General features: G+C 38.1%; 1 protein-coding gene and 2 long non-coding RNA genes across 3 annotated transcripts; 1 reads left to right on the top strand and 2 right to left on the bottom strand.

Moving 5' to 3' along the window:
• The first annotated feature begins 45,787 nt into the window (after positions 1-45,787).
• LOC111094828 lies at positions 45,788-76,606 on the top strand. The gene is made up of 3 exons (XR_005386260.1): positions 45,788-45,894; positions 55,555-55,708; positions 75,532-76,606. It is a non-coding gene; the product is annotated as an uncharacterized LOC111094828 (long non-coding RNA).
• Positions 76,607-99,736: 23,130 nt separating this feature from the next.
• Positions 99,737-101,565, bottom strand: LOC111094662. Its single transcript, XR_005385955.1, has 3 exons — positions 101,137-101,565; positions 100,853-101,006; positions 99,737-99,785 (listed from the first exon to the last, which is right to left on the bottom strand). It is a non-coding gene; the product is annotated as an uncharacterized LOC111094662 (long non-coding RNA).
• Positions 101,566-118,016: 16,451 nt separating this feature from the next.
• LOC612467 (SWI/SNF-related matrix-associated actin-dependent regulator of chromatin subfamily E member 1-like) lies at positions 118,017-119,390 on the bottom strand. The gene is given in 1 exon segment (XM_038586498.1): positions 118,017-119,390. A coding segment is annotated over 1 exon segment (1,236 nt). The 5' UTR covers positions 119,313-119,390; the 3' UTR covers positions 118,017-118,076.
• Positions 119,391-144,179: the final 24,789 nt, after the last annotated feature.

Here is a 144,179-nt window from a genome sequence, read left to right as displayed (position 1 = left end):
TGGTACAATACAAACAGGAAACAGCTTTCCTCTATTTTACTCCTTATTCTACTCCCACGGAGGCTCCTCTAAAGAAGGAATGGAGAAAAGAGAGCTTGGAGTTGGTACTGTTTATGTTTCTCTTGACTGCTGAATACCCTTTTATCTTGGTAGGCATCCAAACCCTAAGTCTTCTATGAAGTGCATTGGCAGAAGCTGCCTCACTATACTTTCCTTCAGATGTGGGCAATAAGCTTTCCGGCAGACCTCTCTTAATAATACCCCTTCATCTCCTGCTTCTAGGGGACTTCCCATAATCTCTATTCTTGTGGGGTCTTTTTTGTCCCAACAGGTAGCCTTTTTGGGTGGAGTCCTTTCAAGGATCCCCTTCATGGCAAAGACTTGACCTTGCTCACCAAGAGGTGGCAGAAAGGTTTGACCCAATACTGACCCTTCTCTCCATGCCATGCCATCGTAAGCTACTCTACCAACACCAATACTCCTGTGTGCCCTAAACTTCAGAGGACATATATGGACTGTGTCAGTTATCTATTGTTCCATACAAACTTAGCACGCTAAAACACTCCAAAACTTAGCAGATTAAAACAACAACCACTTTGTTTGCTCAAAATTCTATGGGTCAGTAATTTGGGATGGGCTCAGATGGATGGTTTTTCTGCTGGTCTTCCTTGTGGTGACACATATAGCTATGATCATCTGGTGGCTTGGTCAGGGCTGGCTGGTCTAAGGTAACCTCACTCACATGTCTTGCAGTTTGTGTTGGGTGTTGGCTGGGCTACATTTCTCTGAGTGATCTTTCAGTCTCCAGCAGGCTATCCCAGGTTTCCTAATATGATGAAGCATTCCAAGAGGGAAAGCCCCAAAGCACAAGCATGTTCTAAGCCTCTGCTTCTGTTATACTTGCTGATTTCCCATGGCTGAAAGCAAGTCAGATGATCGAACTCCAAGTTAATGTGGGAGGTGTCTACAAAACACATTTGGGGGCTGTTATTGTAGTAATGTGGGGTTTACCTAAAATTGGTGATGTTCTGAAGCTGACATTTGTACACATTTCTTCACAACTTTACATCAGTAACCTCAAGCTTGATGGGAATATTTACACCACAGAAATCAGCAAATGCTACAAATCAGGGCTTCCTCCACCTTCACTCCCTTTTCAGAGAGCAGGTTGTTAAACACTTATTAGTGTGTCACTGACTAAAACACTCAAGAAACAGCTTTAGGCATATCTGTAAGAATCTTGGGCTCTTCTTTTAGGAAGCAATCCCTCATCAAGTGCTTTAAGATTCCAAATTTGACTGGGTGGGAGAAAATCCCCATCCTTCCCTAGAGGAGGAGGAAAATGCCACATCCTTTTTTTCTGTGAATTTCCTTCAAAGATCACATTAGTGACTATCTAGCCTCCTCATATATATTCTGAAGATTGGTGATAGGGTGAGTAATTGGAGGATGAGTTAGTCTACATCTTAGCAAATCTCAGGGGACTGTGCCTAGTGGAGGACTTGTGCTCAGCTTTGGACAAAATCGTTCCATATCCTTTTATGTATCCTATTACACAAACTTCCTAAGCTGGGTACATATATATGATTTATTTCTAAATAAATAATCCATACTGAAGGATATGCAGTCTTTCCATCCTAGAGATCCTAAATCTTATCCTTGAGACAAGCTAGAGCATCAGAGAGTCATAAATCTACATGTTGGCACTATGCCACTGACCTACACAGATGCATACGTTATTTAAAAAAATAAAACTAAGAGTTAACCATTCTATTTCCTCTTGGAACACATTGAAGAATGTTGCTCACTGCTTCACCTGGGGCCTTTTGCCTGGTTACCCACAGGAAATGAAGCCCCTGGTGCTCAGCGCCACTTGCTTCTGCTGAGCACTGGGAAGGTTTTATCTCACAAACACTGTTAAGATTTGTCAAGTTTCTCATTTTGCTCTGAACAGTAAAAAGCACAGAAATGCTTTCCCTTCTCTAGCAATTGTTCAGGGCATGATGGTTTGCATTTCCTACATCAACTGATCCTTCCAGACTGCTTTCTTCCTTTCCTACTCCCCTCACCTTAACCTTAATTTCTTCACTTATTTTTTTATCTTGTTTTATCACTCTGACTTAATAAATGGTAACATTTTTTTTTGCAGCAAAGAAGATGTAAATAAATAAATCATAAGAAGACTATTCTCCTCAGAGTGTGGTCCATGGATCGTCAGCATCAGCATCACCTGGGAGTGTGTTAGAAATGCAGACTCTCAGGCCTAACTCCAGTTCTACTGAATTAAAATATACATTTAACAAAATGCCCTGGTGATTAATATACACATTAAAGTTTGAAAAGCAGTGTGCTAGTGGGCTCCCTCTATTTGGTACTTTGTAATCCTCAATAATAAACTATAGTATCCTCCCATCTATAGGTGCATATCTCATACCCATAAGTTTCTGTTTGCTTTTTCATTCTCAGGGCTTTCTATCTTCACAGTGTAAAGGCCCCTGCTAAGTCCTTAGGGCCACATTTCTGGGGTGCCTTGGTGGCTCAGTTGGTTAAGCACCTTGGGTTGGGCTCAGGTCATGATCTCATGGGTTATGGGATTGAGCCCCAGTAGGGCTCCATGCCTAGTGGGGAGTTTGCTTAAAGATTCTCTCCCTCTGCTCCTTCCTTCGCTCTCTCTCAAATAAATGAATAAATCTTTTTTTTAAAGACCACATTCCTAGGAGTTCTGAACAGAATTCTGGGAATGTTGTACAATCAGTTGGGTACGTAGCACAGGTTGCTTTGCTACCAAGAATGTGATGCTTTGGCCATAAAACTTTTTGCTAACAACTTTCAAATAGACTATCCCTCAAGCCACACAGATTTAAAATGGTAAATAATAATAGAGGACAAGAGAAATTACAAAGTGCAGCCCCAGAACAAAAGATTAATTTTAAAATAGGAAGCAATGAGGTAGAAAGGTGCAGGAAAACTATTTCAGATAAGAAAGACTATAAAATAGAAAGTTCTCACAGTAGGAACTTGATGTGAATTGCCACCAAATTTATTCCTGAATCCTCACTCCATGAATTACAATTTCTAAGTGATGTGTCTGAGTGATGTGATGCTGTTTTTGACGGTAAGCGGTGGGAATATCAATCCTATAACTTTTGTAAGATCCAGGTTTGGGAGGGATAGGAAAGAATAGTAAATTTCTTAATACCAATCTCCATTATTTTCATAGTATGTAAAGCAATTCCACTTTTAAAAAATGCAGGCCCACTGTTAATTTCAATGTCCTCTTTCTTTGAGCCTCTGTTCCTGTCTTATGGGGATACATTACTTTTTCTCATCTTTGGAACTATATCAAATACCTATAGAACTGAAGAATGAATAAAAACCTCCTCCCCTCTTGTAAATTTTAGGCAGAGATCTCTGGTAGACTCTTCTTCTGTGAAGCACACTTCTGGCCAAACCCCTGGAAGAATACCCCTGAGACTCAGAATTTTGTCCCTGTGAGCAGTATCTTCTTGCAACTGTGTTGAAGGGATCACACATTCATGAAGCCAACAAATAATTCTAAAATATAAAATTAAAAACTGGGCTCAGCTCCCAGGTTTAAATTCACCTCGTCTTTCTTGTCTTCCATAAATATTTGTTAAGTGTGTACTATGGGCCAGGCACTACACTAAGTGCCAGAGATGGAGGGACAAATAAAATAGTGCCTGGCCAAATACTCGTATTCTCAACTGCTATTTTAGGAAATTTTTATAATGAAGAACAAAAGACCAAGTTATGTTTTCTGGGAGTGAATGAGTTTTTTAAGAAAGTCCTTCATTTCAAATAGGATCTAATTTTTCTCCAGGGCTTTGAGGAGGATTCCAAAGCTAAAGGAAAGAGTCTTTGTCACCATGCTGACATACTCAGTTAGCAGGTCATCCATGCCTGCCTAACCCGATGGAAACCTAACAGTGAGAACACCAATCTCTTCAAAAAGGATGTGGAATAGTGTCTAGAGTAAGAGAACAGTCTTGAAGACACACAGTAAGAGAATATTACAGGCAAATAGTATTGATTTTAGCAATCCCTTACATATTGAAAACCCTTATCCTAAGGTTCTTATTTAAGAAGCCTGACATACAGGCCCATTACATTGACCTAAACCACAGTTAGCAGAGACAAAGGTGTCATAGAGTCCTGTATTATGAGTTCATATGAAACTGGAAGGTGAATTGTGATGTCATTATGTGTCTTATCGTTCCAGAAGAAACTGTAGAAATGTAGGGAGCTGGAGGCTAGCCTGATGACAGTTCAGTAAAGATTTTCACCTGAGGCCACAAGGGGCTCCATGGAAGAATGGACTAGAGAGCCAGAGCCATGCAGAGTTACAGAGATTCAAAATGTCAGGAGGGATGTATAGGGCTGGCACAATTATAAGAGGCCAGAGACAAATCATGGGGATTGGAGTACAGCACTAGGAATCTAAAGCAGCAGTGTGGGGGCTGAGGATAAGGATCTAGGATGATGATTAGAAATAGCTGCTGGAGGTTATGGCTGGCTTTGACGATGTTCAGGAATCTGAAATTATAGGGTCAGAAACATAATTGGGCTGGATGCTTCTTGGGCAATGTGACCCTGCTATGGATGAATTGTGTTCCCCACAAATGCATGTTGCAGCTCCAAGCCCCAGTGTGACTGTATTTCAAGTAAAGGGAGTAATTAATGTTATGTAAGGTCATAAGGGTGGGTCCCAGATCTAGTGAGATTAGTGTTCTTGTAAGAAGAGACACTGAAGAGCTCACTCTTTTCTCTTTGCCGTATGAAAACACAGCAAGATAGCAGCCATCTGCAAGTCAGAAAGAGCACCCTTACTATGAACTGGGTCAAATGCCATCTTGATCTTGGACTTCTGGCCCCATGAGAAATACACAATTGTTGTTTAAGCCACTCAAGTTATGGGGGTTTTTTGTCATGGCACCCTGAGCTAATATAAGACCCCATTACAAATACAATCAAAATGCCTATTTATAACCAACAAAAATATAAAGAGCATAGTAGTAGAGGAAGATCAGAGATGGAATAGAATGGAACATCCAGAAATAGATTTGATCATAGATAATGTAAAAGAGGCATCCCAAATACTGCAGTTCAGATAAGTGGTTAGCAATTTAGAAAAATAATAACTTAGAAGTGCATTTCACAGAATTCACCCAAATACATTATAAACATATTGGCAAGTTAGGTAGAAGTATAGATTTGAATATTTTTCAGGTTTCGGGAGAAGAGTTAACCTTGAAACCTTTAAAGCATAGAAGGAAGTATAAAAGGAAAGATAGATTTGATCATATAAACATGAAGACCATCATTTTGGAAAAACAAAATTAAACATTAAGTCACATACTGAGAAGAACATTTTAGGTAATGACTTTCAGGGACATTGGTTTTAAAACAAAAAAGTAGAAATTGGCCAAAATACAAAACATGTAGATTTGGAAAGAAAATTGGGAAAAAGAAAATTCATACAAAAATTCACTACTTTAGGGGCACCTGATTGGCTCAGAGGATTAAGCATCTGTCTCTTGATTTTGGCTCAGGTCACGAACTCAGGGTTGTTATACTGAGCCCCATGTCAGGCTCTGTGCTGGGTAAGACTGCTTGAGATTCTCTGTCTCCCTCTTTCTCATCTCTAAAAACAAACAAACAAATTCTTTTTTTTTATTTTAATTTTTTTTAATTTTTATTTATGGTAGTCACACACACAGAGAGAGAGAGAGAGAGAGAGAGAGAGAGAGAGAGAGAGAGAGAAGGGCAGAGACATAGGCAGAGGGAGAAGCAGGCTCCATGCACCGGGAGCCCAATGTGGGACTCGATTCCGTGTCTCCAGGATCACGCCCTGGGCCGAAAGGCAGGCGCCAAACCGCTGCGCCACCCAGGGATCCCCCAAACAAATTCTTTTGGAAATTCACTACCTTCAAAAATACAAATAAGATGACATGTTCAAACTTGGTTACAATGAAAGATATGCAAATATAATTCAAGTAGAATATTTACACAAAAACCTGCACACGACATTTACGGCAGCTTCATTCATAACTGCCAAAACATGAAAGCAACCAAAATGTTGTTTGGTAGGTGAATGCATAAAATACGCCATGGTGTTCCAGACAATGGACTATTATTCAGAGCTAAAAAGAAATCAGCAGTTGAGCCATGAAAAGACACGGAGGAATCTTAAATACATGTCATTAATGAAAGAAGCCAGTCTGAAAAGTGTGCATAGAATATGATTCAAACTCTATGACATTCTGGAAAAGGCAAAGCTATGGAGACAGTAAAAGATCAGTGGCTTCCAGGGATTGGAGAGGGGAATGGATGAATAGACAGAGTTCAGAGGATTTTTAGGATAATGAAACTACTTTTTATGATTCTCTAATAGTGGATATATGTCATTATACATGTGTCCAAATCCATAGAATGTACAATATCAAGAGTGACCCCCTAATGTGAACTATGGACTCTGGGCAATAACGACATGTCCATGTAGATTCATCAACTGTAACAAATGTACCACTCTGCTGTGGGATGTTGATAGTAGGGGGAAGCTTTGCATGGTGTGGGCATTGGATATATAGAAAATTGTCCTCTTCACTTTGCAGTTAACCTACAACTGCTCTAAAAAAATTAAAGCCTTAAATTTTTTTTAAATCAAATAAGAGATGCCATAGAATACTAAATGATACCATGTTTTATCTACTAGCTGGGCCAAAAGCATTATGATTCAAATAATCAAGTACTGAAGGAGGGCTGAGGAGAATGTGGTAGCTCTGGAATGTATTTGAAGCTGGAGGGTTGTCATTTGATTACAGTACTTTTAGAAAGCAATTTGATGGGTCAATTGCCATAAAAGTGCTCATATTCTATTAGGAAGTTATCCTAAGGAAATGGTTGAAAAAGAAAGTCAGTGCTATATAGGTGAAGAAATTTTTGACACAATTTGCCTAATGTTGGAAAATAGGGAGCAATCTAGCAGTTTAAAGGTAGAGACACACTTAAGGAAATTATGGTATAGTGTTTTTATTGAATATTATTTAGCACTAAGAATTATAATAGTGAAAAATAGATATTTGCATGACAGGGTATGTAGAAGATGAGTAAAAGGTCCCCACTTGCACATACACTTTTATTGCAACTGTGTAAAAACATAACACTATCAACAGAGACTGGAAATGAATATACAGAATTGAAAAGCATTATTGTTGTAGCGTGGTGAGGTTTTAGATGTTTTTTCTTCCTCATTTTGCCAAATTTTCTGCAATGTTTTTATATTGTCTTTAAGTGAAAAGGAGAAAATAAGACACAATCTGCCTCACTGATACAATATTGTAAGTGTTCTATTCTATAAAAAGAAGAAACCACCGGGAAATGAAGAAAGGAAAAATAGTTGCAGTAAGAAATTCTTATTGACAAAAACAACCTAAGGGGACATAAACATTTAGATACATAAACATGTACTACACATGAAAACATAGTTCAATGTATAGGTCCAGAATTTGTATCCACAGAACAAAATGGTGCTAATGCTATCCCTTTCTAATAAAAAAGAATCTTTTAGTGTTTTCTGTCTTTTACTTCTGAGTTTGGAATGAGCTAAATTCTGGATTAAATGAAATAGTGCAATGCTTAGCACATAGTAGGCAGCCAACAAATGTCAGTTTCCTTCCTTCCTATGAGTATAAGATACTCTGAAACAAAAGTAGTTTTATAGCTCTAAAGAAACAACAGTTCAGGAATCAAAGCCAACTTAACCTCACATTCACTATTAGGGTAAACTCTTTTAGTTTTACTATTTCAAAAAGAAAAAAAAAACCCACCCATACTCTAATAACAGAAATGGTTTTCTTGCATTTTAGTCCTTAGAGAATGAAATATACTACAATTTTTAAGAGACTATCAGGTATTTTAGTAATGATCCTGAAAGACTGAGTATCCAATCCAATGTTATACCTTCTCTCCACTGGGTACATCATTTAAGAGAGAACAAGCATAATTTAGTGTTACTATTTTATTTCTCTTAGTGGAAATAGTGGGGACTGGACATTGCTGCTAGAATATCTGGAATTTTTAATAGACATTACAGGAAACCTAGGGCTTTCTGGGCAGCATTTATGAATTTTAAGGGGACAGAAATAATCCATTTTTCTGAGAAACACTCACTTAGGTAGAATGGACTCTTCTTAATGATGTGTTAATGAGGTGGCTGCAAAGGCCTGATTCTGAAGGCCCAAGTGAGAGGGGCTGTGGCCTCCTGGTGCTCCCCCCACTTAGCCTTTTATTCAGGAAAGCATTTCTGCCTGTTGCCATCCTTATACTTTCTCTCTTCCTTCTCCATTTGGGGCCTGACCTCTGTGCACGTACATACACACACAGCCTGACATATACACCAGATTCTTCCCTGTTCCAGGGACCAATTAAGCCAAGCTGGGCTGTGGCCTCTTACCTGGTCTTAGCATCAGTTATTCCGCATCTAAAACTCCATTTGTTTTTGGCAATTAAAGTCCTTGTGATCTCTAATGACAAAAACTAGAGACATTTTGCTTTTGTGAGCCAGTTATTATTATTATTTATTATTATTATTATTTATTATTTTTGCTTTTGTGAGCCAGTTATTAGAGGATTAATTTGGTTACTGGGAACTGGTCCTACTCCCTGTTTTCTAATCAGCCTGCATCCTGCACCAGGGTTAATATTTGAGCATGGAGAACAGCCCTTCCGTCTGCTCTGCTCTCAAATGTTGCACATGCTGAGAAGGTAGCATTTTTGGAGTAACTTTTCATTTACTAACTTTTTACTTAGAAATAATTTCAAATTCCGAGAATAGTGTAAGGATCTCTCCTATATTCTTTACTCAGATTCACCAATTGTTTACATTTTGCTCCATTTGTTTTACTTCCTTTTCCTATGTGCATATGCATATATTATATTTTTTTCTGAACTGAGTACTCTCAAATGAAATGACAACATCAAGCCGCTTTACCAAATACTTCAGTGCACATTTCCCAAGATCAAGGACATTCTTTTAAACAACTACAGTACCACAGTCAAAATCCTCCTTCTCCTCCTGCCTCTTCTCTCCACCCCACCTTCTCTTTGGGTGTCATTATGGGCTTATAATTTTTTATTTATTTCCTGTTACAATAAAATACAGCAATTTTCATATTTGTGCTCAAATTGCTTGATCCCACAATATACTTAAACCGAACCAATAGTACTGACAATAAACCTACTGGGTAAATTTTAAGATTATTTTACAGCTCTTTTCATCTTCAGAATATATGCTACTAAATATACAGAGTGTTGGAGTCAGAGAACCACGTTTCAAAGTTGCTTAAAATAATTTATAATTCTTTTTTTCTCAGTGTGAATATATTATCATTTTGATATACAGCAAGATTCATCTGTCTCTGCTTATGGTCAATATTAGGATTTTCTTTTTTTGCTTCTTTTGATGTAATTTTACTTTTGAATACGTAAAATATTAATATATTTATTTATTTTTTTTTAAATTTTTTATTGGTGTTCAATTTACTAACATACAGAATAACCCCCAGTGCCCGTCACCCATTCACTCCCACCCCCGGCCCTCCTCCCCTTCTACTACCCCTAGTTCGTTTCCCAGAGTTAGCAGTCTTTACGTTCTGTCTCCCTTTCTGATAAGTAAAATATTAATATATTTAAAAAATGTGAGTCCTTGGAGAAGTCTCAGTTCCACCTTGATACCTTTCTCTCCATTCATATCTCCATAGTACCTATTCTTATGTTCTGATTGTCCTTCCTATGTTTCTTTTTTCTTTTGCAAATATTAAGCATGTGTATATGTAACTATATGCATGTAGTTATATGTTGTTTTACAATATACAATATTGTAATATTATTTACATTGTATATATTGTGAGTATATATATATATATACAATGTAAATAATGGGTACGTGTGTAGACACACACATTGTTGTATATATGTGCATGGGAGATGGTTATTCTCCCCTTTTTAAAGATTTATTTATTTATTTGAGAGAGAGAGAGAGAGATAAACCCAACCAGACTCCTTGCTGAGCATGGAGCCTGATGTAGGGCTCTATCGCACAACCCTGAGACCAGACCTGAGCTGAAACCACGAATCCAGCACTTAACCAGTTGTGCCACCCAGGTGTCCCTTTCCCTTCTTTCATACACAAAATGTAGTGGATCATAGACTGTTCTATACCTTGATTTTTTTTTACTTACTACATCTTGGAAAGTACTCAATTTCAATTCAGAGAGTTTGTCCTCATTCTTTCTTTATGGCTGTATAGTACTCCATCACGTGGCTAGTTTATTCAACCAGTCTATGTTAACAGAGATGCATTCTTTTCAGACTATTGTTGTTTTAAATAATATATGATTAATAAACTTATGTGTATATTGTTTTAGTCTTGTGGAGGCATATCTTCAGCACTGCTGAGTAAAAGAATATGGGCATATTTAATTCCACTAGATATGGCCAAAATACCACCTAAGTGTGCCATTTTGTACTTCCTGCCATCAAGTGATGAGTGCATATGTTTCTGCACAGTCTTGCAACAGAATGTTTTGTCAATCATTTCATTTTTTGCCAATTTAATAAGCATAAAGTATCTTTGAGTAGTAGTAATTTCTATTTGAGTTATTTTAGGCATATTTTCATATGTTTAAGAGCCAGTTTACTTTTCTCTCTGCAATTACTCTTTCTCATTCTTCAGTTGGGCTTTGGTATTTTTCCTCTGAATTTTTAAAGCCGTTTATATATTCGTTTGTTTTCCTATTTTTATTTTATTGTGGTAATAACATTTCACATGAGGTCCCACCTCCTAACAAAATTTTAAGTGTAGAAAATATTGGTGACTATAGGTATGATGTTGTACAGCAGATCATTAGTACTTATTCATCTTGCTTAACTGAAATTTTATACTCATTACTAACTCCTTATTTTCCCCTTTCCCCAGCCTATGGCAACTACCATTTTATTCTTTGACTTTATAAATTTGACTATCTTAGATAGGTAAGTGGAATCAGGCAGGCTTTCTGTGACTGGCTTACTTCACTTAGCATAGTATCTTCAAGATTCATCCATATTGTCACATATCGTGGAATTTCCTTCTTTTTAAAGGCCGAATAATATTCTATTATATATATATATATATATATATATATATATATATATATATATATATATACTGTATTTTTTATCCATTTATCTGTTGTTTGATGGTTAGGTTGTTTCCACATCTTGGTTATTGTAAGCAATGTTTTAATGAAGAGAGGAATGCTAATATCTCTTTGAGGTCCTGATGTCATTTCTTTTGGATAAACCTCCAAAAACGGGATTGCTGGATCAAATGGTAGCTCTATTTTTAATGTTTTAAGGAAACTTCATACTATTTTCCAAAAAGGCCGTGCTATTTTGCATTTCCAGCAACAGCATGCAAGGATTTTAATTTCTCTACATACTCGACAACATTGTTGCCTTTGGGAATTTTCTTTTAATAATAACCATCCCGATAGCTGTGACATAATACCGTATTGTGGTTTTGATTTACATTCCCCTAATAATTAGTGATTTGAGCATTTTTTTCATATTCCTGTTGGCCCTTTGTATGTCTTCTTCAGAAGAATATCTATTCAAGTCCCATTTCTAAATTGGGTTATTAGTTTTTTTACAATCAAGTTGAAGGAGTTCCTTAACATTTTAGTTATTATCTCCTTATCAGATGCTTGGTTTTCAAATATTTTCTTCCATTTTGTAAGTTCCCTGTTATCACTCTGTTGATTATTTTCTTTGCTGTAAAGGTTTTTAGTTTGATGGGGTTTTTGTTTGTTTGGTGTTTTTTTTTTTATTTTTTTTGCCTGTGATTTTGGTGTTGTATTCGTGAAATCATTGCCAAGACCAATGTTATGAGACTTTTCACCCATGTTTTCTTCTAGGAGTTATACAGTTTTGGGGTCTTTGAATCTATAATCTAGTTGAGCCTATTTTTGTGTATAGTGTAAGATAAAGGCTTAATTTCATTATTTTGCATGTGGATATCTCACTTTCCCAGCACCATTTGTTGAAGAGACTATTTTTTCCTTCATTGTGTATTCCTGGCTCTCTTGTCAAAGATGTATTGACTGTGTATGTGCATTCCTTATTTCTAGGCTCCTTATTCTGTTGCATTAGTTGACATATCTGTCTTTATGCCAGTCTCATACATACTGTTTTGATTATTATAGCTTCATAACATATTTTGAAATCAGGAAGCGTGATGCCTCCATCTTTGTTCTTTCTTCTCAAGATTGATTCAGCTATTCCTGGCCTTGTTATTCCATATAAATTCAAGAAATGTTTTCTATTTCTGCAAAAAACAATGCCAGTAGAATTTTGATAGGGGTTACATTAAATATGTAGATTACTTTGAGTGATATGGAAATTTTAACAATATCATTTCATTCCATGAACATGGAATGTTATTTCATTTGTTTTTGTATTGTTTAATTGCTCTCATTAATGTTGGTAGTTTTTAGTATATAAGTGTTTGATCTCCTTAGCTAAGTTTATTTCTAAGTACTTTATGCTTTTTTTTGTGTTATCATAAATGGATTGTTTTCTAATTTCTTTTCCAGAGAAGTCACTGTTGGTGTGTAGAAATGCAACTGATTTTTGAATGTTGATTTTGTATCCTGAAACTTCCCTAGAATTTATTTGCTAGATATAACAGTTTTTTTTAATGGAGTATTTAGGGTTTTCTATAAATAAGATCATGCCATCTGCCAACAGGGGCAATTTTGTTTCTTCCTTTCTGATTCGGATGCCTTTTACTTCTTTTTCTTGCCTAATTGCTCTGGCTGGGACTTCCAGTACTTGTTGAATAGAAATGAAGAGAATGTGCATCCCTGCTGTCCTCTAAATTTTTAACAGCTCTTTATGTAGGAAGGAGATTAGCCCTTCACCAATGATAAAAGATGCAAATATTTATTTCATTTTGTCATTTTCTTTACTTATGTTTTTAAAGAAAATTTTAATTTTTATGTAGCAGAATTTATCAATCTTTTCTTTACATTGCTTCTTGATTTTAAGTAATAAGTAAAAAAACTTTCTCCACTTCTGTATTATGAAGGAATTCACCCATACTTCATTTTAGTACTTAATTTGTTCATGTGTTTTTGTTTAAAAAATACATTTTCAATTTTATCCTCAAAATTTCTATCTAAATGAATATTCCTTTAATAGTTATCTGATTTCTTGTTTGAGTTCCCCAGGAGCAGACCCTAAGTTGAGGATTCATATACATGTGATTTGTGTAAAAAGTGCTCCCAGAAGAAACTAGGAAGGAAGTGGGGGAGGCAGGACGGAGAAAGGGAAGAAGCCAAGACAGAGTGCAATTTCAGGCCAGGTTCCAAGGATGGTAGGTCCAACCTGATCCCTCAAGGGAACTCTGTAGTAAGTTCTGCCTCCAAGGTGTCCTAACCTGAGGCAAGGAAACTGAGCTTTTATATTGCCACATCCATCCATTGCCTGGCTTAAAGCTCTCCCAGGCAAACAGAGCAGTCATCAGAAGAGTCTCAGATGTAGCCTTTGGAAGCAAAGGCTTCCAAAACCTACCAAAACCATAAGAGGGTGTGTAGAAACAGAGAAATCTGAAAGTATATGAGCGAGTACTAGCAATGCTGGCAAAACCTTGAAAGTAGAAGGTTGTGGGAAGGGCATGGCTGGTGGTGAGAGGGAAGAAGAGAAAAAAAATCAAAGAAAGAATCACTTCTTGTTTCAGCAATTCTGTTATCGTTACATTTTCAGAGCCTTCTCCAAGAGCCTGTCTGCATATTCCTCCACTCACTGACCATCTGGAAATCTGACAGCAGATTGCTGACCCTAACTGGCAGCCCCAGTCAGAGGACCCTATGAATACACATCTACATTTTCAGTTAAATGGACCCATGAAGTCTCCTATACAATCATTGGAGGCCCTCCAGCAACCTCTTTCTCCTCTTAGATCCTGTCATTCCAATCCTTTTTAGTGGTTAAGAGACCAAGCTGGGAAGTCAAATATTGGAAAACCAACTCAGCATCTTATTAGATACATAACTTTAAACAAGTTCCTACGTGCTTTCAATGTCAGTTTATTCATATGAAAAAGAGAGATAACACCTACATTGCAGAGTTAATGTAATAATTACATGAAATAAACATATAAAACCCTTATTATGGTATCTGACACAAGTTATTATTATCATTCGTTACTCTCATTCTACCTGAATATTTCTCACATTGTTAACTTCCCTCCAATCCTTTCCTCAAAGACCCTCATTCCACTGTAAATAACCTCCCTTATATCCTCAACTACTTCATAGAGCACTATCTCCTGGCTCTTCAGAGCACATCTCTCCTGAAACTCCCAAGCTTCTTCTTTGGAAAAGTCTGATTCTTCTACTCCCACTTATTGCATGCTGTCACTTGATCATATCTCCTAGCATTCCAATACAACTGGAAGATTATGACTTCCATCCTGGGGCAAGAAAGCCTCCTTCATTAAGATTTATGCCAACTGTATATACTTCTTTTTATCCCTCTCCTCTTTGTTTTATCTTTGAAACTCTCACCCGTTCCTCTGTATTCATTAAAAGCCTGGATATTCCCTGTTTTCTTCTCTTCCTCATGTCCTGTCTTCATGCTGGGCAGCTTCTCTATCCATGAGAAGCCATTCAGCATACTGGCTTCCTGGGTGTTTTTAAAACATCTTCAACACCAACAGTCTTCACCTGTCATGACCCCAGTGACCCACTTTGATTGTCATATCCTAGACCTGATATCACTGGAGCAGCTCTGTCTCCAAACTCATATTCTACTGTACTGTTATGAATCTTATCATCTTATCCCTCAGCCTTTTCTTCCCCTTCAGCTCTTTAACATCACACACACACAGACATCAAAGCTATTTTATTTCTAGTCCATCAACCCTATCAACCCTATTTGGCTTTACTTTCTTATCTATCTAAACCTGACTCCACTGCACTCAGCAATTGTATCCTTGAACTCAGCACCAAGCCTATCAACTTTCTGGCACATCTCTCCTATAATTTTCAAATCTAGATCAACCTTGCCATCTTCCCTTGCTGCTCCCACATCTGGGCTGCTGAATGCTATTGCAGAAAAATCACATCCTTGAATGAATTAAGGCAACCAGTCCCTCCTTGACTCTCAGCATCCTTTATTAGTTTGTTACCTTATTTCTGACCACGTTGTCCTCCTATTTCTCTGACTAGTTGCTCCATTGACCTCAAGTACTCCATCACTTCAGTGCAGATGACCTTACCTCCAATTTCACCCAGAATATGAAGGCTATCATGTATTGAACTTCTGTAATTTCCCCCCTTACTTATGAGTCATTTTTATCTGCACCGACTTTCAGGTTTCATCATTCATACTAAAGAAGGAGAAAGTAGGCTGCAGAGGCTGTCCTTTTTCCTAATAAAGGCAATTCCCTCCACATCCTCCTCATCTCTAACAGATTCAAGGCATTATTCTGCTCATTACTCCCTCTTTCTCCTCCATTTTCAACTTATCTCCTTTCTGAGGTATTTCTCTGTGGCTTCCAAATCTTCTAATATCATTATACCCTCCTTATGTGCTAATCTTATCTTTCCCTTCTTTTCATAGCCAAGATGCTCCAAAATAATATGCTATACTTCTGCTGCCCCTACTTTCTCACTGCCTGTATATGCTCCAACCTGCCCTAGCCAGGTTTTAGCCTTCACATTTTGTACAGAGTGATCTTTCCAAGGTCACCAGTGCCAAATCCATTGATTGTTTTTAAAAATTATGTCATGAACCCTGCAACATGAAACACTACTTGTATTAAATCTCTCTCTTCCCTTGGCTTTTACTGTACCACTCTTGTTCACTTAGCTTCAGTATTATCCTTCCTTTATTAAATTATTTTCTCAGGCTCTCCTTTCCTTACACTTTCTTAATATTGGTGAAGCCAAGGATTTTCCTCTCATTTCTCTCTACATGCTCTTCCTAAAAGATCTCATCACAGCTGGGACTTCAACTACTATCTTCATGTATACTCATATCTCAAATATGCATCTCCATTCAAGCCTCTTTTCTAAGCTCTAGAACATATATCTAATTCCTTATAGATGATCACCCTAAACTCATCATGCTCAAAATAAAACTCATGCTTTATCTTACAATCTGCTTTTTTATAGATTCAATGCAATCCCTAACAAAATTCCAGTGTCTTTTCTTTGTAGAAATGGAAAAGTTAATATTCAAATATATATGATGTTCCAGGAGACTCAAAATAGCCAAAACAAGAAAATGAACAAAGTTGGAAGACTCATATTTCCCAATTTCAAAAATTACTATAAAGTTATAATAATCAAAACAATGTGATACATATAAACCAATGGAATAGAATTGAGAATACAGAAATAAACCCATACATCTATGGCCAATTGGTTTTCTACAAGGGTTTCAAGACCATTCAATGGAAAAATAATGGTCATTTCAACAGATGGTTCTGGGACAACTGGCTATCTACATGTAAAAGAACGAAATTGGACTCCTACCTCTCACCATATACAAAAGTAAACTCAAAATAAACCAAAAACCTAAATGTGACAATTAAAACCATAAAACTCCTATAAGAAAGTACAGGAGGAAATCTTTATGACTTTGGATTTGCACAGTGGATTCCTAGATATGACATCGAAAGCATGAGTGACAACAGAAAAAAAAAACAGATAAATTGGACTTCTTCAAAATTAAAACCTTTTGTCCATCAAAGCATACTATCAAGAGGGTGAAAAGACAACCCATAGAATAGGAGAAAGTATTTACAAATTATATATATATATGGTTAGGGTCTAGTATTTAGAATATGTAAGGAATTTAAACTCAAGACTATAGGACAGACATCCCAATTAAAAAATAGGCAAAGGACTTAGACATTTCTCCAAAGAAGATATACAACTTGCTAATAAGCACATGAAAAAGATGCTAAATACCACAGCCATTAGAGAAATACAAATCAAAACCACAATAAGACATCAGCTCACACCATTAGGATGACTATAATAAAAAAAAGGAAAACAACAAATGTTAGTGATGATATAGAGAAATTAGAACACTAACATGTTGCTGATAGGAATGTAAAATGATAGTCACTGTGGAAAACATTTCAGTAGTTCTTTCAAATGTTAAGCAGAGTTATTAAATGACTCAGCAATTCTTCTCCTAGGTGTATACCCAAAAGAACTGAAAACAGGTACATGAAAATACATGTGCACACAAAGTCATAGTATCACTATTCACAATAGCCCAAAGATGGAAACAAAGGTCCATTAAAGAAGGAATTGATAACCAAATTGTGGTATATACATGCAATGGAACATTAGCCATTAAAAGGAATGAAGTACATGCTACAGTGTGGACAAATCTCAAAAATATTATGTTAAGGGAGAAAAGCCAGACATACAAGTTCACATACTGCATGATTTCATTTATATGAAATATCCAAAACAGGTAAATCCATAGTGACAAAACACAGATTGGTGGTTTCCAGGGGCTGGGGGAAGAGGAAATGGAGATAAACTACTTAATGGGCATAGGATTTCAGTTTGGAGTGATGGAAATGTTTTGGTTCAGATAAAGGTAGTGGTTGCATAGTGTTGTAAATGTATTAAATACTACTGAATTGTTCACTTTAAAATGGTTAATTTTGTGTTGTGTGCATTTCACCTCAGTACATTTTTGAAAATGTGCCTTTCCTCCCATACTTCTCCCCTTAAGCTTAATTCACCCATTCATCCAAGTCAGAAATCTGGAAGTAATTCTGAATATTACATTTTCCTCACTGCGAATGGATTCTCATCATCATTCTATTAATGATGCAGCCCATTTGGCTCTATATTCATTGAATTTCTTGAATTTTTTTCCTATACTCCCATCTACTAGTAGTACCTTAGTTTAGGCCATATACTAGTGTAATTGTGTCCCAACTGGATTCATTTTCTTCAAACTTCCACCCTTTAAACCCCACTCCCCATCACACATCAGCAAGAATGATGTAGAATAGATATTATCAAATCTTCCAGTGCATCATAATTATGTAGAGAGTCTAAAACATAGATTGCTGGGCCCTATGCTTAGAGTTTCTGCTTTGGTAGGTCTGATTCAGTGTAGCCCTAGAATGTGTGTTTCTAGTAAGTGTTTATGTGATGCTTATATTTCTGGCCCAAAGGACTACACTTTGAGAACCACTATTATATGATTTTACTGACTGATTACTTTCCAGTTTAAAATCCTCTTGTCCTTATCCTAAGACATTCCAGTGTCTGGCCCCTGTGCATCTCTCCAACTTCAATTTTATCTATGGCTCATCTGTACCATACTTATGTTAATAGACAACTTTAGTACTTTCTCTTCCATGAACCTATATCATTTAGGGCTCTTTGTATGCAACTGCAACTGACTTAGGTTTTTTTTAGGAAAAAAAGGACATTTATTAGAAGTGCATAATAGATATAATAGGAAGGTTGGAGTACCAGATTCAGAAATAGACATCAGAATATATCAGAGAGCTAGGGAGCAGGAATTAGAATATGACCATCTGGCCCAGGAGGTAGTTTTGGGATGAGTGAACTATATCTGTTTTTTCATCCTTGAATTTCTCAAGAGGCAAAATCCATGGAGAAAAACCTGTGTTCCACCTTGGGTTATATACAAGTCTCTTGGTCAAGGAGGGCACAGTCACTTAGACTCTTAGTCACACTGACATAGTACACAGTAGAGAAAGGTAATTCTCCAGAAAGAAATCAGGCTGTTAATAGATTAGGGTGAATGAAAACTCAGGAAACACAAAACCAAAATATCCCCTACTATTTCCTTCTTTGTGCCTTATGGTACATTGTGTAAACCTCCATATTACTTAGGACTTCTAGTATTTTTTGTGTATATGTCTTTCCATCCTACTAGACAATGAGTTCCTTGGCAACAGGGACCACTTTTCTCTTTTATTTCTAGAATTAGCATAGCATGTGGCATTACACAGGTGACCAACAAATGTTTGTTGAAGGCATGAAAAAATGAACAAAGAAATGAAATAGAATGGATCCAGGACACAGCTGAATTAAAAGATGAGAGAGGAAACCAACCACCAAAATGAGAGGAAGAGAGAAGAGTATAGCAACTTGGGTGGCTCATCAGAAGCTGGAAACACACAGACAAAGGAGAAAAGTCTCCCCAAGCAAGAGGAAATTTGCTGTTTCCTCCCAGGACCCAAGATGTTCAGCAATAAAAAGAAGAATAGAATTTTTTTAACAGCTTAATTGAAGCATAACTGACTTACAATGAACTGCACATATTTAAAGTATACAATCAATTTCATGTTTTAACAGATATACAAGCCTGTGAAACAATCACCACAATGAAGATAATTGGCTGTTCATCACTCTGGAAGGTTGCTTTATGCTCCTTTATAACCCCTCCATCACATCCCTTCCAGTACATCCCATCGAGAGTATTTTCTGTCACTATTGATTACATTGTCTAGTAATTTATATACAACCAGTCATAGAGTATTATTCTTTTTTGTCTCACTTCTTTTACTCAGTGTAATTATTTTGAGATTCATTTATGCTTTGTCCATATTAACAGTTCACTCTGTTTTATTGTTGAGTAGTATTCCAATGTACTGATATATTATAATTCATATACCTATTCACTTGCTGATGATCGTTTGAATTATTTCCAGTTGGGAGCCATTACAAAGTTGTTGGGAGCACTCATGTACAAGTCTTTGTATAGACATATGCATTCTTTTCTCTTAAGTAAACAACCAAGCATGGAATGGCCAGATCATCTTGTGGGTATATATTTACTTAAAAAACACCTCTAGAATTTTGTTTCTGCCACGACAACATCAAAGGCTTTGTTGATATGTTTCCCAGTTAAGCTGGTGAAAATTATTTTGAAAATAAACATTTAAAGTCTCTGAAAATTGTTCTCAGGACATACAACAAATGAAGAAATATTGTTCAAGAAAAACTACAAAAACTCAGCAAGAACTGCAAGAATCTGTGGTATTTGAACCAAAACCTATGCTCTTTCCCGCACCCCCCTCAGCTCAGTGAGGTGAAAACTATGCTCTAGACTTGCACAGACATGGATATCTCTCTCTCTAACTCTTAGTTAGAGGAATGTTTTCCCAACAGGGACAGGATGTCAACATTTCTTATTCTGCCTCAAGTTACCTTGTTGCTGAGGTAAAGGATGAAAAAATATATCATGAAAACAACATCTAAGAAGGTGAAGTAGCAATACTAATATCAGACAAAAAAAGACTTTAAAACAACAACAAAAACCTTACAGGTAAAAAGGGACATTTTATAGTGATAAAAGGATCAATCTAGCTGGAGGATATAAGAATTATAAATATATATGCACATAACAACAGAATCCCAAAACACCTGAAGCAAAAATTGACAGAATTAAAGGGAGACTTCAATAAGCTACTTTCAACAATGGATGGAAAAACTAGGCAGAAAATAAACAAGGAAATAGATAGTTTGAGCAACACCATAATTACTACAGCTTCATAATATAACTTGAAGTCTGGAATTTTGATACCTCCAGCTTTGCTTTTCCCTTTCAAAATTGCTTTGGAAGTTCAGGATCTTTTGTGGTACCCTACAAATTTTAGGATTTTTTTGTTCTAGTTCTGTGAAAAAATGAACTGTTGGCATTTTGATAGGGATTGCATTAAATCTGTAGATTGCGTTGGGTAGTATTGACATTTTAACAAAATTGGCACACATACACACACACACACACACACACACAGAAGAATATTATTTAGCCACAAAAGAATGAAATCTTGCCATTTGCAATAACATAGATGAAACCAGAGAGTATAATGCTAAGTGAAACAAGTTAGAGAAAGACAAATATCATATGATTTTACTCATATGTGGAATTTAAGAAACAAAACAAATGAGCAAAGGGGAAAAAAAGAGAGAGGCAAACCAAGACACAGACTTTTAACTCTAGAGAACAAACTAATAGTTACCAGAGAGGAGATGGGTGGGGTTTGGGTGAAATAGGTGATGGGGATTAAATAAGCTCACTTGTGATGAGCTCTGAGTGTTGTATGGAATTGTTGAATTACTATATTGTACACCTGAAACTAATATAACACTGTATGTTAATTATACTAGAATGTAAAATTTTAAAAAAGAACAATATAAATTGACTATACCTAACAGACATTTGTAGAAAACTCCATATCAAAACAGAATATACATTCTCCTCATGTGTACATGAAATATTTCCCAGGATAGACTATTAAAAAACCCTAATTCCATTTAAAAGGATAGGAATAATACAAAGTATGTTCTCAAAACACAAAATAAAATTAAAAACCAATAATAGAAAGGGAAACTTGCAAAAATGTGGAAATTAAGCAACGCACACATAAATCACACATAAAGTTAGAAAATAATTTAACATAAGTGAAAATTAATAACTTTCGACCTTAAGAACTGGAAAGAAAAGAACAAACTAAATCTAAAGTGAGCAGAAGGAAGGAAATAATTATTAGAGCAGAAATTAGTGAAATAGACCCATGTGGAATTTAAGAAACAATACAGATGAACATATAGGAGGGGGAAAAGAAAATAGAGAGAAAGAAAGGGAAACCAAACAAGAGACTCTTAAAGATAGAAAACAAATGGAGGGTTGGTGGAGGGAGGAGGTTGGGGGGATGGCCTAGATAAATGATGGGGATTAAGGAGGGCACTTGTTCTGATGAGCACTGGTTGTTGTATGTAAGTGATGAATTGCTGAATTCTACTCTCAAAACCAGTATTGCACTATATGCTAATTAACTAGAATTTAAACAAAAATTTGAAGAAAAAAAGAAATTAGTGACACAGAAAATGCAAAAAATAAAGAAAATCCATGAAACCAAAGGCTGGTTTTTTGGAAAGAACACATTTTAATAAAGTTAATAAAATTAACAGATTTTGGAAGATTGACCACAAAAAAAGAAAGAAGACTCAAGTTAATAGAATTGAAAATGAAAAATGGGACATTCCTACTGACTTTACAGGCATAAAAATGATAAAAAGGATTGTAAATACAAAGGACAATCATATGAAAATAAATTAGACAACACAACTTAAATGAACTGGATAAAGACCCCCCCCCCCCCGCAAATCATAAACTACCAAATGTAACTCAAGAAAAAACAGACTATCTGAGTAGAGTTACAACAATTAAAAGATTGAATTAGTCATCAAAAAACTACCTACAAAGAAAAGGCCAAGCCCAGATGGCTTTAGTGGCAAATTCTACTAAACAGTTAAAGCAAATTAATAACAACTCTTTATAAGTCTTCCAAAAAATAAAAAGAAGAAGGAGGAGGAGCAGAAGAAGAACACTTCCCAACTCATTCTATGGGGCCAGTATTACCTTGGTACCAAAACTGGAAGAAAATATCCCAAGGAAACTGCAGACAAATATGTCTTATGAATATAGATGCAAAAATCCACAACAAAATAGCAGCAAACCAACCCCAGCTACATATAGGAAGGATTATGCAATATAACCAAATGGGATACCAAAGTGCAGAGTTGGTTTAAAATACAAAAAATCAATTAATCATATGCCATACCAATAGAATAACAAAGAACATATTATCATTTCAACAGAACCAGAAAAAGCATTTGATGAAATTCTACACCCATTAGAAATAGAAGGGAACTACTCTGATAAAGTGCTCCTATGAAAAAAAAGAAAAACCGATGAGATCAATGAGATACCACTTCACATCCACTCAAATGACTGTTATCAAAAAGCCAAAAAAGCTCTTATTAATAGGTACATCAAAACAGTTGCCCTTTCAAAATACAGTGAGGAAAGAAACTGCCAACCTTTTTTTTTTAATGGATGTACCATTTTATACTCCTACCCACAGTGTCTGAGAGTTTTGTAGTCACTTGACAACCTCAACAATACTTGGTATGGTCAGTTCTTTTCATTACTGTTAATTTTAGTGGTATCTTATTGGTTTAAAGTTTCATTTTCCTAATGAATACAGATATTTGAGAGTTCTTTATATATTCTGTACTCAAGTACTTTTTCAGATTTGTAGTATTTTTCTCCCAGTCCTTGGATTGTCTTTTCATTTTCTTAGTGTTGTCTATAGAAGTGTAGCAAAAATTTTTAATTTGATGGAGTCCAGATTTATCAAAAATTTTAATGAATAGTGCTTTTGATGTTGTATCTAAGACATCTTTGTCTAACTCAAGGTCATGAAAATCTCATTTTTTAGGGGTTCCATAGTTTTATGTTTAGGTCTATGATCCACTTTGAGGATGATTTGAAAGTTATCTAGGTAAGTTGGTGGGGACAGGTGACTTGGGGACCCTACTCTTCCGCCATCATGCCCCGCCTCTCCTATGATCCACTTTGAAATGATTTTTGTATATACTGGAAGTTATGGATAAAAGTTCCCTTTTTAAAAATACGAATATTCACTACTTGTTGAGAAGGCTATCCTTTGTCTATTGTGTGGATTTTATATCTTTATAAAAGTCAGTTGTCCATATAAGTGTGGGCGTCTTTCTAGACTTGGTATTTTGTTCTATTGATCTATTTGTATACTTTTTATATCGATATCACACTGTATTGGTTACTGTAGCTTTATAATACAGATTGAATTAAAGTAGTGTATATTTTTAAACTTTGCTTTTCCTTTTCAAAATTGTTTTTAGCTATTCTAGATCCTTTATATAGACATATGAATTTTTAAAGCATTTATTTAAATTCCAGTTTGTTAACATACAGTATTAGTCTCAGATGTACAATACAGTGATTTCATACTTCCATATCACACCTGGTACTCATCACAGCAAGTGCCCTCCTTAGTCTCCATTACCTATTTCACCCATTTCCCCACCCCATCCCTCTGGTAGCCATCTATTCTCTATAGTTAAGGGTCTGTTTCTTGGTTTCTCTCTCTCTCTTTTTCCACTTTGCTCATTTTTTTTGTTTCTTAAATTCCATATATGAGTGAAAGCATGTGGTATATGTCTTTCTCTGACTTACTTCACTTAGCATAATCCTATCTAGTGTCATCCATGTTGTTGCAAACAGCAAGATGTCATTCTCTTTTATGGCTGAATGATATTCCATTATATATACACACGTACCACTGTTCTTTATCCATTCATCAGTTGAAGGACACTTGGGCTGTTTCCCTAATTTGGCTCTAGTAGATAATGCTGCCATAAACATCAAGGTGCATTTATTCTTTCAAATCAGTATTTTTGTATTCTTTGGGTAAATAACTAGCAGTGCAATTGTGAGACCATAGTGGGTAATTCTATATCTAGCTTTCTGAGGAACCTCCATACTGTTTTCCACAGTGGCTGTACCAGTTTGCATTCCCACCAACAGTGCAAGAGGGTTCCCCTTTCTCCACACCCTCACCAACATCTGTTTTTTCTTGTGTTGTTGAATTTACCCATTTTGACAGGTGTGGGGTGATATCTCATTGCAGTTTGATCTCTATTTCCCTCATGATGAGTGATGCTGAGTATCTCTTCATGTGTCTGTTAGCCAACTGGATGTCTTCTTTGGAAAAATGTCATTCATGTCTTCTGTCCAGTTTTACTTGAATTATTCATTTTTGGGGTGTTGAGTTTTATGAGTCCTTTATATATATTTATCAGATATGTCATTTGCAAATATCTTCTTCCATTTCATAGTTGCATTTTAGTTTTGCTGATTGTTTCCTTTGCTGTGCAGAAGGTTTTTATTTTCATGAAGTTCCAATAGTTTACTTTTGCTTTTGTTTCCCTTGTGCCAAGAGACATACCTAGAAAAATGTTGCTATGGCTGATGTCAAAGAGGTTACTGCCCATGTATCCTCCAGGATTTTTATGGTTTCAGATGTCGCATATAGGTCTTTCATCTATTTTGAATTTATTTTTGTGTGTGGTGTAAGCAAGTGGTCCAATTTCATTCTTTTGCATGTTGCCCTCCAGTTTTCCCAACATCGTTTGTTAAAGAGACTGTCTTTTTCCCGTTGGATATTCTTTCCTGCTTTGTTGAAGATTAATTGGCCATATAGTTGTGGGTTCATTTTTGGGCTATTGATCTATGTGTCTATTTTTGCACCAGTACCATAATGTTTTGATCACTACAGCTTTGTGATATAATCTGGAGTCTGGAATTGTCATACCTCTAGCTTTTCTTCTCTTTTTCAGTGTTGCTTTGGCTATTCAGGGTCTTTTGTGAGTCCAAAGAAATTTTATGATCGTTTGTTCTAGCACTGTGAAGAATGTTGGTAGTTTGATAGGGATCACATTAAATATGTAGATTTCTTTGGCTAGTATAGACATTTTAACAGTATTTGTTCTTCTAATCCATGAGCGTGGAATGTATTTCCATTTCTTTGTGTCATCTTCAATTTCTTTCATCAGTATATTATAGTTTTCAGAGTATAGGTCTTTCACCTCTCTGGTTAGGTTTATTCCTAGGTATCTTCTTGGTTTTTTTTTTTTTGTGCAATTGTAAATGGGATTGATTACTTTATTTCTCTTTCTGCTGCTTCATTATTGGTGTATAGAAATAAAATGGATTTCTGTATGTTGATTATGTATCCTATGACTTTACTGAATTCACGTATCCGTTCTAGCAGTTCTTTGGTGGAGTTTTTCATGTTTTCTATATATAGCATCACATCATCTGCAAATCATGAAAGTTTTACTTCTTCCTTGCTAATTTGGATGCTTTTTATTTCTTTTTGTTGTCTGATTGCTGTGGCTAGGACTTCCAGTACAATGATACATAACAGTAGTGAGAGTGGACATCCCTGTCTTGTTCTTGACCATAGAGGAAAAGCTCTAGGATTCACCATTGAGGATGATATTAGCTGTGAGTTTTTCATACATGGCCTTTATTATACTGAGGTATGTTCTCTCTAAATCCAGTTTGTTGAGGTGGGTTTTTTTTTTTTATCATGAATTATGTTGTACTTTGTTAAATGTTTTTTCGGCATCTGCTGAAATGATCATATGGTTCTATCCTTTCTTTTGTTAATGTGGTGTATCACATGGATTGATTTGTGAATATTGAGCCACCCTTGCAACCCAAGGATAAGTCTCTGATCATGGTGAATAATATTTTTAATGTATTGTTGGATTCAGGTTGTTAGGATTTTATTGAGAATTTTTGCATCCATGTTCATCAGAGATATTGGCCTGTAGGTCTCTTTTTCAGTTGGGTGTTTATCTGGCTTTGGTATCAGGGTAATGCTGGCCTCATAGAATGAATTTGGAATTTTCCTTCCTTTTTTGTAATTTGAGGAGAATAGATATTCATTCTTCTTTAAGTGTTTGGTAGAATTTCTCTGTGAAAGCATTGGATCCTAAACTTTTGTTTGTTGGAGTTCTTTGATTACTGATTCAATTTTTTTGCTACTCATCAGTCTGTTAAAGTTTTCCATTTCTTCTTGTTTCAGTTTTGGTAATTTATTTGATTCTAGGAATGTATCTATTTCTTCTAGGTTGTCTAATTTGTTGATATGGTTTTTCATAGTATTCTCTTTTTTATTTTTTTTTAATTTTTTAATTTTTTTTAAATTTATTTATTTATTTATTTATTTATTTATTTATTTATTTATTTATGATAGGCACACAGTGAGAGAGAGGCAGAGACACAGGCAGAGGGAGAAGCAGGCTCCATGCACCGGGAGCCTGACATGGGACTCGATCCTGGGTCCCCAGGATCGCACCCTGGGCCAAAGGCAGGTGCCAAACCGCTGCGCCACCCAGGGATCCCCGTATTCTCTTTTTTAAAAAGGATTTTATTTATTTGTTTGAAAGAGAGAGCACAAACAGGTGATGGGTGGGGCAGAAGGAGAAGCAGTCTTCCTGCTGAGCAGGAAGCTCCAATGCATCTCTCTATCCCTGGACCCTGGGATCATGACCTTAGCTGAAGACAGACACTTAACAGACTGAGCCACCCAGGTGCCCCTGTGGTTTTATTTATTTGGGTCCTTTCTCTTTTCTTTTTGATAAATCTGGCTAAAGGCTTAACAATTTTATTAAGTTTTTCAAAGAACCAGCTCCTAGTTTCAATGATATGTTCTATTATTTTTTTTTTACTTTCTATATAATTTATTTCTTCTCTAACCTTTATTATTTCCTTTCTTCTGGCAGCTTTAGGCTTTGTTTATTGTTCTTTTTCTAGCTCCCTTAGGTGTAAGGTTAGGTTGTTTGAGATTTTTCTTGCTTCTTGAGGTTGACCTGTATGACTATACACATCCTTCTTAGGACCACTTCTGCTACATCCCAAAGGTTATGGACCATTGAATTTTCATTTGTTTCCATGTATTTTTTATTTCTTCTTTGATTTCTGGTTCACTTTAGTAGCATGTTGTTTAACCTCTGTGTGTTTGTGGTCTTTCAGATTTTTTCTTGTGGTTGATTTCTAGTTTCATAGTGTTGTGGTCAGAAAAGGTGTATGGCATAACTTTAATATTTTTGTATTTGTTGAGGCCTGTTTTATGACCTAGTGTGGTGATCTATTCTCAAGAATGCCCCAGGTGCACTTGAAAAGAATGTATATTCTGCCGTTTTAGGATGGAATGTTCTGAATGTTTGTTAAGTCCATCTGGTCCAGTGTGTCAAAGCCATTTTTTCCTTGTTGATTTTCTGTTTAGATTATCTGTCCATTGATGTAAGTGGGGTGTTAAAGTCCCCTACTATTACTGTATTATTAACAATTAGTTCATGTTTGTTATTAATTGTTCTATATATTTGGGTGCTCACGTATTGAGTGCATAAATATTTATAATTGTTAGATCCTGTTGGATTGTCTCCTTTATGATGACATAGTGCCCTCTTTTGTTTCTTGTTGCAGTTTTAGGTTTTTATGTTGTTTGTTTGTTTGTTTTTAAAGATTTTATTTTTTAAGTAACCCCTACATCCACTGTGGGGCTTGAACTCAGAACTCCAAGATCAAGAGTTACATGCTTCACTGACTGAGCCAGGGTGGCACCCCCAGTTTTAGTTTTAATGACTAGTTTGTCCAATACAAGTACTGCTACTCTGGATTTCTTTCGACATCCATTGCCATTTTATTACTTGTTTTATTGATGTTTTTGAAGATTTTCTCTGATTCTTTCTTGTCTTTGTGGCTTTTGGTCTCTCCTTTGCACTCAAAGAGTCCCCTTTAATATTTCTTGCAGAGCTGGTTTAAATGTCACAAACTCCCTTAGATTTTGTTTGTCTGGAAACACTATCTCTCTTTCTATTCTGAATGATAGCTTTGATGTATAGAGCATTCTTGGCTACAGATTTTTCTCATTCAGCACTTTGAATATATCATGCTACTCCTTTCTGGCTTGCCAAGTTTCTGTTGAGAAATCTCCAGCAAGCCTTATGGTTCTTCCCTTGTAAGTTAAGGACCTCTTTGTTTTGCTATTGAGATTTTTTCTTTATTGTCATATATTGCAAATTTAATTATAATATGTCTTGGTATTGGCCTACTTTTGTTAACTTTGATAGGATTTCTCTGTGTCTCCTGGATCTGGATGTCTGTTTTCTTTCCCAGATTAGGGAAGGTTTTGGCGATTATTTCTTCAAATAAACCTCCTCCCCCCTTTTCTCTCTTTTCTTCTAGGACTCCTGTAAAATGAATGTTATTACATTTGATGGAGTCACTGAGTTCCCTAAGTCTATTATCATGTTGCATAATCACTGTTTCTATCTTTTTTTCAGCTTCATTATTTTCCATTACTTTGTTTTCTAGGTCACTAATTCATTCCCCTGCTTCTTCCAGCCTGCTGTTTATTGTATCAAACCTGTTTCCAACCTTATTTATTGCATCCTTCATCTCTGATTGATTCTTTTTTAACTCTTTTATCTCTGTGGTAAGGGTCTCACTGATCTGCTGTTCTTTTCTCAAGTCCAGTGTGTATCTTTGTGACTGTTACTTTCAATTCTCCATCAGGCATGTTACTTATATCTGTTTTCCTTGGATCTCTGGCCATGCCTTATCTTGTTCTTTCATTTGGAGTGAATTCCTCTGTCTTCACATTTTGTATAAGTCTCTGCCTTCTTCTCTGTGTTAGAAAAGTCAGCTATGTCTCCTGCTTTTGAAAGTAATATCCTTATGAAGAAGAGGTAATGCAGTGCCCACAGCCTGGTGCTTCAGGGAGTGTCTCTGGTGTGTGCTGTTTGCTCTCTGCTGTTGTGTTTTGGCTGCTCTATCCTTCAGGTCAGTCATCTTCAGAGGCCCTCCTCATTTGCTATGGGCAGTGATTGGTCCCTGGCCTGAACATGGTGAGTTTTAACTAGATGTGCTCTCTCTGGTCTGCTTGTGAATGGAGACCTGATACTACCTCCACCAGAAGTGAAGCTGTGCAGAACTCTCTGGTTGGGAGACATGGTATGGACAGGAGTTTGTGCTGGTCTTCTGGGAGAGGGGCCTGCAGTACTAGGACTAAGGCCAACTGACTAACGGCAGTCCCACCAGAGCACAGTGGTTGAGGCTCAGTGTAAGCAAGTTTGGCAACTAGTGTTGGCCCTGTGCTGCTTCCAATAGGTGGCTCTGTGTTTATGTTGAGGAGTGGGGAAGGGAAATGGCACCAGTGAGCTCTTTTGTACTGAGAGAGGGGTCTCCATGAATGCTGTCTCTCAGGGATGCTCTCCAAGAAAAGCAAATAATCTCTCCACTATGGGCCCCAGGCACTCTTCAATTGATGTTTCCATGCTGTTGGGCCCAGGTTGTTTGTCTGTCTTTTCTCCAAGAGAAATACAGTGCCCTGGGCTCCACCCCAGCCATGCCCACTGACTTTTAAAACTCCAGGCTTTAAGTCCCAGTGGTTCCAAGAATTCATGAAATTCAGCCCCTCTCATTCTCCAGATGAATGTCTTTGGGGGAAACATTCTCCTTGTGCATTTCCTTGTGTGCTCCTCTCTCTCCTACTTTTCTCTGAGACTGCAGCTTCTTCCTCTCCACAGCATTTATGATCCATTACTCCCCTAAGCCTCATCTCCACACTTGCTACCTTCTTTGATATGGCTTCTTCTCTACCTTTAGTTATGCAGTTTGTTCTGTCATCTTTACATCTATTTCTGGGGTATTTAGGATGGTTTGATAGTTATCTAGTTGTGTTCATGGCATGAGGTGAGTTTAGTAGGGTCCTCTTTCTCTGCTTCCAACTTCTTAATCCCACATGAATTTTATTTTATTTTATTATTTTTTAAAAAGATTTTATTTATTTATTCATGAGAGACACACAGAGAGAGGCAGAGACAGAAACAGAGGGAGAAGCAGGCTCCATGAAGGGAGCCCAAAGTGGGACTCAATCCCAGGACTGCGGGATCATGCCCTGAGCTAAAGACAGATGCTGAACTGCTGAGCCACCCAGGCCCTCCCCCTCATATGAATTTTAGAATGAGCTTGGCAATTTCTACAAAATTGCCTTCTGAGATTTTGAATGTGATTGCATTGAATCTATATGTAAATTAGAGGAGAACTCTCGTTATAATAATATTGAGTCTTCTGATCCATGAATACAGTATGTCCTTTGATTTGTTAAGGCTTGTCTAATTTCTCTTGATAATGTTTTTATATCTCAGTGTACAAGTCTTGTGTCTATTTTGTCATTTTTATCCCTAAGTATTTTCTATATCCTATTGCAAATGCTATTGTTCCTAAGTTTCAACTTCTTTTTTTAAATATTTTATTTATTTACTTATTTTAGAAAGAGAGTGCATGTGTGAGTGGGGGGAGGGGCAGTGGCAGAGGGAGAGAGAGAGAGAGAGAGACTTCAAGCAGACTCTGTGCTGAGAGTCTGACATGGGGCCCAGTCCCATGACACTGAGGTCATGACTTGAGCTGAAATCAAGATTGGAAACTTAACCAACTGAGCTACTCAGAGGCCCCTTAAGTTTCAATTTCTGATTTTTGTTGCTATATGTAGAATGAAATTGATTTTTGTATTTTAATATTAAATCCTTCCACCTTGATAAAATTACTTATTCATCCTTACAGCTTTTTTACTTCATAGAATCTTATTTTATTCACAGATGATCATATTGTTTGCAAATATAGTTTAATATGGATGCTCTGTTTTAAAGTGAATACATGTTTATTTTTTTACTTCATATTTATTTATTTATTTATAATAATAAATTTATTTTTTATTGGTGTTCAATTTGCCAACATACAGAATAACACCCAGTGCTCATCCCGTCAGGTGCTCCCCTCAGTGCCGGCCAACCAGTCACCCCTACCCCCTGCCCTCCTCCCTTTCGACCACCCTTAGTTCGTTTCCCAGAGTTAGTAGTCTTCCATGTTCTGTCTCCCTTTCTGATATTTCCTACCCATTTCTTCTCTCTTCCCCTCTATTCCCTTTCACTATTATTTATATTCCCCAAATGAATGAGACCATATAATGTTTGTCCTTCTCCGATTGACTTATTTCACTCAGCATAATACCCTCCAGTTCTATCCACGTTGAAGCAAATGGTGGGTATTTGTCGTTTCTAATGGCTGAGTAATATTCCATTGTATACATAAACCACATCTTCTTTGTCCATCGAAAGATGGTTGAGTGAATACATGTTTAGAGTTGTTGTCTTCTCTTGATGAATTGACACACTTATCATTATGAGCTTACTGTATTTATTATGCCTGGTAATATTATTTTCTCTGAAATCTACTTTGTTATTAATATATTCACTTTAGCTTCATCCTGATTAGTGTTACCATGGTATATCCTTTTACATTAAAATTTTTTTAAGCTATTTGTAGGCAGAACATAGTTAGATCTTAATTTTATAAAATTTGAATCTGACCATTTGTGATTTTTTAAATTGTAGTATTTAGATCATTAATGTATTTCATTTGATTATTGATATGTTGTGTTTAGTCAAACATCTTGCTACTTGCTTTATCCTATCTGTTCTTTCTTTATTTTGCTTTTTTGCCTTCTTTTGGGTTGAGTATTTTTATGATTGTGTTTTATCTCCTTTGTTGAGTTTTTGACTATAATGTTTTGTTGTTTTAGTGGCTACTGTAGGTTTTAAATGTACATCCTTGTGTTATACTAATATATCTTCAAGTGATATTATAATAATTCATATGTAGTATAACAATCTTTCTGTTACATTCGTTACATGTTTCTTTATCAATTCCAGTCTTTGTGCTTTTTTTGGCATCTATTTTATTTTTACATATGTTATAAACTCTACAACACATTATCATTATTTTTGCTTTAAACAAAGTTTTGGTAAACCACAGCGATGAGCCAAGTCCAGCCTACCATCTGTTTTTGGAAATAAAGTTTTATTGGAAAATAGTTACATTTACTCATTTTCGTATTGTTTATGGCTGCTTTCATGCAACAACAGCAAAATTGAATAGTTATGACAGAGATCATATAACCTACAAAGTGTAAAATACTTTGGACCTAGCTCTGTACAGAAAAAGTTTTCCATTTCCTGCTTTAGACAATCAATAATGTCTTAAAGGGATTTAAGTATGAGGACTTATTTTTAATATTCATTCATGTAGTTATTATTTTAGCTGATCATTACTTTGCGTAGATATAGATTTATATCTCATATCTTTTTCCTTCTTCTTGAAGGAATTTAACACTTTTTAGAGGACAAGTCTTTTAGTGATGAATCCTTTGGCTTTTGTGTCAAAAATGCCTTTATTTTGCATTTAGTTTGAAATATATTTTCACCGGGAAAGAATTCTGCGTGGACAGTTGTTTTCTTTCAATACTTCGAATATGTTGAGCAACCTGCTGTCATCTTTGTCTTTGTTCCTCTAGACCTAATGTTTCTTTTTTCTCTGGGTACTTTGTAGACTTTTTCTTTATCAATTTTTAAAAGCAATTTAATTACAATGTGTCTTGATGTAGTTTTCTCATTATTTGTGGTCATGATTTGTTGAACTTTTAAAATATGTTCAATTACAGTTTGCATCAAATTCTTTTGCTATGATTTCTTCAGGTATTTTTTTCTCCTCCTTTCCCCCAAATCCTGTTCTTTGAGGACTCCAATTTCATATACATTAGGCTTCTACAAGTTGTTGCACAACTCATTAATGTTCTATTACTTTTTCCCATCTTCTTGGATGGTTTTTTTGCTGTGTGTTCCACTTCAAAAATATTTTCTTCCGCAATGTCTAATCTGCCATTAATTCTATATAGTGCACATTTCACCTCAGAAATTGTAGTCTTTTCAATCTCTAGAAGTCCAATTTATTTCTTTGTTTTATCTTCCATTTCAACATGTTCAATCTGTCATCTAGCTGCTTGAACATATGTTAACAAGTTCAATGTCTTTGTCTACTAATCTATATAATTTCTGGACTTCTCTTGATTGATTGGCTTTTTTTCTCACTGTAAGTGGTATTTTCCCATTTCTTTGCATACCTGATAATATTTGATTGGAGTAAGGATTCTGGCAGGTGCCCACAACCATGATGGCTGGAAAGAGGGTAGTGTATCTATTAGCTATGCCACAATAATGTGTAACAGATACCCCATACTTGGTGCTTGAAATAGACAGCCTTTATTTTCATGTATCTCTGGATCAGTTAAGTTGACTTTGCTGTTGAAGGCCGGGCTCCACTTAGTGGTTCTCCTTCATATTCTCATGGTTAGGGCAACTCTACTTTTAACTGCAGATCTGAAGGCCAACTGAGGTGGCTCTACTCCATATGTGTTCAATCTGGGACCCAGGCTAAAGAGGCAGCAGCTACTAGGGAAATCACTTCTCATGGTAATGACAGTGGTACAATATTCAGTACTTTATACTCTTAATCTTTCCTTCTTTCTTTCTTCCACCTCCACATCCATAAATAGAAGGAGATTTTTGTTAGGGGCTCCCGCAAAAGTGAGACAATTCCTCCCATCCAATGATATTTCTGGCCTTTGCCTGGTGTTCTTTCACAGTGGAAAATGGAACATTTGGGAAGCTAACACTTTCTTCTGTTTGGTCTCTTGCTTATAATTTATAATATTATTATAAGTGATTAAATGCTTGACTGTTATTTCATGTAGGCTTATTATCTTAACTGGCTACCTGGAGGCTTAGATTTTTCTAGCTCGACTCTGCTCTTGACAGAAACATGCAAAGCCTCTTAAGGTCTGGCCTCAGAATTGACCCAGCATCACCTCTGCCCACATTGGCCAAAGCAAGACATGAGTGAATCTAGAATTAAAGGCCATGGAGGGGCACCTGGGTGGCTCAGTGGTTGAGCGTCTGCCTTCGGCTCTGGATGAGATCCCAGAGTCCTGGAATCGAGTCCCACGTCGGGCTCCCTGTGGGGACCCTGCTTCTCCCTCTGCCTATGTCTCTGCCTCTCTCTGTGTCTCTCATGAATAAATAAATAAATCTTTTTTTAAAAAAGGCCATGGAAAGGGTGAGGATAGGAAAGGCGAAGAATTGATGCCAATGATTCAGTCTACCATAGGTGGGATGGGGGCAAATTCTCTGCCCACAGGGGTTAGATAACCTCTTGGCTCAGCCCAACATCCTCAATTCAGATGGCTATTGATGCTTCTGGGCCATATGTACAGATGAGTTGTTGTTCTGGAGAGCTGCCCATGAGTGGCAGAGCCCTGATCACTGAACCTATATTAGGTCCCTTACCTAAACATTTGACAAGTATTTTTTGAGCAGCTACTTTGTGCCAGAAACTCACTGGCAATGACACAAAAACCATGAAAAACATATTTCCTACCTTGATAGAACTTAAACCAAACTTAAATGTAAGAAAATAGACCTATAATAATTTTGTGGGCTATAAAGGTAACAATGTGCTGAATCAAAGACTGAATGAAAAGCTTCATTAGGTAAGATGGTTGAGAACGGCATAATCTACATGAGTTGTTTTAAGCACAGCCAGAACTCCTCCACAGAGGCTGATGAGGGAACACACTGCATGCATATGGTTGCTTTTTGCAAATTCTAGGATGGACATCAAGAACAGATTATCCATCATGGGAAAAAGCAGACCTTTGAGCAGGATGCAGGGCTTCACTTTGTTTTAAGGGAAAACCTCACCACTTCTTATTTTTAGTAGCTACATTAGAACTGCTTATGCTGAGGTGCCTGGGTGGCTCAGTCAGTTAAGCACCCACCTTAAGTGGAACCTCAGGTCATGATCTCAGGGTCCTGGAATCCAGCCCTGCATCAGGCTGCCTGCTCAGTGGGGAGTTTGGTTCTCCCTCTGCACTTCCCCTCCCCTCTGTTCATGTTTTCTCTTTCAAATAAATAAATAAAATCTTTTTTTAAAGAATCACTTATCCTAATATATGCAGGAAGTCTCTCTTCTCTAGGAGAAGTCTCTAGGGGGAAGCAAACAATGAATTATGTTTCTAGAGAAGAATGTTCCTTGTCTTTGAGTAAGGGGGATCCAACTTTTTAAAAAATAATGGAAATTTGGGCTTCATATTTACTGGGCATTCAAAGCACCTCTCAATAGCTGTCAAGGGCAACCATAACGAGAAGAAGAGAGTAGGAGACATGGGGGACATGGGGAGAGATAAAAGTTGTGTGGGTGGGAAGTAAACAAGTCTGGGAGGAGGCTGAGAAGAAGATCCTAGGCAAGGAAAGAAGTTAGAGAGTGGAGCCATTGCCTGGAAGATGCAGAGAAAGAGCTGGCTGAAAGGATGACATCTCAGGGTCCATTTTGGATCTGAGACTTTGCTATCTAACTGCCTAGATTTGGGTAAAGAAAATATGTACAACAACTTTTGGACTTTCCAGATTTGTAGCTGACACAATGGTGCCATGTAAATATTATACCTGGCACAGGTCAGGTGAAGAAATCACAAATTCAGAGTCATTTACTAATCTATAAATATCCTTTGAGAATCTAAATCAATGGCCTCAATCCTGCTGAAAATATCTTGATTCACTTTCTGCTATATGGCAAGTAACAGAGCACTTTACTGTAGTAAATCACGTGGCTATTTGGTTGTCTGCCTCACAAAATTCTAGGATTTAAAAAAAAATCACTTCTTTTGCAAAAATTCACTGGGCCTTCATTTCCTCATTTGTATAATGAATGGGGCAGAACAGGTATATGTGGAGGGTTGTACTATCTGTATGTGGAGAGTTATATTATCTGTACTTTGAGGGGGATGGGCAGAAGGACTATCAAACCCAATATTCTTATATTCTAGCAAGTTTGCTCCAGATCAGATGGAAGCAAGTTGTGTAGCTTTCATTTCCGTCATGATTAGTTTGAATAAAACTAAATATTTTTATGAATGATATTATGGTGCTTTCTTCCCCTTTAAGCACAAGGTATAATTTTTAAAACCCAAGTCAATGATAAAGTGTTCTCTGTTCTTTTTCTATCTATGCCCAGCTCCATTAGTACAGGCTGTCCCAGTCTCAGCTCAGCTGAATGATTACCTCTTATTTTCTGTTCTCCATACCCTTTGTCTGTGATCAAATGAGGGATCCTTCCATTCTACAGCCTGATCCTTGCTGCTGTTTTTCATATTACATGCTCATTATTTCAACAGTATTTTCAATGCTCTCTCATTACCCCTCTTATGTGTCCACCCACATCTCCACCTACAGTGTCTATAATGTGCTTTCTATCTACTGTAGCTTAATAAAAGGGAAATTATGCTAATTTTATTCAAACTTTAGAAAAGTAAAACCTGTACCATTATTATTCTGCCCCTTTTTCCCTTTTATTTATTCATTTCAAAAGAAAAAGTGTCTAATCATCTGAGAAAATTGTACTTGCACAATGTTAACCACTTTCCTATTTAATTAAGTAGATTTTTCCAATTGAGTTCGGATGGATTAAGAAAGCCAGTCTTCTGAGTAGCCAGGTTCTGATGCAATTAAGGGCTAGGTCCAAGGCAACTTCAGTGTCAGCTAATAATTTTGGTGCCTGGGAGGTAGCCTGGAAGGTCTGCTGAATGTGCTGTATGGGGGGTGAGGGGCACAATTTCTAGAGACAAAAGTCCAAGGCTTTATACATAATCAAGATCTTAGAGTCAAGCAGGCTGCTTCGACATTAAATACACCCTTCCATAAGCAAGGGATCTTTGCTTGCAAATGCTTATAGGTAGAAAAGTTTATCTTAATGTCTAGAAGAAGAATTTCTTTGTAAGCCCAGACCAACTATGTTGAAAAGATCTTTGGATAAGGATACAGAGAAGGATTAAATTTCCTAGGCCCAGAGTCCTCTAAGGAGAAGCTAACTAAGCACTGTTTGGGCAAAGTTTGGGGAAGGAGATATAGTCAGTGGCTGAAATCTCAAAAAAGAGACTTAGAGCAGAGATAGTTCTGTCTGGGAGTATTCACATGAAATACTTACTGTATGCTGTACAACCTGGTTCTTCCCTGTGGCTCCACAAAATCTTCCATAAAGCCTAGGATATATTTGGTATGATTGGTTTTCTTGCAGAGATTGGGTAAGGGGTCAAGATTGCATCAAGTTCAGCTTGGGGGGAAAAACCATAGTCAAGACTCCTACGTGAAAGTTGCATCTGGCATCTGGATTTTACAATGATTTATTCTTCCTTCCCAAGAAATGTGTTTTTATCATTGTCAAGGAACGTTAAGGGTCTTGAGGTGTGGATAATGTTATGTTGGGGGGCTGCATAATTGAGTCAGATTGACATAGATTGTGTCTACATGTTGCCAGGACAAACAAGTGATTGTGTTCCACTCTCAGAAAAAGCTAATCACATCAGCTACATAACTTATCATATAATTGAAAATACACACATATTTAACTGAAATTTTTACATTTTAACAAAATACATAAAATTTTAATGTTCCACTCCATTGATCACTTTTGTTTTTCTAAACGCATTTAGACCTAAGACTATCTAATCCAAACCTTTCATTTTCTAGATGAAAAAAATAAAGGTTGAGGGATTTGCCCAAAAGCAAGCAGTTTATCTTTTGGTGAAGCAGGGTTAGACTTTGAGGTCCTTTGACTCAGATATCCTCTTAATTTGTGTAAATATATGCAGTCAGCATTGGGTAGAAAACAAATTTACAAATGGGATTTAAATGAACTGAATTTTACAAGCCAGGCGAAGAAAGAGAGAGAAAAAGAAATGGAGGGGGAGTGGTAGGAGAAAGAAAGAAAGATTTTAAAGATTTTGCATGTTTCTACCCCCATTCCAGACAGAGAGTAAGCTATGGAATGAACGTAAAATGCAAGATTAGAAATTGTTTTCTCTTTGCCTGTCTCAGATGCTGCTTATATCTCATGATGGAAGCATCTTAGACCACTGAGTGTCATCATATCTTTAAAGATATATATTTTTATAAATGACAGGATCACTAAAATCACAGCAGCACTTCATTTGACTTTATTTTCTTTTTATTTTTATTTATTTATTTATTTTTTATTGGTGTTCAATTTACTAACATACAGAATAACACCCAGTGCCCGTCACCCATTCACTCCCACCCCCCGCCCTCCTCCCCTTCTACCACCCCTAGTTCGTTTCCCAGAGTTAGCAGTCTTTACGTTCTGTCTCCCTTTCTGATATTTCCCACACATTTCTTCTCCCTTCCCTTATTGACTTTAAAATGTAAAAACAATGACAAACTCTAATTGTTGGAGGAAAAGCTGTCTGCTTTATTGAATTTGGTGAGTCAGTCCCATTGCAGCTTCTTTCTAGAAAGTGAATGAAGGAATGAATTACTTTTTTTTTTAGAGATACAAACTATCAAAACTCAGAAGAGTTTAGAAAATAATATACATCCAAACACCTGCCACTCAGAACTCAGATTTAACAGTTATTTTGTCATTTTGGCTACAGAATATGTTTTTAAGATAAGGTTAAGGTGACTATTAGAATTCCATCACTAAACCTTTCTTCCTATCTTCCCCCTGCCCCCCACACCCCGGAGGTAATTACTATCCTTGAATTGGTAGCCTGATGTTTCAGGCTTTCACTACCTACCTACATATCCATAAACTAGAGTTGACATATATATTTGAAACATATGGTTATGGATTGATTTATGTTCCCTCAAAATTCATATGTTGAAGTCCTATTCCTTACTCCCTTGGAATGTGACCTTATTTGGAAATAATGTTGTTGAAGATGTAATTGGTTAAGATGAGGTCATATTGAAGTAAGATAAGTCCCTAATCCAGTAGTATTGGCATCCTTCCAAAAAGTAGAAATTTGGAAACAGACACGTGCTTTCCAGCTTTATTGAAATACAATTAACACATAATATTGTGTAAGTTTAAGATGTGCAATGTGGATATTTCATATTCCTAATATAATGCAAAATGTTTATCACAATAAAGATAGTTAATACATCCTTTCCCTCACATAATTACAATTTTGTTGTTGTTATGACGAGAACATTTGAGTTTCATTCTCTTAGCAACTTTCTTCTTTCTTTCTTTCTTTCTTTCTTTCTTTCTTTCTTTCTTTCTTTCTTTCTTTCTTTCTTTCTTTCTTTTTGTTTCAGGAGTAGAATTTAATGATTCATCACTTACATACAATACCCAGTGCTCATCCCAACAAGGGCCCTCCTTAATGCTCATCACCCACTTAGCCCATCCCCTCCAGCAATGCACAGTTTATTCTCTATAGTTAAGAGTTTTTTATGATTTGCCTCCTTCTCCGTTTTATCTTATTTTATTTTTCCTTCCTTTCCCTTGTGTTCATCTGTTTTGTTTCTTAAATTCCACATATGAGTGAAATCATATGATATTTGTCTTTGATTTATTTCACTTAGCATAATACACTCTAGTTCCATCCACATTGTTGCAAAGGCAAGATTTCATTCTTTTTAACCACCAAGTAGTATTCCATTGTATATATACACCACATCTTTTTAACCCATCCATCAGCCAATGGACATATGAGCTCTTTCCATAATTTGGCTATTGTTGATAATGCTGCCATTGAGGTGGCATGTGCCCCTTCAAATCAGCATTTTTGTATCCTTTGGATAAATATGTAGCAGTGTAATTGCTGAGTCAGGGTAGTACTTTTTAACTTTTTGAGGAACCTTCATACTGTTTTCCAGAGTGGCTGCACCAGTTTGCATTCCCACCAACAGTGCAAAAGGGTTCCCCTTTCTCTGCATCCTCACCAACACCTGTTGTTTTCTAAGTTGTTAATTTTAGCCGTTCTGACAGGTGTGAGGTGGTATCTCATTGTGGTTTTAATCTGCATTTCCCTGATGATGAGTGATGTTGAGCATCTTTTCATGTGTCTGTTGGCCACCTGGTTATCTTTGGAAAAGTATCTATCCATGTCCTCTGGCCATTTCTTAACTGTATTGTTTGGTTTTTTTTGGGTGTTGAGGTTGATTAGTTCTTTATAGATTTTGGATACTAGCCCTTTATCCAATATGTCATTTTCAAATATCTCCCATTCTGAAGGTTACCTTTCAGTCTTGTTGTTTCCTTCACTGTGGAAAGTTTTTATCTTGCTGACATCCCAATAGTTTGTTTTTGTTTTTGTTTCCCTTGCCTCTAGAGATGTGTCTAGTAAGAAGTTACTGCCTGTTTTCTCCTCTAGGATTTTGATGGTTTCTTGTCTTACATTTAGGCTTTTCATCCATTTTGAATTTATTTTTGTGTATGGTGTAAAAAAGTGGTCCAGTTTTATTCTATCCAGTCACTGTCCAGTTTTCCCAACACCATTTGTTGAAGAGACTATCTTTTTTCCATTGGATACTCTTTCCTACTTTATCAAAGATTAGTTGACCATACAGTTGTGGGTCCATTTCTGGGTTCTCTATTTGAGTGGATATCCCTGTCATGATCCTGACATTAGGGAAGAAGATCTCACTTTTTCCCCATGGGGATGATATTGGTTGTGGGTCTTTTATTTATGGTTTTTATATTGTTGAGGTATGTTCTTTCTTTTTTTTAATAATAATAAATTTAATTTTTATTGGTGTTCAATTTACCAACATACAGAATAACACCCAGTGCTCATCCTGTCAAGTGCCCCCCCCAGTGCCCGTCACCCATTCACCCCCACCGCCCGCCCTCCTCCCCTTCCACCATCCCTAGCTCGTTACCCAGAGTTAGGAGTCTTTATGTTCCATCTCCCTTTCTGATATTTCCTACCCATTTCTTCTCCCTTCCCTTCTATTCCCTTTCACTATTATTTATATTCCCCAAATGAACGAGAACATATAATGTTTGTCCTTCCCCGAATGACTCATTTCACTCAGCATAATACCCTCCAGTTCCATCCACGTTGAAGCAAATGGTGGGTATTTGTCGTTTCTAATGGCTGAGGAACATTCCATTGTATACATAAACCACATCTTCTTTATCCATTCATCTTTCGATGGACACCGAGGCTCCTTCCACAGTTTGGCTGTGGTGGCCATTGCTGCTATAAACATCGGGGTGCAGGTGACCCCGCGTTTCATTGCATCTGACTCTTTGGGGTAAATCCCCAACAGTGCAATTGCTGGGTCGTAGGGCAGATCTATTTTTAACTCTTTGAGGAACCTCCACACAGTTTTCCAGAGTGGCTGCACCAGTTCACATTCCCACCAACAGTGTAAGAGGCTTCCCTTTTCTCCGCATCCTCTCCAACATTTGTGGTTTCCTGCCTTGTTAATTTTCCCCATTCTCACTGGTGTGAGGTGGTATCTCGTTGTGGTTTTGATTTGTATTTCCCTGATGGCAAGTGATGCAGAGCATTTTCTCATGTGCATGTTGGCCATGTCTATGTCTTCCTCTGTGAGATTTCTCTTCATGTCTTTTGCTCATTTCATGATTGGATTGTTTGTTTCTTTGGTGTTGAGTTTAAGAAGTTCTTTATAGATCTTGGAAACTAGCCCTTTATCTGATACGTCATTTGCAAATATCTTCTCCCATTCTGTAGGTTGTCTTTTACTTTTGTTGACTGTATCCTTTGCTGTGCAGAAGCTTCTTATCCTGATGAAGTCCCAATAGTTCATTTTTGCTTTTGTTTCTTTTGCCTTCCTGGATGTATCTTGCAAGAAGTTACTGTGGCTGAGTTCAAAAAGGGTGTTGCCTGTGTTCTCCTCTAGGATTTTGATGGAATCTTGTCTCACATTTAGATCTTTCATCCATTTTGAGTTTATCTTTTTGTATGGTGCAAGAGAGAGTGGTCTAGTGTCCAATTTTCCCAGCACCATTTATTGAAGAGACTGTCTTTCTTCCAATGGATAGTCTTTCCTCCTTTGTCGAATATTAGTTGACCATAAAGTTGAGGGTCCACTTCTGGGTTCTCTATTCTGTTCCATTGATCTATGTGTCTGTTTTTGTGCCAGTACCACACTGTCTTGATGACCACAGCTTTGTAGTACAACCTGAAATCTGGCATTGTGATGCCCCCAGATATGGTTTTCGTTTTTAAAATTCCCCTGGCTATTCGGGGTCTTTTCTGATTCCACACAAATCTTAAAATAATTTGTTCCCACTCTCTGAAGAAAGTCCATGGTATTTTGATAGGGATTGCATTGAATGTGTAAATTGCCCTGGGTAACATTGACATTTTCACAATATTCATTCTTCCAATCCAGGAGCATGGAATATTTTTCCATCTCTTTGTGTCTTCCTCAATTTCTTTCAGAAGTGTTCTATAGTTTTTCGGGTATAGATCCTTTACCTCTTTGGTTAGGTTTATTCTTAGATATCTGATGCTTTGTGGTGCAATTGTAAATGGGATTGACTCCTTAATTTCTCTTTCTTCGGTCTCATTTTTAGTGCATAGAAATGCCACTGATTTCTGGGCATTGATTTTGTATCCTGCCACGCTACCAAATTGCTGTATGAGTTCTAGCAATCTTGGGGTGGAGTCTTTTGGGTTTTCTATGTACACTATCATGTCATCTGTGAAGAGGGAGAGTTTGACTTCTTCTTTGCCAATTTGAAGCCTTTTATGTCTTTTTGTTGCCTGATTGCTGAGGCTAGGACTTCTAGTACGATGTTGAATAGCAGTGGTGAGAGTGGACATCCCCGTCGTGTTCCTGATCTTAGGGGAAAGGCTCCCAGTGCTTCCCCATTGAGAATGATATTTGCTGTGGGCTTTTTGTAGATGGCTTTTAAGATGTTGAGGAATGTTCCCTCTATTCCTACACTCTGAAGAGTTTTGATCAGGAATGGATGCTGTATTTGGTCAAATGCTTTCTCTGCATCTATTGAAAGGATCATATGGTTCTTGTTTTTTAAATGGAATTATCTGTTATTGTTTGTTTTTGCTCTTGACTTTTGTGACTTCCTTATATTTTTTGGATATTAAGTCCTTTCATGTATATAGTTTCCAAATTTTTTCTCCTATTCTATAGGTTGTCTTTTCACTATTGTTTATTTCCTTTTTTGTACAGAAGATTTTTAGTTTGGTATCTTCTACTTGTTTGTTTTTGCTTTTGTTTCTTGTACTTTTGATGTCACACTCAAAAACCAATGTCAAGGGGCCTTTTCCATGTTTTCTGAAGGAGTTTTACAGTTTTAGGTCTTATGTTTAAGTCTTCAATCCATTTAAGGTGGATTTTGTGTTTGGTGTAAAATAAAGATCCAATCTCATTCTTCTATATATGAATATCCAATTTTCCCAACACCATTTATTGAATAGACTGTTCCTTCTTCACTATGTATTTAGTACCCTTGTGCAGTGCCTTGAAAAGCTGGGAGAGATGATCATTCATACCACTCTTTTCCCTGTGAAGAAAACTTGCTAACTGGGAATTCCCTCTTGGCATTGAGCAGTGCTGGGGGCCTGTGGTATGGGATGCTGCAAGTAAAATAAAGCTGTCCTCCTTCCCTTTTTGTGTGGTTATTCTCAAGTTTTTTGTTCTACTCTGTTGCTGAAGTTTCTTAAGTAGTCTCCAGAGCACTCGCAGAACTGTTTTGTTCATAGACAGCTAATTGTTGATCTTTGTGGGGAGATGAGGACTGGAGTCTCCTACTCCATCATTACCTAATTTTTTTGCTGTTTACTTTACTAGTTTTTCTTCTCCTTTGGGTTATTCTGATATTTTTTCAAGTTATTAATTTGGATGTAATTATTTTCTTTTAAAAATATACTTTGTTATTTTAAAATTATTAAAACTTTTAATTTTTTAACTACTGTGAAATATAATGCACATACAGAAAAATACATAAAAGTGCATACAATTTGAAAAATAACTGTAAATCGCCATCTATGTCAAGAAAGACTATTACGGGCAGCCCAGGTGGCTCAGAGGTTTAGCGCTGGCTTCAGTCCAGGGCCTGATCCTGGAGACCTGGGAGTTAGTTCCACATCAGGCTCCCTGCATGGAGCCTGCTTATCCCTCTGCCTGTGTCTCTGCCTCTCTCTCTCTGTGTTTTCTCATAAATAAATAAATAAAATATTTTAAAAAAAGAAATAGACTATTGCAGTGTTTTAGAAACACCCTAACTTGTGCTTCTCAATCAAAACTTCCTCTTATTTCCAAACATTAGCCATTTCCTTGCTTTGTCATAATTTGATTTCTTTATACTTTTACCACCTATGTATGCATCTATAAACAATATAGTTTGTGTTTGCCTGTTTTGGATGTCATAAAAAAGGAATTATGATGTGTGAATTCTTCTGTGTCATGTTTCTTTCTCTCAGCTTTATGTTTGTAAGATGAAGCATGTAATTTCATAGAGCTGTAGTTTGTTGATTTTTTTAATTGCTTAACAGGATTCCATTATATGGATATACTACAAAAATCTTTTAGATTAATGAAGCACATTTTTTCAAGTTGTGATACTCCAAAAATTGCAATGAATACTCTTGAACATACAGCCTGGTGTACAAGTGCCTGAGATTCAGGTATAGATTTTCAACTTTATTAGACAGTATGAAACACTTTTGTGAAGTAATACAAATTTATATTCCCATCAGCGATGTATGAAATTTCCTGTTTTACCACAACCTTGCCAGTGCTTGTTATTGTCAGACTTCATAGTTTTTGCAACAATAGAGTTTCTATACTGGTATTCCATTATGTTTTTCCCTGATTACTAATGATGTTGTGCTCCTTTCCCTATGCTCTCTGGCCCTTTGTATTTGCTTTTTTGTGTGAAAAAAAATTTTTCTTGGTGGTTTGATTTTTATTTGTTTGCAGAAGTGTTTTTTAAGATTTATTTATTTGAGAGAGAGAGAGCATGAGTGGGAGGGAAAGGGAGAGAGAATCTCAAGCAGACTCTGTTAAGCATGGAGTCTGCCTCGGGGCTGATCCCAGGACCCTAAGATCATGACTTGAGACAAAACCAAGAGTCATATGCTTAACCAACTGTGCCACCAGGCACCCCTGCAGGGTTTATTTGTATGTTGTGGCTATGAAACCTCCTAATTATATCTTTTTCTTGCCTTACTATATTAGCTAGGACTTTCAATACACCGTCAAATAAATGCCAATGGTGAGAATGGAAACCCTTATCTTATTCCTGATCTTAGGGATATATTATTTGGTCTTTAACTATTTAGGATGAATAGTGACTTGAAGTGACTTGTAGGTGTTTTCTAGGTGCTTTTTGTAAAAATCAACTTGAGGATGTTCCTCCCTATTCTTAGTTTGCTAAGTGCTATGGTCTGAATGTTTGTGTCTCTCAAAATTCATATACTGAAATCCTAATCCCCAAAGATGATGATATTAAGATGTAGACCTTTGAGAGGTGCTTAAGTCAATGAGGTAGAACCCTCATGAATGGTAATAGAACCTTATAAAAGAAACTCCACAGAGATTCCTTGACCCTTTCACCATGTGAGGACATAATGAGGAGGTACCAGCTATAAGCCAGGATAAAGGCTCTCCTCCACCCATGCTGGTGACTTGATCTTGGGCTTCCCCTTCCAGAAATGTGAGAAATAAATTCCTGTTAAGCCACCCAGTCTGTGGCATTTTGTTGTAGCAGCCATAACATATTAAGACATTAAGTTTTTTTAAAAAATCATAAATGGATTAAAAAATCATGAATGGATAATAAATGTCCAATATTCTTTCTGTATCAATTGATACAATTATGTGATTTTTTTTCTTTAGCCTGTTGGTATAGTGGATTACATTGATTGCCATATTTGGAATAAACCCTACTTGAGAGCTGAAATAGGCAAAATAATGGACCTTAAAGATGTTCACATCCTGGTCCCTAGGAACTCTAACTCTGGTTACTTACATGGCAAAAGGGATTTTGTAGATGTGATTAAAGCTAAGGACCTTGAGATGAGAAGATTATCTTTGATAATTAATGTGGGCCCAATTTAATCTCCTGAATCCTTAAAAGCAGAGAACTTTTCCCAGCTGTGGTCAAAAGAAGAGTGATTACCAAGAACAGTTAGAGAGATGCAGTATTGCTGACTCTGAAGATGGGGGAAGGGACCATCATCCAAAGAATATGGGTAGCCTCTGGAAGCTGAAAAAGACAATGAAACAGATTCTACCCTAATGCTTCCAGAAAGTAACATCAACATCAACATCAACACCTTGATTTTAGTCCAGTGAGACTCATGTTGGAATTTTAACCTAAAGAACTATAAAATAATACTGTTTTAAGCCATTAAGTTTGTGGTTATTTGTTGCAGCAGCAATAGAAAACTAATAGAGTTATTATGTACAGTCTTTTTAGACATGCTCGTTTCAATTTGAAAGTATTTCCTGGAGGATTTTTGTGTCTCAGTTCATAAGAGATACTGGTCTGTAACGTTTTTAAAGATTTATTTATTTATTTTAGAGAGAGAAAGTGAGACAGTGGTGCATTGGGGTAGGGGCAGAGGGAGAGGGAGAGAAGCAGACTTCTCAGTGAGCCTGGAGCTGGATGTGGGGCTTGATCTAATGACACTGAGGTCATGACCTGAGCCAAAATCAAGAGTTGGATGCTCAACTCACTGAGCCACCCAGGAGCCCCTGTAGTTTACTTTTTGTAATGTATTTGTCTGGTTTTAGTACCAGGGTAATACTGGCCACCCCATGAAATGCATGATGAAATATTCTCTTCTATTTTCTGGAAAAGATTATGTATAATTGCTGTTAATTCTTTTCTTTAAAGTTTTTATTCAAATTCCAGTTAGTTAAAAATACAGTGTAATATTTCTTTCAGGTGTACAATATAGCGATTCACACTTACTTAATCCCCATCACCTGTTTCGCCCATTCCCCACCCCCCCTTCCCTCTGATGTTAATTCTTTAAATGTTTGGTAGAATTCTTCAGTGAAAACATTTAAGCCAAGATACTTCCTTTTGGGGGGAGTTTTAAAAATACAAATTTAATTTATTTAATTATTACAGGACTGTTCAAATGATCTATTTTATGTTGGTTGAGTTTAAATAATTTGTGGCTTTTGAGAAATTGGTCCATTTCATACAAGTTGTTGAATTTATGTGCATAAAGTTGTTTGTAATACAGGCATACTTTGTTTTATTATGCTTCATATTACTGTGCTTCACAGATATTGCATTTTTACAAATTGAAGTCTTGTGGCAGTCCTGTGTGGAGCAAGTCTATTGGCAGCATTTGCTTACTTTGTCTTTCTGTGTCACATTTTGATAATTGTTATAATATTTCAAACTTTTTCATTATGATTATATTTGTTATGGTGATCTGTGATCTGTGATCAATGATCTATGACATTACTGTAGTAATTGTTTTGGGATGCCATGAACCACACACATATAAAATGGCAAATTTAATAAATAAATATGTGTGTTCTGACTACTCCACTGAACAGCCATTCTCTCTCTCTCTCCCTCTCTCTTTCTCTCTCTCTCTCCCTTCAGACATCCCTATTCTTTGAAACACAATAATATTGAAATCAGGCCAGTTAATAACCCTACAATGGCCTCTAAGTGTTCAAGTGAAAGGAAGAGTTGCATGTCCCACTTCAAATGAAAAGCTAGAAATGATTCAGTTAAATGAGTAAGACATGTTGAAACCTGAGGTAGGCCAACTGCTGGTCTCTTGTGCCAAATAGCCAAGTTGTGAATGCAAAAGAAATGTTCTTGAAGGAAATTAAAAGTGCTCTTTCCATTGAACACACAAATGATAAGAAAGTGAAACAGTCTTCTTGCTGATACGGAGAAAGTTTTAGTGATCTGGATAGAAGATCAAATTAGCCAGTCTGTCAAACCCAAACCTAATTCAGAGCAAGGTCCTAACTCTCTTCACCTCCTAAAATAGGTGAGGAAGCTGCAGAAGAAAAGTTTGAAGCTAGCAAAGGTTACTTCATGAGATTTAAGGAAAGAAGCCATCCCCATAAACATAAAACTGCAAGAAGAAGCCACAAGTGCTGATGTAGAAGCTGCAGGAAGGTGTACAGAAGATCTAGCTAAGATAATTAATGAAAGTGACTACACTAAATAACAGGTTTTCAATGTAAATGAAACAGCCTTGCATTGGAAGAATATGTCATCTAGGACTTTCATAGGTACAGAAGAGGAGTCAGTGCCGGCTTCAAAACTTCAAAGGATAGGCTGACTCTCTTGTTAGGGTCTAGTGCAGTAGATAACTTTAAGTTGAAGCTCATTTACCATTCCAAAAATCTTAGGGCCCTTAAGAATTATGCTAAATCTACTCTGCCGATGCTCTATAAATGGAACAACAAAGCCTGGATGACAGCACATCTGTTTACAGCGAGGTTTACTGAATATTTTAAGCTCACTTTTGGGACCTGCTCAGAAAAAAAGATCCCTTTAAAAATATTACTGTTCATTGACAATGCACCTGGTTACCCAAGAGCTCAGATGAAGATAGATAACAAGATTAATGTTGCTTTCATGAATGCGAACACAAAATCCATTCAGCAGCCCATGGATCAGGAGTAATTTAAATTTCAAATCTTATTATTTAAGAAATACATTGCATAAGGTTATAGCTGCTATGGATAGTGATTCTTCTGGGCAAAGTAAATTGAAAAGCTTCTGGAAAGGACTCACCATTCTAGATGTCATTAAAGAACATTTGTTGGATGAAAGATCTAAATGTGAGACAAGATTCCATCAAAATCCTAGAGGAGAACACAGGCAACACCCTTTTTGAACTCAGCCACAGTAACTTCTTGCAAGATACATCCACAAAGGCAAAAGAAACAAAAGCAAAAATGAACTATTGGGACTTCATCAAGATAAGAAGCTTTTGCACAGCAAAGGATACAGTCAACAAAACTAAAAGACAACCTACAGAATGGGAGAAGATATTTGCAAATGACATATCAGATAAAGGGCTAGTTTCCAAGATCTATAAAGAACTTCTTAAACTCAACAGCAAAGAAACAAACAATCCAATCATGAAATGGGCAAAAGACATGAAGAGAAATCTCACAGAGGAAGACATAGACATGGCCAACACGCACATGAGAAAATGCTCCGCATCACTTGCCATCAGGGAAATACAAATCAAAACCACAACGAGATACCACCTCACACCAGTGAGAATGGGGAAAATTAACAAGGCAGGAAACCACAAATGTTGGAGAGGATACGGAGAAAAGGGAAGCCTCTTACACTGTTGGTGGGAATGTGAACTGGTGCAGCCACTCTGGAAAACTGTGTGGAGGTTCCTCAAAGAGTTAAAAATAGATCTGCCCTACGACCCAGCAATTGCACTGTTGGGGATTTACCCCAAAGAGTCAGATGCAATGAAACGCGGGGTCACCTGCACCCCAATGTTTATAGCAGCAATGTCCACAATGGCCAAACTGTGGAAGGAGCCTCCGTGTCCATCGAAAGATGAATGGATAAAGAAGATGTGGTTTATGTATACAATGGAATGTTCCTCAGCCATTAGAAACGACAAATACCCACCATTTGCTTCAACGTGGATGGAACTGGAGGGTATTATGCTGAGTGAAGTAAGTCAATCAGAGAAGGACAAACATTGTATGTTCTCATTCATTTGGGGAATATAAATAATAGTGAAAGGGAATAGAAGGGAAGGGAGAAGAAATGTGTGGGAAATATCAGAAAGGGAGACAGAACATAAAGACTCCTAACTCTGGGAAACGAACTAGGGATGATGGAAGGGGAGGAGGGCGGGCGGTGGGGGTGAATGGGTGACGGGCACTGAGGGGGGCACTTGATGGGATGAGCACTGGGTGTTATTCTGTATGTTGGTAAATTGAACACCAATTAAAAATAAATTTATTATTAAAAAAAGAACATTTTTGATTTATGGGAAGTGGTGAAAATATCAACATGAACAGGAGTTTGAAAGAAGTTGATTCCAATCCTCGTGGATGAGCTGGAGGTGCTCAAGACTTCAGCCAAGGAAGACACTGCAGCTGTGGTGGAAACAGCAAGAGAACTAGAATTAGAAATGAAGCCTGAAGATGGGACTGAATTGCTGCCATGTCATGATAAAACTTTTAACAGATGAGGAGTTGCTTCTTATGGATGAGCAAAGAAAGTGGTTTCTTAAGATGGAAACTACTTCTAGTGAAGATGCTATGAAGAATGTTAAAATGACAACAAAGGACTTAGAAAATCATGTAAACTTAGTTGATAAAGCAGCATCAGGGTTTGAGAGGATCAACTCCAATTTTGAAAGAAGTTCTACTTTGGGTAAAATACTACCAAACACCATTGCACACTACCGAGAAATTGTCTGTGAGAGGAAGAGTCAATTGATGTGGCAAACTTTATTATTGTCTTATTTTAAGAAACTGCCACGGCCACCTCAACCTTCAGCAACCATCACCCTGATGAGTCAGCAACCATCCACACTGAGGCAAGACCCTCCACCAAGCACAAAGATTATGACTCATTGAAAGCTCAGATGATGGTTGGCATTTTTTAAGCACTAAAGTATTTCTAAATTAAGATATGTACTTTTTTTTAAGATGTAATGCTATTACCCACTTAGTAGACCACGGTATAGTGTCAACATAGGCTATAGGCACTAGGAAACCAAAAATTTATTTGACTTGCTTTATTTTTGTATTTACTTTAATGTGGGGGTTTGGAACCCGCAGTATCTGAGGTGTGCCTGTATTACCTTATTATCCTTATTAATGGCTGCAGGTGATACCCAGTTTTATTCATGTTTTTGGTGATTGGGTGTTCTCTCTTTATATTTGTAACTCTTACTAGAGATTTGCCAACTTTATTGATCTTTCAAATAAACAGCCTTTTGTTTCATTGATTCTTTTCTCTTTTGTTTTGTTCTCAATTTCATTGGGTTCTGCTATCTGTTATTATTTATTATCTCCTTCCTCCCTTCTTGTTTTGGTTTATTTTTTTCTTCTTTTTTCTAGTTTCTTGAAGTAGAAACTTTCATTATCGATTTGAGACCTCACCTCCTTTCTAATGTAAGCACTTAGTGCTATAAATTTCTCAACACTGCTTTAGTTGCCTCATACATATCTTGATATGTTGTATTTTCATTTAATTCTACACACTTTTATTTTTAATTTATCATTTTTAAAAGATTTTATTTATTTATTCATGAGAGACACAGAGAGAGAGAGAGAGAGAGAGAGAGAGAGAGAGAGGCAGAGACATAGACAGAGGGAGAAGTAGGCTCCCTGCAGGGACCCCAAAGTGGGACTCCATCCCAGGACCCTGGGACCATGACCTGAGCCAAACGCCGACGCTCAACCACTGAGCCACCCAGGTGCCCCATTTCTACACATTTTTAAATTTCCTTTGAGATTTCCTCTTTAACCCATGGATTATTAGAAAGTGTTTTGTTTAATTTCCAAGTATTTAGAGATTTTCTTTCTGTTATTGGTGTGATTCCATTATGGTCAAAGAACATATTGTACAATTTCAATTTTAAAAATTCAAGGTTTGTTTGGTAACTCACAATATGGTTTATATTAAGTATTTTATAGGCACTTGAAAAGAAATGTGTGTTCTACTGTTGAGGGATGAAGTATTCTATAAATGTGAATTAGATCCTGTTGGTTGATGGTAGCGTTGAGTTCTATATTGTTGCTTGGTTTCATCCAGCTGTTTTATCAGTTGTTAAGAAAGGGCTTTTAATGTTTCTAGCTATAATTGTGCTTTTTTTGTACTTATTCATTCAGTTCTACCAATAGTTATCTCATATATTGTAGAAAATATTCTTTGTTTATTTCTGGTATTGATTATTCTTTTCTTCTTTAATTTCTGTACAGTGTCATCAGAGGTCTGTAAATTTTGCTTTTCAAAGGACCATCTTTTGGTTTTGTTGATTTCTACATTTTTTCTATTTCATTATTTTTCTTATTTTTCTGTTTTTTTAAAATTTATTTTTATTTATTTTACTGAGATAAATCTTCAGACTTCAAAAAAATTAAAAAAATTAAAAAATCTTCAGACTTATTTTTTTAATATATGAATTCACAGATCTAAAATTTACTCTACTGTTTCACTTTGGTTTTTGTTTGTTTGTTTTTGTGTTGTTGGGGGGGTTGCGTAACAGCTTTATGGAGATATAATTCACATACCATACCATTCACACATTTTAAATGTACAAGTCAATGTTTTTTAATATAGTCACAGAGATACGCAACCATCACTACCATCAACTTTAGAACGTTTTTATGATCTCATAAAGAAACTCTGTACTCTTTAGCTCTCACCTCTACCTCCGTAGCTTCCAGCCCTAGGCAATCACTAATCTACTTTCTGTTTCATTAAATTTGTCTGTTTAGAAAGTTTCATATAAATGAAGCATATGTGGTCTTTTGTGACTGCCTTCTTTTATTTAGCATGTTTTTAAGGTTCATCCACAGTGTAGCATGTATCAGTACGTTTTTATGGCCTAATAATATTCCATTATATGGGTATACTACATTGTGTTTGTCTATTAGTCATCTATGTGGGTTGTTTCTACTTTTTGACTCTTATGAACAATGCTACTATGAACATTCATATATGTTTTCATGTGGAAATGTATTTTTATTTCTTGTGAGTATATACCTAAGAATGGAATTGCTGCGTAAAATAGTAATTAACTTTTTGAGGAACTTCCAGACTGTTTTCCGAAGTAGCTGTACCATTTTACACTACCACCAGCAGTGTATGCAAGGCCCAATTTTTCCACATCCTCACTAACATTTGTTACTTTTCATATGAAAATGTTATACCTATCCTAATGAGTGTGAAATTGTATCTCATTGTGGTTTTGATTTGGATTATCCTGAAGATTAGTGATATTGACCATGTGTTTGTTAGCCATTTCTATATCTTCTTTGGAAGAACATCTATTCAGATCTTTTGCCCATTTTTAAATTCAATTATTTTGCTTTTTATTGTTTAATTGTAAATCTTCCTTATATATTGTAGATACAAGTCCCTTATGAGATATATTATTTACAAATATTTCATGGTTTGTCTTTTCTCTTCCTTGATGGTGTCCTTTGAAGCAAAAAAGAAACCCTTTTTAATTTTTATGAAGTCCAGTCTACCTATTTTTTCCCCTGGTTTCTTGTGCTTTTGATGTCAGATCTAAGAAGGCTTTGCTAAATTCAAGGTCAGGAAGATTTACCCCTACATTTTTTTCTAAGAGGTTCATGGTTTTAGGTCCCAAATTTACAGCATGATCCATTTTGAATTAATATTTAAATAAGGTATAAAAAAAGAGATCCAAATTCATTCTTTTGCATGTGGTTACTCATTTGTCCCCCACCATCTATTGAAAAGACTATTCTTTCCTGAATAGTCTTGGCACACGAATCAAAATAAACTGATTATAGATATATTGGTTCATTTCTGGACTTTAAATTCTGTTCCATTGTTCTTTATGTCCATCCTTATGTCAGTACCACTGTCTTGATTACTACAGCTTTCTGATAACTTTTGAAATTGGCAAATGTGAGTCTTTCAACTTTGTTCTTTGTCAAGAGTGTTTTGGCTATTTTTGGTCTCTTGAGTTTCCTTATCAATTTTCAGATCAGCTTTTCAATTTGTACAAAGAAGTCTATTGAGATTCAACAGAAATTGAATTTAATTTATAGATAAATTTGGAGAGTATTGCCATCTTGACAATATTAAGTATTTTAATCCATGAAAATAGGACATCTTTCTGTTTATTCAGAACTTTAAAAAACTTCTTTCAACCATATTTTGTAGTTTTCAGGCATAACTTTTACACTTAACTTATTGCTAAAGTTATTCTTTTTGATGCTACTACAAATGAAGTTGTATTCTTAATTTTATGTTTGGATTTTCCACCACAAATATATAGAAACACTATTAATTTTGTATAGTGATCTTGTATCCTGCAATATGTTGAACTTGTTATTAGCTTTAATAATTTTTTTAGTGAATTGCTTAGTATTTTCTATTTATAAAAGCATGTCATCTGTGATTAAAGAGAGTTTTACTTCTTCCTTTCCAATCTGGATGTCTATTGTTATTTTACTGATTAAATGTCCTGACTAGAATCCTCAGTACAATGTTGTTTGTAGACGCACTTTATCAGATTAAGGAAGTCTCCTTCTATTCCTGGGTCACTGAGTGTTTTTATCGTGAAAGAGTACTATAATTTATCAACTGCTTTTTCCTCAGTCTATTCAGATAATCATATGATTTTGGCTTTTATTCTATCGATATGGTTTATTATGTTAATTGATTTCAAATAGTAAGCCAACTATGTATTCCTGGGATAAGTCTCACTTGATCATGGTGTATACTTCTTTCATATATTGATAGTCTGTTAATATTTTGGTGAGGGGGACGCCTGGGTGGCTCAGCGGTTGGGTGGCTGCCTTTGCTCAGGTCGTGATCCCGGGATCCGGGATGGAGTCCTGTGTCGGACTCCTGTGAAGAGCCTGCTTCTCGCTCTGCCTAAGTCTCTGCTTCTCTGTGTGTGTGTGTCTTTCATCAGTAAATAAATCTTTAAAAAAATATTTTGTTGAGGATTTTTTACATTCATATTAATAATAAATATTGGTCTGTAGTTCTCTCTCTCCTTTTTAAAGATTTTATTTATTTATACATGACAGACACAGAGAGGCAGAGACACAAGCAGAGAGAGAAGCAGGCTCAATGCAGGGAGCCCGATGTGGGACTCGATCCCGGGACGCAGGATCACTCCCTGGGCCGAAGGCAGGCACTTAACCACTGAGCCACCCAAGCGTCCCTCTCTCTCTCTCTTTTTAGAAATATTATCTCAGTCTAGTTTTTGTATCAGGGTAAATAGTGGCCTAATAGAATGAGTTAGGAAGAGTTTATAAAGAATTGATATTAATTGATTTAAGCTACTGCTCATTAGGGTTTTTTGTCACTCATAGCTAAACTGAATCCCGATGTGCGTTTATTTACCTTCTGAAGTATCTGTAACTTCATTCTAAAATGCCCAATGTTAGAAACAAGACCCAGGAAACTTTTTTAGGTCTTCACCTTCCTTCAATAGAACTCTCAGTGGCAGGACTTTGGAGCACCCTCATTCATTCTATTCATTGGATAAAGGGTTAGTTATCAGAAGAAACTGTCTATAACCAAAAATTTGAAATAATGTCTCCAAAGAGGTATGAATAATGCCAGATTATCTTGCTATTCTCCCTTTCCCCTGAGTCTTCACTTTCTTTTTTTCTTGACTAGATCCTGATTTAACTCAGGCCAGTCCTGGGATGTATCCAGAATGCTGATAATTTAAGACCAAGGTTTTATCAGGCCCAGTTGAAGCATAAAGTGATGGACTCAGGGTTCAAGGTTCAACATCTGGCTCTGTCACTTTCAAGCTGGATAATCCTGAGTGAGTTCTTTAAACTGTCTAAGCCTGTTTTCTCATCTGTTAAAAGAAAATAGTTGGCAATATTACATCATAGAGTTGTTGTGAGAATTAAGTAAGTAAATATAAGCTTGCACCTGTCACATAGTGGGTGCTCAATAAATTATAGTCAATAATAATTTCAATTAATTGAAATAATAGCACTTGGATCTGCCCCAATTTTGACTAATTTTAGCTTGATAAAGGTAGCAGGATTCATCAGAGGGCAGTCTTCTTTCTTCCAACTGTTGTCTCTTTGACAGTAATGACCATAAAGACAATAATTTCTATCTCCAGGGATACTGAGTCATGTTATCTACCTGGCTTTGCAGCACTTAGTACTTAAAGCAAAGCAGACTTATTTTAGGTGAATATTAATTGCCATATCACTCAACTTCCAAAACTGAGCTTCCAAAAGGAAAGGGTAACTTATAAAGAAAGTGGGAGGTAAAGAACTGCTTGAACATCAAATACTTTTTACAACACCATATTTTTATTAATTAAGTGCAAATGGATCAAAAAATACCACACGGATTGATTTCCTGTTAATACATAGAGGTTTAATAATTAAAGGACAGTCTTTGTAAAATCCGTTTGTTGTGCTGCCAAAACCTAAACATTTGCAAAGTGGTATGCAGTATATGGATTTTCTAAAACACATGATTCTCATCCAATATTAATCTAGCCCTTTAGAAAGTGCTATATTTTTGTGACTGTTCCCTCAAATGTGTAAAGGAAAAATTACCAAAACACAAAAGGAAATAAGTTTATTTGATAAGGTGCTTTGAAATTCCAATTCAAAAAGTAAATTTCCTAATAATATCTCACACTAGGACTATTAAGCACTTTCCAAGTGGCAGCTGTCACGCTAAACAATTTAAATGTGTATTTCAATTAATCCTTACAACATCCTTGAGAAACAAGTACTATGATTATCTCTACTTTCAAGATGTGGAAATTGAGGCTTAGAGAGATTAGGCAAAATTGTAAAAGTGAGGTCTTGAACTGAGGTCAGCAAAGCCTCAGCTCTTAATCACTATAGCCTTTACTAAATGTGATTGTTTCAATTTGATGGTGAAATTAGTTTGTACCAGGTTTCATGTAGAAAGGCCAAATGATACTAATTCTGTGTATGTTATCTGTCTATGAAAATTCCCTTGGCTACAGGCTGGTGTTATCGATTAAGCCATGCAGTTGGGGAAGTCTGCCTTGGTGTCTTCCCACATGTCCCTAGCTTCTCTACCCTCTTCCCCTATCCCCTGCATTATTTAGGTCAAGTCAATAAATGAGAATTTGCCAAATTTACAAATTATTTGAAAACCTGATTGATTTAACCATTTACATTTATAGCGATTCAAATTGGCTGGGGTGATTGTAGCAGCTTTTGGAGATTTATGTGCAGTTTAGGTTACTGGCACACAGATTTGAGTCTAGTTTTAGTTTTTCTGTAGCTATTTTGCCATTGCCTTTCATCATAAATAAAATTTAACGTATTATAGGTTTTTCAATACTGTGGGTATATATGACCTTTCAAATTGAGAATTATTTGTATATTTCAAATTACAAGTGTTGCACATGTCTCAAATATCAAGGATTTCAGAACCAAGGTAGAGGGATTTGCTTATCTGACATATTTTAAATTCATCTCCTAGTATTTTGTGTTTAATTCATAGATTTTTTTAACTGACTTCATAAAATGAATAGTTTGCTTGAGAAACAGGGTTTCTTAGTTCATGTCAAGAACTGAGAAGTGTCTGGGATTTCACTCTCGTAATCTAACAATTTAGTCTGATACAGTTTCATGGATGCCAGTAGAAGACACAAGACTTCTAGGTCAGAAGTGAAGGACAATTTATTACTCAAAGAAATAGCAGCAGTTAAGATATCAGCATTTTTATGCAGGTTTCCTGAGCCCATTTCCTACAAGGTAATGGGTAGAGGGCCAAGTGATACCCACACACACAGTGGGTTGCATTACAGAAGAATACTGAGCTTAGGGAACCCAAATCTTTTTAAATGGAAAGTAAACATTTCTGCCCTTTGCTTAGGAGGGAGATACCATTCACTAAACAAATATCCTTGAAAGGATAGTCCAGAACAAAGGACAGTCTCATCTTGCTTACTAAATGCTTATCTAGCTTACATGATGTGCAGAAACATGAGAGATCCATGGAAAATTATCTCCTAATAGGCAGTTGAAAAGTGCTCATTTTCTGACATGTGAATAACACAAGAAAATGAGGTTCGATGAATCAAACTGGCAATCTACTGCAAAATGGCTGTGGTAAAATGGCTACAGCAAACTAAAAGTAAAACTTAAGCTAAACTACATTAACTAAAATAAAACTTAAAAAAATCTTCAGTGTCTGGTGAACTGTCTTATTCAACATAAATTTCTACAAATTTTATACTAGTAAACAGAGACAATTTTTTGGTGAATCAATAATACTGCAATTGGCAATTTTGTCATGTTGGCCACTGTGCAAGTTGCATTGATTTTTGGCAAATAAATCTAAGTTTGAATTGGCCTGTTTCCTAGGTCCACCTTCAAGCCTATTCCCTATCAGATCCAACCACAACTAGCTATAAGCTAAGGTGCTAACAAAAAAGAATATAGGTTATTCCTTTTCTAAGAATGTCTGCATTGTAATAGAAAACTTGACAAATTGGTAAGTTTGACAAAATCACTCTGGCAATTCCCAGAGTAACTAATCTATATTGTCAAATTGTCTAACTTTTGATATATGCAGAAGTAGATATTTGGACACATCATAACACACAGGTTACAGTTCAACCTGACTGGAGTCTCTAATTTATTGACTTTTCCATCTCAATCCAGAGGCCCCATTCTGTTACTTTTTTACCCCTTGTCCAGTTTAGTTCCCTCCATTCATTATTGTATACATTCTCTTATCTCCTTTGCTTCTCTGTCATTACTCCAAATAGTCAGCACTGAAAATCCCAAACATTTGCTGGCTTTGTGCCATGTCCATGCAGCTGAATTTTGCAAGAGAATTACACCATCAGACAAATTGGTTTGTCTATAAATTGATGAATACCAACCCCAAATGGGCACTTAATAACATCTGGCAGGCTTACCAAAAATCATACATTTCTTTCCTAAAATGGCTTTTCCACTGCCTATACGGATATTTCACACTATCCACTCTTCAAATTTCCTATGCCTCCTTCTTCTCCCTAAAAGGACTGTATTATGATTTTTGTGAACCCTAGACACTTTTGCTTTCATGGATCCCTTCCTTTATTAAAAAAGAAAAACCAAAAAATTATGTTTTACCACTGAGCTAGTATAAAGACAAATATAATCCCAGCTGATTCGTTAGAATATATTCATTTTTACTATTATCATTTTTTTCTTCTGATTTCAAGACAAATTACAATTAAAACATTTTAGTGGGCCCTTAAAAGTATTGTGGGTCCTAGGCAGGCACTGGGACTACCATGTCTAATGGCTACATCAGCTTTGCTCCCCAGTATTTCTTCATTTGATGATGTTGCTATTTACTTTATTTTACTTTACTTTATTTAGAAAATAGGTCACAGATTCCTCATCTTGCCATGCAAATCTTGGAAGTGAAACCTCGGCAGGATATGTGGAATTTAAGTTGTCCCTATACAGCAGGGCTACTTAACCTTGACACTAGTGAGAATTTGGAGTGGATGATTCTTTGTGGTGAGACTGTCCTGTGCATTGTAGGATATAAAACAGCATCCCTGGTCTCTATACTCTACATACCAGTAGAATCTCCCCAGTTATGGCAACCAAATGTCTTCAGATATTGCCAAATATACCCTAAGAGGCAAAATAGCCCCTTGTTGAGAACCACTGCAATACATGTATAGGTTGAAACCATGGCAGTTGATGAATTATCCTTGGGAAAGTGTTTAGAATAATAAAGAAAATAATAGTGAATTCCAACATGGAAGGGACTAGAAAAAGAAAAGAAACCACTAGAAAATACTGCCCTGCTTGTAATTCAAGGTGGACCTAGAGGATTTAGTTAGAAAGATTCAAATGTCTACAACCTCTTAGTGTCCTAGCCATGCAAAGGATTCATATGACCACCTACCAGGGCTATCTCAAAAATGTCAAATTCTACACCAACAGGATGATTTGATTCATCCCCATCTTAAGATGAAGAGTTGATGTGGATAGGCTCAGAATTTGCATAAGTCTCTGAGGTTTTGAGATAGTCCTCATCATTATAAACAAGGATACTATAAAGATACTACAAAGCCATAGGACTTCTTGATTTTTTAAATTGAAGGTCAGATTCTGTAACCTCTGTGGGTCATATGGAGTTATGTCAGATGCAACCTTCCTTGACAAATTCTGTTTCCTCATAGGTTTACTCCCCAGTTACTACCCCCCTCACACAAACACAATTTTATTTCAGCATCTACTTCTTAGAGAATTCAACTAACACAGGAATATAGTTTAATTCTTCTTCCCACAATATAGAAAATACATAAAGTTAATATTATCCTCAATTCCCACACCAGTTTGGGTCTATAATCTTGTTTCTATACATAAACACATACTAAAGATAATGTCTACAGAATACAGAATTTTTAAGACCTGCAGCACAAGTATGCTTTCAAAAGGAGGAACTGTAGCCTTTAATTTCCATTTACTATTTACCAGGTTATTTTTTTCCCCACATAAAGAACGTTTAACCTTATTTTGGTTTAATTCTCCTCTTGAGATGACTAAACCCACTGCTGATATTCAAAGAAGACTGTGCTTGTAGTGGCTGGACCAGACTCTGTGGTCTTTCTAGGGTCACAATTCCCTTTCACTTGAGTAGGGATAATTTATCAGTGGTACCACAAACAGGATCGTCTGTGCTTGTGGTATTCAGGTATGCCCCTATACACTGTGGACAGGGTGGATTCACAAAGCCCATCTATGGCTGGAACTGAAAACTGGTCAGGGCCACAACAGTGCAGTGTACTCTGCTATGTTTTGCATAGCCAAGAGAATCTTTCAACATGTTTCCTGTAAATCCTTGAAATACTTCAGAATCTTGTGGTTATTAATCTTATAGTTATAAATACCAAAAACCATGTTAATCAAAGGGTGCTCTGTCTGGTAAACTGTCTTGATTTTCATTGACAATTGTCAAAATACTGTTTCAGTTGTGTAGTAGATAGAATTCTAAGATGGCCTCCATGTTCACCTCATATAATACCCTCCCCTTGAGTGAAGGCAGAACTTGCTTCTAACCAGCAAAATATGGCAAATATTATGAGATCTCTCTTCCATAATTACATTGCAATTTATATATAAGCTTCTGAACAGACTTGCTTTCCATTCTCCTGATGACCTTGAAAAAGAAAGCTGCCATGAGTCCTATAGCCACAAGGAAATGAATCCTTCCAACAACCTAAGGGAACTTGGAAGCATAACCTTCCCTAGTCAGGCCTCTGATGAGAATATAGTCTGGCTGACACCTTGACTGTAGCCTTGTCAGACCCTGAGCAGAAGACCCAGATAAATGGTGACCAGACTCCTGACTTATGGAAGCTATAAGATAATAAATGCATACCGTTTTAAGCTTCTAAATTTGTGGTAATTTGTTCCACAGCAATAGAAAACTAGTAAAAACTTCATTTCAAATGTTTCTTGCTTTTTTCTTTCTTACCTCTGTCAGTGTTTATTGGATACGAATATTGTTTTTTGTTTCAGAGTAAGCCTTTAACATTTTAATGGAAAAGCATACTATTTTAATACATTTTTCTTTAAGCTAGCAATGAAGACTGCAAAATATTCAAACCCTTAACTGCTATGAAATTGGGTTTTAGTCAAGTCCAGAAGCTGATTAATCAGAATAAAGTTGGCCTTATTCATATTTCACATTGACATTCAGTTTGGCTTCCATCTCCTAAATGTTTCATTTGCATTCAGTGATGATAAACAAAATGAAAAGAACCCACCCTCTTAAAAAAAATCTAAGCAGTATAAAACAGACTCTGGCAAATGGCTGATTGTAATCCCAGCCATCAAACATTTGGGTAGTATATTTTCACTGAATTGACTATTAAATGATGTTTCCTAAAGGAAGAAAGGACAATTGAAATCTTTCAAACATTTAAAATGACTGTACTAGTGATTATTATGTAAGTAACTGAGTTTGGTATTTCAGTACTACAGAGAAGAATAAGCAATTGCGAGAGAAATGTTTTTGTGCTGGTTTCATTGTTTGTGTCCCTCAAGGGATGGCTAGCATAAGTTATTTTATATACAGAATCATTTTCTAGAGTAACCTTTTGGTATGTTTATTTTATTATTCTAGGTAATGTGTAATGAACACATTTCAGTATTTCTTTACATAATGTAAAGCCCTTTCTTTCTGTTGTTTGGAAGGAAAATTATCCAAATTTCATTTGAAAGAGCAAGGACGATCTTTCAGTAAGTAGCAGAAAGGGACATGATGGATCGTGCAGGTCAAACTAAAGAGGTTTGATATGAATTATAAATGTCCTGCAATATCTTTATAAGTCTAGATGAGTGAATGTCTTATCTCCTTAGTCTGCCTTTTTTTCTTTCCTTTTTTTAATAGTAGATGGCTCACTATATTCACTTATAAAAAGTATCTCAACATGCCTATAATTGTAAAATTCTTGGGGAGTGAGTTAGTGTGCATCAGTTTACATCATCTTTTTATAGTACTTGAGATGTATCCTCCTTATCAAGGAAAGCATATCTGCTTTAGAAAACTTTTTCAAAGAGAAAATTGCAGAGCAAGGAAACTATTGCACCAAAGAATGGCTTAGAATGCAAACTATTTTAGAAACACTCTAAGGTGGTAGGATGGGGAAAACCAAGAAAAAAAGGAAATGCTGCTACATGGTGAAGACCTTTAAATTGATAGAGAGGTTTGAAGATTCTAGAGATAATCCAGAAGAGAGAAGACAGTAAAGCAGAAGAAAGTGGTATATATGATTTTTTAAGCTAAAAAAGTTGTGTTTTTGTTTTAAACTGGAGAAGAAATTAACAAATTATTCATAGCACGTAGGCAAAAAATATCAGCTATATCTTCCTTTACCAACCATTTTAGATTTAAGGATACTTTAATAAACACATGTCCCAACTTGTGACTGTCCAGAACTTTTGAACACTTAAATTTGGGGAATGGCCCTCTTATAGGTCCTGTTTTTCCAACATAGAAGCACGAAATTCACTCTCCCAGCCTTTCCTGAAGCTAGGCTGTAAACACCTCTCTCGGACAGCTAATGAAGTGCACCATATGAGATTTCAGTTTAAAGGAGACAAACATAAGGGGTAGAAATGGTGGAAGCAATTCTCTGAAAAAGATAATGGCAGAGGCATGGCTCTCAGAGACAATGACAGCAGCAGTTCAGCATCCATTGCCCCCGATCAAAGGGGCAATCTGTAGTGTTTGTGCCCAGTGGCAACAACAGTTGGAGGCCTTCCTGAAGACATCTTGAAGTGCCATTTGACTATTGTTCCTACCCATTTATCTTCAAGCCTTGTTCCTCTCAGAGGGCTATTGAAACACCTCATATCTGTTAGATGTAAGTTTGTTGCATAACCATCTATGGCGAATTCTCATGTTTACAATCAAGAAATCTGACTGATATGGACCTTTTCCAAACAGAACAGCTATGAAATGCTAGGTACAAGTGACTGCATCCAGAGAACATTTCTAAAATTTTTGTTGCAATTTTACTGCATCCAGAATCAGAAGAAATAGTGCCCTGGGGAAGTTCTTTGCAACTTAGTAATTCACTTAAAAATTGGGAAATTAAAACACCTGCAAATGAGTATACTAGGATGAGATAAATGGAATGGTAAGTTTTGTTAGATGTAGAAAAATCTATTTTAAAAAATAATCATATATAATCTAGTGGAAAAAGAAATGCCAGAGGTATAAATGAAACTAGAGTTATAGAATGTTGATAATTGCTGAACTTGGTTGATGGGTATTTCATTTACTTTATGTGTTTGAAATTTTTCTTGGGGTGCCTGGGTGGCTCAGTTGGTTAAGCATCCAACTTTCGATTTCAGCTCAGGTCATGATCTCAGGATCATGAGATCAAGCCCCAAATCAGGCTTCATTTTGGGCATGGAGCCTGCTTAAGATTCTCTCATTCCCTCCCTCCTAAAAAAAACCAACAACCCAACAACAACAACAACAACAAACAACCAGTACACACACAAATTTTTCTTAATAAAAAGTTTAAAATAAAAAGTCCTAAATTAATAAGTTAACATTTGTTGGGGAAAATATATGTTTCTATATTTATCTTTAAAATAAAGAAGAGAGGCAAAACTACACACTATTTAGAGATTTGGATATCAGTGTTTGTTTCAATAGAACTGAGAAATTTTTGTAAAAATAAGAGATAAGGATAGAGTTACAGTTGCTGTATCTACTTTTTAGGCCATTCTGATTTAGGTTTTTCAGGAATAGCACATTCAGTCAGTCCACAAATATTTTTTCTCAGTTCGATTGAGAAATAATTGACATACATCACTGTGTAAGTTTAAGGTATACAGCATTATGGTTTGATTTATATATATTGTAAAATGATCACCACAGTAGATTCAACTAACATACATATTCTTATATAGATACAATAAAAAGAAAAGAAAGAAAAAAATGGTCCTTGTGATAAGAACCCTTAGGATTTATTCCTGTAACAACTGTCTTATATATCACACAGCAATGTTAGTTATAGTCATCATGTTGTACGTTACATCCCTTGTACTTATTTATCTTATAACTGGAAGTTTGTACCTTTTGACACCCTTCCTCCAATTTCCTCACTCCCCACCCTTACTTCTGCTAACCACAATCACAAGTCTGATCTCTTTTTCTATGAGTTTTCTTTTTAGATTTCACATATAAGTGAGCTCATATAGTCTTTGTCTTTTTCTGTCTGACTTATCTCACTTAGCAGAATGCTTTCAAGTTCCATCCATGTTGTTGCAAATAGTAGGTTTTCCTCATGTTTTTTTGGCTGAATAATATTCTACTGTATGTCACAAATATTTTTATTAGTGCCTGCCACATGTTGGCATTGTTCTAGATACTTGGGATACATAAAGAAATAAAACAAAAAAGCCTTGCCCTTAACTCAACTTTTTCTATATTTTATTACATAAAATCTCAAAGTTTGTTACACACATCTTCAGTCCATAAGCCTAATTTATAAATTTTAAAATTATCGCCTGTTTTTATGGTTTAGAACTGTAAGATTTCATAGTTGAAAAGCAGCGTAGATTTCATAAAATACTACTCCTTTTATTATAGCTGATAGAATATTTTGGCTTTGTAGAGTCTTTTATAAGTTACAGCATACCTTCCTGAGACCCAGAGAGGATAAATGAATTGCCAAATTTATACTGCCTATTAGTAGCTGAACAAAGACCTCAACAATTTGCATATTGGTATTCTTTCTGCTATGCCAAACTTTGCTTGCTTAAATGCAGTGGTTGTGGTTAACTGAAAGGACTTTAATCTAAAGATCCTATTATTTATACATCGTGAACCTGTCTCTTTCTCTTGAGTCCACTGTTCGTCCCCTTTTTTGTTCCTCTCTCATTGGCTCTAAACCAATCCTACAATAACTAAGATATACCTCTCTCTTTGTCACCGACATCCTCATATGCTGCCATTCCCGCCAACCATTGTTTAGATAGGCTCTCCTAATTCAGAGCCTTTAATCTTCTCTGATAACATCCTTTCTTCATTATTCTGAATAATTTGCCAGGACATTGTAGTCCATCTTTCATTTATCTGTACATTTCAGATGTCTAGATACCCAATAACGAATAAAGAATAGGGCCCTCAAGGCTAACAATTCTACTCTTGTATTAAATGACTTCCAAGTTCTCTCCTACTTCTTAGCTCCACAGAATATGTCACCATCTCATGCAACCCTAAAGGGCATTCTGTTTCTCTTTTCACTGTATTATACATACTCATGAGTATATGTTCATCACATCACTAGTGTCTTAAATCCCTTAGAAAATATTGGAGGCTCAGGCTATATCACAAGTGCCTCCAACTGTTGATTTTTAACAATCTACCTATTCAGTTACTGCTAGCCACCTGATATCTCTCTCCCCCCACCTCCTCCTCTCCTTCTCCCCCCCCCCAATATGAAGTATTCAGGTTATCTATTGCTGTGCAAAAAAACACACAAAAACTTGAAAGCTTGAAACAATTTCTTGTTATCTCTCATGGTCCTGTGGGTTGACTGAGCTTAGCTAGGTGGTTTTGAATTATCTCAGAGCATTGAAGTCAGATGGTGCCCGGAGTCATCAGAAAGCCCAACTGGGCTGGATGTCCAAGATGGCTTCTTTAGTCACATGTCTAGCTTATCAGCTGGGATGCCTGAAACAGCTAGGGGCTTGCCAGGCATTTCTCTTTCCAGATAGCCTTTTCATGTGGACACTTGAGCTACTGCAAAGCTTTGTGGCATTGAGGTAGGCTGACTTCTTACATGGCAGCTGGCATTCTTCATAGTGAGTGCTCCAAGAGACCCAAGGGACCTGTGAGACTTCCTGTGACTTCAAAAGGAAGGGACTACACAAAGTTGTGAATACCAGGAGGTGCATTTCATCGCAGTGGGGGCATCTCTGGTGACTAGCCACCACAGAAAGGGAAGTGGAATCTAGAGCTAAAAGTCAAGTTAGCAGTCGGTCCACCTGGCTGGCAGAACTATATTTTTAAACAAATATAATTGCCTAAAATACAGCCCTGATTTTTTGGTTAAGCATAGTAGATCCAGAATTCCTTTTAATTAAACAAAAGAGAAAAAAGAAAAACTTTGAACTTAGATGACTTGCACCTCTTTAAACTCTATTTAATCTTCCATTTATTGGAGCATGTGATAATAACTCAGACTTTGTTCTGTCAGTGGCTGGAGGCAGACGTGCCACCATTCTAGAGCTGACAAGCCAAAACAGGTGAGCCCATCCTTCATGATTCACTTTAGTAGAAGTGATTACTGCTGAGCTCTGGGCTTGCAAACTACCTGTTCCCTTTCACACACACAGGCTCACCCACAGCCTGAAGCATACTCTGTATCCTTTCAGAAATGGTGTATTGAACACGTGCAAAGAGACATCCAAACGCTTTGCTTTCCAATGAGAGACATTTTGTGAAGTCTTTGCCAGCATGCTGGCTGGCAGAGTCATCTGGCTGGCACACTCCTGCATCGAGTCATGGCACTGCCACCTCTACTCTGGAGAGTTTCGAAATTTCAATTTGCACACCCTGTGAGATGTGAGTCATTCAGCTCGCAAAGGAGGAGGAGGAGGAGGCGGCCATCTGCTAGTCATGAGCAGATGACAAATACCCTGCACTGCGAATTTCCATCCTCATTTCACAATATTTAAGTAAACACATTTTGTAACCATTTTTTTTCAGAGTTCCTTAGTGCTTAAAATGGAATTTTTTTTTGGTAAACAATATATAAAAGCCACCTTCTCTCCTCTAAACAGTTATATTACTAAAGTGACACTGAAGGCAACCACAGCAAAGTGCTGTCTGTTGAATGACCAGAGCAAAAAGAATACACATGTGAATTGAATGGTTAAGCCCCACGCTATTTCAGGCCCACTGGGCTAAGTTTCCAGGTCTATGAGCAGCCATTCCATCATGCACAGCTCCACGCTGACCTCTACTGTCTGCCTGCAAGAATTCTCAAAATATCTCCCACGAAAGACAAAGAGTTTCCAAACAGCACCTATTTAACATTTCTATATGCTTTGTCATGGGACGGAAGGAAATTGAAGAAAGAAAAGATAGATGCCTTAAATTATGAGAGACAGCTGACCTCTATAAAATAACTGGGAACTAATGCAAGATCTAATTTTGTGTTAGTTTCAAGCTGTGCAGCACACCTCAAAGTGGAATTTATTCATTTCTTCCCCAACTTTATCTAAAGAAGCTGACAATATCAACAGCAACAGAAATAGTAAAACAGAAATAGAAAATTGAGATTAGAGAGAAAAATGCATGCAAATGTGCTAACTGTAAAAGTCAGTGTTTGAAGGTGTTTCAAATTTGGCCCTGGGCATCCTAAAAGCCAGAAGAAGAAATAAAGAAGTAGGCTGGATTGCCTAGACCTTGCTATTATGAAGAAGAGAGATTATCATTCCTCAAGGGGAATCGTTATTCTTGGGGTTAAATTCTAAATGAAATTTCCATGGTTCTTTTGTGGTATTTCCCAGGTGCTAGAAGGGCTAACACGCTCCTTAGAATTTGTGCTGTTGCTGAAGGAACAGACTTAGTAGGGCTGCTTCAACTTTTATGAGAAAAAAATAGGGTGTGCCATTGAGAAGATGAAAGACATCCTGCTGACAAGCAGGGAAAGTGAGAAACGGACCTGCTGGCAGCCAGACCATGATGTTCTCAACTAACATAAACAATGCTGAGACAAGGCCACTCCATGATCATATTTGGAACAAGATTAAGATAAAGCCACTCAGCAATCACAAAAATGACTAAACATCCTCCTTCTCTGACTAACATGAGTGACTGCTGTTCCTTTACCAATGACAACTGCTGCCTTGTTTGTTCTATATGAAAACTATCAAGGTACCAAAACACTGAATCCCCTCTGTTTCTTGAAAGCATCCAATCCAGAATGGACCCTGCTGCTCTAGTCCTTCCTGAGAATTGCTCAAAGTAAACTCACTCCCAATAAGGAACCTTGGCCCACTCCCCCTTTCCAAGACGTGCCAGGATTCATCTTACATGCTATCTCTTGCTGCAATTAGCCCGCCAGTGAGGAGTGTGTTCCTGGAGGTCTTTGGTTGGTGGGACTTAAGAGCATTGGGCACTACACAGTGAAGGTGATTCTAGGAAGGCCTGAGCTTAGTATTTTTGTTAGGATTTTCACTCTCTTTCCTGTTCAAGGATAGAGTACACAGTATGTAACAGAGGAGAAGAATGGCCCTCCCCATAGACAACCTCCTCTAAATGTTCCTTTGCTTGTCTGGGCTTTCAGTATGAGGTCGCTTGCAGATAGTTGAAGATCATACTCTTTCTGAAAGTCTGGGAGAATGAGCTGGTATTCTGTTCCTGGTTGAGAGCAAATCAGTGTAATCCCTTTGGGTAATCTCTAACGAATCTCTGGCCTACATGAATATTTTCCCACTGTAGCAGACACTGTCATTTTTCTGCTCAGGGCACTCTTATTCTTTCAAGTTTTTCTATGAATTCCTCTCCCACGAAAGACAAAGAGTTTCCAAACAGCCCCTATTTAACATTTCTGTATGCTATGTTATGGGACGGAAGGAAATTGAAGAAAGAAAAGATAAATGCTTTACCCTTAAATTATGAGAGAGAGCTGACATCTATAAAATAACTGGGAATTAATGCAAGATCTAATTTTGTGTTAGTTTCAAGCTGTGCAGCACACCTCAAAGTGGAATTTATTCATTTCTTCCCCAACTTTATCTGCAGAAGCTGACAAAATCAACAGTAACAGAAATAGTAAAACAGTGTCCTTTGGCTTCTAACAGCCCATACCAAACCTGGACACAGAGAAGTAGAAATGCCTGGGAGTTTATGTTAGCCACCACCCTTTACCCCGAGGCCCTTGGCCAATGGCTAGAACAGGAAAGCTCAACTTGACTTCAAGTTATGTCAATTCTCAGGTATAATTTACTCTCCAGAGTTCCCTGAAGGATCAACTTGAGGCTGGGACTCTGGCTTGCTTAGCTTCTTTCCCATCTCCATGTTGTGTCCCACTGTCTCCCGTAGGGACACTTCCTTAATAAATCATTTGCACAGAATCCTTATCTCAATCTTTGCTTCTGTAGAACCCAACCCAAGACATTCATCTAACCCTCACTCTACCCCTGCAAAGTAGAAATTATATTATAATTTTTCAGATGAAGAAAGAAAGGCTCAGAGAGGTCATAAGACCAGTTCAAAGGGGATGCCTGGATGGCTCAGAGGTTAAGCTCTGCTTTCATGATCAGGGCGTGATCCTGGAGTTCAGAGATTGAGTCCCACATGGAGTCCCACACCAGGCTCCCTGAGGGGAGCCTGCTTCTCCCTCTGCCTGTGTCTCTGCATCTCTTTCATTTATCATGAATAAATAAATAAAATATTTTTTAAAAAAGACCAGCTCAAGGTCACACAGCTGGTTAGCAGTGGGCTAGACCTAAATTCTTCATCTTTGTAACCTACAAGGTTAAGGTGCCCCTTTTTACCTTCTTTGAGGCCCTGTATTGGGCCTTACCTCCCATCTCTGGGCATACAGAGGGAAGGTTCTAATGTATGGGGCAGAAAGCAAAGACTCGAATGTCCTCTGTCAAGAATCTGATGTTTAATAGAATGTTAATGCTGCCATCTGGGGCATAGTTTTTTTGGTACAAAGTATGTGGACATTCCTCCTTTGACCTCTAGACAGATCATCACATGGTGCTTATGGTAGATAACCATCCCTCCCCCATATTACCATCTCTTCTAGCCTTCAAGAGATAAACATCAAAGTCACAGCCCTAGGAGAATGCATGACTTCTGTCCCCTTCGTCATAGAGAAGGGTCACTACTGAGTCCTTGGTGGCCTTTCCTACCTGTCACCTCAAAAGAACAGGATTCACCCTTAAGAACACTCCCCCAGGGACCCCTGGGTGGCTCAGTGGTTGAGCATCTGCCTTTGGCTCAGCAGGGTGTGATCCCACGGTCCCAGGATCGAGTCCCACATCGGGCTCCCTGCATGGAGCCTGCTTCTCCCTCTGCCTCTTGTCTCTGCCTCTCTCTCTCTGTCTTTCATGAATAAATTTTTTAAAAAAGAACACTCCTCGACATAGTGATTTTCATTGTGAGGCTACCTTTGCAAATCAGGGTTTACTTGTGGAAGGAATACTACTACTTCAAAACCTCTTACTGCTGAAGTTGCTTTTGGTCTTGGACTTCCTCTCACCTATTACAGACACTACTGAAGGGAAGGGAGAGGGATGGCAGCATGTGCCTCCCACATTCCATTGCCAGCATCACCCAGGAGGGTTAGTTGTTGGCAGAAGTTGGAGGTGGGAAAGTTCACAGAATCTCAGAGCTAGAGGGAGTTTTAATTTGGACTGATGCAGGAGTAGGCATCCTCTCAATGGTAGACCAGCCATGTGGCTGTGTTGCTATGACCAAATATGTTCACTGGCAAAGAAGCTTGCCAGTGGGCTTCACAGGGAGATTTTCCTCTCCCTGTGCCAAGAAGTCCCCCTCGCTGAGCACTGGGTGAAGTCTGAGTAAACAGGAAAGTTACAGAACACAGAACACAATGAATGTGTGTGTGTGCGCACATGTGTGCTCACACACACCAGGATAGAACGGGTTGGAAAACATAAATAAAAGTATGATGCATTTCCACTTCCCAGAGCCTTACTCTTAACCACCACACTACTTTACTACCTCTCCAGGATTTTCATCAAAAGAGCTTGTGTCTCTCTTTACAGAAAGATTCAGGGTTGGTCCTATTATGGGGGCAGAAGACTAAGCATAGTGTAATTTGAGAGGCACCAAGGTCTGCACCAGTGCCAGAAACTTCATCCTTAGCTTCAATCTTTCAGGTTAAAGTTCTACTTCCAGAAAGCTCTGATTAACATGAGGAGGGCAACATACAAACCCATAGTCATTGACACCTCAGAGCCTTATGAGAATTCCTTTACCAGGTTAGCAAACACAAAGCCAGATCCAGAGAAATAATAATATTTATGGTTGGGGATTAGAAGAAGGTTTGTATTTTGGGGAGGGTCCTGGTCAGAAAGTGGGGGAGGGCAGCATGAGAAGTCAAGGATTAGATGAAGGGCAGAGAGCAACGCCATCAGACTTGCTACATGGCAGGGTCCTTATGGCACCTCCTCTCTAGGCAGCACCTGTCTAGCCATGAAAAATTTAAGAGAATGTCCTGTGGCTAAAACTATGTAACCTGACCTGGAATCATATGGGAAGGAGACCAAACTGCCCTCCTAGAAGCAACAGAAACACCTCTGCTCCCAGACCCCCAAGTCTCCAGGAGTCCTTGGTTGGATCTTACAGCCAAACCACTGGTGGAGCTTTCTGTGCAGCACAAGGCCAAGGCCATCAAGGCACTCTTCAACCAGCCTTTTCCAAATTCATTAGCCCTCATGCCTCTGCTGTTTATCTCCAAAAGTAAAAGACCAACCCAAAGTATTTTTAGCCCAAATTTATTGCACAAAAAATTAGATGTGGAGTCTATGGTTTAGGCTCAGCCTTGACAAAGATTCATTGATAAAGCAGTCTCTAGTCCTACTTGATACCTTTATCACTCTCTGAAAATATAAAATAGAAGATGATTCAGCCCTCATCCCTGGAAAGCAAGACTTGGTGAGTCCCCAAAGCATTAAACCATTAAATCTGCATGGGAGAGGAAAGAGGGGAGAGCAGTCTACAGAAGCCTACTTCTGCATCACCCTAAGAAGCAAGTACAGAAAATGACTGAAGGGACTGAAGAATTTGGGTTAGATGATACAGAATTAAGGAGCCCAAAAGAAAGCATGTGTGTGTGAGCACACGTGCACACATGTGCACTATGCTATTAGAGAACTGCAATCAATATTAGTCAGGAAATCTACCATGACTGTGTGTAGACTTGATCTACTCATTTCTTCTCTCTGGCCTAAGTTTCCATATTCTTAACAGGGAGATAATACCTGTCCTATCAACTTCAAAGTTAAATGGCATAATTCCCCTCAAGGCTTGAAACATACTGGTAAATAAATATGAGGCAACATTACCAGGAAGTCTCCGGGAATAAGTGACTAATTGGCTAAAGGAAAAGAAACTCCAAAGAATTGAAAGCAATTTAATTCAATTGCAACAGGTACTAATGTGAACAACAAATATTTACTGGGTACTTACTTTGTACTGGGCATTTCATTGAGAGCTATATAAACATTACCTTATTTAATATTCACTAATCAATGAGGTAAAGACTGTTACCGTCTCCAGTTTATAAATTCAGAAACTGAGGCCTAGAGAGATTAAGTAACATGTCCAATTATTGCCACAGCTACTGAGTAATAGAACCAGGGTTTAAACTGGCGCTTCTAGTCAGGAACTGTTTCTTCACAGTTCCTTAAGCCATCTGCAGGTATCTCTAGGAGTAAGAACACTAGTTAATAACAACAACAAAAACAATTATTATTCTTACATGATATTATATAGTGCTAGGTTCTTCATTCATTATCTCATTAACATGCTAACAAAAATGTAAGCGTAGCAAGCTACACAATTCTGGGGGAGGGTTGTATCTGGCTCTGCCACTTACTAAGAATGTGGCCTTGGGCAACTTAATTAACCTCTGCCTTGGTTTCCTCATCTGCAAAATGAAGATAAAAATGGTACCTACTTCCTATGATTATAGTGAATGAAATGAGTTTGCATTTGCCAAGCCCTTAGGATAGTGCCGTAGTCAATGTTACGTGTGTTTGTGGGGTAACTAAACTAAACTAATATATAAATAAATAATTCTCAATTCATAATTGGTCAGCTTACATACATGTGTTGCTTGTAGAAAGAATGCAGAATTCTCTAAGAAGGAAGAGTGCTGATTATAGACAGCTCTGCATATCTTGTGTTGGCTAGAAGTTCAGCCTCATTGTCTCCTCACTTTCCTTTCCTGTGGACCCAGCAATGGCCTCTGCTCATTGGTCCCCTCCAGGGCCATGTACCAGAGAAGGCTGTTCTCCTCTCCCCTGTTCTCCAGACTATACAAAATCAACCACTGGGGATCCCTGGGTGGCGCAGCGGTTTGGCGCCTGCCTTTGGCCCAGGGCGCGATCCTGGAGACCCGGGATCGAGTCCTGCGTCGGGCTCCCGGTGCATGGAGCCTGCTTCTCCCGCCTGTGTCTCTGCCTCTCTCTCTCTCTCTCTCTCTCTCTCTCTGTGACTATCATAAATAAATAAAAATTAAAAAAAAAAGAAAAAAAAATCAACCACTGTTGGCTCAATCTTCATCACAGTTGCTATCTATTTCCTGCCAATGTCCACCTCAGTTCTGAATAGGGAGCTGGAACAAATCCCATGTATAGGTCCCATCAGAGAAGAGCCTATGGCAGGCTGAAGAGGCAGCAGAGAGGGTGTGTTGGAAATGACTGAGGCAGCGTCTTTAATCAGAGCCCAGGTAAGAGAAAAGGAAAATAAATCACAAAGGTTGTCACCACATACAGAGACAACTGAGGGACAGTCAGGGAAACGAGAAACCAAGCGAGACAGAAGGTACCACCAAAGGGATAATGGACCAGAGGAAAGCCACTCCCAAATGTTTCTCAAATCCCTTTCTGCATGTACATATACATCAGTCTTTCATATAGAGGTCCCTGTTAAGTTGCCAAATCCCCCAAATAGAAGGAACACCCAGATTCCCTGGAGAATCACTAGCTGAAGACCACATCCACACTCAGGACTTGCTAAGACCATTGCTGCAAAATGCACCCTCTCAAAAGCCTCTTCTAGTACAAGGTTCCCCAACATACCCACTGTAATGGAAGGGAAAGTAAAGGCTCTGACAAAATATTATTTAAAAGTTTACACACACACACACACACACACCACACACACCCTATCACCACCAAAAGTCAACTAAAAGCCAGATGGGAGCCTATAAAAAGATGCTTCCCCAACTGCTCAGCCTCCCTGCTGCTCTCCTCAAGAGGAGTTCTGGTGAATTTATGATGAGCCTCCTCATCGAGCTTTATACTCGAGTGCTCAGAGGGAGCCTGCTTGCTGCCCAGGGATTGCCCTCCACCTTGGAACTGCTTTCCCTGAACTGTTCCTGCTCCAGAATTTTCTATCACACTCAGTCTTGGTGAGGTGCCCTGGTGTATCATACAGAGCCCATTCTCTCTTAGCCAGGCCCTTCCTGTGCACAAAGACAAAGGCTAATTACTAAATGAAACAACTCAGGGAAAATCTAACATGGCCTGTTGGGTTTGCCTTCTAGAGGCCCTGATTTGAAAGCTGAGACCTCTGGAAATGCCATCAACTTTATCTCAAGGGATATGTCAAGGGATAAATGGGACAGATTGTGCAATCCCTAGCATGTAGCTGCTGCCCAAGCTTCAGACCCTGTTCATTCTCTGAGGACAGGGACTAGGTCTAGCTTTGGTATCTTTTGTGATTTGTTTTCTTTTGGTTTCTCCTAAGGCTAGGATCCCAGAGGGTATCTTCTTTCCTGATACTCTAGGGCCTAGTGAATAGCATAAATTGGATTGTTTGGTGTTTGTCTTTCATATAAGGATAGAAGCTGCATTTCATAGATCCAGAGAATGAACTGCATATTCTTTTCATTCCAACTATTGAACGGATTCTAATAGAAGCAGTTCTTCCATCCTTCTCAGCTTTGAATCTTGTCTTGAACACTAAATACCTCCATAAACTTCACATCCATAAACTTCACATCCATAAACTTCAGTTTCCTCAGCTATTAAAATGGGAATTTAAAATATCCACATTATTGGATAAGTGAAGATTTAATCAGTACTTGCTATGCAGAAGGTATTCAATAGATAATTGTCATATTCTCAACCTTTAATGTCATGCCTGGACCCTTGTTGGCATTCCATAATGCTTGATACAGAAGGAACCTAGAGGTGGCTATAAAGGTTTGTTGGACCCTTACCAGAGTCATGTCAGATGGGCAGTATGACAACCTGTTTCTAATGGAGAATGTGTCTACATTGCCCTCAAGGATGTGGCTACTTTTCTGTTCCCCAATGTGGCCATTGTCCAGAGCCAGAGACAGGAACTAGAGTATTCCTCTGCTCTAATTTCCAGGAAAGGTGAGCAACATCAGGAGTAATTAGCAGAAGCCCAGGAAGAAGTCTTTGGGATCCACCTGCAGAAGATTCATCTTGAAAAAGAAAGACCTGTTTCCATAATAGCCTCTGCTTTACAAACGCCTTTTCAAATGACTTCCATTTGACTGAGGAAAACCTTTCAGCTTTCAGTTTTTTTCTTCAGGCTTCTGACCTCTCACCTACTTTGAATGATTCACTCAGGCTATTCATTGCCCTGGAATGTTGGCTTTGGCAAAGGACTGCAAGTCTCTTAAAATAAACATGACTGGGCTTTCATCTCACAGTGATCACTGCTGGCTGCATATTTCACACACTGTATGGCAGGATATGTTAAATTAAAATCATAATCTCCCAAGTGCAATCCAGGGCCTGGTTAAGCCACGCGAGACTTACTCATGCATTTACTTCCAATGAAGTGTCTGAGTAAGATCTTCAGCCATTAAGTCTCCCAGGTAATAGTCTCATTCCCTCCCAATTATCCTAATCCACAGTAAATTAAACCCATCCAGAAGAATGCCATTTGGAAAGGAAGAAGTCAAGGCCAACACCCCGTGGCATATGTAGGTCCTAGAGAGGTGAGTTTGAACTATTTTGTCAGTTTTTTCAAATTTTAACTTAAATCTTGCTAAGGCAATATACCCAACGCGTATGGATTAACAATATGTTCGGCATTATGTTAAATATTCTGAGTAGTTAAAAGAAATATATGACACCAAGCCTTCAGGAGCTTAAAGTCTTGTGGATGATCACTAAGATTAACATGCAAAAAAAAAAAAAAGAGTAACAAAGGCAGGTGCAAGGCAGTAGTAACGTGGAGGAAGCCTTTCTCCAAGTGGAGTCTGGGGCCTGACTTGCCCCAGCTGTGTGATTGCAGAATAAATCTTTGATTGATGGAATATTTTGGTTTCCATGCCTGTACAATGGAGGGTACACTAAACCTCACAGTGGTTGTCATGATTCACTAAGATAAAGAAGATAAAACTGTAATGTATAATGTCACCTATTATGGGCTATGATAAAACAAGTTGAAACAACTTAAGAAATAAGTCCAGGGGCGCCTGGGTGGCTCAGTCAGTTAAGTATCAGACTCTTGATTAGAGCTCAGGTCATGATCTCAGGGTCGTGAGATAGAGCCCTGTGATAGCTCCATGCTGGGCATGGACTCTGCTTGGAATTCTCTCTCCTCTGCCCATCTGCCTCTGCACTAAAAAGAAAGAAAGAAATCCAATAAAGGTTATTCGTTATCTGGGATTGTCTTTATTTTAATTAGTTTATTTATTATCTAGGGTTGCCTTTATTATTTACTTATTTATATTTTTGGGGAGAGAGAGCTTGCATGAGTGGGTGGAGGGAGGAGCAGAGGGAGATCAAGAATCTTATGCAGGCTCCATACCCAGCACACAGCCCGATGCAGGGCTCGATCTCATAACAGTGAGATCTGAGCTGAAATCAAGACTTGATCACTTAACTGATGAGCCACCGAGGCACCCTATCTGCGATTGCCTTTAAATAGTAGTGAACAGCTAAGTTCCCAGGCTGTAAACTTCTTGAGGACCATTTTTTTTTAATTTTAAATGTAGCTCATACCTTGCTTAGTGTCTGGTACATAGTAAGTACTTAATATATTTTTGTTCAATTAAGGAATGCATTCTGAAGTACAGTTAGATTAAATTTGTTTTCAATACAGTAACAAGAGAGGCCCTATCTTTCAGGCCTCCCAAGTTTCTTTCTCTTTTATATTATTTAGAGAATTTAAAAGAGGTAAAACTCTGATGCCTTTAAGAGAGCCTTTGCCCTGTCAGCTCTCTTGAGTTATTGCTAATAGCATATCCCTGGGTACCATTAAAATGGGCTTTTCTGGCCCTGGCCAGAACAAAGTCACAGAAAAGAGTTTTCCTTAGCCCCAAAAACCCCCAATGGGAAGAGATTATGAAAGGCCCTTTGTGCTTCAGTTTAGCATAGTGGCTAAAACAAGACTGAAAATACATCCGGTTTCAAGTGGCTTAAGATATTCATCCCACAGTATATAGACTAGATGAGTAGTAGTCTCAGCCTACAAAGATTCCCATTGCTCTTAGCTCATGGGCACATGCCCAGGCAAGCTATAGAGAGAGGGACATTTGCCCATCATGCATGAGATTTACTATCTTGCTTAAGAAAACAACAACATCAAAATATTTATAGGGTTAAAACTGCTATTTTTTCTTCTCTTAAATGGAATGTACTTCTATTTCCTCTGGGCCATTATAAAGGGAAACAGATACATGCTGTTTAGGAAATGACAGACTTTAGAGAAACAGGAAAACATAAAATACCTTAGAATGGGATGATTTTCCCATAAAGAAGCATTACCTTCACCAAGCGAAACACAAAGCAGCAAGACCTTTCCCCAGAGACTGGCAAGCAAAAATGTAGGTCCCTCTGGGGTGACATCATGTTATAATCATCTTGCAGATGAGAGAGCTCACAGCTCAAGCAGACATTTGCAAGGCACACTCTGGTAGGAACACAGATTCAGAGAAGCATGTTTATCTCCCCCACTTTCCTACTTATGTGCATCTTACACCTGTCTCTGAACATATGGGGTTGATATTACTCTTGTTTATTGGGTTTGGGGACTTATGTGTTGTTTGTCTCATTTCTGTAATGAGACTGTAAGATCAGATGTTTTGTTCTTCTTCCTTTAAATTTCCACAGTACTCTCCTACACCTAGTACTGTTCACAAAAGTACTGTAAGAATGACCTAGGGGAACCGTCATATCAGTCAGGATCCCAACAGGAAACAAAATCCAACTCATAAGATTCAAATGAAGAGACTTTAATGAAGGGACCACCTACTGCCCTATGAGAACAAATAAGGATATTGAGGCACCCAGAGATTAACACAGCAGGAAGCCTTTACCATCTGTAGGCCTGAAGAGAATATGGGAAAGAAATAGAGCCCTATGGGGCTGGCACATGGAGAAGGGAGGGGCCATCCAGTGGGAGCTGTGGTCATGGAAGATTTCAGCTCCTGTCAGAGAAGGGAGAGAGCATGAGTCATACCTCCATGTGTTCTCATTCTGTCCTCCTATCTCAACCTGTGCCTTCCATCGACCAAACCCAACCAGAGCTTGAGGTAAGAGCATGTAGGGATGTAGTCCATGGGGGAGCCGCCTCCCAGATCAAAGAGCATGGTAGAAAAGGGTAAAAAATGGAATGGGTGCTGGAAGGGAGGGGTGGTAACGGAGACTTCAGTGCTTTCTCTGCTCAGCCACACTCACCACAGTGTTCTGAGTATAGTAGGGCTCAAAACCTATTCTAGAGCAGCCATCAGCGATAAGCAAGAGAAAGAGTTCACAGAATACTGGTGTCTGGGTAGCTCTTTGTTGTTGTTTTTAATCTTCTGTGCCAGTCTTTGTTTTTCTAACTCTTCCTTGACCAGAACTGTTTTTTGATATTTGTCCCGATCCTTGCACCACCCCCGCCCCACTGAGAATGGGCCCAGACTGTGGACAGATTGGTCAAACTTCTGGACTTCACCTTTGTCTCTAACAATGTGAAGCATGGACCAGATGCCCCCGGGTTTTTTTTTCCAGCTATAAAATAAAGCAAAAAATAAAGATCTATCAGTCCCTGCTTGCTAAGGTTGTTAGAGGAAGGAGAAGGGGGAAAATAGGGAGGGAGAGATGAAAATAAATGATGTTGAAAGGGAAGGAAGAATAAACAGGGACAGCTGAAGTAATTGTTTGGAAATTGTGTATTTTTATGGAGCTTTTATATCTCTGATAACAGTCAGTGAAACTCTTCAGGGTGTGTATGTGGGAGTGGGGAGGGGGAGGGAATACTCATTAAGCAAATTGAAGCCATTACATTTCAACTCTATTTTTCCAAGCAATCCAGAATTTCTTTTAAAGCAGTTAAACCTTCAAAATTACATGAGATCAGTTATGGTTTAGTGAAGATTTTGTATTCATTGCTGATCATATCAGCTATTGGCCAAAGAAGTAAGGCAGCCTTTATGTTTCTGAGAACATGGATATCTATTTATTTCACAAGCAATAAAGTGAAAGGGAGCCAGTCCAGCAATTCCTCTCTAACGGTCAAATATAGAATAATTGGGGAAGGGTGAGATTTAAGCATAATTATCTTAAATTCCTTTAAATCACTTCACTATTTGCAAAACAGCTTGAAGACATATCTAAGCTCGTTTGTATGATGCTGCTAGAATATTACTGTTCTCTCCTATGAATCCCTGAATTCCTTCAACATCCCACTGCCAGGGGAACTCTGGGCATTTATAAGGAGTAATCTTGTATAATTGCCATACTCATCCTCCTTCACTCCTGCTATATTACATTAGGAGACACTTGCTAAGAGCCTCCAGAGTATCCAATACTTTCCCAGTAACATTCCTCTCACTGTATGATGATCTTTTGCTCAACCCACTGACATCTCCATCACAGGGCAGGGCTATGTCTGTCTTGCTCACCATTGTGCATAATGTCTAGCACATAACATGATAAGTGCTCAAAATATTCTATGAATAAATGGAATAAATGAATATTTTTGCCTTCTCTCCCAGGGCTTAAGTCTCTTTTTTTTTTTTTTTTTTTTTTTTTTTTTTTTTTTTTTTTTAGGGCTTAAGTCTCTTGAGGTCAAGAATCCAGCAACTCTAACCAAGTTTCCTTTATTCATCTAAGGTCACTAGCTCAAACCTGTTAATGAAGAACCAAGTATTTTTGTACAGATAACAGAGAGGTGCTCACATATCCACGACTATTTCACGACTATTTATGGAACACCTACTATGGACCAGGTTTGTGCTAGGTGCTAGAATAGAATAGTAAGCAAAACTAGACAAGATCACTGCCCTCATGGAGCATGCATAGAGTTTTATGAGACAGATATTAACAAGATAAACAAATAAAAAATCAGATATGTGAAGTAAACTATTAAACTGGCAAAATTTAGATAGTGAAATAATTCTGAGTGGTACGTGGATGTAAAGATCTAGGAATCCTTATGCTCTAATGGTGAAACTGCAGCCTGGTACATTTTGAAGAGACATAGAAGTATATGATCAAAGTAACTGTCCTTATGCCACGTGGTCCAGCAATTCCCAAATAAATTGTTGATATGGGGCCAAAGGATATGGATACACAGACAGATACATATTTATTTCAATATTCCTTGTGGTAGTGAAGAGTTAGATGCAAACTAGTCTCTAACTAGAAGGAAGAATAGGAAAAGTGTAATAGATATATTCCATGGAGATGCCCAATAGTTGAAAACAAAGAACTAGATCAGGGGTCAACAAGTTATATGGCTCATGTACCAAGCATAGCCCACCTCCTGTTTATTTTGGATTTTTTTTGTAAATAAAATTTTATTGGAACATGACCATGTCCATTCTGTTTATGCCTTGTCTATGGCTATTTTCATACTACAGCAGCAGAGTTGGGCTACAACAGAGAATAAATGGCTTGCAAAGTTGAAAATATTTAATATCTAACCCTTTACAAAAAAAGTTTGCTGATCTCTGGACTGGATACACATGCAGAGATATGAACAGATCTTAAAAATATATTGCTGGGTTTATAAACTGAAAAAAGGGATGCTATATATCACTTGTTTTCACACTTGGTTGCATATTGGGATCATCTGGGGTAATTTTTTAAAAGTAGGCTCCATACCCAGTGTGGAGCCCAATACAGGGCTTGAACTCATGAACCTAATATCAAGAGTCAAACCCTTAATTGACTGAGCCCCCCAGGCACCCCTCTGTGATAATTTAAAATTTGTGATGCCTGGATCTTAACCCCAGCAGAATCTGATTTTTCTATATGGGCTACAAATTAGGTGTCAGATTAAAATAACACTGGTTATTGCAAAGTACAGCCAAGTTCAAGAGCCCCTCAGGGGTGTGTGTGTGTGTGTGTGTGTGTGACACAATATTTTTTGATTATACACAAAACATGAACACAAAACAAATACACATTTTGGGAGAACACCTAATGAACTAAAAGACATATATTAAACACATTAGAATAATTTCCTATGGAGGGAGAGGAAGAATGAAATATATATATATATATATATATATACACATACATACACATGTACATTCATGCATACACACATACTAAAGATGGACTCTGCATGAACCAATGATGTTAACATGCAATGGACTGAGAAATATGATAAATCAATCCTCCTCAACAGAAGTCCAAAAATAAATGCTAACAATTGTATTTATTAAATAGTGTGTATATTTAACTGTTTGCTGAATATTTCCTCAAGGCAAATTTGATTTAATTAACCCAAAATTGACCTCATTGCCTTTCCCCTCAAATCTGCACCTCAGGAAGCACTTCTGAAATGATGGAGTAAAGACCTTCAGAAATCTAGTCCTCCATAAAAGCAATGACAATATTGGAAAAAATGTCAAAATCAATTACTTCAGAACTCTGAAAATTAATCCAAAGCTTATAACAATTCAAAGACAATTTACTTCAGATAAATGGCTGAATCTCAGAAAGAACAGTGAGCTTCATGGCATTTTAATTCGACTTACGCACATCATTTCCCCAGCTTTTCAGTAGTCTTTGAAAACTAGTAGCCTCAAAATCATAGTAGCTGTGAAAACCATCAGCCTAGCAGCAACTGGAAGGGGCAGCACAGATGTGGAGCTACCCTAAAAGATCCATCCCCAGGGAGTTATCACTATTTGACCTGGCTGGAAGCTCCCTAAAAAACTTCCATCCATTGGGTTTGTTTTTATTTGACCTGACTCCACTCAGCAAGGAACACCATATTTCCAAAAAGTTTGTCAAAAACAATCAAGGGGCAATTATTTAATAGCACAGTTGCCTGAGGCAGTGATACCAATTGAGGCTATCATCAAGGGTATAGCCAATAACTTATAAGGAAAATCTAGGAAATTAGATGTCTACAGGGGGCCTTGAAAATCTCTGACATATTTCCAGGAATCTAGAAAGCCCATGCATACACATGGTTGCATACATGTTCAGGAAAGACTTGAGAAGACCCTAATGTCTTACCTCTTTCTGACCTTGAAGCTCTATAAAAGCAGGAAGTAAAGGCTCAGACAGAGTTTTAAATTGCTAGAACATTGAAGTTGTGCCTCAAAACCCACACACAGCACTTTGGCCAAGAGTGGAAGACTTATGGGTTCAGATATTTAAGGAAATCTCTGTCCAAACATTAGCTGACTACTAAGCTAACTGAGCAAAGATTTCAGTCATAGTACACAACAAAGAATACAGACTTTATATAATTGGTTCAGGAGAGTCATTAAACAAACAAACAACAAAAACAATACACTCTGGGGAAGGAAGGATTTGATTTCCAGAGTTTCCACATTATATTTATTTAAAATATCCAATTTTAGGGAAAAAAACATAACACATAAAGAAACAGGAAATCATAGCTCATGCACAGAGGAAAAAAGCAGTCAGTCAATAGAAACTGTTATTGAGGGACTTCATATATTGACCTACTACACAAAGACTTTAAATCAGCTATTATATATATATTCGAGGCTAAAGGAAGCCATACCTAAAGAGCAAAAGGTAAGTATGAGAATAATGTCTTGCCATAGACATGGCCAACAAGCACATGAGAAAATGCTCCACATCACTTGCCATCAGGGAAATACAAATCAAAACCACAATGAGATACCACCTCACACCACTGAGAATGGTGAAAATTAACAAGGCAGGAAACAACAAATGTTGGAGAGGATGTGGAGAAAGGGGAACCCTCTTGCTCTGTTGGTGGGAATGTGAACTGGTGCAGCCACTCTGGAAAACTGTGTGGAGGTTCCTCAAAGAGTTAAAAATAGATGTGCCCTATGACCCAGCAATTGCACTGCTGGGAATTTACCCCAAAGACACAGATGTAGTGAAATGCTGGGACACCTGCACCCCAATGTTTATAGGAGCATTGTCCACAATAGTCAAACTGTGGAAGGAGCCTCGGTGTCCATTGACAGATGAATGGATAAAGAAGATGTGGTATATGTATACGATGGAATATTACTCAGCCATTAGAAACGACAAATACCCACCATTTGCTTTGATGTGGATGGAACTGGAGGGTATTATGCTGAGTGAAATAAGTCAATTGGAGAAGGACAAACATTATATGGTCTCATTCATTTGGGGAATATAAAAATTAATGAAAGGGAATGAAGGGAAAGGAGAGAAAATGAGTGAAAATATCAGTGAGGGTGACAAAACATGAGAGACACCTAACTCTGGGAAACGAACAAGGGGTAGTGGAAAGGGAGGTGGGTGGGGGTTGGGGTGACTGGGTGATGGGCACTGAAGGGGGCACTTGATGGGATGAGCACTGGATGTTATGCTATATGTTGGCAAATTGAACTCCAATAAAAAAAATAAAATAAATAAAATAAAAAAGAAAGAAGCTTGAATGCTGAGGCTCCCAGCCAAAAGTGGAGGTGAAAAAAAAGAGAATAATGTCTTGCTAAATAGAGAATATGGGGAACCCTGGGTGGCTCAGCGGTTTAGTGCCTGACTTTGGCCCAGGGCGCGATCCTGGAGACCTGGGATCGAATCCCACGTCGGGCTCCCGGTGCATGGAGCCTGCTTCTCCCTCTGCCTATGTCTCTGCCTCTCTCTCTCTGTGTGACTATCATAAATAAATAAAAATTAAAAAAAAATAAATAGAGAATATGAATAAAAGGGGCAGAGATTACAACAAAAGAACCAAACAGAAATTTCGGAGTTCAAAACTATTACTGAAAATGAATTATTTACTAGAGTGTCTCAACAGCAGATTTGTGTAAGCAGCAGAAAAAAAATGAGTGAACTTGAAGATAGGTCTTTGAGATTATCCAGTCTGAGGAACAGAAAGAAAAAGAATGAAGAAAAATGAACAGCATCTCAGGGACCTGTGAAACATCATCAAATACAGCAAAGTACACATAATGGGAGTCCCAGAAAAAGAGAGAGAAAAGCATAAAGAATATTTGAAGAAACAATGGTCAAAAACTTTCTAATTTGATGAAAAAAACCCACATTAATCTACACATCTATAAAGCTCAACCAACTTCAAGTAAGATAAACTCAAAGGGATCCATACCTAGAAACATTGTAATCAAACAGTTAAAGGACAAAGGAAAAATAATATCTTGAAAGCAGCAAAAAAGATACAAAAGATGTAATTTGTATTATAGGAGGGAGACTCCATGAGATTAATAGCAATTTTTTCATCAGAAACCCTAGAAGCCTGAAGGCAGTAGGATAACATATTCAAAGTACTCAAAGAAAAAGACTGTCAACTAAGAATTCTAATTCCAGCAAAAATTTCTTTAACAATGAAGGCATTTGCAATTAAGAAAATGTTGCCACCAGACTTGCCTTACTAGATATAATACAAAGAGTTCTTCAGGCTGAAATAAAAGGACATTAGACAGCAGCTTAAGTTGACAAGATGAAATAAAGAGAACTGGAAAGGGTGACTGCACAGATAAATATAAAAGATTAATAATACACTTGCAACTATTTTTTTTCTTATATGGGACTTAAAAGACAATTGCATAAAGCAATAATTATGGAAATGTGTTGATGGGATCATAATATATAAAGATATAATTTGTATGACAATAATAATACAAAGAAGGGGGAAGAAATAGAGGAATATTGGAACAATTTTTTTGTATATTATTGAAATTAAGTTGGCATTATTCCAAACAAGATTTTTAAAGCGTTCATTATAATCTCCAGGGCAAGCACTAAGGAAATAACTAAAAAATATATAAGTAAATAAAACAAGGTAATTGAGATGATACACAAGAAAATATTGATTTAACATAAGAAAGCAGTAATAGAGGAATACAGGAACATAAAATGCGCATGACATATTAAAAAACAAATAAAAACAAGGCAAAGATGTCTCCTCTAAGCTCTCCTTTTCAACATCATACTGGAAGTTCTGTCTAATGCAATATGACAAGAAAAGGAAATTAAAGGTATACAGAGTGGGAAGGAAGAATTAATACTGTCTTTGTTTACAGATGACATGATTTGCTTATGTAGAAAATCCCAAAGAATCACATGCACAAAAAAAAAATTCCTGGAACTAATAAGAGATTATAGAAGGTAGCAGGATGCAAATGTAATATATAGAAGTCAACTGACTTTTCTATTTGCCAGCAATGAGTAATTAGAATTTGAAATTAAGGGGATCCCTGGGTGGTGCAGCGGTTTGGCGCCTGCCTTTGGCCCAGGGTGCAATCCTGGAGACCCGGGATCGAATCCCACATCGGCCTCCCGGTGCATGGAGCCTGCTTCTCCCTCTGCCTGTGTCTCTGCCTCTCTCTCTCTCTCTCTCTCTCTCTGTGACTATCATAAATAAATAAAAAAAAGAATTTGAAATTAAAAACACACAATTTACATTAGCACCAAAAAAAAAAAAAAGAGAGAAAGAAATAATTAGGTATAAATCTAACAAAATATGTGCAAGATCTATATGGGAAAGACTACAAAACCCTGACAAACAAAATCAAAGAAGTACTATATAAATGTAGAGGTATTCCATATTCATGGATAGGAAGACTCAATATTGTCAAGATATCAGTTCTTTCCAATTAATATGTAGCTTTAATGAAACCTCAAAATCCTAATAAGTTATTTTGTGGGTATATGCAAACTGATTCTAAAGTTTATGTGGAAAGGAAAAAGACCCAAAATAGCCAACACAATATTAAAGAACAAAATTGAAGGACTGATACTACCTAACTTCAAGATTTACATAGTAAAAATAGTATAAATCAGTTGAAGAGATAGAGAGCCGAGCCCAGAAATAGACTCACATAAATATAGTCAATTTATCTTTGACAAAGGAGCAAAGATAGTCTTTTTTTTAGACAGGCCATACAAGTATTGGCAAGGATGTGGAAAAACTGGAACCCTCAGTCATTGTTTGTGGAACTGTAAAATGGTGCAGGAGCTTTGGAAACAGTTGTACAGTTCTTCAAAATATTAAACATAGAATTACCATACGACTCAGCAATTCCACTCCCAGGTTTATACCCTAAGGAAATGAAAATATATTTCCACACAAAACTTTGTATACTAACATTTATAGCAGCATTATCCATTGAAATCAAAAGGTGAAAATAACTCAAATGTCCATAAACTGATGGGTAAATAAAATAGACTATATCCAGTTCATGGAATGTTACTCAGCCACAGAAAGGAATGGGATATTGATAACATGGTATATAACATGGATGAACATCAAAAATGTTAGGCTAAGTGAAGAAAGCCAGTCACAAAAGATCACATATTGTATGATTCCATTTATATGATGTGTCCAGAATAGGCAAATTCATAGAGATGGAAAGTAGATTAGTAGATGCTGGGAGTGGGAGATGGCACAATGGTGAGTGATACAGAGTCTCTTTTTCGGATGGTGAAAAGATTCTCAAATTTAGATAGTGGCAATGGTTGAGCATGTCTATAAATACTATACATAACTGAATTGCATACTCTAAGGGGTGAATTTTATGGGATGCAAATTATATCTCAATAAAGCTGCCATTAAAAAATTCTCCACCCAGATTCCCTATTCTAGTGATTGCCAGAATGTTTCATACATTTATGCAAGCCAGATACCTTCCTTGACAAATCCTGTCCCTACTCTCATTTTCAGTCTATAACCTATTCCCACCAATTTCTTCTATTACCTATTTCTCCAGGCTGTTCAGGCCTCCATTTTTCTTTCATCACCATCCAAGCTCAAATCTCCATTATCTCTTGCCTGAAATATTTACTAGCGAATTAATTGGCCATCTTGTATCCATTCTTATCTGCTCCCTAATCTACTCTTCACCAAACAGCCAGAGTAATCCTTCCAAAATGAAAACAAATTTTAATTTAATAGACTTTTTTTCTTAATGCAAAATTTGCACAAAAGTGTACAGATTCAAAGTGTCTAGCTTTGCAAATAATCACAAAGTGAACATATCCATGGAAACCACCCAGATCAGAAAATAAAACATTACCAGCATCCCCGAAGCTCCTCCACCTTATATCCCCTTTCATTCATCATCCCTTTTCCTCAACTCATCCTAACTTTTTTTTTTAAGATTTTATTTATTTATTCATGACAGACACAGAGAGAGAGAGAGAGAGGCAGAGACACAGGCAGAGGTTGAAGCAGTCTTCATGCAGGGAGCCTGACATGGGACTCAACCCCGGGTCTCCAGGATCACGCTCTGGGCTGAAGGCAGGCGCTAAACCGCTGAGCCACCGGGGCTGCCCGCTCATCCTAACTTCTACCACTTTATATTGATTTTACCTATTTTTGAATTTTACCTATTTTTTATACATATATGTAAGAAATCATACAAAAATACTCTTTATGCATCTGAATTCTTTCACTCAACATAATCTTTGAAAGATTCATCCAGTTATTGTGTGTAGCAGTAGTACATCCATTTTCATTGCTTCATAATATTCCATTTTGGAATCTAATGTAATTAATTTATCCATTTTGCAATTGATAGACTGCTTGTGTAACAGTCCATTTCTACATTATTAAAAATAAAGCTGCTATTAAAATGTATGCATCTCTTTTAAGTATATACATTGATTTGGAATTTCTGGGCCATATATGTATATTGAGCTTTAGTAGATACTTCCAAATAGCTTTCCAAAGTGGTTTTACAATCCCACCATCAATGTATAAGAGTTCCAATTGCTCCACATTCTTACCAACACTTGTAATTGTCAGTTTTTTAAAATTTGGTCATTCTGATGGGTATGTAATGGTATCTTATGATGGTATTAATTAGCATTTCCCCAAGTACAAATGAGTTTAATACCATGTAATAAGCTAATGACCATTTCATTATCTGCTTTTATGAAATTCCTATTCAAATATTTTTCCCATTTTTCCATTGGTGTATCTGTCCTTTCCTTATAATATTCTGTATCTATGTTTCTGTGGCTTGCCCATTCTCTCTTATTGGCATCTTTTGATGAAAATAAAGTATTTAAATAGTCTAATTTATTTATCAGTGTGGTCTAATTTATCTGTTTTCTTTTTTATGGTTGGTGCTTTTTGTGTCTGATTTCAAAATCTTTTCCAAGGTAATGAAGCTCTTCTATGCTATCTTCTAGAAGCTTTATTGTTCTATCTTTCACACTGTGGTCTACAACTTACCTGAAATTAATTTTTGGTCATGGCATTAAGTAGGGGTTAAGATGTGGCTTTTTTCCATAGGTTTTTCCAATTGACCCCACATGGTATATTGAATATCCCTTTTTAAAAATCAAAATGAAAATTGAATGTTGCTGGAATGGAGAGGAGGATAAAATATTGGTGTGGGATTTAAAATTATTTCTGGGGATCCCTGGGTGGCGCAGCGGTTTGGCGCCTGCCTTTGGCCCAGGGTGCGATCCTGGAGACCCGGGATCGAATCCCACGTCGGGCTCCCTGCATGGAGCCTGCTTCTCCCTCTGCCTGTGTCTCTGCCTCTCTCTCTCTCTGTGTGACTATCATAAATAATAAATAAAAATTTGAAAAAAAAATAAATAAAATAAAATTATTTCTGATGGTAAGATTTTACCTTGAAACTGAGGGGTTATTGCTTAAGTCCAGCAAGAAAGCCCTTGTTACCTAAGACTGGTAATGAACCCTCTCATCTGGAGGAAGAATGGAGAAGCAACTGTAAAAAGGTAACCATTACCAAGCTGAATCCCATAAACGACTTGAATAGTTATGAATAAAGTACTGGTGATGATTACATGCCCAAATCTCCCCGAGCTGAAGAAAATTACATTTACTCTTAGACAACTGAGTATTTGCTGAGTAGATGACTCTCTGAGGAGAAGGGTACTGATAAACATTTGGGGAGAAAGTGGTGTAGTTTCCTTGAGTTATAGGGATATATGTCAACTGGAATATTTTTTCTCATTTCAAGATTGCAAAGCCAAATAGAATTAACTTTTGTTTTACCTATGGCTTTGAATTTCTGCACTGACAATCAGAGTTTTGGCCAGGGGTTCCTTAATATATGATCTGAAAATTACATGAATCACATGGGACAGTTGTTCCTGATGTCTTATCCCTGTTCCTCTTGGGAGGCTGGAGGACCATCACATAATTGACCTTCTACTCACTCCCCCTACACTACTGCCATACAGTGTTGTCCCCCCTCAGACTAATTCCTTCTCCTGTATTTGCTTAAAGCTGTATTGGACAACTTCAGATACTGTCCAAACTTTTGAGCAAGTTTACCCCACCTGACATCAGCTTTCCTGCTGGCTTCCCTCAGCCCAATTCCTTACTACTCCCTTTTTTGATATTTATGCTTGGTACAGTTCCCAGTACTCACCATGCTGATTCATGCCTCTGTACCTTTAGTCATAATATTCTCCTTGCCTGGACCACTCTTCCTATTTTCATCTCCCCACTGGATGTGAAATCCAGAAACATTTAAAAATCTATTAGTCACCAGAAAGCTTTTCTATGACTCAGGTGAACTGAATACCCCACACCTACTTCTATAACCACACACACTACATGATATTGGAAGAGTCTGCTTATATGTGCCCATTTTTTCCCATGTTGCTTCCACATCTTGTTTATCTTTGATTCTCATCCATATTGAGTGCATTTGAACTGCAGTAGTTCAACTAACTTGCTCAGACATCCTCGCAAGTGGGGCTAAGAACCAAGTGGATTGAAGTATTATACATAAGGCTGAGTCTGCCAGCCCTGGTGGAGAAATCCATGTCAACCCAAACAACTACTCACGCCAGAGTCATAGAGGAGACTTACAGCTCAAAAGTTTGGGACTTGCGCACAGGCTCTCAGCTTATGAAATCAAAGCACCCTTTGTCAAGCACTTATTTCTAAAATTGAATAAGTAAGTTCAAAAAGGCAACTGAATGTCCTCCATCTCATGTTTTCTTAAGCCAGGAGCAGACGTATGACACATCCTTCAAATAACTGTGGTATTCTGAGGAAGTGTTTTAAAAAACACAGCCTGCCAACAAGAGCACTCAGGGCTCTTGTTTGTTTCTGAACATTAAAAGTAGTTAAAACTGGAGTGGTCAGTGAGTGTAGGCTCATACCATACCAGTACATTGGCCCTTTTAAAACAGAGATATGCATCTCACAGACTGCATTAGAAAAATGTTTTATGCTAGAAGCCATTAAAACTTTCAAAAATCCAACATAATTTTAGAAACATCATTCCAAATATTTTAGTTTGTGTTTAAGGTTTTTATAAAATTGCTGTGGATAATAAAGAAAAACAGAAAAATGGCAGCTTGGCTCAATTATTAGTCTTACTACAGTTGTAACCTGCAATAGTTAAATAATTACCTAACATAGAAGTGAGGATCCAGAAAGGGGCAAAGGATTTTTCTTTATCTACACCCCCATCATATATATTCTATGCCCCTTTCTGCCCTGCTCTGTGTCCCAGGGGGTCATGTGGACTGTATTACCCAAGCCTCCTTGCCAGCTGATTTCTGCTTAGGCTATTTCTATGGAAGCATTCATGGGGGATTGAAAAGTACCAGGAAAGAGAGGTTGGGGTATTTCTTCTCCTGATTTCTCCATTCATGAGTGCCACATTTCTGGCATGGTCGTGTCCCTATGAGACTACAGCTTCTGCTGGGAATCTTCCCTTTCTGCCTTATTCCATAGCTCTGGGAACATATTTTTTATTGCCATTGCCCCTAGTGGTTTTCCAAGAACACTAGTCTCTGAATGCCTTAACATCCTTTGTTGGTTTTCTTAACCAAGTCCATACCTCTGTAATTAGTCCCTTCATTAGTGTCTGTTATGTGATCCAGTTTGTTGAATACAGTTACCTTTCAAGAACCTAGATGACATAGGCTAAATTTAGTGTATGAGTAGAGTCCAATATATATCACAGTTGAGGTAAGGCCCCCATTCCCTATGGAAAGCATTTTGACCTAAAGGAAAACAGCAAAACCATTGTTTGTGATCCATTAACAGAATTTTATAATTCATCAAGGGGTTACCAGTGAAGCACAAGGATAGGAAATACCATTTTGAAGGCATTTTAAGACCTCACTCCACTATAAGAGATCCATGAATACAAAGGGGTGAAATAGTGTGGAAGTTTTAAGTCAAGGGATACATTCACAAGTAGAAAAGCCCCATATTAACAAGCAGAAGAAAAATAAATGACATCCAATGTTTACATAAAACATGTAGACCTGATGCTATCACTTGGTTAGGCTACAATAACTACTCATCCCCTCCCACTCCTATTATTGATTGAACAAAGTTCAAATTATGGCTTTTTTGAGGAGCCACAAACATGCTACAAGACTGAACATTGTAATTCATCCTTTTCCATTAGTTTCTAAGGTGAGTAGATGTAAACAAGAGTCAAGAGGTAGATGCAGGGGAGCTGAAAAAAGATTGGAAACTAAAAATGAAGAACATTTATATTCTTGGTAGAGTCCTAGTAAATATAAAGCTAGGTAGAAATGTATTAGAAAGAATGGTCAGAATTTAGAATAGGTCCAGACTGGACAGAGGTTCTGAGTAATGGGTACCATAATCCAAGCAAGAAATCCAGAAGGTAACATTAAGAAGGCACTTGATACCAAACCTTTTCTTAATTCCACCAGGTTTTATATGCTTCCCTTATAATGATAAAAGCAAACCCCATTGAAGCTGGCCCAAAGACCCTGGCTGTGGTAGGATTAAAAAATGTTAAGAGAAAGGCAGTTTCTGTTAAGAGTAAAAGAGATCATTTGTAATCCAAAAAATGTATTGTAGATAGACCCATTTAATAGACAATTGTGCTTTTAGATTTTTTTAAATTTATTTTTCAACACAATGCTACAGTGGATCAAGGTTTAAAGGTTCTAGAATAGACACAAACTCAATGTGTTTCTCTTAAAAGATACATGAAAAATTCTTTGGAATTACAGGAAAAAATTGTTTAGAAAACTCACTTCTCTACACTTCTGCTTCCAGTTAACATTCAGTAAAAGGGCTAGATTAATTTCTCACTTCAAATAACCATGGAGTGGACAAAACATATGAATCAGTAATTCTTAAGACAATGGTTATCAGGCAATGTGAGACAGTAAGGCTTGAAAGAAGGGAAACAAATTAGATGAGTCTTATGATGGCCCCTACTTAGTGCCTTAAGAGATTTCAGGCCACAGGGTCAGGGAACCTAAGTAGAGCCTAGCAAACTACTTGAATTCAGGAGACAGAGCTGAGAGTTTAGGGAGACCAAAGCAGCTATAGCTAACCAAACTAAGTACCAGAAAAAAGAGTGCTGCACACAGAGAAAAATCTGGAGATTTGCCTACAAGGACCCATTCAAGTATTCAGCTAGGTATCGATCAGTGAAGGCACTTAAAGAAACTGCCCACAGCTGGCAAACAATCATCTAAAAGGATTACAGGGAATAATACCTAATGTTCATGCTGAGCTAGGAATTTTGCCTGTTACTACCAGCCAGACTGGAAAATCTCATGATTTACAAGGCATTGGGTACAGTACACAAAAGCGTCTTGCGTCAGTGATGGGGAATAATTAGCCTAAAACTGAATACAACTTTGCTCCTGTCTAAAATGTCTTCAAAGCAAGAATTAAAAAAATCAAACTATTTTCAATTAATTTTACTGAATCTTAGAAAAAAGTATCAGATATATTTATAGAAATAAAAAATATCTGAGACGCCTGGGTGGCTCAGTGGTTGAGCATCTGACTTTGGCTCCCTGCGTGGAGCCTGCTTCTCCCTCTGTCTCTGCATCTCTCTCTCTCTGTCTCTCATGAATAAATAAATAAAATCTTTAAAAAATTGCTAGTCTAAAAAACATTGTTGGGGTGTACCCTTTAAATGGGTGAATTGAATAATGTGTTAATTATATCTCAATGAAGTTGTGAAAGTATTACAAAGCTGGAAAATAAGACCTATGATGAAGAGAGAAATCAATCAATTAAAACCAATCCAGAACTGGCACAGATGTTAGAATTAGGAGACAAGGACATTTCAAAAGTTATAACAATATTTCATATGTTTAAAAAAGTTAAATGGAAACATGGAGGATACAAGCTTCTACATATGACAACTACAATGCCTGAAATGAAAAATAGACTGAATAAGAATAATATCAAATTAGATCTCACTTGACATAGCAATAGAAAGTAATCCAAAGTGAAACAGTCAAAGAAGGGGGGAAAATGAACTCAGAATCAATGATATGAGGAACAACATAAAGTAACTTAATATATGTGCAATTAGAATCTTATAAGGAGAGAAGAGTGTGGGAAAATGTTTGAAGAACTAATAGCCAACAATTTTAGAAATTTGATAAAAATTATGAACTCAGATCCAAGAATCTCAATGAATTCCAACACCACCAGTGTGAAGAAAGCAATACCAAGGCACATTATAAAAGACTTTCTCAAAAGTAGTAATAAAGAGAAATTTTGAAAAGCTACAAGAGAAAAAAGACACATTACATACAAAGGAACAAAGGTAAAGATGACAGCAGATCAACAGATTTCTTGTAAACAATGCAAACAAGGACAATGGGGCAATATTTTTAAAGTACTGAAAGAAAAAATGAAGCTATTAGCCTACAATTCTATAACTATTAAAAATATCTTTGAAAAACTTTTTGGGGACACCTGGGTGGCTTAGAGGTTGAGTGCCTGCCTTCCGCCCAGGGCGTGATCCTGGAGTCCCTGGATTGAGTCCCACATTGGGCTCTCTGCATGGAGGCTGCTTCTCCCCCTTCCTGTGTCTCTGCTTCTCTCTGTCTCTCTCTGAGTATCTCATGAATAAATAAATAAAATCTTTAAAAGAAAAACTTTTTGGAATAAAGACATTTTACGGGATCCCTGGGTGGCGCAGCGGTTTGGCGCCTGCCTTTGGCCCAGGGCGCGATCCTGGAGACCTGGGATCGAATCCCACGTCGGGCTCCCGGTGCATGGAGCCTGCTTCTCTCTCTGCCTGTGTCTCTGCCTCTCTCTCTCTCTCTGTGTGACTATCATAAATAAATAAAGAAAAAAAATATTTAAAAAAAAAGACATTTTACAAATGCTGAAGGAATTCATTACCAGGAGACTTACTCTACAAGAAATGTTAAAGTCCGTAAAGCAAAAATAAAATAATAATACACAGTGGAATAAAGAACACAGGAAATGATAACATGGAAAATACATGATACTATTTAAATTTCCTTAAAAGACAATTGATTATTTAAACAAAAATAATAAAAGAGTGTAGAGCTTATAATATATGTATAAGGGAAATGCATGGAGACAATATCACAAAGACCAGGAGGGAAGAAATGAAAATACATTATTGTAAGGTTTTTATAATATGTATGAAGTGTATAATATCATTTGAAAGTAGACTATAAAAGTTAAAGTTAAATAAATCCTAAACTATTAAAATAGGTAATAATTTGACAGTGGAAATAAAATGGAATAATTTAAAAAATTAATCAAAAAGAAGGTAAAGAAAAAGAAAGAAGAAAAAAGCTCAGATGGGATATTAGAAAACAAATAACAAGATGGTAGATTCAAATCTAACCATATTAATAATTAAATGACATGTAAAGGTATGAATTCCTCAATAGAAAGGCAGAGGTTATCAGGCTGAATTAAAAAAACAATATCTAACTATAGTCTTCCCATAAAGATGCGAGTAAGTTAAAGGTAAAGGAGAGAAAAAGATATACTATGCTAACAGTAACCAAAAGAAAGCTAGAGTGGCTATATTAATACTAAACAAAGTAGACTTCCAAACAGAGTATATGACCAGGGATAAAGAAAGCCATTTCATCATGATTAAGAAATCAATTCATCAAGAGAACTTTACCATCTTAAAAAATTTATGCACCTAATAACAAGCTTCAAAATACATGAAGTAAGACTAATGAAATGGCAAAAAAGGAAAAGGTAAATTCACAACCATAGTTAGAGATTTAAATTTCCCCTCTCCAAATCACTGATAGAATAAGTAGCTAGAAAAATCATCAAGGATATAGATTTAAACAACATTTTCAGCCATCTTGACCTAATTGACATTTACAGAGCACTCCACCCAACAATAGCAAAATACACATTCTTTTCAAGTGCACACAGAATATTTACCAAGATAGACCATATTCTGGGCCATAAAACAAGCTTCAATAAATTTTAAAGGATCTAAGTCATAAAAAGTATGTCCTCTGACCACAGTGGAATTTCCTTTAGAATCAATAATGAAAAGATCTCTGGAAAATCCCTAAAATTTTGGAAACTGAATAACACACATCTGGATAACCCATGGGTCAAAGAAGAAATGAAAAGAGAAAGTAGAAAGTATTTTGTACTGAATAAAAATAAAAGCACAGCATATCAAAATTTGTGAGATGTCAATTCAGCAGTAATTAGGGGAGAAGTTTATAGCACTAAATACCAGCATTAGAAAAGAAGAAAGGTCTGAAATCAATGACCTCTCTTCCACCTTAAACCACTAGAAAAAAGAGAAAATTAAACCAAAATTAAACTGGAGAAAGTAAATAATAGATACCAGAGAGGAAATCAATGAAACAGAAAAAAAAAAAAAAACAGAAAATGATAGGAAAAAAGTCAATGAAACCAAAAGTTAATTATTTGAATAGATCAATAAAATTGACTAAACTCTAGTCATACTCATCAGGAAAAAAAGAGAGAAGACACAATTACCAATATTACAATTACTAGAATGAAATAGCAGACATCAATAGAAAATTCTATAAATATTAAAAGGATAATAAGGGAACTTATAAACAATTTTATTCCATGATATTCAACAATCTAGATACAACTCAAGAATTGCTTGAAAGTTCATTAAAGAAGAAATAGATAATGTGGATTTCCTTGTATCTCTTAAAGGAATTGAATTTGTAGTTAAAAACCTTCTCACACAAGAAAGTTTGGGCCCAGTTAGCTTCACTGGTGGATTTTACCAAATATTTAATGAGGAAATAATTCTAATCTCGCATAAACACTTTCCTAAAATTGAAAACAGTGAACTATGTCTTAGTTCATCCTGTGAGGCCACAATTGTCCTGATAACAAAACCAGACATTACAAAAAAAAGAGAAAACCACAAAACAATATTCTTCATGCACACAGGTGCAAAAATAAATTCAAAACAAATTTTAAAAAATAAAATCCCACAAAATGTACTATATATAATGACCAAATGAGACTTGTCAAAGTGAAGCAAAGTTGGCCTAACATTTAAAAAAGCAATGAACTCTGTTCATCATATAACCAAACTAAAAAGAAAAAAATATGTGATCACCTGAATTGTCCTAGAAAAAGGTTTGACAAAATCTAACACACATTCTTAAATTTAAAATAGTAAAAAAAAAAACAAACAGCAATTTAGGAATAGAAGGAAAATTCTTCAACCTGACAAAGGGCATCTACAAAAACCCTATGGCCCAAATCATACTAAATAGTAAAAAATGGAATGTTTTTTATGATTAGGAATAAGACAGGGATGTCCATTTATACTACATCTATTCCACTAGTAATAGAAGTTCTAGACACAGCAATAAGGCAAGGTAAAGAAATAAAATCATCCAGATTGGAAAGGAAGAGGTAAAACTATTTTTATCTGAAACATGATCATATATGTAGAAAATCTGATGGGATCTACAAAATAAATCTATTAGAACTAATAGGTGAATTTAGCAAAGTTGTAGAATAAAAGGTCAGCATACAAAAATGAAAGCATTTTTGATATGCAGTACTAGGAATAATCAAAAATTGAAACAAAAAACAATACCACTTTACAATAGCCTCAAAAATATTAAATACTTAGGGAAAAATATAACAAAAGATGTGAAAGGCCTACATATAAAAGACTACAAAGTATCTCTAAGAGAAATTGAAGAAGACCTAAATAAATGGAACAATCTACTGTGTTTATGGATTGGGAAACTAAATATTGTTAAGAAATCAATTCTCCCCTAGTTAGGCTATAGATTTAATACAATCTCATTGCAAATTTCTGGAGACTTTGTGTAAAAATTGACAATTTGATTTAAAAATTCATATGTATATGCAAAGAATTTCAAATAGCCAAAAAAAGTTTAAAAGAGAACAAAAAGCATGGAAGATTTACACTATTTTACTTCAAGACTTATTATAAAGCTAGAGTTATCAGTACAGAATGGCATTTGTGTAAAGACATGCAAATAGAAACAGAATAGAGAGATTAAAAATAGATCAACACATATATGGTCAATTTTTTTCTAAGTGCTAAAGCAATTCAGTGGAGAAATGATCATCTTTTCAACAAATAATGTTGTAATAATTGGATATCTATATTGGATATTCATATCCAAAAAAACCCCTTCAACCTATATCTCATATCATATACAAAAATTAATTCAAAATAAGTCATAGGCCTAAAGGTAAAACTTTTATTAAAAATATAAACTTTTTAGAAAACAAATTTAGGAAACAGCCTTCATGACCTTGAATTGGGCAAAGATATCTTAGATGTGACACTAAATGAATGATCAATAAAAAATCAAATATTGATATATGGAACATTATCAAGGTTAAAATTTCTACTCTTATTAAGATACTGTTGAAGAGGATGAAAAGACAAGATGCATACTGAGAAAAAAATCATATATGTGATGTCACATGTATTCTATATATGTATATATACACACACAAGAATTTGAATACAGAATGTGCAAAGAACTATCAATGCTCCTTATATATTTTGGATACTAACCTTTTATCAAATATGTCATTTACAAATATCTTCTCCCATTCTGTAGGTTGCCTTTTAGTTTTGGTGATTGTTTCCTTCGCTGTGCAGAAGCTTTTTACTTTGATGCAATCCCAATAGTTTATTTTTGCTTTTGTTTCCCTTGCCTCAGGAGACATAACAAGAAAGGCATTGTTATGGCTGATGTCAGAGAAATTACTGCCTGTGCTCTCTTCTAGGATTTTCATGGTTTCAGGTCTTACATTTAGGTCCTTGATCCATTTTGAGTTTATTTTTGTGCATGGTGTAAGAAAGTGGCCCAGTTTCATTCTTTTGCATTGTAGCTGTCCAGTTTTCCCGACACCATTTGTTGAAGTAGTCATTGTGGAAGACCGTATGGAAGTTCCTCAAAAAATTAAAAATAGATCTACCATATGAGCCAGTAATCACACTACTGGGTATTTAGCCAAAGAATATGAAAACACTAATTTAAATTCAAAAAGATATATGCACCCCTAAGTTTATTGCAGCATTATTTACAATAGCCAAATTATAGAAGCGGCCCAGGTGTCCATCAACAGATGAATGGATAAAGAAGATACAGTATATAGAGACAATGGAATATTATTTCACCACAAAAAAAGAATGAAATCTTGCCATTTGCAACAACATGGGTAGATCTAGAGAGTATTATGCTAAGCAAAATAAACCAGAAAGAAATATGCGAAATGATTTCACTAATATGTGGAATTTAAGAAACAAACCAAATAAACAAAGGGGAAAAAAGAGACAAATCAAAAAATGGACTCAAGTATAGCAAACAAACAAATGGCTACCAGAGGAAAGGTGGGTGGGGGAATGGGTGAAATAGGTGAAGGGAGTTAAGTACATTTATCTTCATGAGCACTGGGAAGTATATGGAACTGTTGAATCACGATACTGTACACTTTAATATAACACTGTATGTTAACTATACTGGAATTCATTTTTTTTAAAAAAATTATTTATTTATTCATGAGAGACATAGAGAGAGAGGCAGAGACATAGACAGAGGGAGAAGCAGGCTCCTTACAAGCAGCCAGATGCGGGACTCATTCCCAAGACCCTGCCGGGATCACGACCTGAGCCAAAGGCAGACAACCACTGAGCCACCCAGATGCCCCTGGAGTTCAAATTTAAAAAATAAAATAAAATAAATTTCAAAAGAAACTTTAAAAAAGAACTCTCAACACTCAGTAATTTTTTTAAAAGACCCAATAAAAAATTAGGCAAAATATTTGAACACACACTTCAGGAAGATATACAGATAGCAAATAAGCATGTAAAAAGATGCTCAACATTATTAACGATTAGGGAAATACAAATTAAAACCACAATGAGATACCGCTATACATCTATTGAAATGAATAACATTAAAAAGACTCACCACATCATGTGTTCAGTGAGGATGTGGAGCAACTGGAATTCTTATACACTGTAGTGGAAACACAAAACCACTTTGGAAGAGTGTGGCAGTATCTTGAAAAGTTCAACATACACCTACCATGTGATGCAGCTGTTAACCTTTAGGTATTTACCAAAGCAGAATGAAAGCATATATCCCCACAAAGACTAGTACATAAATGTTTACAGCAGCTTTATTTATAAAAGTCAAGAACTAGAAACAGCTCTAATGTCTCTCAACAGGTAAATGGATAAGTAAACAGTTGTATAGCCATACAATGGAATATTACTCAGAAATAAAGAAAAATGAAATATTGATACACCCTACAACGTGAATGAATTTCAAAATAATCCTGCCAAATGAAAAAAGCCAGATAAAGAATGAGTACACACTCATTTATGATTCTACTTATATAAAATTCTAGAAAATGAAAAACTAATCTATATTAACAAAATACAGATTAGTGGTAGCATGAGGATAGGTTTTTGTGAGCCGAGAGTTTGACAGGAAGGAGAGATTACAAAGTGATGTGGAAAAATTGTTGGGGGTGATAGATATGTTTGTTATCTTGATGTGGCTAGATGTTGATGGTGTCATGGGTATATACATACGTCAGAACCTATCAAATTATACATTTTAAATATGTGCACTCTATTGGCATACCAATAATACCTCAATAAAGCTGTTAAAGAAAAAAAAGGAGGAACAAAACTCACTGCTCTAGGGACACCTACATTGCTCTGTGGTTGAGCATCTGCCTTTGGCTCAGATCATGATCCCGGGGTCCTGGGAGAGAGCTCCCGCAGGGAGCCTGCTTCTCCCTCTGCCTGTGTCTCTCATGAATAAATAAATAAAATCTTTTTAAAAAATACCTCACTGCTCTATAGCATCTCTCTTCTAATACAACGGATGTCGTGCGTGCCAATATATATTTCTCCAATGGTAACTTTACAGCATGAGGTTGTAAGCTCCTTGAGGGTAGGGATAGTGTTTCATCAAGATGTAGGGATCTCATATATGGCCTTATGAGAAACAGGTTACAGTGAAGTGCTTTTACCACCCCTAGTCCTGAGAGGGTGAGCAGAAGATGTGCTTACCAGAGCCTGGACTCAGAGAGCACTACGTGGAGAAGGCTGTGACCTGTACGGGGATATGGTCAACCTCAGCAAGCCTACAGTAGGAGAGCTAGCTTCAGTTAGCTGAAGTCATCATTCCAATATGCTGCTGATGCTTCCCGGTGGACAAACCCAGCTGGAAATAGAGCACAAGAAAGACCATATGGTCTATACAGGTCAGTTTCTTGAGACAGCAGGGCACAGAAGAGTGGAGATAAAAATGGAGATACACAGGGTAGCTAGAACCATGTTGAACTTGTGCTCACTTTGCAAATTCTTCTTGTCTGATTGATGAAATGTCGATTTAAGAAAACTTGACAAAACCTGATATTCTTCCTTAGAAGAATGACTGTGCCTTGGCATTTGAAAGCACTTCTGTTTTCAGACTGTCTTCAAATTCAGTTGGCAGTTCTTTTCTCACTCTTGCCTCCTCTGCCCTTCGAGTTCCATTAAAATTATGACAAATAAGAATCTTCCAAAATTATTCCTTGATTTTTTCCCTAAACTCTTCTTCAGAGCACAGATGTTTAGGTGAAAGTAACCTTTGGTTAGAGCTCTAATTTTTTAAAGTGTCTTTCTAAAGATGTTTCCATATGCAAAAAAAAAAAATATTTGGGAAGCTCTGAATTAAGCAAAACTAAGTCAATTTATGCTGAAATTTCTTAGTGCTCTTAAGATGAGACTGTACTTGATGACTCTCCTAGAATAGGTAAAAGATTAACAAAGCTTATCTGACCAGAATTTTTTTTTAATTTTGAAAAAATTATGCTCCATGGAACTCACTGTGAGAAACACAAGAAACACATGAACAAAGAGGTCAATGGTGATCCAAGGACCAATCCATTCCTAGATAAACAAAAGAGGATAGCAATTGCCAGGGTTCTGGTAAGGTGAACTCTGGATGAGGATGTAGGGCAGGGTCTTGAGTGGGTAAAGGCAGGTCCCTGGATAGGTGCTGCATCAGCTGTCAGTAAAATAAATTCACAGCTCCAACATGAAACTTCATGTTCCAGGCTTAATCAAGAGTGAAGCTAGTTTTGGGGTTTTTTTGGCTAATCCTTGGAAAAGGAAGCAGGAGATACACCTTTGACAATAGTGGTCAGAAGACAGCAAAAGCAAGGAGATAATTATTTTATTTCCTATGAAAGGTAGGTCCCAAATTACCAAAATCTAGAATATTTCCTTGGCAGTCTCTCCATCTGTTCTACCAGACATCCATAACTACGTGAAATAATTGTTAGACAATGCTTAGTATTCTATTAATTGATAAGAATTAACTGAAGTGTTTTTAAGCAGTCTATTCTGTAGCAACTATGGAGACAAAGAAAACACCCCCCACCCCTGACAACACACACACAATCTCTACAGGTAGGATGCTCTAGGTATATTTTGAAAGATAAGACTTGATTGAATGAGACTGCATGTGAAAGAAGACAATATTAAATCAAAAATTTTGATTGAGGTATAATTGACAAATAACATTATATTAGTTCCAGGTGTACAACACAATGATTTGATATTTTTTATATAATGCAAAATAATCAGTACAATAAGCCTAGTTAACATCTATCATCATATATGGTTATACATTTTTTTCTTGTGATGAGAATTTTGCAGATTTACTCTCTCAGCAACTTTCATATATGCAATACAATATTATTAACATAATCATCATGCTGTATATTACATCTCCATGACTTCCTTATTTTATAACTGGAAGTTTGTACCTTCGACCCCCCCTTAATATATTAAATCAGATATGTTAATGTTCTACACCAATACAATAAATTATGAGTTACACATTATAGGCAATTGGTATGAAAGATATTTTGGAAAGGAGAAAGCAACATGAACTATTGTCATCAAGGAAAGCTTCCTGCAGGAGATGTGTGGAAAGGAGACTAACCACCTGACCACTCCCAGCACACACACAGCTCTCTTCGAGTTGGCTGGCAATGAGGAAGATGGGCTTGATGGCTCCCCCTCCCTCCATCTGATGGAGCTGCTTGGGGTCTCAGTAAACCACTAAGTCTCCCAGTGGTATCAGTGAGGACATGCAACCCCCTGAAAAGCTGATGCCCAAGCTCATACTCTCTACGATCTCCCAACCTCTGAATGGCTGCTCTCATACTTGACCTATAGAGAGGTGACATGGGAGGGACCCATGAGTACCTTTCTTGAACTATAAGCTCAATGTGTCTCAGCATGCCAGGTGTAAGCATTCCTCTCTGTGGGACGCTGAGAGAGTTTGAGGCCTGTTGATATTGACCTGTGAGATCCAGCTTGCACCAAGTTGATTCCTGCCTGTTTTCCTGAGACCTTCACTCAAGAAATTCCCTTTTTCATCTTTATTCCTCACTTAAAATAATATTTTTTATTTATTTACATAGTACCGATCATATTTTTTGAAAAAGGGCAGCAATAATGGAAGCTTAAGGAGAAAGAACTACTGTACTGCCTACCACCTAAGTTAACATGACCTAGTGGTGTTAAAGACCAATTAGTGTGGATTGGATGCTGCTGCTGGATTACAATCATGTCCTGTGAGTCTGATTTCTAAGTGGCACAGACTTTTAGTGGCACACTGCCCCCTAGCTCAATCCTTTCCCAGTTCTGGCTCCTTTAAGCTAAACTTTTCTCCTCAGAGTCATGAAATCATGGAATATTAGACTGGAAGGAACGTTAAAAAATACCCAGCCTAAGACCCTCATTTGGAAGACAGGAAACTCAGTTTTAGAGAAATGAAGTGACCTAAATAAGGCAAAATGGGTTCCCCTGACTCCCAGTCCAGTTCTTTCTCCATTGGGCCACACAGTGACTTGAACTCAGAGTAACAGATGTAAGCAGAGAAGAATTCAATGCATGATAATGAAATGGTAACTTGAAAATCACCTATGAAATCTAAAAAACAAACAAAAAAAAACCAAGCAAACAGAAATAGACTCATAATCCAGAGAGCAAACTGATGGTTGCCAAAGGGAAGGTAGGTGAGGAGGGGGTGAGCAAAATAGTGAAGAGGATTAAGAGGTACAAATTTCCAGTTACAAAATTAATAAGTCACAGGGATGAAAAGTACAACATAGGGAATAATACTGTAATAACCTTCATATGGTGACAGATGGTCACCACACTTATTGTGGTGAGCACGGAGTTATGTATATAGTTGTCAAATCACTATGTCATACACCTGAAACTAATATAATATTGTGTATCAACCGGGATGCCAAGGTGGCTCGGTGGTTGAGTGTCTACTTTTGTTTTTTTTAAATAAATTTATTTTTTATTGGTGTTCAATTTACCAACATACAGAATAACACCCAGTGCTCATCCCGTCAAGTGCCCCTCTCAGTGCCCGTCACCCATTCACCCCCATCCCCCGCCCACCTCCTTCCCCTTCCACCACTCCTAGTTCATTTCCCAGAGTTAGCAGTCTTTACGTTCTGTCTCCCTTTCTGATATTTCCCACACATTTTTTCTCCCTTCCCTTATATTCCCTTTCACTATTATTTATATTCCCCAAATGAATGAGAACATACAATGTTTGTCCTTCTCCGATTGACTTACTTCACTCAGCATAATACCCTCCAGTTCCATCCACGTTGAAGCAAATGGTGGGTATTTGTCGTTTCTAATGGCTGAGGAATATTCCATTGTATACATAAATCACATCTTCTTTATCCATTCATCTTTCGGTGGACACCGAGGCTCCTTCCACAGTTTGGCTATTGCGGACATTGCTGCTATAAACATCAGGGTGCAGGTGTCCCAGCATTTCATTGCATCTGTATCTTTGGGGTAAATCCCCAGCAGTGCAATTGCTGGGTCGTAGGGCAGGTCTATTTTTAACTCTTTGAGGAACCTCCACACAGTTTTCCAGAGTGGCTGCACCAGTTCACATTCCCACCAACAGTGCAAGAGGGTTCCCCTTTCTCCACATCCTCTCCAACATTTGTGGTTTCCTGCCTTGTTAATTTTCCCCATTCTCACCGGTGTGAGGTGGTATCTCATTGTGGTTTTGATTTGTATTTCCCTGATGGCAAGTGATGCGGAGCATTTTCTCATGTGCATGTTGGCCATGTCTATGTCTTCCTCTGTGAGATTTCTCTTCATGTCTTTTGCCCATTTCATGATTGGATTGTTTGTTTCTTTGGTGTTGAGTTTAAGAAGTTCTTTATAGTTCTTGGAAACTAGCCCTTTATCTGATATGTCATTTGCAAATATCTTCTCCCATCCTGTAGGTTGTCTTTTAGTTTTGTTGACTGTATCCTTTGCTGTGCAAAAGCTTCTTATCTTGATGAAGTCCCAATAGTTCATTTTTTGCTTTTGTTTCTTTTGCCTTCGTGGATGGATCTTGCAAGAAGTTACTGTGGCTGAGTTCATAAAGGGTGTTGCCTGTGTTCTCCTCTAGGATTTTGATGGAATCTTGTCTCACATTTAGATCTTTCATCCATTTTGAGTTTATCTTTGTGTATGGTGAAAGAGAGTGGTCTAGTTTCATTCTTCTGCATGTGGATGTCCAATTTTCCCAGCACCATTTATTGAAGGGACTGTCTTTCTTCCAATGGATAGTCTTTCCTCCTTTATCGAATATTAGTTGACCATAAAGTTCAGGGTCCACTTCTGGGTTCTCTATTCTGTTCCATTGATCTATGTGTCTGTTTTTGTGCCTGTACCACATTGTATTGATGGAGTGTCTACCTTTGGGTCAGGATGTGATCCCAGAGTCCCAGGATGGAGTCCCACATCAGCCTTTCTGCATGGAGCCCGCTTCTCCTCCCTCTTCCTATGCCTCTGCCTCTCTCTGTATGTCTCTCATGAATAAATAAATAAAATCTTAAAAAAACCCATTGTGTGTCAACTATACTTCAATAAAAAAAGAAAAGTTATCCTACCCAGGATATAAAAAAGAAAAAAAGAAAAGAAAATCACCTAGTTGTATGTAGAGGTACATGGTTTTGTCAACTCTTTTATATTCCTGCGAGTTTCTAAGAACATCCTAATGTAGATATCTTCGAAACAGGAATGGTGCCACAGGAATGGTAACCTCAAGAAAAGTAAAATCAATCAATCAATCAATCTCTTTTCTTTTCTTGATTTAAAGAATACCTGGGTTTTCAGGATAGCAATTCCTATCTCCCAGAGAATGCATTGTTCCATAATCCTAGAAAGACTTCATATCAACCTCACCTTTAAGGGAAAGATATGGACAGATCACCGAAAGAAACACTGCCTTCTCCATGACATCAGGACACACTTGAACAATCTGTGTGTGTAATGGAGGGGACAGCAATAGGTTTGGGCCCTGCTCTATAGTACTGACAGGGAACAAAAATTCAGTGTTCTAAATCCTGGGTCACATATAGAAAGGAAAGAAGTTAAGATGAATAGTAAATGGCCTTCTTCCTTGATTGTATATCCTATATCCTACTTCTCTGGATTCAGTCTCTGTTCTCTTTGTTTCTGTCTCTGTCTCTCTGTATTCACACGTGCATGTACTGTACTCCTCTGTCCCCGACAAAGGCTTGGCCTGTCTACAACCAATCACACCAATCTGAAGAGGCCCCTAGTTTTCAAACACAGTATGGTTGACAGCAGTATTTCTTTCAGGATCTTCTAAGCCCTCGCAGCTTTAACAGTGATCAGAGCCATACAACCACACCCAGTGGTTGCAGAAGTCTGAAAAGACATGTGAATGGAGTTACTTTCTACCTCATCCATGTCTCCTAGCACCTATGCCTTTGGCTAACAAGGGCTTAAAAAGGAAGTACAGACTTCACAATGTCACGGCGCATTCATTCTGTCATGTGATTCTCCCAAGCACTATATAAGATTGGGCAGGGAATAGCCCCAAGTCAAAATAGAGAGAGTAAGACCTAGAGAAGATTAAGTGACCAACCTAAGGTCATCTAGCTGGTTAGCAGCTAGTTAGCTAAGCTGAATACAAGACCCCATAGTTCCTCCAAGTGCCTAATTGCAGGATCTTAAAAATAAGGTATTGACCAAGGTCAAGACCTCAGAATCTGCGGATTTGCTCCAAAGCTAGATGTGACTTATGTGGCTGTTGGGATGAGTGAAGGAAGACCCCATAGTCATTTTACCCATGCTATCCCTGCCACTTCTATAACTACAGAAGAATATTCTGGGAGACTTATTCTAAAGCTACTCTACAAACTGGCTCTTGGCACTTCTAGAAAGAATTGTTCACCAAAGAAAACTTCTGCTATTATCATTTATAATTGAGGAAGAAATAGAGATTCTGATCACCCGATCATGTGGCCTGTTCACAGCTTGTGTGGGGGCCTTTGGGAAAAGCATACCTGCTGAGCCTTGACAGAGCAATAAACAGAAGGCCCAAACTGTGCTCCACAATCTCTCTGAGGGATATGACCTGTAATCTTCATTAAAGAAGCAAACATTGTGGGGTTTTTTTTCCCTGCCTTTCAATAGGTAATTTGCTCTTAGTCACGGAGATTGTGGATAAAAATGTCCTGTGCTTTTGAAATTCACAATTTGCTGGACAATAGTCTCGCGGTGCTATGAACACCAGAGTGAGAACAAGCAGTCCTTGGACCTCTCTCCCCTGCACTCTTCTCTTTTTAGCTCCTCTCCCCAACACCTCCCTGTTTCTTCCACCTGCCTCCCTTCCAGCCTCCCCGCCCCCGAGGCTGCTTTTGCATGAACTCTCATTGCCTTCACAAAGTAACCCTCTGTCATTTACAACGATCAGTGTCAAAAGTGAAATCTCAGCCACCTTGATCCGCTGAACTCCTACTTCAAAGATGTAGCCATTAAAAAAAAAAAAAAGTTCTCCTGTCTGCTGATGTTCTGTCAAGAGAATAAGATGTAAAATCATGTTCTTTTTCATGAAAATGTTACTAGTCTGTGGGTGTCAACAGAGGAAGTCTGCTGCATCCCACAGTGACTGGAAAGAAAACCATCCTCCTCATCAGCAAAGAACAAGCTGCCGGGAAACTCCTCACCCACCAGAATGGCACAGTCACCTCCCCTGTTTGTTTGGTAGGCTTCTTAGATTAGGAACATTTGTTCTGGAGCCATGGATAAAAGGGAACCAGTTGGGTTTACTACCCTCTTTCACAATAGAGTAAACTTGACTCAAAGAAATTACAAAGTCTAAAGTGGTCTCAACCCTTCTAACACAAAAGCCAGCCTTCCTTAGAATTCAGCTACTTGGTACCTATAAATAGGCCCCCTCCCCACTCCTTCCTCTTAGAGAATAAACAGCATATGCTGTCAGACATTGGCTGTTCCCACCCCAACAAGGAAAGCCAAATGTCCCAATGCTTTAGCTCCTTCAGGTTGGCTCAATAGTGACTGGAGGTACCTAACAAAGAGGGTGTCTCAAAGAAAGTATTTCATTTTACTCTTGAAGAAACCAAGTATTTTCTTTAAAAAAAAAAGATTTTATTTATTTATTCATGAGAAACACAGGGAGAGAGGCAGAGACACAGGCAGAGGGAAAAGCAGGCTTCCTGCAGGGGGCCTGATGCAGGACTTGATCCCAGGACCCCAGGATCATGACCTGAGCCAAAGGCAGATATTCAACCACTGAGCCACCCAGGCGTCCCAAAACCAAGTATTTCCAAACCAAAATTCAAACTCCATGATTGAGGGATGTGATTTATTCTCTTACTAAATTAGGTAGTGGTGTACAAGACAAAAATCCATGAGACAAATTACACCTCCCCCTGGGCACCTGGGTAATGTCACCAGGTAAGGGCTGTGTTTGTACAAGGCACCATTTCTCAAAAGGTCTTTCTTCCACCTGCTCAGGAACACCAGGAGCAACTATTAAAGTATGTCAAACGTGGACCTTCCAGATTGTTACATCTGCATTTAAACAAGTGTTCCAGGTAATTCTCATGCCCACTCAAGTCTGAGAACCACTAGTCTAGATGAGGGAGAGATAGGCACAGATCCAGGGATTCCATCTATGTCTGACTAAGCTATTTTTAGGCATGAATCACAGAGGAAAGAAGAATTTTAAAAGCATAGCCAACTCTGTATGCTTTCTACATATATTTTTTAAATTTAAAACATCACATATTAAATCAACATTGCTAAAAATAAAAATTCAACTGGATAAATTTTAAAGATCTTATTGGCCTTATTCAATGATTTATGAATTGGGCCCCATCCAATCTAGCAGACAAAAAGGAGCTCCAAGGAGCTATACTCAATGATTTTTACAAGCAGAGGGGAATGGGAACAAGGAAGTTATACTAGACAAAAAAGCATGTTTTTTGTTACAAGGTCACTTTCCTTTAGGGGTGGCAGGGGATCTATCAGGCAGATTACCTAACTAGTTCTGGTCAGGTGATTCTTGATTGGCTGGCTTGATCAAGTCCTTTCCAGGAGACCCAAAACTGTAATTAAATTAAGTCTCAGTTTGGTGACATGAGGTTGAGCATAAATGACCCCATTCTGGGCCTGTTGTCTTGGTTTTTAAAAATGAATGGCTACTTACAAGCAAAAGATATGTAAGACAAAGACAAATGCTCAGGTGTTACTTAGACATATTTGCTATCAAACAGAATCACTTTAAATTTCTGCCTACATACTCATACAATCTTATCTCACCCATAGGCAATCTTTGGGCTTGTTCCCAGATCTGATTTCTGTGATTAGGCTTTGACCTTATCCCAGCTGCCTGCTTTTGGGACTCAGATCCACTCCTCTTCTCTCATCAGTTTTTATCCTTATAGTGCAGCAGTTCTCAAAGGGTAATCTATGGGACTTTAGGGGTCCCTGAAACCCTTTCAGAAGATCCATGAGGTCAAAACCATTTTTATAACAAACCTAAAATGTTATTTGCCTTTTCCCCTCTTATTCCCTCTTGATTGTACAATGGCATTTTCTGGAGGCTACATGATGAGTGATGATGCCACCACTCTGATGACTAATGGAATGAATTTAAGTGTATTCTTATGTTTCCGATTTTTGTTTTAATCTCTAATATGGTAAACATCAACAGATATAACACACACATACAAAGGCTCTTTGGAGTTCCGCTTTTATCAGTGCAAATGATTTGAGAATACAACCAAATAATTTGAGAACTACTGCTATAGAAAATGGAGTCACATTTCTATCAAGATATGCCACACTTAGTACATTCAGAATTCTTGGTCTTTCCACTCAACTGCCATCTTCCTGATGATCAATCAGTAAGTAATCAGTTTCTGAGTGCCTACCATGTGCCAGGCACTTTACATGCAAAAGTTTACAGAAAGAGGGAAGGAAGAAAGAATGGAATGACAGGAAGAAAGACAAAGAAACAAAGGTCAAAGAATCAATTCCTCCATGAAGTTTATAGCCTTGTATTCTATCTATGGGTAGTGTCACAATCATCTGTAAATAATTTAAACTTAAATATGGGTTGTGGTCAGTTACTTGTATTTCCAAAAGCTCCCCAGGTGATTCTAATGCATAACTTTAGTTGAGACTAACATCTAAAATAATTGCCTCCAAGAATGGCCTCTTTCTCATATGACTACTTACTGGAGTTTACAGTGCCTGTAAATAGCCAGCAGGAGGCCATAGGAAGAAGCTTGACCAAGTGAGTACAGGAAGCATTGTGGGATTCAGTCAGTAAATGGGAGAACAAGGCAGGAAAGAAACATTGAGTATTCAAAAGGACGGGCTTGAGTTCCCAAGAACGAGGGGAATCAAATAAGACTTCAGTGCAGGAACCAGAGCTGAGCTCTGGAACTTGAACAAAAAGAGATGTCAGTTAGGCGGGAGGCCAGGTATTAAAGCCAGGCACCCAAAGAAGGCAGAGCTCACATACTGAGCCTTTTAAATTTACTCTAGATGAAAATTTGGTTCTAGCAGATGGGAAATGGAGTTGGGAGTGGGATAGCAGGCATGAAGGTTTTCAGGGACCCTACAGATGAGTGTGGAAGGCATAAAAAGAGGAAGCAGGCAAATCACCAAGCTTTTAGAAGTAAGTGTTGATCATTCAAGAACACTTGAAATAAGAGAAGAAGCATGTTGTGAGAAACCATGGTAGTATGTCTTTAGTTCAGGGTGAATGAGTAAGAAACCTGATTACCTGGGAATCACATCTTGGTTTACTTTTGTTGCCTTGATTCTAAATATTACAAAGCACTTTCTGATCTAATCTGGGTTTCATATACAAAATCAGTTTCTCATAAAACTTATTTATTTTCTTAAGCTAATCCCTTGGTCCTAGCTTTATTTTTTCATTTGACTTTTCCACCTAAGTTTATTTTTTTTTTTAATTTTTTTTAATTTTATTTATTTATGATAGTCACAGAGAGAGAGAGAGAGAGAGAGAGAGAGAGGCAGAGACACAGGCAGAGGGAGGAGCAGGCTCCATGCACCGGGAGCCCGACGTGGGATTCGACCCCGGGTCTCCAGGATCGCGCCCTGGGCCAAAGGCAGGCGCCAAACCGCTGCGCCACCCAGGGATCCCTTCCACCTAAGTTTAATTTGTATATATTTAATTTGTATTATATATTAATAATTTATATATATTTAGTTTGTGTTATTATCAAGTACCACTCCATTAATATCTTATTATATTTACATTTATTCTCAGTTGAAATTCATATACCATTTTATATTCATATAAAATTTCATTCAGGGGGCACCTGGGTGGCTCAGTTGCCTAAGGGATAGACTCTTGATTTTGGCTCAGGTCATGATCTCAGGGTCGTGGGATTGAGCCTTGCATTGGGCTCCATGCCGGGCTTGGAGTCTGTTTAAGATTCTCTCTTTCTCTCTCTCTCTGCCCCTCCCACCAGGTCATGCACACTGTCTCTCTCTCTCTCTCTCTCTCTCTCTCTAAAATGAAAAAAAAAGTTTCATTCAGAATACCGCATAATGTTTTCTTTTCAAAATAGTATACATTTAAATAATTAGTTGGTAGAAAGGTTTTCAGTATTATATGACTTTGGACAGAATGTGGAGTAGCACACTTTTAGGGATATTTCATGTTTACTTCACAGAGCCCCTGGCCCTACCAGAACCATTTTCTGATGAACTGGATGACTGATTTAATCAAACCAAGATGATACTGTCTGAGTAACTCTGTGGATGCAGTGTTTACATTCTAAGTATATCCTTAACAGGGATTATTTCCTCAGGAAATAATCACTTAATTTTTAAATTCTGTGCCCAAATGCATCATGAATAATATTGCTGATCCTGCATAAATAGCAGCCAACTATGTGGGTTGGAAACACATGACTTTATTAGTACAGTAATAGATATCTAACTTATAAAATTACATTGAATGAATGAAACTTTTCATCTTAACTCAATGCCTCATATACAGCTATTTATTAAACTCAGATTTTTTACTAGATAAAGCTAGATGGATCCTCCAATACATCAGATCATGCCAATGAGTCCACTTTGGGAAATACATGTTTAAAACCCAAAGTTTTCCCTCTAATCACTGAATATACTCTTCTACCCTTTCTTTCTTTTGGCCACCTTTTACATTTTATTTCAAATCCTTCCTCTTCTTTTTCTAATTTCTCTCCTAATGTTAATAATCTAGAAATCTTTTATTCTCCACCACCCAAAGTAGATTTCTCTGTTGAAGCCACAGGCAAACACTTTAAACACTCTCATTCCTCCATTCATTCAATCAATCATTAAATATTTATAGCACACTTTGAATGTACCAGGCTTTAGTTACTATCTGTGGCTTCTCTTTAAGACCTCCTCTTCCCTTTTCCTACCATTTTCCCATGCTCCCCTCCTACCCCACCCGCACAAATATATACTCATATATGCATGGTGAGGATTCTATAATTAGAATTGAATACATCTCATTGAGATCAGCTACCTTTTTCTATTATATAGCATATGTAAGTATTCCTTTGGCTCCTGCATGTCACCATTCCTTTGCGACCCTTTATCCCATGGCTAAAGGATTTCAATCTTTTTCTCTATTTGAGCAGAGTACTGGGTCCTTAATACTTTGACCAAATACTTTGAGGCCAGTCCTTCAATTAAGCAATTTTTAAAAATTTAATAAATATTTCTTGAACACTTCTTATGGGCCAAGCCCTGTGGAAGCTACTGGGAAAACAAAACAAGTCAGATGTGAGTTCTATTTTCAAGAAGTGCACAAACTAGTGAGTCAGACATATAAAACATTGACTGTAATATATCAAACTGAACATTAAGTTAGAGGAACGCATATGAGCAAGCTATTATTCATCCCTGTGATAGGAGTAGAAGATAAAGGTAAAGAGTCAAAGATACAACAGAGAAAAAGTGATGTTTGAATTGATGCTTAAAAGATGAGCAGGGATTTTCCAGGAGTAAAAAGAGTGAGAAAGAAGAGGAAACAGACTGTAAAACTGCCTTTGAAATGGCTTGTTGTATTCAGAAGCTAGGAGAATAGAGGAGGTACATTACTTGATGAGGTCAACAGTGACATTTCCACACATCAGAACATTAGCTGCTTTTCTCTTCCCCACTTTTCTTTGTTTTGCTCACTACTCCATTTCAGTGAATCACCTCTAAGCAAACTGTGACACACAAAGACTGCTCTCTATAATGGACTTTAAGGATTTTAGCTGCCCCTTTCCAATGTAGAACTCTTACCGACAGAGAATCTACAGTATGCGACCTTTTGAACGTATCCTATTTCATAAGTTTATGAAAGTAACACATCAAATTTGAAGAATATGGTAGATGGGGTTAGCAAATGTATCAGGATGACAGATTTCGGGTCCAAGACAAATTCAGGCTAGAACTGTGACACAGATTCAATGAGAAGAAAGATAATAAAGAATATCTAAAGTTCCTAAACATGACCTCAAAAGGCCAACTTACAAGATGAGAATAGAGGATGAATAGTGTGGAATGTAGAATGATGTAGATGTTTCCATTATCTCTAAGTTCAGTATACAGCAATAAGGAGACTCTTCCTGAAATACCTAACAAATGTGGATATATCAGAATTCTGTACCATTCTGGACTGGAATGCTCCTGGAGCCTGGTGCCCCCTTCTGGATAGCACTCTAAAGATGCTGACGAGGGATGCCTAGGTGGCTCAGTGGTTAAAAAAGAAACAAAAGAAAAGGAGAAACAAACCTTATTGTTGTAGGGGCACCTGGGTGGCTCAGTGGTCGAGCATCTGCCTTTAGCTTAGGTCGTGATCCTGGGGTCCTGGGATGGAGTCCTGCATCAGGCTCCCCACAGGGAGTCTGTTTCTCCCTCTGCTTCTCTCTGTGTGTCTCTCATGAATAAATAAACAAAATCTTTACCCAAAAAAAGATGCTGATGAAATGGAGTGGGCCCAAAAGAGAAGTCATGGGGTGATAGAGGGTGGAGAAATCACATCACAAGAGGTCCAGAGTAACTAGAATTAAGAGGGAACAGTAATCATCTTCAACTATGTAAAGTATGTGTGTGTGTCTGTCTGCATCTGAGTCTGCATATTTCAGATTTCTATATGATAAAACCAAGAGTAAATGGCGGACATTTCAGGAGATTGTTTTGGAAAAGTATATGATATAAACTATTATATTTCCATATATGCTAAGATCTCTTTTTGTCTTCTTTAGGCTGTCTACAAATTTATTTGTTTAGCCCTGTATCATTACCACACTTTTTCATTATTTAAATATCTTTATCATTCTACTTTATCTCCTCTTTTAGCTTTGTACTTATACCTATTAACATCAGTATTTTGGTGATTATCTTAGAAATTACAAATTTTTAACTTACTACATCTATCTTAAATCAATACTTTTACCAATTTCTTAATACAAGAACTTTACAACAGTTTGACTCTGATTACCCCCTCCTTCATTAGTTTTTCTGTTGTTGCTACATATTTTACTTCTGCATATTTTGTCAAATCCACAAAACATTGTTATTATTGTTGCTTAAAAAGACAACAGTATGTTATATTTATCCACTTATTTACCTCTTTTGAGTGTTATTCATTCATTCTTTTTTTAAAAAAAGATTTTATTTATTCATGAGAGACACAGAGAGAGAGGCAGAGACATAGGCAGAGGGAGAAGGAAGCTCCCTGCGGGGAGCCGGATGCGGGACCCGATCCCAGGGCCCTGGGATCATGCCCTGGGCCAAAGGCAGACTAGACGCTCAACCACTGAGCCACCCAGGCATCCCTTATTCATCTTTTCTTGTACTTCTGTGCTTCTATCCGGGATCATTTTCCTTTGTACTGAATATCCCTTAATGTTTCCTGTAGTGTGAGTCTATTGATGATAAAATCTCTCAGATTTGTTTGTCTGAAAACATTGTTACTTTGCCTTCATTTTTGGAAGGATGTTATCTCCCTGAATAAAGTTGTAGTTTGACAGTTTGGTGTTTTCCTTTCAATACTTCAAAAATGCAATTCCATTATCTTCTGGCTTCCATAGTTTCTCCTTTTTTCTTTTTTTTTTAAATTGAAGTATAGTTGACATACAATATTATATTAGTTTCAGGTACATAAGAGAGAGATTGGACATTTATATGCATTACGAAATGATCATCATGGTAAGTGTAGTTACCATCTGTCACCATACAAAGTTATTACAATATTGTTGACTATATTCCCTATGCTATGCTTTTCATTCTCATGACTTATTTATTTTATAACTGGAAATTTGTATCTCTTAATCCCCTTCAGTATTTTGCCCATCCCTCTGCCTTCTTTCCCTCTGGCAAACAAAAGTTTGTTCCCTGTGTTTATGAGTCTGTTTCTGTTTTTTTGTTTGTTCATTTGTTTTGTTTTTTAGATTCCACATATAAGTGAAATCATGCCATAATTGTCTTTCTGTGTCTGACCTATTTCACTTAGCATAACACCTTCTAGGTCCATCCATGTTTCAATTAAGAAGTCCTGTATAATTCATACTGTTGTTCTGAAAGTAATAAATCTTTCACTCCTTTGGACAGCTTTTACAATTTTCTAAAATTTACACTTTTGGTTTTCAATGGTTTGACTATTATGTGCCTGGATATGGCTTTATTATTATTTATCCTGCTTCTTGGACATATGGGTTTGTATCTGTCTGCAGATTTGGAAACTTCTCATTCTTTATGTCTTCAAATACTGTTTCTGTTACATTATCTCTCTCCTCTCATTTCAGCAGTTCATTTACATATGTGTTAGATTTTTATTTTATCATGTCCCAATCACTCTTATGCTTATTTTTGGTTGTTTTAAAAATTGTTTTTCATTCTCTTTCTCTTTGTTCTTCAGTTGGAATATATTCTGTGGGCCTGTCTTTGAGTCCATCAATCCTGTTTTCTGTTGTGTCCAGCCTATTGCTAAAGTCATGAGATGATATCTTATTTTTAGATACTGTATTTTGCAATGCTATGATGTCCACCTGTCCTTTTATCAATATTTTATAGTTTTCAGAATACAGGTCTTTCACCTCCTTATTAAGTTTAATCCTGGGTATTTTATTATTTTTGGTGTGACTGTAAATGGAATTGTTTTCTTAATTTCTCTTTGTGCTGCTTTATTATTAGTGTATAGAAATACAATGGATTTCTGTATATTGGTTTTGTATCCTGTGATCTTACCAAATCCATTTATCAGTTCCAGTAACTTTCTGGTGGAGTCTTTAGGGTTTTCTACATATAATATCATGTCATCTGAAAAGAGTGACAATTCTACTTCTTCCTTACCAATTTGAGTGCCTTTTATTTCTTTTTATTATCTGATTATTGTGGCTGGGACTCCAATACTATGGAATAAAAATGGTGAGAGTGGACATCCTTGTCTTTTTCCTGATCTTAGGAGGAAAGCTCTCACTTTTCACCATTGAGTAAAATGTTAACTGCGGGTTTTTCATAGATGGCCTTTATTATATTCAGGTATGTTCCTTCTTTTTTTTTAACACATTTATTTTTTATTGGTGTTCAATTTACCAACATACAGAATAACACCCAGTGCTCATCTCGTCAAGTGCCCCTCTCAGTGCCCGTCACCCATTCACCCCCACCCCCCGCCCTCCTCCCCTTCCACCACCCCTAGTTCGTTTCCCAGAGTTAGGAGTCTTTATGTTCTGTCTCCCTTTCTGATATTTCCCACACATTTCTTCTCCCTTCCCTTATATTCCCTTTCACTATTATTTATATTCCCCAAATGAATGAGAACATATAATGTTTGTCCTTCTCTGATTGACTTACTTCACTGAGCATAATACCCTCCAGTTCCATCCATGTCATAGCAAATGGTGGGTATTTGTCGTTTCTAATGGCTGAGTAATATTCCATTGTATACATAAACCACATCTTTATCCATTCATCTTTCGATGGACACCGAGGCTCCTTCCACAGTTTGGCTATTGCGGACATTGCTGCTAGAAACATCGGGGTGCAGGTGTCCCGGCGTTTCATTGCATCTGTATCTTTGGGGTAAATCCCCAAGAGTGCAATTGCTGGGTCATAGGGCAGGTCTATTTTTAACTCTTTGAGGAACCTCCACACAGTTTTCCAGAGTGGCTGTACCAGTTCACATTCCCACCAACAGTGCAAGAGGGTTCCCCTTTCTCCACATCCTCTCCAACATTTGTGGTTTCCTGCCTTGTTAATTTTCCCCATTCTCACTGGTGTGAGGTGGTACCTCATTGTGGTTTTGATTTGTATTTCCCTGATGGCAAGTGATGCAGAGCATTTTCCCATGTGCTTGTTGGCCATGTCTATGTCTTCCTCTGTGAGATTTCTCTTCATGTCTTTTGCCCATTTCATGATTGGATTGTTTGTTTCTTTGCTGTTGAGTTTAAGAAGTTCTTTATAGATCTTGGAAACTAGCCCTTTATCTGATATGTCATTTGCAAATACCTTCTCCCATTCTGTAGGTTGTCTTTTAGTTTTGTTGACTGTATCCTTTGCTGTGCAAAAGCTTCTTATCTTGATGAAGTCCCAATAGTTCATTTTTGCTTTTGTTTCTTTTGCCTTCGTGGATGTATCTTGCAAGAAGTTACTGTGGCTGAGTTCAAAAAGGGTGTTGCCTGTGTTCTCCTCTAGGATTTTGATGGAATCTTGTATCACATTTAGATCTTTCATCCATTTTGAGTTTATCTTTGTGTATGGTGAAAGAGAGTGGTCTAGTTTCATTCTTCTGCGTGTGGATGTCCAATTTTCCCAGCACCATTTATTTTTTTTAAACTCAAAAAACATTTTTTTTTCATTTAAAAAAGTATTTAGAACACATAAAACAAGGCAACATTTATTCTTTCTTCTCATCTTCTGGTGTGGGGTCTGTCAGTGGCTCCTCCACTGTTGCACTGTTGCTCTCTGAGCCAGTGTTACTATCACTGGTCCCTTCCTCGGCCATACTGTCCACCCCCTCCTGCCCGCTCTCCTTGTCCTCAGGAGTAGATGTGCCTTCTTCACCGTTCTGTTGGCTTTCCGTTGCTTCTTCAAGGTGTGTCTCCTCTGTCTCCATAGGGATGCTTTCGTCGTCCTTCTTCTCCTGGGTCTTACTAGCAGCTGGCTCTTCCTCGGGAACCATGTTGCTCTGACTACGTTCAGCTTGCTCTGCTGCTTCTTGCTCCCTCTCCTCTTGCCTTTTGCGAGCCTGTTCTTCTGCCTGTGCAATTTCAGCAGCAATCTTTTCCATATCCACTTCTACTCTCAAACCGCACAACCTTTTAAGTTCATTGTTAAATGAATCTGTGCTTTCTAGGAACTTCCTCTTCTTTTCCTGGTGTCGCTCCTCTATCTGAAGAAGTTCAGCTTCTAGTTTTCGCTGATGAACCATTAAGGACTGGACCTGTCGTTTGAGGACCTGCATTCTAACTGTTGTGACAACTGACCGAACGTCTGGCACCACACTCTCACTAAGGATTTCACTGATGAGGCGGTGGTTTCTCTGGAAACGGGCAGTGGCTGTATGCTTCATTGAAAAGCCATCATCATAATCATCTGGATCTTCAGCAGGCTGAATGCTCATGTAAGGTTCTCCTTTCTCCATGCGAGACTGTCTCTGTCGACTTTCTTCCTCTAAAGCAGCTTCTGCACTACTTTTCGCATTTATGTAAGCAAGGTATGCGGGGGAATTATGCTAGGCCTTCATAGATTCACTGTACTCTATCTTTCCTGCTTCGTATTCGTTTAAATATTCTTGTTTTTCTTCATCAGTGAGATCTCGCCACATGCCACCAATAATCTTGCCAATCTCCCACAACTTTAGGTCAGGGTTGGAAGCTTTTACTTGGTCCCAGACCTTTCTGCTGTACCTCATGTAGGGCATCAGCGGCTTATCTGGTGGCTTTGGGGGTTTTGGAATCCTAATACCAGAGGATGCTGTGACCCGGCTGTTGGTGCCCGGGTTCCCTCCCAGACTGTAGTTGTTGTAGGCGAGATGACTGTATGGATTGTATCCCACAAACCCTGGTGTGCTGGGCATTTGTGTTGCAGGAGCTGGGGTGGGAGGTGGGGCATAAGATGGTCTTTTTGACATTTTGGAAGATTAAGTTCTCAGTTCCTTAAGAATGAATCTGAGACACCGCGGGCAGAAAAAGCGCCCGCAGCTCCAGCCTCGTTTCTCTTTTCCCCAGCACCATTTGTTGAAGAGACTGTCTTTCTTCCAATGGATATTCTTTCCTCCTTTATCGAATATTAGTTGACCATAAAGTTCAGGGTCCACTTCTGGGTTCTCTATTCTGTTCCATTGATCTATGTGTCTGTTTTTGTGCCAGCACCACACTGTCTTGATGACCACAGCTTTGTAGTACAACCTGAAATCTGGCATTGTGATGCCCCCAGATATGGTTTACTTTTTTAAAATTCCCCTGGCTATTCGGGGTCTTTTTTGATTCCACACAAATCTTAAAATAATTTGTTCTAACTCTCTGAAGAAAATCCATGGTATTTTGACAGGGATTGCATTAAACGTGTAAATTGCCCTGGGTAACATTGACATTTTCACAATATTAATTCTGCCAATCCATGAGCATGGAATATTTTTCCATCTCTTTGTGTCTTCCTCAATTTCTTTCAGAAGTGTTCTATGGTTTTTAGGGTATAGATCCTTTACCTCTTTGGTGAGGTTTATTCCTAGGTATCTTATGCTTTTGGGTGCAACTGTAAATGGGATTGACTCCTTAATTTCTCTTTCTTCAGTCTCATTGTTAGTGTATAGAAATGCCACTGATTTCTGGGCATTGATTTTGTATCCTGCCACACTGCCAAATTGCTGTATGAGTTCTAGCAATCTTGGGGTGGAGGCTTTTGGGTTTTCTATGTAGAGTATCATGTCATCGGTGAAGAGGGAGAGTTTGACTTCTTCTTTGCCAATTTGAATGCCTTTAATGTCTTTTTGTTGTCTGATTGCTGAGGCTAGGACTTCCAGTACTATGTTGAATAGCAGTGGTGAGAGTGGACATCCCTGTCTTGTTCCTGATCTTAGGGGAAAGGCTCCCAGTGCTTCCCCATTGAGAATGATATTTGCTGTGGGCTTTTTGTAGATGGCTTTTAAGATGTTGAGGAATGTTCCCTCTATCCCTACACTCTGAAGAGTTTTGATCAGGAATGGATGCTGTATTTTGTCAAATGCTTTCTCTGCATCTAATGAGAGGATCATATGTTTCTTGGCTTTTCTCTTGCTGATATGATGAATCACATTGATTGTTTTACGAGTGTTGAACCAGCCTTGCGTCCCGGGGATAAATCCTACTTGGTCATGGTGAATAATTTTCTTAATGTACTGTTGGATCCTATTGGCCAGTATCTTGTTGAGAATTTTTGCATCCATGTTCATCAGGGATATTGGTCTGTAATTCTCCTTTTTGGTGGGGTCTTTGTCTGGTTTTGGAATTAAGGTGATGCTGGCCTCATAGAACGAATTTGGAAGTACTCCATCCCTTTCTATCTTTCCAAACAGCTTTAGGAGAATAGGTATGGTTTCTTCTTTAAACGTTTGATAGAATTCCCCTGGGAAGCCATCTGGCCCTGGACTCTTGTGTCTTGGGAGGTTTTTGATGACTGCTTCAATTTCCTCCCTTTCCTAGTTATTGGCCTGTTCAGGTTTTCTATTTCTTCCTGTTCCAGTTTTGGTAGTTTGTGGCTTTCCAGGAATGCGTCCATTTCTTCTAGATTGCCTAATTTATTGGCGTATAGCTGTTCATAATATGTTTTTAAAATCGTTTGTATTTCCTTGGTGTTGGTAGTGATCTCTCCTTTCTCATTCATGATTTTATTAATTTGAGTCTTCTCTCTCTTCTTTTTAATAAGGCTGGCTAATGGTTTATCTATCTTATTAATTCTTTCAAAGAACCAACTCCTGGTTCTGTTGATCTGTTCCACAGTTCTTCTGGTCTCGATTTTGTTGAGTTCTGCTCGAATCTTTATTAACTCTCTTCTCCTGGGTGTAGGATCTATTTGCTGTTTCTTCTCTAGCTCCTTTAGGTGTAAGGTTAGCTTTTGTATTTGAGTTCTTTCCAGTTTTTGAATGGATGCTTGTATTGCAATGAATTTCCCCTTTAGGACTGCTTTTGCTGCATCCCAAAGATTTTGAACGGTTGTGTCTTCATTCTCATTAGTTTCCATGAATCTTTTTAATTCTTCCTTAATTTCCTGGTTGACCCTTTCATCTTTTAGCAGGATGGTCCTTAACCTCCACGTGTTTGAGGTCCTTCCAAACTTCTTGTTGTGATTTAGTTCTAATTTCAAGGCATTATGGTCTGAGAATATGCAGGGGATGATCCCAATCTTTTGGTATCGGTTCAGACCCGATTTGTGACCCAGTATGTGGTCTATTCTGGAGAAAGTTCCATGTGCACTTGAGAAGAATGTGTATTCAGTTGAGTTTGGATGTAAAGTTCTGTAGATATCTGTGAAATCCATCTGGTCCAGTGTATCATTTAAAGCTCTTGTTTCTTTGGAGATGTTGTGCTTAGAAGAGCTATCGAGTATAGAAAGAGCTAGATTGAAGTCACCAAGTATAAGTGTATTATTATCTAAGTATTTCTCCACTTTGGCTATTAATTGATTTAAATATTTGGCAGCTCCCACATTCGGGGCATATATATTGAGGATTGTTAAGTCCTCTTGTTGGATAGATCCTTTAAGTATGATATAGTGTCCCTCTTCATCTCTCACTACAGTCTTCAGGGTAAATTTTAGTTTATCTGATATGAGGATGGCTACCCCTGCTTTCTTTTGAGGACCATTCGAATGGTAAATGGTTCTCCAACCTTTTATTTTCAGGCTGTACGTGTCCTTCTGTCTAAAATGAGTCTCTTGTAGACAGCAAATAGATGGGTCCTGCTTTTTTATCCAATCTGAAACCCTGCACCTTCAGAGTTACTATTGAGAGATATGAGTTTGGTGTCACCATGATATCTATTCAGTCCTTGTTTCTGTGGATTGATCTTCTCTTTATCTTTGGTATTTACAAGCTTCACTATTAAATGTCAGGTGTTGAACGGTTTTTATTGATTTTGGGGGGGGGGGATCTCTCTGTTTCCTGGATCTGAATGCCTGTTTCCCTTCCCAGATTAGGAAAGTTTTCAGCTATGATTTGTTCAAATACATATTCTGGCCCTCTGGCCCTTTCTGCGCCCTCGGGAACACCAATTAAACATAGGTTTTTCTTCCTCAGGCTGTCGTTTATTTCCCTTAATCTATCTCCATGGTCTTTTAATTGTTTGTCTCTTTTTTCCTCAGTTTCCCTCTTTGCCATCAACTTGTCTTCTATGTCACTCACTCGTTCTTCCACCTCGTTAACCCTCGTTGTTAGGACTTCTAGTTTGGATTGCATCTCATTCGATTTATTTTTAATTTCTGCCTGATTAGATCTAAATTCTGCAGTCATGAAGTCTCTTGAGTCCTTTATGCTTTTTTCTAGAGCCACCAGTAGCTGTATAATAGTGCTTCTGAATTGGCTTTCTGACATTGAATTGTAATCCAGATTTTGTAACTCTGTGGGAGAGAGGACTGTTTCTGATTCTTTCTTTTGAGGTGAGGTTTTCCTTCTAGTCATTTTGCTCAGTGCAGAGTGGCCAAAAGCAAGTTGTATTGGGAAAAAGAGAAAAAGAGAGGAGAAAAAGAAGGAAAGAAAAGAGAAAGAGAAAAAAAAGGGAAGAAAAAAAAACGGAAAAAAAAAAGAAAAAGAGAAAGAAAAAGAAAGGAGAAAAAAAAGGGGGTGGGGGAAGGAAACAAATCAAAAGCAAAACAAAACAAAACAAAACAAAAAACAAAAAACAAACAAACAAAAAGGAACCACGGGGGAGTATCTTCTGATTCTGTGTACTTTAAGTCCCTTGGCTTCTCCTGGAAGTTGTCAGTCTAGCTGGTCTTCTGGGGGAGGGGCCTGTTGTGCTGATTTTCAGGTGTTAGCAGTTGGGGGAGCTGCTCTGCCCCCTGCCTGGTGCAGGGCTCAGTGGGGGTTGTTTACCCCGTGAGGCCGCAGGAGGAACAGCCCCAGTGGCGGGGCAGCTCTGGAAACCTGGATTCATCTCCGGCAGGAACTCCGTCTGCAGGGCCTGGAGGCTCTGGGGCGCGGCCGCTGATCTGCTCAGCTGGGGCAGGAGCGTCCTTGCTGTCCTGGGCCCTCCCGGCCTCTGCCTGTCCCGGGGGAGGCCGGATCCTGGGCTGTGTCCCGGCGCCCAGTGCTCCGGGGCCTGCGCAGTTGGATTCATGCTCCCGTCCGCGCAGCCCCCTCCGCGGAGCTGCCGCCCGAGCCCCGCCGAGCTGCTCCCCCCGCAGCAGCCCCCTCCGCGGAGCCGCCGCCCGAGCCCCCCCAAGCTGCTCCGGGTCCCGCCGTGCGCGCTGCAGCCCTTAGGGAGCTCGGCGCACTCTCCTGGGGCGCAGGTGTCTGTTAGTGTCCCCAGGAGCCCGAGGGCACCCCCGCCCTCCTGGGTCCTGCTCCAGCTCCCTGCGAGCCCCTTTCCGCCCGGGAAGGTTGGTGCAGCTCCTGCTCCTCCGGGACGGGTCTCTCCTGTCCTGGGGACACTCGCCCCGGCCTCAGCCCGGCTCCTCGCGGGGCCCCTCCCCCTTGGAGGCCTTTGTTTCTTTATTTCTTTTTCCCCGTCTTCCTACCTTGATAGAAGCACGAACTCTTCTCACTGTAGCGTTCCAGCTGGTCTCTCTTTAAATCTCAGGCCAAATTCATAGATTTTCAGGATGATTTGACGGTTATCTAGGCAATCTGGTGGGGACAGGTGATTTGGGGACCCTACTCTTCCGCCATCTTGCCCCTCCCCCAGTTATGTTCCTTCTAAACCTTACTTGTTGAAGGTTTTTCTCATGAATGGATATTGTGTTTTGTTAAATGTTTTCCTGCATCTATTGAAATGCTCATAAGGTTTTTCTCCTTTCTCTTGTTGATGTAATGTATCACATTGATTGATTTACAAATATTAGACCACCCTTGTATCCCAGGAATAAATCTCGCTTGATCGTGGTGAAAGATTTTTTTTTTAATGTATATTGGATTCAGATTGTCCATATTTGTGGAGGGCTTTTTGCATCTACGTTCATCAGAGATATAGCCCTATAGTTCTCTCTCCCTCTCTCTCTCTCTCTTTCTGTGTCTTTTTGGTAGTGTCTTTAGCTGGTTTTGGTAATGAGATAATGCTGCCCTCATAGAATGGATTTGGAAGTTTTCCTCTCCTCTTTTTTGGAATAGTTTGAGAAGAATGGATATTAAGTCTTCTTTAAATGTTTGATAGAATTCACCTATGAAGCCCATCTGGCCCTGGACTTTTGTTGGTTGGGAGTTTCTTGGTTCTGATTCAATTTCATTGCTGGTAATTGGTCTGTTCAAATTTTCTATTTCTTCCTGATTGGGTTTTGGGAGGTTAAATGTTCCTAAGAATTTATCCATTTCTTCTAGTTTGCCAAGTTTGTTTGCATATAATTTTGCATAATATCCTCTTATAATCCTTTGTATTTCTGTAGTGTTGGTTTTTATTTCTCGTCTTTAGTTTCTGATTCTGTTTGAGTCCTCTTTATCTCTCTGATGAGTCTGGCTAAAGGTTTATCAATTTTGTTGATCTTTTCAAAGAACTAGCTCCTGGTTTCATTGATCTGCTCAGTTTTTCAGTTTCTATTTCATTTATTTCTGCTAAAATCTTTATTATTTCCTTCTTTCTACTGGATCCTGGTTTTGTTTGTTCTTTTTCTAGCTACTTTAGGTATAAAGTTAGGATGTTTATTTGAGCTTTTTCTTGCTTCTTGAAATAGGCCTGTATTGCATTAAACTTCCTTCTTAGAACAGATTTGCTGTATCCCAAAGATTTTGGATTGTTTGTGTTTTTGTTTTCATTTGCCTCCGTGTTTTTTTTAAATTTCCTCTTTGATTTTTTTGATTGACTCATTCATTGTTTAGTAGCATGCTATTTAACCTCCATATATTTGTTTTCTTCCCAGATTTTTCTGGTGGTTAATTTCTAGTTTCACAGTGTTATGGTTGGAAAAGATGCATGGTATGACTTCAATCTTTTTTTAATTTATTAAGGCCTGGTTTTTGTGACCTAATATGTGATCTATTCTGGAGGATGTTCCATGTGCACTTGAAAATAATGTGTAGTCTGCTCTGTTAGAATGGAATGGTCTGAATATGTCTGTTAGATACATTTGGCCAAATGTGTCATTCAAAGACACTGTTTCCTTGTTGATTTTCTGTTTGGATATCTGTCCATCGATGTAAGTGGGTGTTAAAATCCCCTACTATTTTTATATTACTATTGATTACTTTCTTTTTTAAAAAATTATTTATTTATTTGAGAGAGAGAGAGGGAATGTGTGTGTGTGTGTGTGTGTGTGTGTGTGTATGTCAGTGAGGGAGAGGAAGGAGAGAGGGAAAGGGACAAGCAGACTCCATGCTGAGCACAGAGCACAATGTGGGGCTCAATCCCAAAACTCTGGGACCATGAGCTGAGCCGAAACCAAGAGTCAGACACTTAACCAACTAAGCCACCCAGGCACCCCTTGATTACTTTATGTTCATTAGATGCTGCTTTATGTATTTGGGTGCTCCCATGTTGGATGAGTATATATTTACAATTGGTATATCTTCTTGTTTGATTTTTCCCTCTATAATTATATAGTGTACTTCTTTGTCTCTTATTCTAGTCTTTGTTTTAAAGTCTATTTTATCCAATGTAAGTATTATTACCCTGGCTTTCTTTTCACTTCCATTTGCATGATAAATGCTTTTCCATCCCTTTACTTTCAATTGGTAGATGTCTTTAAGTTTGAAGTGAGTTTCTTGTAGGCAGTGTATAGATGGGTCTTTTTTTTTTAATCCATTCTATCACGCTATGTCTTTTGATTGGAGCATTTGGTCCATTTACATTCAAAATAATTATTGATAAGTATGTACATATTGCCATTTTTTTTTACACATTTTATGGTTGTTTTTGTAGTTCTCTGTATTTTGTCCTGTCTTGCTGTCTTCTCTCATGGTTTGCTGACTTTCTTTAGTGATATACTTGAATTCCTTCTCTTTATTTTTTGCATATCTATTACCAAATTTTGATTTATGGTTACCATTAGATTTATACATGCATCTATATTGCAAGCATAGTAGCATATGCATATAGCAATCTATATTAAGTTGATGGTTGCTTAAGGTTGAACCTATTCTAAAAGCACTAAATATTATCTCCCCCCCCCCCATTTTAGGTATATGGTGTCATGCTTCACATCCTTTTAATTTGTGAATATGTTGGCTGATTTTGTATAATTAATTACTGCCTTTGTGCTTCCTACTTTTCATACCTGTATTTATGGTCCTTTCTTTCTACTCAAAAAGTCCCCTTTAACATGTCTTGTAGGACTGGTTTAGTGGTCATGAATTCCTTTAACTTTTGTTTGGTAAGCACTTTATCTCTATTTTGCTGGATAGAGTGTTCTTGGTTGCAGGTTTTTTTCTTTCAGCACTTGGAATATATCATGCCATTCCCTTCTGACCTGCAAAGTTACTGCTAAGAAATCCACTGATAGCCTTATGGGGTTTCCCTTGCATGTACCTGTTTTCTTTTCTCTTGCTGCTTTTACAATTCTTTCTTTATGATTACTTTTTGCCATTTTAATTACTGTGTCTTGGTGTACGCCTCCTTGGGTTGATTTTGTTGGAGGATCTCTGTGCCTCCTGGATCTGGATTTCTGTTTCCTTCCCCAAATTAAGGGGAAAGCTTATTTCTTCAGATATTATTTCTTCAGATAAATTTTCTGCCCCCTTTGCTCTCTCTTCTCCTCGGATCCCTGGAATGTGAATGTTATTACACTTGATGGTGTTGCTGAGTTTCCTAAGTCTATTTTCATTTTGTATTATTATTTTTTCACTCTGCTGTTCAGCTTGATTGCTTTCCATTTCTCTGTCCTCCAGGTCACTTATCTGTTCTTCTGCTTCCTCTAATCAACTCTTCATTCCACCTCTCATATATTTTTTTAAAGATTTTATTTACTTATTCATGAGAGACAGAGAGGCAGAGACACAGGCAGAGCGAGAAGCAGGCTCCATGCAAGGAGCCCGACGTGGGACTCAATCCCACGGGTCTCCAGGGTCACACCCTGGGCCAGAGACAGTTCTAAACTGCTGAGCCACCTGGGGCCGCCCCTCACCTCTTATATTTTTAAATCAGTCATTGAGTTCTTCATCTCTAGTTGGTTCTTTTTATGTGTATTATCTCTTAGTTGCGTGTCTCACTGAGATCCTCCACTCTTCTTAAGTCCATGAAGTATCTTTATGACCATTACTTTAAATCTCTATCAGGCATGTTACTTATTTCCATTTCATTTAGTTCTCTTGTTGTGATTTTGTTTTGTTCAATCATTTGAAACATACTCCTCTGTCTCATTTTGTCTATCTCTCTGTGTCTATTTCTGTGTGTTAAGAAAGTCAGCTATGTCTCCTGCTCTTGAAAGTAGTTGCCTTTTGAAGAAGAGGTCCTGTAGTGTCCCTGCAGGGCAATGTACTCTGTTTGCCAGAATCTGGTGCTTGAGGAGTGTCTCCTGTGTGTTTTGCATACACCCTACTGTTGTGGTAAGCCACTTTTTCCTTCAGTCCAGTCACTAGCCATGGCTCTCTTTGCCTGTTACCGGTAGGGTTTGTGCCTGTAGTATTAGTGAGCCAGTCTGGGGCCTCCCTCGACTTGAGATGTGTCCACCGGGTGTTTGCCAGAGATGCAGCATCACTGAACTGCAGGGCACTTTCCCTGTGTTGTCCCCAGAGAAGCTTTCATTGGTGGGTGGGGCCTGCAGTCAGACTGGTGTATGTGTCCATCTACTCCTCTCCCCAGGGAAAGAGTCCCTTGGAGTGGTACCTGCCCCTGCCTTGGAGTGGTACCTGCCCCTGCTTGTTGACCCCTGTCAGGGATGCTTGCACAGTCCATGCTTGTGGCACCCCTTTGGATGGGCTCTGGCCAAGAGCATATTGGAAGGGGCAAGTCCACAGGAGAATGTGGAGGTGGGGTGCACTGGTCTGCTGTGGAAAGGGACCAACAACCACCTGGGAAAACTTCTGCTGAGAGCAGCCAGGTTGGAGGGGGAAGATCCATAGAAGCTCAGCAGGGAGGAGTGCACCATTAGCAAGCTACATGGAGAGTGTCTGTGCTATGCTGGTTCCCATAGTTATTTATTTACGGCGGGGGAGGGGTTGGGAAGAAGAGGGAAATAGCACCCACCAGCTTTTTGTTCTTGGAGAAGTCTTCCAAAGGTCCATGCCCCTCCAGCACATGCCCTGAGATTAGTCAATAAATCTTCCGGTATACTCCAGGCATTTTTCAAATTGCTACTTCTATGCTGTATCTCAGCAGGCCTGTTTATTGTGCTGTCTTTTTAAGGGTGGGACTCAGTTTCTTCTCACCCTCTGACTCTTCCAGAGCCATGCTGCTGATTTTTAAAGTTCTAGGTGTGAAGCCCCACTGATTGTAAGAACTTACAAAGTTAGGTCTTTCTGGTTTTCAAAGCAAATGTTATGGGATTTTTTCTTCCCAGTGTGAGTCCCCTGTGCCTAGGGTACGTGGGGTGAGGGTCTGCTCCTCTCTCCTCTCCTCTCCATGCCCACCACATCCCTCCCTCCTTTTTTTTAAGATTTAATTTATTTATTCATGAGAGAGACGGAGACGTAGGCAGAGGGAGAATCAGGCTCCATGCAGGGAGCCTGATGTGGGACTCAATCCTGGGACTCCAGGATCAAGCCCTGGGCCAGAGGCAGGCGCTAAATTGCTGAGCCACCAAGGCGACTCCACATCCCTCCTTCCTGCACACAGTTCGACTGGTTGGTTTTGCTTCCAGAAGCATCTCTACCCTTCTTACTCTCTTTGATATGTCCTCTTCTCTAACATTTAGCTATGGAGAGTTTGTTCTGCCTGTCTTTGGGTTGGTTTCTGGGTTATTTACACCGATGTATATCTGTCTTATCTAGTTGTAGCTGTGGGATGAGATGAGTCTAGGATCCTCCTACTCCGCCATCTTCTTATAGGTATATTTTTAATCCTTTGTCCTTTAATCTTTATACTAGTGGTAAGTAATTAACACACCACCATATTATAGTATTAGCATATTCTGAATTTGTCTATACTTACTGTACCAGTATGTTGTATATTTTCATATGTTTTCATGTTACTAATTAGTATTCACTCATTTCAGCTTGAAGAATTCCTTTCAGTGTTTCTTGTAATGTGGGTCCAGTGGTAATATAGACCCCAGGTTTTGTTTGTCTGGGAAAGTCTTTGTCTCTCCCTTTCCAAAGGACAGCTTTGGTGGAAAGAATATTTTTTGGTTAGCATTCTCTTCCAGCACTTTGAATGTATCAGCTTTCTCTCTCCTGGCCTGTAAGATTTCTGCTGAGAAATCTACCAATGGCCTTATGGGGGATCCCTAGTAAGTTATAAGCTTTTTTATCTTGATACATTTAACATTTTTCCTTTGTCTTTATGTTTTGACAGTTTTATTTTAATGTCTCTTGAAGAGAATCTCTTTAAGTTGAGTTTGTTTGGTGACACATGAGGTTCATGAACTTGAATATCCAAATAAGCTTTCTGTCCCTTTCTCCCTCTCTTCTTCTGGAATTCCAATAATCCATAAATTGATGCTTTTGATAGTATTCCACAGACTATGAAATCACTCTTTTTCATTTTTTTCCTTCTTTCTGCTCTGGATAATTTCAAAGTTCCTGTTCTTTAATTCACAGATTCTTTCTTTGGCTTCATTAATTATGTTATTGATGCTCTCTATTGCATTTTTGTTTTCATTTCATTTATTATATTATTCAGCTCCATAATTCTTATTTGGCTCTTTTTCATGATCCCACACAGCTGGGGGAGCCCCAGGCTCTTACTCACAGGCTCTCACTTTCTCCCATGGGAAAAATTATGAGCCAAGAAGGTCTTGCCTGGCACTGAGCTGCACCATGTTGGGGGAAGCGTGATGCAGGTAAAGTTGAATTATTTCTCTTACCCTCTCCACTGCATCCAAACTCATATTTCTTTTTGTTTCAACAGTGTGCTCCAGCTTCTCTGCCAGAAACCTGGCCTTCTACAAAAGCTCTTTGTCCACAGGTGATTGTCTAAGACAGTGTTCTCCTGAGGTTCCCAGACCATGACCAAGAGGTGCCGGAGCCATTTCATGAGCCACTTTAAGATCCAAAGCTGAGACTGAGGTCGGTATGTCTATTTCCCAATGCATGAATGAGCAGCACTACTCCCAGGTCCCCTGGCATATGGTGCCAGATCCCACAGCTCCCACGATGGCACCTTTGTCCATGGATAGATGCCAAATTGTTATCGGGGAGGGCATACAATGATGGATGTCTTCTTCAGCTGTGTGGTAGATGTCACTTCTGCCTTGGATATTTAAATGAATATAGATAGGACCCACTATTAGCAAATCTTCTGAAATCGAAGAAAAAGAGCTGAGTTTTTACATTTCCCAGATTTTCTGCAGGAGGATAAACTAATCTGAAAAACGATGAGTCAATAACCAAAAAAAAAAAAAAAAAAAAAAATTCAACCTCAAACAGAAATTCTTTTTTTTTTCTTTTTTTTTTAATTTATTTTTTATTGGTGTTCAATTTACTAACATACAGAATAACACCCAGTGCCCGTCACCCATTCACTCCCACCCCCCGCCCTCCTCCCCTTCTACCACCCCTAGTTCGTTTCCCAGAGTTAGCAGTCTTTACGTTCTGTCTCCCTTTCTGATATTTCCCACACATTTCTTCTCCCCTCTCTTATATTCCCTTTCACTATTATTTATATTCCCCAAATGAATGAGAACATATAATGTTTGTCCTTCTCCGACTGACTTACTTAACTCAGCATAATACCCTCCAGTTCCATCCACGTTGAAGCAAATGGTGGGTATTTGTCATTTCTAATAGCTGAGTAATATTCCATTGTATACATAAACCACATCTTCTTTATCCATTCATCTTTCGTTGGACACCGAGGCTCCTTCCACAGTTTGGCTATCGTGGCCATTGCTGCTATAAACATCGGGGTGCAGGTGTCCCGGCGTTTCATTGCATTTGTATCTTTGGGGTAAATCCCCAACAGTGCAATTGCTGGGTCGTAGGGCAGGTCTATTTTTAACTGTTTGAGGAACCTCCACACAGTTTTCCAGAGTGGCTGCACCAGTTCACATTCCCACCAACAGTGTAAGAGGGTTCCCTTTTCTCCGCATCCTCTCCAACATTTGTTGTTTCCTGCCTTGTTAATTTTCCCCATTCTCACTGGTGTGAGGTGGTATCTCATTGTAGTTTTGATTTGTATTTCCCTGATGGCAAGTGATGCAGAACATTTTCTCATATGCATGTTGGCCATGTCTATGTCTTCCTCTGTGAGATTTCTGTTCATGTCTTTTGCCCATTTCATGATTGGATTGTTTGTTTCTTTGGTGTTGAGTTTAATAAGTTCTTTATAGATCTTGGAAACTAGCCCTTTATCTGATATGTCATTTGCAAATATCTTCTCCCATTCTGTAGGTTGTCTTTGAGTTTTGTTGACTGTATCCTTTGCTGTGCAAAAGCTTCTTATCTTGATGAAGTCCCAATAGTTCATTTTTGCTTTTGTTTCTTTTGCCTTCATGGATGTATCTTGCAAGAAGTTACTATGGCCGAGTTCAAAAAGGGTGTTGCCTGTGTTCTTCTCTAGGATTTTGATGGAATCTTGTCTCACATTTAGATCTTTCATCCATTTTGAGTTTCTCTTTGTGTATGGTGAAAGAGAGTGGTCTAGTTTCATTCTTCTGCATGTGGATGTCCAATTTTCCCAGCACCATTTATTGAAGAGACTGTCTTTCTTCCAATGGATAGTGTTTCCTCCTTTATCGAATATTAGTTGCCCATAAAGTTCAGGGTCCACTTCTGGATTCTCTATTCTGTTCCACTGATCTATGTGTCTGTTTTTGTGCCAGTACCACACTGTCTTGATGACCACAGCTTTGTAGTACAACCTGAAATCTGGCATTGTGATGCCCCCAGATATGGTTTTCTTTTTTAAAATTCCCCTGGCTATTCGGGGTCTTTTCTGATTCCACACAAATCTTAAAATAATTTGTTCTAACTCTCTGAAGAAAGTCCATGGTATTTTGATAGGGATTGCATTAAACGTGTATATTGCCCTGGGTAACATTGACATTTTCACAATATTAATTCTGCCAATCCATGAGCATGGAATATTTTTCCATCTCTTTGTGTCTTCCTCAATTTCTTTCAGAAGTGTTCTATAGTTTTTAGGGTCTAGATCCTTTACCTCTTTGGTTAGGTTTATTCCTAGGTATCTTATGCTTTTGGGTGCAATTGTAAATGGGATTGACTCCTTAATTTCTCTTTCTTCAGTCTCATTATTAGTGTATAGAAATGCCACTGACTTCTGGGCATTGATTTTGTATCCTGCCACGCTACCGAATTGCTGTATGAGTTCTAGCAATCTTGGGGTGGAGACTTTTGGGTTTTCTATGTAGAGTATCATGTCATCGGCGAAGAGGGAGAGTTTGACTTCTTCTTTGCCAATTTGAATGCCTTTAATGTCTTTTTGTTGTCTGATTGCTGAGGCTAGGACTTCCAGTACTATGTTGAACAGCAGTGGTGAGAGTGGACATCCCTGTCTTGTTCCTGATCTTAGGGGAAAGGCTCCTAGTGCTTCCCCATTGAGAATGATATTTGCTGTGGGCTTTTCATAGATGGCTTTTAAGATGTCGAGGAATGTTCCTTCTATCCCTACACTCTGAAGAGTTTTGATCAGGAATGGATGCTGTATTTTGTCAAATGCTTTCTCTGCATCCAATGAGAGGATCATATGGTTCTTGGTTTTTCTCTTGCTGATATGATGAATCACATTGATTGTTTTACGGGTGTTGAACCAGCCTTGTGTCCCTGGGATAAATCCTACTTGGTCATGGTGAATAATTTTCTTAATGTACTGTTGGATCCTATTGGCCAGTATCTTGTTGAGAATTTTTGCATCCATGTTCATCAGGGATATTGGTCTGTAATTCTCCTTTTTGGTGGGGTCTTTGTCTGGCTTTGGAATTAAGGTGATGCTGGCTTCATAGAACGAATTTGGAAGTACTCCATCTCTTTCTATCTTTCCAAACAGCTTTAGGAGAATAGGTATGATTTCTTCTTTAAACGTTTGATAAAATTCCCCTGGGAAGCCATCTGGCCCTGGACTCTTGTGTCTTGGGAGGTTTTTGATGACTGCTTCAATTTCCTCCCTGGTTATTGGCCTGTTCAGGTTTTCTATTTCTTCCTGTTCCAGTTTTGGTAGTTTGTGGCTTTCCAGGAATGCGTCCATTTCTTCTAGATTGCCTAATTTATTGGCGTATAGCTGTTCATAATATGTTTTTAAAATCGTTTGTATTTCCTTGGTGTTGGTAGTGATCTCTCCTTTCTCATTCATGATTTTATTAATTTGAGTCTTCTCTCTCTTCTTTTTAATAAGGCTGGCTAATGGTTTATCTATCTTATTAATTCTTTCAAAGAACCAACTCCTGGTTCTGTTGATCTGTTCCACAGTTCTTCTGGTCTCGATTTCGTTGAGTTCTGCTCGAATCTTTATTAACTCCCTTCTTCTCTTGGGTGTAGGATTCATTTGCTGTTTTTTCTCTAGCTCCTTTATGTGTAAGGTTAGCTTTTGTATTTGAGTTCTTTCCAGTTTTTGAATGGATGCTTGTATTGCGATGTATTTCCCCCTTAGGACTGCTTTTGCTGCATCCCAAAGATTTTGAACGGTTGTATCTTCATTCTCATTAGTTTCCATGAATCTTTTTAATTCTTCCTTAATTTCCTGGTTGACCCTTTTATCTTTTAGCAGGATGGTCCTTAACCTCCACGTGTCAAACAGAAATTCTTATGGATACTTTTTGTTTTCCCTTCCCAGTCTTTAAAGATAATCTTACCCTTAAATAACAATTAATTGCTGCTCATTGTTCTTTACTTGACTGGATTCAAAACCTCAATTAATTTGCTTGAAATAAGTGAAATGAAAGCCTATAATTCATGAGAATGACAGAACCAGAGAAACTTAAGAAAATGTCTGTGATGTAATAGAAAAGCCAGTTGCTACTGGTGGCATCAAATTTGGGCTCTCACTCTCCCAACCCCCCCAATCGTCGAGTATGTAGCTATGAGGCTCAGCTGCCTCATCTGGAAGAGTGAGAAAATAGGCAATATAGTGTGATTAAGCACTTGGACTCTGTAAACAAAATGCTTGGGTTTTATTCCTGGCTTTACCTCCTGCCACTGTGACTTTGAGCAAATTATTTAACCATTCCAGGCCTCAGCTTCCTGAGGTAATTTTATTTACTTCATAGGCTTATTATAAGGGTTAAATTTGGTAGTATATATTAAGTTGTTGGCCAGTGATGAGTACTCAATAAATGTTGGTTCTTATAGATGTTATATTATTATTACTATTACTACTAACTACTACTACTACTACTACTACTACTACTACACAATTACATATAATTCAACATGTTTTGAGCATCTATACAGTAAACATTAGCTTTGTGTTTGGGGTAGGGGGCAGCGGTCGCAAAAAATTGTAGTGATTCTCCTTTTCTGACTAAACCTATGAGTATCACAATTTTTTCTGAGCCTAAAAGAACAATTATTGAGGGGAACTCAACCTGGCTACCATGTGTTTGGGAGGAGATTGGCAATAAGCCTTCTCTCTGGCTCCCACACTTTTCATAGTGGTGACCTTTCAAGAGGTATATCTCATCCACTTGCCTGATTTTCCACCTGGCCAGAATTGTGCTTTCACTGCAGGAAGGGAATATATAACTTGGGCATTGCAGAGTTCTCACTGGTGGGGAAAGAACCTCAGGATTTTGAAAGACATTTTATAAATTAGCAAATATAGACATACTGTGCCTTCCCACCAGGGACTACAGATTTGTAAGTTTCAAGGAGGCTGGTGGAACTGCTATAAGTGCCTTATTTTCGTTTTTTTTTTTTTTTAATGTGATATGTCTGGTATGAAAAAACCCCAAATCCATTGAAAACCTTAGAGAATGTATTAGGCAAAGATTTGGAATCAAATCTTTGGTATGACTTAAAATTATCCCATAACCTATATTCATAATTGGCCTCAAGTAACCTCAGATACAGCACAGGGACATTTCCCCATAACTTGTGTCTCAGCAGGGGCTCAGGATCCTTGTATATAGAGCTTGGGGTTGATCCTGCAGCAAGATGACAGTTACTAGGAATAAACCTTCTCAAGCTAGCTTAAAGAAAAAGGATGAACATGTTGTAGGGAGGCAAGGGCATCTTCAAATCTTTGGGCGGAAGGTACACAGCCATGCTTTAGACAGGATTGAACCCAGGAGCTGGAAATGCTTCAGGGGCTGCTTTCTTTACATATGGCTAATTCTTTCTTCATCTCTGGACATATTTTTCTCTGCTGCACTTACCTAGAAGCCAAATTTGTTTGCCCCAATCATGACTTTATATCATTTCCTCCCTTTGAGCCTACAACAAAGACTCCATTCAATCTCTGTGTTCTAAATATAACTTTAGAGAAACCTGATTTGCCCAGCTTAGATCATGTACCAACCTCTGGTTGACCAGAGGGAAGACTCTTATGGCCTGTTACCCACTCAGCAGGAGATGGGAGAGCGCAGAGAAGAGGCGTGGGCCACCAGAAAAATGGATTGCCATGCCATGATTGTGCCTTCTCCTTCTTCCTAGCTCCAGGTCATCAGCCTCCAAGGGACAAGTGGATTAAATCAAGTCAGAATGAAACATGATGAATATGATCAAAAGCCTAAACTTCAGAAATAACACTAATCAGAAGGATGAAACTGGGCAGGAAGGGACGCTTGGAAAGAAGAGAGAAAAGATGTTACCCACAGGTTATCTGGGTCTGGCAGGTGATGTGAAAAAAGAGGAATAAAAAGCACGATTGACCAGTTTTAACCACAAAATTGTCACCACTGCCCCCTGCCTTGTTAAAGGAAAAGATGGTTCACCAGCAGTACTTGGAGCTTCTGGTCAATTTAAGTACAAGTTAAAACTTCCTCCTTATCACTGCCTCACCCAACAATTGTTCCCCAGAGTCTCTAAGTATCTCTAACTTTTGATTTCCATTTGAAGCACAGAGCTCCTCAAAGGGTGGCTGCTGGAGCCATCATTCCAATAGGTGACCCTGAGAATCGCTTCACCCAGGAGTACATTTGTTGGGACCCATTTGTTGGCAGAAATCAATCCCTCTTCCTTTCCCCTAAAACTCTATGCAGTCACTCTTGCCTTCCCAGCCATGATCTTAAGGATTTTTATTACCTCTGGGCAGAAGGAGCCCGGAGCTGCAGACCTGCAGTGCCTTCTCTCCTGGCTTCATGGGAGTTTTCAGCCTGAATTGGCCCGAGAGTTACATAGTGGGCTGGACCTGTGCCTGGCCAGAACTGTGAAGGAGGATAGTGTTTGTCTTCCAGGACTTTGTCCCCCTAGGTCATCCTCCAGCTCATTTAATCTTCACTCAAGGAAGAAGTTCTGCTGGATACATCACATCTAAATCTGCACTGAGGCTTTCATGTAGGCACAAACAAGGTCAAGGAGAGAATTAGCTAAGTGGTCCTCAAAGTACAGTCTCGGACCAGCAGCAGCAGCATCACCTGGGCACTAGTTAGAGATGCAAAGTCTTTAGTCCAATCTTAAACCTACTGAATCAGAAACTCTAGGGGTGGGGGACCAGTCATTTCTGTTTTATTAAGACCTCTAGCTGACTTCTTATGGACACCAAAGTGTGAGAAACTCTGCTCCAGAGTGGAATAATGGCTATCCTAAACAATAGATGAAGTCAGATTTTAACATCTCCCCACCCAAGTACCACTAATCATAGGTTTACTTGTACCTTCTAGCTACCAAGGCTATCCACACAATTTCCAGGCCCAGTACAAAGTGAAAATGTAGGACTCTTGTTCAAAAAGCAGGAAAATAGGGACGCCTGGGTGGCTCAGTGGTTGAGCATCCGTCTTTGGTTCAGGTTATGATCTCGGGTCCTTGGATCGAGTCCCTCATCAGGCTCCCCAGAGGGAGCCTCCTTCTCCCTCTGTCTGTGTCTCTGCCTCTCTCTCTCTGTGTCTCTCATGAATAAATAAATACATTTATTTTATTTAATTATTTAATTATTAAATTAATGATTAAATAATTATTTATTAAATAAATTTAATAATTTAATTATTTAATAAATATTTATTTATTTATTTATTCATGAGAGATAGAGAGAGAGAGGCAGAGACACAGGCAGAGGGAGAAGCAGGCTCCTGCGGGGAGCCCGACATGGGACTCGATCCTGGGACTCCAGGATCACGTCCTGGGCCAAAGGCAGACGCTCAACTGCTGAGCCACCCAGGCGTCCCAATAAAATCATTTTTAAAAAAAGCAGGAAAATAGTGTCAGTAAAGGTACACATAGGTTTTTTTTCTTTCTTTCTTTCCCATCTCTTGAATTGTCATGGTATTTTTTATTTGTAATTTAAAATCATTCTAATTAATGAAAAATTAAACCTTTAAATTGTTAGCATAAGTTGTCTTTCTATTGTGCAAATAAATAAACATAATACTAAATAAATGCAATATTAGAGCATTTATCCTATATGTAGAATCACCAAAATTTCACAATTTGTATTTCGTGGCTCATCCCTGAAAGGTGTCTCAAGCTGGCCTGAAGAGATGGACACAAGCCAGGTTCAAGAAGGTCGGAAGGAAGTGAAGAACTTCCCCATGCACAGAATTAGCTGAGAGAGCTCTTCTGTGATATTGACCAGACAAGTGCAGACCCACCCAGGCACCCAAGCACCCAAGCCTCTGTCCTTGGCGAGGCACACTCACAGGCTTGACCTTCAATAGGTTCCCTGCCCATCAGCTGCTAGACCACGCCCCCTGTCCCGCCTCCATCCTCCCACGGGGAGGCAGGGCCTGGGGAAGTTCAGCCACCATTTTCCTTTCCTAGGGCCTGCCATCCTAACCTATGGCAGACAGATGATGCTGAAGGATCTTTAAAACTCTGCCAGGATGCATCAGTCCCTGGAACAGGACAGAAAAGAGGCGTGCGTGTCCCCCTTGAGGCACAGCTGTCCCCAAACATCCCATAGTACTACCAGCCTGGGGTAGGAACAGGGCCACTCTTCCTGCCCAGGGATGCTGTGGGGGGCACATACCCAACCCCGTCCTCCCCATACTCATACACAGGCCCTTGCCAGGGACAGAGGATAGAGGATATCAGCTGTCAGGGCTGAGATGGGGAGAGGGGACCCAGTGGGGCCTGGGGTGTCAGGAAACAGGCAGCTGAGAATCCATCCCAGGGAGGTGGAGAAGGTAAGACCTCAACCTGAGCTAAGGCACCAAGGTCCTTGCACATGCCGCATTGTCCCTGCAGATCTCATTTACAAAACACAAATTCAGGGATCCCTGGGTGGCGCAGCGGTTTGGTGCCTGCCTTTGGCCCAGGGCGCGATCCTGGAGACCCAGGATCGAATCCCACATCAGGCTCCCGGTGCATGGAGCCTGCTTCTCCCTCTGCCTGTGTCTCTGCCTCTCTCTCTCTCTCTCTGTGACTATCATAAATAAATAAAAATTTAAATCTTTAAAAAAAAAAAAAAAAAAAAAAACACAAATTCAAAAATGAAAGTATTAAGAATTTGAAGACATTGACCACATAGCATTAATTCCTAAGCCTGGGGCCCTTCGGAACAAGGGCCCTGTGCCACTATACTGGCCCCATGCCCCTGATGCCAGCTCTGCCGGCTACCCCTGAAATGAGTAGGGTGAAGACTGACCAGCTCAATGGCATACCTATCCAGCCTCCACACTGCTTTAGGAATGGAATGGGTCTCCTCGACTGGTCTCACAAGAACCTTCAGAATCAGAACCTTCAGAATCAGAAGCTGGACTATTTCTCCAATTTCAACTTGACCCAATATTTCTGCCTCAACTATGGTTTATAGCCAAACGGAACTACTACCAGCTGCTCTTATGCAAGCGCCTTTTGCCTCTGCCTCTGCCTGAAATGCTCTCCACTTTTCACTACCATCTTCTGCACCCCTCCCTGCGTCATCCCCCCTCACTAACTGTCTTTCAGGTGGATACTCTAAATGCATCAGGCATCCTACGTGGCCGCATATCATACCGTGTCTGTCTCATTTGTCGGAATTAAAAGGGCCTGTTTCCCTGTCTGTCCCCACAGTAGTTAGAAACTCCAGGAAGGGGGATCCCTGGGTGGCTCAGGGGTTTAGTGCCTGCCTTCGGCCCAGGGCGTGGTCCTGGAGACCCGGGATTGAGTCCCACATCAGGCTCCCTGCATGGAGCCTGCTTCTCTTCTCCCTCTGCCTGTGTCTCTGCCTCTCTCTGTGTCTCTTATGAATATATAAATAAAATCTTAAAAGAAAAAAAGAAACCCCAGGAAGGCGAGGATGGCATCTTGTGCACTACTCTCTCTTTGGTGTTTGGCAGAGTATTAGCAAGAGTGGGAATTAGAGATGCTGATGAAATGGGTGACCAGTCCAAGCTCGAAGACTCACAGTATGCTGTCACTGAGAGAAACCGCCTGTCCAAGCATCTTATGACTTAAATGCTGTAATCTTGTATTCTCTGAGTCAGACACGACACCACTTCCTTTTTTGAGACTGTTTTTCTATCTGTCAGATAATTTTAAGTGGCTGAAGTTTACAGAGCCGTATTCGGATGAGATGAATGTTTTGCTTTCACCACTTCAGTTAAATTCCTCCCATTGAATTTATATCTTAAAGTGACAAAAGACAATCCTCCTTCTCATCCTTCACTTTTTTTTTTGGCTTAGAACCCCTTTAAATATAAAAATAAATAAGATGAACATCAGCTATATCTGCTCCTGCTGAGTGCTCAGACATCAAATCCTTTCATTTTCTGAGAACCCTGAAGAGACAACATGGAATTCACCTGAATCATTTGTCATTGGCTCCTAAGAGATAGATTTAAAATTTTTTTTTAAATGAGGCAATTGTGCAGCACATGGAGGGAAGGAGATTCAGATGTCTTTGCTTCAGGTCTGGGAGTAGGGAGGGCTCTGCTTTGTGTTCCGAGGTCAGAACCAGAGCCCCAGCAAGAGCCAAAACATGCAGCAGCCCTCTGAGCTTTCAGCCATCCAGCATTCACATTGTTGCCTTTGAGGCTAACAATGGAAGGCTAGAGTTAGATCTTTCAAACTGTGCCTTGTATAAATTTGCTTGGTGTCTGAAGAAGGCTATTTTGAAAGTATATTTAGGCTTCTGATGTTCTTGTGAAATAACAGCGTTGAAAAACATTTAGCTTGTTTGGTGAGTGTAACTTCTGAAATAATCCCCTTCTTCTCTTCTAAGTAACACTGATTTTTACCTGGTAGCAATGTGTCCGTATTAAAGTAGATGCTGTCTATAAGGAAATGTAAACCATGATCATATAGTTCCCTGGAGGCAGAAAACTTATCATAATTGTTTGCCTTGACCCAAATGAACATAACCACAAGGACAGAGAAACATCTCTTAACTTCAATAGCTTGCTTGCTACTTTGTTTCTCTAACATGTTTATTATTTATGTTTTTCAGTATCTCTTTCTACCTACGACGTTGATTACTAATCACAAACCATATGCATGTTTCTTCTATAGCTTTAGAACAAAGTGTTTAAGAGCACACACACACACACACACACACACACACACACAGCTTCTGAAGCCAGACTGTCTGGATTCAGATCTAGACTCCAACTGGCTCATTGGCTATGGATCCTTGGGCCTCTCTGAGCCTCAGTTTCCCCATCTGTAAAAAGGGGATAATAATAGTGCCTGCCTCACAGTTTCTGTGAGGTGCTGTGCCATGCGTTAACACATTTGTAAGGTATGTAGAGAAGTACCTCACATATATTTGGCACTCTAGAGGTATTAGATATAGAAGTCATTATCTCTTTTTTTAATTTTTAGAAAGATTTACTTATTTATTAGAGAGAGAGAGAGAGAGAGCACGAGCAGGGGGAGGGGCAGAGAGAGAGAAGCAGGCTCCCCACTAAGCTAGGAGCCCCAAGCAGCGCTGATCCCAGGACTCTGAGGTCATGACCTGAGCCCAAATCAAGAGCCTGACGCCAAACTGACTGAGCCACCCACGGGCCCCAAAGTCATTATCTCTTCATGTGTTGGTGGAATGTTAACATCTGGTCAAGATTCTACAATTTAAAACATATACACATGCGAGGGAGGCATATATATTCAAATTCCTCTTCCATGGGGATCTAGCTCTGCACATGTGGTGAGCATCTGTTTGCTTCTGTCACTAAAGAAGAAAAATCTCTATGCTCTGATGGGACACGTTCTAGTAGAAATAATAATTCTTTTCCAATTTAAGTAAAATTAACATTTCAGAAAGATCATCCTTTTCCTCACTGGTGCATCATTGCCACCCCACCCTCAGGATGAAATCACTTCTGCTTGAGGGGGCCTTGGACTCACTAAAGGAGGGTCCTAGATTCACATTAGTATTTTATAGAAGTGTCTCCTAATCATTTGGGCAAATAAAAATTCTTGGGACCTTTGATGTCTTTCTCTGTCTTTTACTGATGTCACTCCTTTAGACCTGAGAGGTCTTTGTTGCTTGCGTGGACCAGGTAGATGCTAGGTGACTCCATAAGATTTAAGGTTGCTTTACCACTATCATCATTTCACACAACTGACCCTGTTGGAATAGCTCTTGATCACCAAGAATATATCTACCTCTGACACTGGATATGGTTGTTTACACAGTATTTTCCGGAGCCAATCCCCAGCCCAACTCCAATCATGCCACCTTTTTACTGCCAGCATATGGTGGCTTAGAGTTCAAAGATTGCCTCTGTGCTGGGCCTGCCCTAAAGGCAGGTATCTTCTCCATCAGTGACCAGATCACAAGGCAAGCTGTTGAGGTTGTTCAGTCATGGCACTGGGTTCTGCGCTGCCCACCCCCTCCTAGGCTCAACTCACGGGGACTCTTGCCATATGAAGAGTTTCACTGTTAAGGACATTTTGTTCCTCAAAGTTCTCAAAAAGAAAACACTGAGGTAGGGGCAGCCCAGGTGGCTCAGCGGTTTAGCGCCACCTTCCACCCAGGGTGTGATCCTGGAGACCCAGGATCGAGTCCCACATCGGGCTCCCTGTGTGGAGCCTGCTTCTCCCTCTGCCTGTGTCTCTGCCTCTCTCTCTCTCTGTGTCTCTATGAATAAATAAATAAATCTTAAAAAAAAATAAAAAAAAGAAAACACTGAGGCACAAGTTCATATTTTCTAAGATCTGATTACATTAATAAAGTTTCATGTGCCCATGTTTCCCCAGACCACTTAACTGCTATGCTTTAGGATATTTCTTTTCCAACAAGATTTAAGTAATTAGCCAGTATTCAAGAAATAGTTCTTTGCCTCATCTTTCAGAAAAGAACTGATTGCTAATTCTCTGACTTCTGACCATTGAGCCATTTGCTCACGGTTGTCAGCTGAGCGAATGTGGAAAATGTTCCATTTGGCGAGTTCAAAGTTAAAACGGAATTTAGTCTCAGATTTACTTGGTTCTAGAATTATCTGCTCCCATCTCTCCTAACTCCTGCCAGAAGAAGAAAAAAAAAGTGATAGTGTTTCATCGTAGTTATATTCAGAAGGGAGAGTTAAGAATTTATCCAATGTAGCCGACACCAAGCAGAGAATTGGCCAGAACAATACCTAGCTCACAGTAGGCGTTTAGTAAGTATTTGAGATTGAAACGACTTACTCAAATGACACCAAATTTGGTGACAGACCTGGCATCGGGACACCCCACCCCAGAGTATGCCGTCTGCTGCTTAGGCACTCTGTTCTCACACATTGGTTTATTTTTACATGAACACATTTTAAAAAAATGTTTTCATCTATAATTTTAATATCCGGCCAACTGTGCATAATGTTTAATGACATCTTATTAGAAGAAACACTTTTAGAAGAACCACAAGGAAGTAGCAATTGTTGCTTTTCTCCTCAGCCCCTGATATAAGGTTTCTTGGCAGGGGGCAAACTGGATGACAACTCTTGCTCAATCCCAATGCCCCAAGACTGAGTTTCAGGAGGCAAATATCTCTTGCTATAGTCTGATCCTCAAAACAATAGTTGGGCTGGCTTTAAGTGTGGTGGAAGCAAGGCATTAGCATGAGTGATTTGAATGGACATGACAGACCTTGCTCAGCTTAAAAGCATCTCTACCTCTGATTGGCTGCTCATGGCCTGAAGACACCCTCTCAGGAGCTTCTCCATTGTGTTAAGCAATGTTCTCTCTCCTAGAACCAGTTTAAACTTTTCCTGAGATGGAAAAACTCACGGTCAGTAATACCCAACCATAATGTGCCAACTCTAATCACTCATCTCAAATAGCAACATGGAGGAGGAATAGCTTAAGAGCAATGGAAGGAAGTCTTGGAGTATGGAGATGCCCCTGAAGAAGGAGTAGGCCGAGTGGTAAGCATGAAGGCCATGGTGCTGTTTTTAATTTGTTATCAATAAAATTTTAGAAGGTTAAGGTTGAAAAAGACAAGTTTTGCAGCAGATAGTCATGGGCTTAATTCCCAGCTCCTTTACTTACAAGCTGTGTGAACATATGCAAGTCATTTAACCTTTCCAGTCCGGTTTCCTCATCTGTAAGATGGTGGCAAACAATCATACCTGTATTAGTTTCCTGGGGCTGCTGTAACAAAATGACCACAAATTCAGTGATTTAAAACAACAGAAATGTACTGCCTCATTGTTCTGGAGGCCCGAAGTCTGAAAGCAAGGTATTGGTGGGGTTGGTTGCTTCTAGAGGCTGGGAAAAAGAATCCATTCCACTCCTCTCTCCCAACTTTGGGTGACTGCCAGCAGTCCTTGGCATTCT

The sequence above is a fragment of the Canis lupus genome, chromosome X (assembly GCF_011100685.1).
Source record: "Canis lupus familiaris isolate Mischka breed German Shepherd chromosome X, alternate assembly UU_Cfam_GSD_1.0, whole genome shotgun sequence".
Classification (NCBI taxonomy): Eukaryota; Metazoa; Chordata; class Mammalia; order Carnivora; family Canidae; genus Canis; species Canis lupus.
Note: the sequence above shows the minus strand (reverse complement) of the source record. Positions and strands in the feature narration are given on the sequence as shown.